Source organism: Hibiscus syriacus, unplaced genomic scaffold, assembly GCF_006381635.1.
Source record: "Hibiscus syriacus cultivar Baekdansim isolate YM2019G1 unplaced genomic scaffold, ASM638163v2 tig00000778_pilon, whole genome shotgun sequence".
NCBI classification, from domain to species: Eukaryota; Viridiplantae; Streptophyta; class Magnoliopsida; order Malvales; family Malvaceae; genus Hibiscus; species Hibiscus syriacus.
In genome coordinates, this window is record NW_024061825.1 from 2918522 (window position 1) to 3062700 (window position 144179).

Consider the following 144179-nt stretch of genomic DNA (forward strand, 5'->3'; position numbering starts at 1 on the left):
TTTCTTAGCTCTAATTTGTTTTCTTCTTATTCATTTATCCTTCTTTCCCCCACTCTTTCATGCAACAAATGTGTCAACTTTGCTAGGAAATCATTTAATTTTTGAGATTTCAAGGTAAGAATTAACACCTCCATCTCCCATGCTTCAATTCAAGCTCTCAATGTCAAGTTTTAGCCATTGGAACCAAATATGGGTTCAGTGGGGGTTTCGAAGCCTAAGTGATTTTAGTTCTTTTTTGATAGATTCAGACCTCTAGAAATGTTTTAAACTTCTTTCTGAACTCTCCAACAAAGTTAGTAATCCAAATGCTTGATTCTTGTCTAGTGAGAGAAGTTGAAGAAAGCTCCAAAGCTAGGGGAAATGAGAAACTCACTCTTGGTTGAACCTTGGGTGTTTCCAACAATCTAGACATTCAAGGTAACTCACTTCTAACTCATCTCTACCATATGTAGGTCATTAAGTGTACTTTGGTAGGTTGCATGAGATATGAAGCATATTCATGGTAGATTCAACTTTTGGCTGTTTTCAATATGTTTACAACTTTATTATGACCCCTATATTCAGACATAACACTTTAATAACAATGGGGACCTCAATAGGGACTTTAAGAAGGAAAATTAGTATTTTTCGTGCCTAAAATAGGGCATTTATGAGCACGAGTATCGGTATTAGAAGAACAATATCGATACTATTCTTCAGGCGTTAAAACAAGGGGTTTTGGGCATAATAGTATCGATACTATAGATATGGTATTGATATTGTAGATGTGGTATCAATACTCATACAATGGGTATCGATATTGTAGATGTGGTATTGATACTCGTAGGGTGGTATCGATACCGAGTTTACTTATGTCGATTTCAATAGACAAATTCGTATCGATACTCATGAGAGTATCGGTACCAAGGGTAGAGTATTGATACTCTAGTAGGGATATCGATACTGAGGTATTTTTCAAAACATCAAACCTAAATTTGGTATCGATACTCAGGCCGATATCGATATCCCAACACTAGAGTATCGATATTATCCTCCCTTATCAGCATAGTATAGTTAGTTAGTATCGGTACTAAAAGGTGGGTATCGATACTAAAAGGTGGGTATCGATACTTAGGGGTCAGTATCGATACAGAAGGGTTAAATCGGTACCAACGAACAATTTTGTATAGATAATCCAACGATCAAGGGATTAGACTTGAGGGACTCAATAACATCAGAATATCAATAGATAAAACTACAAGTGGGAACAATAATAAATTTCAAAACAGCTAGAAATAATAACAACTAGGTTAAAACTATTAGCCTTGTTTGTTGCTCGTGAAACGATCAAGATACCCGAGTCCCTTTAGTAAAATACGACAGTCAATTGGATATCTCAGTCAGTTCCAAGACACTTTAACCGCCAGTTGGGCGCAAATGCCCTAAAACTTGACGGAGTAAGTTAGTCGGGTGTACGTTTCTGATGCAGATATGAACCTCACCCAAATAACCAAGGGTATTTTAGAAAGGCTAGAGGGGTTTAGGGTTAGCCATTTCGTTGGTCTCGTGTGATATCATGATCCAATGACCTTCAGGTCGGACTAGATTAGAGTGTTACATGCTTGTTTACAGCCCTACTTACAGATATCCCGGATGAGGTTAAGTGTAAAATGACTCATCACAAGATAGGTGCAAGTTTCCACTGGTAGTTCTATATTTGTAATATTTTTTTTAAAGATGATTATTTCAAATAAGGGAATATATAATTTTTTTAATATATATATATATAATTTTTATGAAAATTTTCAACTAAAATTATTATTAATTAACTCATGACACCTACGTTATGAGTTTAAAAAAAATATAAACACCAACACTAATTAAGATTACGTTATCTAAATATATACATTATTTAAAGACGTAAATACTATTATAATAAAAACATTATTTTGAAATTTTAATTAAGAAGTTCACAAATGAATATTAAAATATACTGGAATGACTTTTTAACATTAAATTTTTAAAAGCTAAAAGATGTTATTAACTTTATCAAGTTATTTAATAAATAACCATTAAATTTTATTAAACTATAAGAAAATGACCATTAAAACTGTCAAATATTATAAAATAATATTTAAATTTATCAAAATTAATATTATTTTATAACATAAAATGATAATCTTTTAATAATTCAATACATTTAATTGTTATTTTATAATTTTTTAAAAAATTTATGATTAAAAACTTATTTTAGTTATAATTTATATACATTATCCATTATAAGTATAATGAAAAAAATAATTCATATCCGACTAAAAGTATAGCAAAATACAAAAATAATTTCAGTAATAAAACAACTATGGGTAATTCAAATTCATATTAAAATAAAAGAATAAAATGTCACAAGAAAAAAGCTGTAAGGGTATTAATGTAATGAAATGACCAAAATAAAGAGAATCAAGGGGAATAAGGGCATTTAAGTCATTCGGACAACTTCAACACCGACTTCCAATAATTTTGAAAAAACACTTGCCAAAAACAATCAAATCCAAACTCTTTTTCTCTTTACTTTCATTTCTCATCCATTTTTGTTATAAGTTTCTTCAAATAATAATAATAATAATAATAATAATAATAATAATAATAATAATAATAATAATGATAATAAAAATAAATCGCAGCGATCATTCGGTCAAATTGAGTTACTGTTTCTGCTTTTTTATAATTTTGTTTCAGTTTCAGATCTGATCGCAGATCTTGAATCTCCGACGAATCTCTTCATTTTCGGATTTTTTCCTTCTCTTATTAACTATTTTGAAAGCGTGAATTTTTGAGTGCTTTTGTTTGCTAGTGTGAAGAGAAGTGCACCAGCCATTCGAATCCGAATTTTCCAAGTTCACTTTCATGTTCTTCCTCGAATTCGGATTTTCTCCCCCTTGTAAGTGAATTTCTATTGTTTTGTTTATTTTATCGTATTGTTATTACACTTATGAAGTTTGATTCTGGAGTTATGATTTTTTTCATGTTTTTATGGTAGGTTGATAAATAAATCTTTAAAGTTGGCTCCTCAAAGGAGATCGCAGCGCCACTTGGGTGGCCAGATGCAGCAAACCAATGCTGCAGCGACGGCTCTCTACGATCACACTGGCGGAGGTGGTAGCGGGTCCTTGCATAATGGGGGTCCTTCCGGTGGCGATGCTGGTGATGCCGTTATGGCGCGGTGGTTGCAGTCTGCTGGATTGCAACATCTGGCCTCTCCCTTGGCATCTAGCGGTGTCGACCAACGCCTCCTTCCCAATCTCCTCATGCAGGTAAACCATCGATCTCCTTTTAATTTCCACTCGCATTTATTTTTTTCTGTTGTTTTCCATTAGTCACAGTCATTTGTTTTGTTCCAATGCATGCAATTTGAATTCGGTTTATGTATATTTTTAATTGCTTTGATTCATTTTAAATTGTCATTTTTTATGAACTTATTTGGTGACGGTGAACGAAATTTGAATTTGGTTAATGTAGATTTTTAATTGCTTTTAATTTGTTTTAAAATTTTATTTTTATGAACTTATTTGGTGAACATTCTCCTGATGCATTCGAATGATGGGAAATTTCTTTTAAGTTTGTACATTGTTCTTCCCCCAATAATGTGCCCTTTTGATTTTTATTTTCCACTGCGTTTGATCGAATGCATATTTGCTTTCTCATTTGCATGTAGAAAATTCATTTTTAGTATTGAAAATTAGGGTCATGACTCGTGAGCCTGTTAAGAAAGTCGGAGTCCATCATTAGTTGATCTTTGCTTGTTTCCTTGTTTTCTGTTAATTTAGTAATTTTCATTTCCTTTCAAACAAACATTCTGTATTCTATTATCTTTCTCATGCAGTTAATCGTTTTTTATTATGTATTCGGGGATGATGAAAAGTTACTATTACATTAATGAAGGGATATGGAGCACAATCTGCAGAAGAGAAGCAAAGGCTTTTTAAATTAATGAGGAACCTCAATTTTAACGGGGAACCTGTGTCAGAGCCATACACACCAACTGCCCAAAGTTTGGGAGGACTTGGGACATCTGATGGTTTCTACTCTCCAGAGTTCAGGGGGGACTTTGGAGCTGGGCTTCTTGATCTTCATGCAATGGATGATACAGAGCTTCTCTCTGAGGTATGGTTATAAGGCACTGAAATTAGCTTTTTATTTTTTTTGATAGGAATAGGAGACCTCATTAAAAACCTCCCTCTTAGTGTTCCTTTACCCTAGGGTAAGAACCAACTTGCGGAAGGAGGAAAAGAGTGTCTCAATATATTGAATTCAAACGAAGTACATAAGACTTAAAAACACTTCTGAGAGTTACATAAAACTTAAACACACTCCAATTAAACCTTACTGCTAAGCACCCAAACCTGCTGAAACAAAGATAAACACCACCCAATCCCCTCCTTAGCTAGTTTATCAGCCTTGCAGTTACAGCTCCTAGGAATCCACCTCACAATAATATCATTCACAGAAACAATAGACACTAAGTCCTTAACAAAATTAATAAGAAAAGTAGGAACTGTGGCTTGATTTTGAATCCAATCCACTGCTTGCTTACTATCACTTTCCACAATGAGTCTTCCCTTCGACACCCAATCGGAGGCGACAAAGATTTATATGCCTTTTTTGATAGCTTTCAATTCTGCTAGAATGATAGGAGTAAGACCAACATTTTGTGAAAATGAAATAAGCTCCGTTCGATTCCAATCTCGCAGAATACCCCCAATTCCAGCAATCCTCCCAGCTCTACTAACAGCTCCATCCACATTCATCTTATAAAAATCAATAGGAGGAGGAGTCTAACATACCTTAGGCCTATTCAAATCCTTCAATGCAGAGAGCTTATCTGCCAGTGAAGGATCACCAATTAAAGAATCCACCTGAGTAGAGATATTCGGATACTTTGCTAGGAGCCATTTTGCTAATCTGAACCGAACAGTGAAGAACAAAGAGAAACTGTCCAGTTTTTGTTTTTCAAATATTATTTCATTTATGATCTTCCAAATTGACCATAAGACTTCCCCTGGAATTAACTTCCACATAGCTGAATATGGCCTCAAATCAGACCAAGAGCTTAGAAGGGACGGAGGATCATCGGGTAAAGCGAACAGAATACCCCAAAAGGCTATTACTCTGTTCCATAATTCCCACGAAACTTGGCAAGCAATAAAAAGATGCTGAACAGTTTCTTCACATGGATTACATAGAGGGCAAAGAATATCATCCCCAATAGAAACCCCCTTTTCTTTAATGCCACTCTCATTGCAACTTTTTTATGGGACACTTGCCAAAGGAATGTCTCGACCCTAGGAGGGACTAAACCCATCCACACACATTTATTCCAGAGAAAAGAATCCTCATTAGAAGAGGAAAAAGACTTCCTGCAAGCAGTTACTGAGAACAGCCCCTCACCTGCACCGTCCCATAGCAAACAATCCTCAATTGAATCAATTAATTTAATGTCTTTAAGTCTGTCCAGAAGCTCTACCAACTGATCCACTTCCCAATCGCAAAGATTCCTCCTCGTCTTAATATTCCACTCACATCCATTCGAATCAAAACTACCAAATTCTGCAACATTGCCCATTTGGTTTGAAGATAAAGCATAAATCCTAGGAAAAAGAACTCTCAAAGGTAAATTCCCTAACCAAATGTCATTCCAAAACGAGATGGAAATGCCATTCCCTACTTGAAGCTTTGCGTGGGATCTAAGGCAACCTCCAATGAAATCATCTTTGGTGAAGTTATTCACAATTCCCCTCCAAATCCAAGAGTCCTTGATAGAGATGACCTTGGTAATATTCATAGAATGGCAACTAGCATTGTGTTTGCTACATAAGAAACTCTTCCACATCGAATGCTTCTCATTAGCAAACTTCCAAACCCACTTTTCCAACAAAGCTCGAATAATAAGATTCAAAGCAGCAACTCCCAAACCTCCACCAGTAATCGGTTTGCAAATCTTGTTCCAACTTACCCAATGCATTTTCTTCTTCTCAACCCCTCCACCCCATAAAAAAACTGCCATCAAAGAATTTGACTTCTGACATATAGAAGATGGAATATTGAACATAGAAAGATAGAAGACATGTAAGGATGACAATACTGATTTGATAAGTACCAATCTACCAGCCATTGACAAAGAAGAAGCTTTCCACCCTGCCAATTTTTTATTAAAATTATAGAATAATGGCTCCCACAATTTCACGTAATTTCTTTTAGCCCCCAACGGTAGGCCTAAATAGACCGACAGAAAGGAACCAATATAACAACCAATAGCCGAAGCCCAATCTCCCAGAAGATCATCCTCCACATTAATACCATAAAGTTTACTTTTAGCAAAATTAAGGTGAAGCCCCATTATTAAGCTAAAAATCCTCAAAACTCTTCTAACATTCTTAATTTGGGTAATGGAAGCATGACAAAAAATAATTAAGTCATCTGCAAACTGAAGATGAGACAAAGTGAAATTGTTTTGATTCATGCCGAAAGAAAACCCTTGAAATAGGCCAAAATCCACAGCTTTCGATAACATCATATGAAGTAATTCACCAACCACATTAAACAGGAGAGGAGAAAGACTACAACCCTGTCTCAAGCCTTTAGCAATAGGAAACTCTTCTTTAGGTGACCCATTCACTAAAACAGAAATTGAAGCGGTGGAAATACACTGTGAAATCCATGAACACTACCTATCACCGAAGCCCATATCTTTCATAAGCCTTAAAAGAAACTGCCAATCTACAGAATCATATGCTCTACTGAAATCCACTTTAAAAACAACCCCTTTAAGCCATTGTTTCCTCCAAAAGTCGATTCCTTCACCAAATACGCACAATCCAACAATTGCCTCCCCGGAATAAAAGCAAACTGAGTGGGGCTTACAATATCATTAACACAGGAAATAAGTCTCTTTGAAAGAACTTTCAAAAAAAATTTATACAAGCTGCCCACAAGACTGATAGGTCTATAGTCTTCAATACTGTATGGATTACCTTTCTTTGGAATCAAGGTAATAAATGCATGATTCACCCCATGAATCCACCTCTTCCCTTTATAGAAATCTAATAAAACACCATGATATGCTCTTTCAAATCCTTCCAATATTTCTTGTAGAAGCCCATGTTAAAACCATCCGAACCGGGTGCCTTTGTACTTTCAGAGGTTGAGATTGCTTGCCAAACTTCTTGCTCAAAAAACTCTACTTCAAGATACTCCCTTTGAGCTACTGTCAGTTGTTTAAAATCAAAATTAAATCCATCAACTTCCAAAGTTGATCTGTCATTGTATGCATTCTTGAAGAAATTGAGCACACATGCTTTTATCTTTTCTGGATCATTAATGACCCCACCTTCAGATTTCAATGAATGGATAGTATTAAATATGTTCCTCTTCACAGCAGTAAGATGAAAAAACCTTGTATTTCTATCTCCATCTTTAATCCACTTATTTCTTGACTTTTGACACCATATTCTCTCTTCAATTCTCAGCAGCCTCCATAACTCTTTCCGAGATTCTACCAATTGATCCCACTCACCTGAAGCCAGAAATCTAGCTTGCAACTTTCTGTCCAAATCACTGATTTTAAATTCCAGCAGCGAAATGAACTCTGCCAGCCCTCTGTGACTACTTCCAGACCAATTCTTTATTTTAGTTTTAGCAGCCTGCAGCATCCTGAAAATGCCCTATTTATTTTTCTTCTTTTTCTCGACTGCCAATGATTCTTTAACCAACTCATCAAAACCTTGTTCTTCCAAAAGAAAGTTAAAGAACCTAAAAGGTTTAGGTCCCCAATTGATAGAAATATCCTCCAACAAGACAAGATTATGGTCTGAAATTGATTTCGGTAAAAGGCATTGTGCAATATTAGGAAAACTGTTAAGAAATCTGGCACAAATTAGGAACCGATCTAGTCTAACCCATGTTGAAGATTCTCTATTGCTACACCACGTGAAAGGTCCTCCCGACATAGGGAAATCAATAAGGTTAGCTTGTTGCACAAATGTTCTAAAAACATCGATGGAATGCCAATTTTGTGATTTCCCTTGCTTTTCTTTCGGATCAAGATATGCATTGAAATCTCCCCCAATACAAACTGATAGATTCAGAGAAATAACATAATCCAACAGCTCCCCGTATAACTCCTCCTTTTCAGCTTCGATAGGCGGCCCATAAACATTTATAAATGCAAACTCCATTTAACCATTAATAATTTTCCCATTAAAGGCAGAAACCTACTATGAACGTGATAACCTGTTACTTGAAAAACACTTTCATTCCACATACTAATCAACCCCCCAATGATCCTTGAGTTGGAGACACCAATACTCCCTTGAGCAAATTACTCCCTAACCTCCTCGTAATCGCCACATGGCATTGTTCCAGCTTAGATTCTTGAATGAAAAGAAAAACTGGTTTTATCTTCTTTACTTGCCTTGCGACTGCTACAGACTTCTCAACTCTCCCTAGACCCCTTATGTTCCACGAAATAATACTTGTATTCTGCATATAAAATACTCAACCCAAAAACCATAATACCCACCTTGCAAACAACCTAAACTGACCAACAATTAACCTTCCCTTACTACCTCTGAACCTTTCTCAAGACTTAAAATCTTTTCAATAGAAGCCTCTCTCCCTTCCTTAAATGAAATACCTAACAATTGACAAACTTCCCAAGTAGCCAATGCTTCCTCCAGCACCTTTGAAAAAGGGGATGAAGAAACAATTGTATTATTGACCACCTCCAATGCTTCATTGATTAAAGCTCTTTGTTGCTTCTAAGATTTTTTACACTCCTTGAAGTTGTAATCGAAACTGCTCCCACACTCTCAGGACATTTGCTGCGAATTAGGGGACCAACGTAGTATTCTGAAGATTGACAGAACAAATAAAATCCTTATCCTGTTCACATCCACCAATGCTTGAAGGAAGTTGCTGACTATTTCTAACTTCAGTAGAATTCTTTTTCTGCTTGAAAATACCGTCTGAACCAGTATTATCTTCTTCAATACTCGAACAGGACCAGATTCTTCTATCTCTTATCCTTCTATACACTCTAGCAAATCTTGCTCTTCCCCTCCTTCCATTAGGTGCACTTCTTATTGACAAACTTGTATAGACAGGATAACCCAGATTCCACCACTTAGACCTCTTCACAGTGAATTCATTGGTTTCATCCTGAATAAGTTTTCCTCCAACAAGCTGACCTGAAACATTTTTCTCAACTTCCTGAACTCCTTCAATATTCTCCTCTAATATGTTGCATCTTTCATCTTCATTTGATTCCAAAAGAGTCTGAAACTTGGCTTGATTTTCTAGCCCGTCCCCTTTTAATTTCACAGCAGGCCCAGCAGGAATAATATTTGTAAATGGGGAATATGACTCCCAATTAGAGTCAGAATGGGCTGAAAAACTCTTGTCCACAACCTCTCGTAGCCCAAGACCCGCATACTCCCTGTTTGGATTAAATTCAAATTCAAAATTACCCAACACCCCATTAATATTGGTTTGCGAGTTAGACTTTATTTCCAGAGATTGTTCCCCACTATCTTCTATCATCCCACTTTCTTGACTTTTGTGTAGCCACGGGACCACCTTTGACCAAACTTCCTCAGCTAACCTTACCTGACTGTCTTCTTCCTTCTCTGCACCTACTCCATCACCCTCCTTCGAAGAATCAACACTGTAGGCATTATCAGAATAATTTTGCAGCTCATCTCCATTTACATCAGAACTTGCTTTACACTTCGAGACCAAATTAATTTTAACTTTAAAGGATCTACCATATGATCCTACAATGACAAATTCGGGTATATCGAAAGGACTTGCTACCCTTAGCAACACTCTTGCCGATGAAAGGTCCTCTCTATATCTTGTCTCCTCCGGGATGCTGACAATCTTGCCCCACCTTCCTGCAAGCTTCTCCAAAAACGATTCATTCCAGCTTAACAGTGGTAAACCAACCAGCTCCACCAAGCATAATGCCAAAGGAACACCGTCTTCATTCATCAACGGAGCTAACCAATCAAACCATAAGTCTAACTTCTCTCGAAAATCCGACCACACCTTTAAAAAATATTCGTTTGAATTGAACACAATAATACTGGCATTCCTTACGTATCCCCACCTAACTATTTTTACCTCGAATCCCTCCTTAGCCATGGCTATTTTCACTGCCTCAGGCTGTAAATGATCTTTGATGACTCTTGTTAATGAATTTTTCACCCAGCATGAATCTTGTAATGGGATGTACATTTCCCATACATTCCTTACTCCAGTAATTTTCTTACTCTGGCCACCCTTGTTTTCCAGTATATCATGATCCTGCCTCCTTCTATATCATGATTTTTTGGGTTTCTGTGTTATACATTGGTTGTTCTTTTTAAGGGAGTTATGAGGGTGCGCTATGTATTTAGAGTTATGGATTAAAGGTTATGTTGTTAGTAGTTAGTCATGAAGGTGTGGAGGTGTATTATTGTTCTCATTATTAAAAGTTAGAGACACTCTTTTCCTCCTTCCTATGTCCTTCATGTTATGTTTATAACATGTAGGTTATGAAGGGGGTTTTTAATGAGGCCTTATTTTATAAAAAAAGACCTCCTTATACGTTCCCCCATTTCTCAGACTTTGCGGTTTCACCATTTCAACCTGCTGCATCCCATTATCCCCTCTACCTGGCTTCAATCCTTCATCCTGAACTCTATTTTCCTCTGTTTCTCTTTTCCTACCCTTGTACTTTGCAACCCCCACGGAGCTCTCTTCCTATCGATCAACGTTCCATCAACGTTCTGTATTGCTCTTCTACAGCCTTCTTCCATCGCATATTGCACAAAGGCAAACGTTGATGATTTATAATTCGGTTTAACCATAAAACTTGGAATAAAGACCCTAACTACTCTCCCATAATGATTAAAATCTCTCTTAACTCTGATCTAGTAACTCTCTTACTTTTGGTGTTTTTTAAAATTCATTTTTATAGTGTAGTCCAATTCAAGTTTGATGTAGCATCTTCCTTTATATGTTTTTGCTTTGGAAATAAATTTTGACTTGATTTATTTGCAGCATGTTATCTCAGAACCTTTTGAGTCATCACCATTCATGCCTAGTTTGAATAAAGAATTTGAAGATGGATGTAATGTAACAATCAGCCGGCAACAAAAAGAGCTGAGTGATGCTGATGCCTCCACTTCATTATTCTCTACCAATGAAAAAGAGATGAGCACGAGGGAAAACAATGTTGCCAAGATTAAAGTTGTGGTATGTTGGTTTCGGGCGATGTCCTTTCCTTCCCTCTCATCTCTCTCAACTTTCTATGGAGATGGCTAGATGGGGACATCCTTATTTCTTTTCTAAGATTAAAGTTTATGCTCTCCAATTTAGTATCTCTTTATTCATTTCAATTTATATGCGTGCATGTTCATAGCACAACATGGTACGACTTTCTTTTTAAATTTCTTGGAACTAAATTTCTCTTATATGTGGCATAAGGTACGTAAAAGACCATTAAATAAGAAGGAGATTTCTCGGAAGGAGGATGATATTGTAACTGTGATTGAGAATGCTTTAACTGTCCATGAACCTAAGCTAAAGGTTTGTCTTATTTATGGTCGTTAATGTGAAGCCACTATGTGTTATTGAGATGATAATTTAAGAAGTATTGGTGCTTCTTTGACATGCCATTTCTTATATATGTTTTGATTATTATGTTAAGGTGGACTTAACAGCATATGTAGAGAAACATGAGTTTTGTTTTGATGCTGTTCTGGATGAGCATGTTACTAATGACGAGGTAATACTTGGTTGAAATATATTTCCATCCTTATGTGGTTCTTGAATAAACTTTAGGTATATTATGACCAAAGTTTTATGTTTATTGATTTCGTGAAGAAAAGGATTGATTTATTCTTTTGTTTGTGTCAATAGGTGTATCGTGAAACTGTTGAGCCGATTATTCCCATCATTTTTCAACGAACAAAAGCCACATGTTTTGCATACGGGCAAACAGGTGCGAAGAGTTTCTGAACATTCTTCTTGAATGGTGGTTTTATAATTTTGAAATAGAATGCTTTTTCATATATTTATTCATAAACATTATGGGTATATGAACAAGTATAAAGGTCTTATAATATGTAAAGTAATATCCTACATTAACTATGTAATATCTTACATTAAATGTCATATATATTAATCCTAAGATTTAGCCTACAAATTTGTAACACTTCCCTCCAAGTTGGAGCATTCATATTATTCACGCCCAACTTGTTACATAGTAATCAATTCGGATCTCGTTAAGAGCCTTTGTGAAAATATATCTTAGTTGTTTTCCAGTTTTCACGTAGGGTGGTAATCAAACCTTGAATTTTTTCATGAATGAAATGAAAATCAACCTCAATGTGTTCTGTTCGTTCATGAAAGAATGGATTAGAAGCAATGTGAAGCAGAACTTGATTATCACGCTATAGCTTTGTAGGTATGGAAACCTTAATTCCCACTTCATTAAGGAACTAATATGCCCATATGATTTCACACAAAGACTAGGCCATAGAAACATAATGTGGTCTCACAAACCAATGAAACCAAGTTTCCTCTTGGTTCTTGAGACTATATTTTGCTTCTTACGTTTCCCTGAAATTAATTTTCCTTCAACAAACAGACAATATGATCTCCTATCTTCCATAGATTGAATAAGCAATATTAAGAAGTGTCACAATGAAATCAATTTTCCATATAGAATCCCATGTCCAGAAGCATTGTAGAACTTGTTCTACTCTCTTCCAAAGATCAACAGTTGCTGATGACATATACTGACTCAACACACTTATCGAATAAGCAATATTAGGACGTGTCACTATAAAATAATTCAACTTTCCAATAAGTTTTATGTACTTCCCAAAATATGCAAATAATTCTTTTACTTTGGTTAGTTGTAAATAGGGAACCATTGGAGTACTACATGGTTTAGGTTTTAGCTAGTTTAGTTATAACATTTAAGAGAGTCCCGATCTCTATGAGTCTCCCCATTGGAGCAAACCTTTCCAAAGTCGACTTGCTCCCCACTGGAGCAAGATGGATTGTTTTGGTTGACAATCTTAGTAGGAGAGTATCAAGAAGAGCCCTCTGGGAGTACTTCAGTCAATATGGTAAGATTGCTAAGGTTTTTATCCCGCGTATTAACAAAAGAGCAAAGTATAAGGAAATCGCGTTCGCTATCGTTCACTTTGATAGCCAGAAAGATATGTTAAACGCTGTCAAGAAGGTTAACAATGCTATGATAGATCGTAGGAAAGTTTCTGTAGGGGTGGCAAAGTATACAAAGAGACAAGAATTTTTTTTTTTGATAGAAGTTGGAGGTCTCATTAAAAACTCCCTTCGTATTCGTCCACATACTAAGAAGTATGTTAACGAACATAGGAAGGAAGAAAAGAGTACCTCATATTTCATTGAATAAAACGCCTCATTACATATGAAAACACGAAATACCCTCAAACGAGGATAAACACCATTACAAAAAACATAATCACCTAAAGCTCTCACCTTCTCGACCACAAAAATCAAAAGGCAATCACCCTATACCTAAGATAAACCTCCATCAATAGGAAAACAACCCAACATTTAATGACATAACATACATAAAAACAACACCTAAAACCATTAAACCAAAAACATCCGCCTTTGAAGGGAACTCCACAAAAATACCAACATGTATCAAAATCACCAAAAAAATCAGCTCGATAATTATCTTTAATGAACCAAAACCACACTTCCTTCCCTTCAATCAATGTTTCCTTGCCAATAAATTCAGAACTCTTTTCTTTGTCTTGCATTTCTTCGCCACACGATTAGTTCTTAATTTCGCAGGGATAGGGGGCACCACTGGGATATCTTCCTTTAATTGAAATGTGTCAGTAGATGAACCATGAGAAGTAATGAGACCCATCATAAGAGCATCTTCCGAGGCCCTGAGGCTAACACCATCAGAATGATCAACTGATTTATTAGCTAGATGCTCCACGATATTTAATTTTGAATGATCCACAGCCTCCATTGTGTGCAACCCCAATTTGTTACTCGGTTTCTCATCGCTTATGACACTCTTTATGAGTGAAACCTTTTCTAAGTGGGGACCTTCAATTGCAACATCTTCGACGGGGCAATTTAAACCTAGGGATGACACTGACGATCCTGACAGAGAATTCTCCAACGTTGCCCCGAGAAAACAATTCAGATCTGGAGAATCATCGACTTCCTCAGGGATCCAAGAGTTTGGTTTGAAAGAAGGCTCAACTTCATGCACCATGATTTCAAAAGAATTAGAAACGACCTTCAAACAAGAGACAAGAATTTTGGATTACGGATTCTTTAATTTGGCAGGCTGGTCTGGGATATTCAATTGAAAAAGAATTTGTTGGATTGGGAAATGAATGGGTGGCTTGAGCTCGTCGCTTTTGAGCAATGTTAAGTTGGAGCAGGGTTTGGATGATTGTGGGGTGTGGACAGGGAATGGGGAGGGTTCTTACTCGGTGAAATCGTGCGTAAAGTTAATGTATGGGTTGGTCGAGGTGGATCCCTTTGGTTGAAACATGTTTGGCTTGGTATAGCGCCACCTAGAGTTGAAACCTTTGTGTGGCAGGTGATCCAGCAAAGAGTGGCAGTGAAGGTAGAGCTTATCAAGCGTGGCGTCAATGGAATCATAGATCTCCTATGCCCTTTCTGTGGAGCAGATGTAGAATCTGTCTTCATTTCTTCTTATCATGTTGCATAACATGGGTTTATGGGTTCAATTTTTAAGGTTTTGGAATGTGTCCACGTTGTTTCCAGGATCCCCTCAAGCTTTTTTATCAGCATGGTTCAGCCTGTGTCCAAGGTCGGAATCTGGAATTTCATCCCTGGTGCCATTTTGTGGACCTTATGGAAGTATCAGAATTCCCTAATCTTTGAGAAGGGGAAGTTAGATTAAGCATACCTCTTTTCTCTAGTGAGATACAGATTGGCTTCGTGGTTCTTAGCAAAGTTTCCTAGTCTGAGTATACCCTTTGATTGCCTGGTAAGAAATCCAACATTGGCAGATTCTGGTGTTCGCTCTAAGAATCTTGTCTCGCCAGTAGCGTCCTGTCCCCCCCCCCCAAGGTTTCTTTAAGGTAAATGTGGATGGGGGTGCTAATCAGGATTGGGGTAAGTGTGGTATTGGAGGATTATTAAGAAATGCAGACAACAAGATATTGGGATCTTTCTCAACTTCTATTGGTCCTGGACCCCCAATCTTTGCAGAAACTTAAAGCTTTTCAAGTGGGATTGTCATTGTTTATTGAGTCTGAGTAGAGTTCAAAAGGAAGATTGATTTTGGAAAGCAATAGCGAGAATGCGTGGAAGTGGATTAAGAATCCTGGTTCATGTCCTACCTCCTTTGATAAGATAGTTATGGATATTTTGTTCAGTGTGTTGGATTGGGATGTTATTCTAAGGCACATTCCGAGAAGTGCAAACTAGGAGGCGGATGAATTAGCTAAAGCTGGAATAGGATAGTGTAGGGTTGCAATTCGTATGTATGGGACGGTTTTATTTTTTTGGGGAATATATTGGCTACTAGGTATTACAGTTTGGGTGTATTTCTGTAATTTGTAGGAGCTGGCTTTATTAATGGAATAATAATTTTATTGAGGTACTCTTTTCCTCTTTCCAATGGATGTCGTGAGACCTTACGATATTACTACAGTTATGAGGGGTTTTTAATGAGACCTCATTTCTTATAAAAAAAAGTACTACATGGTTTAGCATCTATTTTTTCTGAATCCGATAGTAAATCAAACACAGACTTCCTCTGAGATAGGAAAATTCCATCCTAGCTTCTGCTAACTTGAACTCCTAAGAAATATTTTAACATCCCTAAGTATTTGGGTATGGAATTGAGTATGTAGAAAAGACTTCAGAGATGAAATTCCGCTAAAGTCACCGGTGATTATGATGTCATACATATATACAACTAATCGAATAACACCTCCATTAGACTTAACACTGAATGATCCGACTTGTTCTTCTGCATCCTAAACTTCTCAATAGCTTGGCTAAACTTCCCAAACCAAACCCAGGGACTCTAATTCAAGCCATATAGAGTTTTTTTTTCAAACGACATAATTTTCCATACTCTCTTTAAGCAACAAAACCATGTGGTTGCTCCATATACACTTCCTCCTAAAGATCACCATGAAGAAAAACATTGTGCATGTCTAATTGATGTAGAGGCCAATCAAAAGCTGTTGAAAGGGAGATAACTAATCTACCAGAAGCAAGTTTAACAACGAGATAGAATCATGATAATAGTTTGGGCTTATCCTTTAACAACAAGTCTAGCTTTTAATCGAGCATCCAAACATCTATTTATCTCAGTTTCTTCCAAAATATACTTTTAACATTAAGATTAATTTTCATACTTTGGTGGAGATTATATTTGGATGTTAAAGTAAAACTTTTTAGGTATGTTTGTTGTTTTCTATTCCATTGTTGTTTCCCCTAATGCCATTCCGGGAATTAACGCTTTGTTTTATATAGATCATTTCAAAACCCAAAATCATTTTACAATATTCAAAGATCTAGGAAGAAATTAGATTCTAGTTTAGAGCCATAAATGTTTTTGTTAAATGGGGTACATAGTATTTTGAATATAATGGATAAAACTATTTGGGAGGATTAGAATTATTACTTGAAAGTTGATGTATATGCTTGGTCTTTGGATAGAGACTGCAAATTTTTGCATATGTTTCTGAGAAAATTAGTGCTATGAGAACATCTAATTCCAGAAAAAGAAGACATCCTCTATTCAACTAAAAAAATCACAAAACCCGATACGTGATGGTCATTTTATCATTTTCCTTGTCCTTTATATTGTTGAACAACTCCTTACCTTTCTAGTTTATGGTTATGTGGCATTGTTGCTAATTTCTGTTCTGTCATGACATATACTTTCAATTCAGGTAGTGGTAAGACGTTCACAATGCAACCATTACCGCTCAGAGCAGCACAAGACCTTGTTAGATACTTGCATCAGCCAGTTTATCGCAATCAGAGATTTAAATTGTGGCTTAGCTTTTTTGAGATATATGGTGGAAAACTCTTTGACCTTCTGAGTGATAGAAAGTATTTCCCTCTTCCCTTAATTATTTATGTTGTGAGCGCGTGTGTGTGTTTTTAACCTTAAGACAACCTGATTGGTATTTGATGTGTAATGACTGAAATATCTGTTGGTTCTATGTTAATCTCACACTTCCAATATGTATGCTGGTGTAATGTGGATGGATGCATATATGCACTATAACAGTTGGGTCACTCAATAATCTAAATGTTCTCCAATAGGAAACTTTTAATGAGAGAAGATGGGAGACAACAAGTCTGCATTGTTGGATTGCAAGAATTTGAGGTGTCAGACGTCCAAATTGTGAAGGAATACATTGAGAGGGGAAATGCTGCTAGAAGCACAGGATCTACTGGTGCAAATGAGGAATCTTCAAGGTCACATGCTATTTTACAACTTGCAATCAAGAAGCACCCAGAGATAAAGGAATCGAAGCGGAACAATGATGAGAATGAATCAAAACCTGGGAAGGTTGTGGGAAAGATTTCCTTTATTGACCTTGCTGGAAGCGAAAGAGGTGCAGATACAACTGACAATGATAGGCAAACTAGGTAAGCTTGAATGTTTCTGTGGGAAAAAGAAGGTTTCAGAAACTAATTCCAAAGGGACTATCTACGGATTAGCTTTATTTGTCAGCTTGTTGACTAGCTTAACATCAGGTTGTTTTTGGCTTGCTCTGATTGAATGGTTTTAATTCTTCCTAGGATTGAAGGTGCTGAAATAAATAAAAGTCTTTTGGCTCTTAAGGAGTGTATTCGTGCTCTAGACAATGATCAGATCCATATCCCATTCCGTGGGAGCAAACTCACTGAGGTGCTCCGTGACTCGTTTGTCGGTAATTCAAGAACAGTTATGATCTCCTGTATTTCTCCAAATGCAGGGTCATGTGAACATACTCTCAATACTCTGAGATATGCTGATAGGTATGCTTGTTTTTATAACAAGTTTCTACTAAACAGACTTCCTTTGTTTCTGTAGATTGTGTTGTACTTTTCGATTAAATAAAGGTTATTACTCTCCAATGAACAGGGTTAAGAGTCTTTCCAGAAGTGGTAATCCAAGGAGAGATCAGGCTGGAAATCCTTTGCCACCTAGTAATAAGGATGCTTCTTCAGCATCTTCCCTGTTAGCTACTGCTGATGCAGAAGATGTTTTTGAGCAACAACAGGAAGTAAAATTTGCTCATATGGGTCGAAAGATTGTAGAGAAAGATGTTTATGCTGCAGACTTCAACAAACAGCCATCAAAATTTTCATCAAGTTACCCGTTCAATGGGAGGGAGGAAAGTGGAAAGGCTTCTGGCCCAGTGGATAGGGATAGATTTGAAGTGAATGGTAATTATGGTGGTTCTACAAGTCAAAGAGTTTACTCATCAAATTCTCAATATTCAGCTGATACAGAAGAGAAAGTGCCGAAGGTGTCACCACCTCGTAGAAAAGCAACAAGAGAAGAAAAACCAGAGAAGATGAGGAATATGGCCAAGAAAGATGGCGGAAGTTCTGATTTGTCCACTTCAAACTCTAGGCAACCGAATGCTGTTAATAATTATGAAGCAAATAACTTTGGATATAGAGAATATGATCCTGAGCCTTCTGCTGATGATACAGAAGAGAAAGTAACGAAGGTGTCACCACCTCGTAGAAAAACTAGAGAAGAAAAACCGGAGAAGTTGAGAAATATGGCCAAGAAAGATGGAGGAGGATCTGATTCTGTTAATAATTATGAAACAAGTAATGTTGGATATAGACAATATGATCCTGAGCCTCCCACTGATGAGAATATCAATGCAATACTTGAGGTAGGCAATAGGTATGGTTCATTTTGTTTTCTATGTTTATAATCTTGAGATTTTCTTCATTCTGAGTATACCTTTGGTTTGTTGTAGGAGGAAGAGGCTCTAATTGCTTCTCACAGAAAAGAAATTGAGGACACAATGGAGATTGTTCGTGAAGTAAGTAAACTTACACTTTATCAAGGGTGAAAAATGTTCGTTTTCAAGTACTTATGTTGTGAGGCATTTATATTCATAATACTGAACCCACATCAATAAGCTGGACCGTGTTCAACGCTCCCGTCCAATATGTTCTTGGACAAGAGTATAGGATATGGCCATTCAAGGATCACCCCATATATATGTTAGAACTTATTTACAAATTGAACATACATGTGTTGGACACATGCTGGTACCGAACACTTGCGGTTGACTGAGTATTATAGATTCGTACAACAATTGAACCACTGTTGATCTTGTTTTGCACCTATACTACAGGAAATGAAGCTATTGGCAGAGGTGGATCAACCAGGCAGCCACATTGACAATTATGTGACCCAGCTGAGCTTCGTGCTTTCACGCAAAGCAGCTAGTCTGGTTAGTCTTCAAGCACGCCTTTCCCGGTTCCAGCATCGACTGAAAGAGAAGGAGATACTGAGTCGGAAAAGAGTTCCTCGTTGATGCAGTCATGTGTTCTCTGCTTTAGTTGCTGCACCAGACCCTGTCCAGTAATTTTTTCTCCTATTGATTATTACTTACTAGTCCTGCTGAACATTTACATTAAACTTTTTATTAGATTATCTGATGGGTTGTTGAATATAGGCGGCGGAGCAAATTAGTCCCTCTACCGTAAAAGTGAGCAAATTAGTTAATTGAATGTTTAACTTTAAAGTGAATAGGTAAATTTGTAAGCGGCGATAAGGTTAAACGTTAAAAAATACTAAGTTGTATTTTGTCCGTATATTAAAGATGCTAAATTTTGGTTCTTTTCCCCCCCACTTTATCACATCACTAAACATGATAGGTTATAGACTTTTATTGTACAAGAACCCCCCTGGTTTCTGTATACGGATAGTCTTAATTGAATTTACTCGGTTCTGGCAGCCGATGCACGGAGTTACGGTTTGGGCTTGAGAGGAAATTCAGCAGTGGAGAGATCCTGATCCAATTTCCCGGCATCAATTGTTGCCATGCTCATACATGTTTCCTGCAGACGCATCGGTGACGATGATTCAGGTGCTTATACTTATGTGATGCTTGGTTTATCGAAATGTATTGTTTAGATGATGAATGTGATGATGTTCTTGTTGAGATTGAATGGTTTGTGTTGTTTAATGGGCGACCAGAAAAATGTTTTCTTTAAATCATTTCTAGGAAATGAGATAAAAAAGAAAACAGTCTTCTGTACTTTTGGAACTTATATTTTGTTCTCACCTCAAAACCACCTTGTGCATGTTTTATATAGACCCAAGTTTGTTTAAAGTAATTTATATTTGCATATTTTTTATACCAATAATTTATATTATATAGATCTTGAAATATTTGTGTGCTATGTTTATGTTGTCATATATACTCTTGAGAGTACATTTTTCACCTAAAAAGCACCTTGTGCATGTAGTATATGTGTGACAATACGTGATGCCATGGATTTCGTGATGCAATAATTGTATTTGAAATAATATTTTTATAAAAGCTTCGATGCATTAATAATTTGTATTATATAAATTTTGATATTATTTGTTTATTTTTATCATGTTCATGTTTTTCAATCTTAACTAACGTTTGTATGTGTTTTTATAATATTAAATTTTTTTATTATATAAATTTTGAGACTTCTTTTTTTAATTTTAATCATGTTCATATTTTGTCGATAATATGTAGAGGACATGGTTAAAAGTTTTCGGTTGATAACTATCCTCTTTCCTAGATTGTAAGTTGAATACCCCATTAGAAATAAAAATTCACCTTCTCATGTAGAAATTGTTAAAAAAATTCATGTTCAAGCATTGGAATAATATGATATGATTTAAAAATTATTCCAAATAGAGTAAAATGTTTCACTATAAACACATCCAAGAGTTGGTTATACTGTGAATAAACTTGAGGAGAGCTCCATTGAGAAAGTAAAGGCCACCACACAATTCAACACTATGATCAACTTTTCTAAATTTGCTACATGGGCGAGTTCTAACGTACTAATATACAGTTAATGAAAGAAATAATAACATTTTTGGTAAAAAATTACTAAAACATTTTTTTACCTAAAACATTAATGTTTTTTAACATTTCCGGTAAAGTGTCCAATATTAATATTTTCGGTAGAAAAAATAATGTTCTAGGTAGTGCTTTACCGGATATGTTAACAAACTCGGTAAAGCGTTCAATAGTAATATTTTTGGTAGAAATAATAATGTTTTAAGTAATTTTTTATCGAAAATGTTAAAAAAATAGTAATATTTCTGATAGTGTCTTTTTTTAGCTGTATATTAGATTATCGCACGTGAGACTCCCTACTACCTGAATTCATTAAAGTTTTAATTAGTGACACGGTTCAAATTACTAGATAATTTATTAACAGAAACAAGACTGTAAACCAATTTGGAAACACACAATGGGCAGAAGATAAAAGCTCCTTTGTTAATTGAACTCATCTAATTACTTTCACATTACAGTCCGATTCGTTGACGTACGAACAGTGGAGAGATTCTGCTGTGGGCTATATTTGTAAAAATACAATAAGATCTTCGTCAACGGGAAGTTTTGTTGTACACTTATCAAATTTAAGGTTAAGAAACTACATGAATTAGACACAATTGAAAATATGATAACAAGCATAATATTTTCAATTAGACACAAATCAAAATGTGAATTTTTTTCCTAAAATTTTTTTGTTATCAACCGAAAATGTTAGGAAAAATTAACATTTTAGGTCACCGAACTGAAAATGTTATACTTTTTATCACATTTTCGGTTGTGTCCATTTTCCGTCGTTCCTTAACCTTAAATTAAATGATTTTTCCTTGCACTTTCCACTAGTCGCTTGGTCGAAAACTCCAGAATTAGCTATCCAAGATATCATTCTACTGTAGTCAACAACAAAAGATATAATGGTTGATCTTTCAAGCAGTATGAGGCTGAGAGATTCAGCGACGTCAATTCATTGTCAACAACAAAAGATATAACGCCTTTTTTTAGTCGTATATTAAGATTGTCGTACGTGATCATTTCCCTCAAATCACAAAACCAAAAACAAAACAAAAAAACCCTTTGTTGTCTACCATCAAATGTATCTTTTTTCTATTCTTTCTCCATCAAATGTAGCTTGGTAAGGGTTGTTGGTGTATTCTTTAAAATGCCAGTGGTTGTTTGGAAAAAGCTGTAATCTTTAATGGCCAACTTTTTGTGGGGGTCCTTGGCTCAGAGGAGTCGGATCTACTAGGTTAATTGGTCGATTGTTTGTAAAAATAAAGAATTTGGGGGTCTAGGTATCTCGGACCTAAATTTGTGGAATAGGGCTCTCTTGGGAAAATGGGTTTGGAAGTTTGGAAGTGAGAAGGATTCTTGGTGGAAGGAAATGATTTGTTGTAAGTATAATGTTGATATGAGATTTATTGTTTTAGATAATAATTTGCCTCCTAGTGCGTCTTGGATTTGGAAAGGAGTTCTAAATAATTATCGGTTGAATGACACATTTGGGTTATGTTTTCGAAATCATCTATTGTTGCAGGTGGGAAAGGGAGATTCAATTAGGTTTTGGCATGACAGTTGGATTTGTAACTTATCTTTGAAGACTAAATTTTCAAGGATGTTTGCTTTGTCGGTTAATAAGGTTGAGGTTATTGCAGATTTTGGGTGTATTAGTAATGGGGAGTGGGTGTAGGATTTTCAGCTAAGGAGGAATTTGATGGATAGTGAATATGATCAATGGATGGAACTAATGATTATGTTGGATAATTTTCGTCTTTTGTTGAAGGGTGAAGATTGTTACGCTTGGAAAGGAAATAGGGAGGGTGTGTTTTCGGTTCATTCATGCATTAGATTAATTTCAAGGTTATCCGAGCCAGAAGTTTTTTGGTCTGAGATTGTGTGGAGGGGGTTAGTTCCTCCTTAAATGGAGGTCTTTCTTTGGCAAGTGATCCACTAGAAGTTGGTTGTCAAGACTGTTTTACTGAGCAGAGGTGTGCAAGGTATTGAGGATTCAAAATGCACGTTTTGTGGCTTGGAGTCTGAATCGGTGAGTCACTTGTTCTTTTATTGTAAACAGGTTTGGGAGATTTGGATGAAATTCCTTTATTTGTGGAATGTTTTTTCAGTATTGCCCAATAATCCTAAAGGGTTTATGCTTTTATGGTTGGAGTTAAAGCCTAATTCAGTTTGGAAATTTCTACCGGGTGTTGTTTTGTAGACTGTCTAGAATTGCAGGAATCAGATAATGTTTGAGAATGGCAAGCTGGATAAAGCTAATCTATTCTTTTTGGTGAGGTATAGGGTGGCTTCAACAGTGAATTCTCTATACATGTAGACAACCTTGTGGGTGACTTAACCTTGGCGGATGTGCATCGTTCCCCTTCTAAGCTTGGTTTGGTTAAGACAAAGTGGTGTCCTCCCCCTTCGGATTTTTTAAGATGAATGTTGATGGGGCTGATAATTTTGACTAGAGATGCAGTGATATTGGAGGAGTCCTGAGGGATGATGATAATAGGAGGTTGGGTTCCTTCTCAAGAGCGACATGACCATGCCCTCCGATACTTGCAGAGATTTTAGCGATCCAAGCAGGGATTGAATTGTTTTTTGAATCGGTTTGGAGGGATAAGAGGATTATGATTTTAGAGAGTGATTCCTATCTCGCTTTGAAGTGAATCAACAATCCGAATCTTTGCTCGGTTCGCTATGTTGATTCGGTTAGTGTTATTCAGAAGACTGTGTTGCATTTTAATGTTATAACTAGGCATGTTAACAAATGTATTAATGGGGAAGCTGATTGTTTAGCTAAATCAGGAACATGATAGTGTGATGATAGGTTTTTATATCGGTGAGTAAGGGGGTGGGTTATTGTAATGGGTGTCGTTGTATTGTTTATGTTTGGTTTTGGTTGTATTTCTAATGTTTGACAATAAAATTATGGGCACTCTTTTCCCCCTTCCAATGACTATGGAGTTCTAAAAAACTTAATAGTTATGAAGAGGTTTTTAAATGAGGCCTTATTCCTATAAAAATGTATTTTTTAGGAACAAAGAACGAAGAGGATAATTGGACGTGCTAAAGAAATAAATGGCCTATATTACCTTGAAAACCTTGGTGGACAAGTCAATGGCTCGAATTCCCAACCTTTTTCACTTTTATCAGAATCTAAAACCAATAAATACCAAATATGGCTTCATCACCTCCGCCTTGGTCACACATCCTTTAAAGTTATAAAGCTTATGTTTCCTTGTTCAAATCCTTATATATTGAAGAGTTTCATTGTGACATATGGAACTTGCAAAGCATAAAATCACTTCGTTTCTAGTGAGTAATAAAAAGACCTCCAACCTTTTTACCCTTATTCATAGTGATGTTTGGGGGTCATCTACTATCCCAAATATAATTGGGGTCCGATGGTTTGTCTCATTCATAGATGATTATACATAGATGTAATGGATATTCCTTCTAAAACATAAATCATATGTAAGCTCTACCTTTAAAACCTTTTATACCATGTTTAAAATTCAAGTTGGGGAAGACATAAAATGGTTTAGATCAGACAATGCTAAGGACTATTTCAACAAAGTCCTATAACTCGATTTTCAAGAGAAAGGCATCATACATGATTCCTCTTGTGTGAATACCCCTCAACAAAACGATGTGGCAGACATAACAAGAGCTCTTTTGTTTTAAAAAAAATGTCCCTAAACAGTATTGAGGGGAAGTTGTGTTAACTACGACCTATATGATAAATAGATTACCCACTAAAGTCCTTGAATCTCAAAGTCCTATTCAAATCCTAACCAATTTCTTCCCAAATTTTAGTCCCTCACTGAACCTTAAACAAAAAATATTTGGTTGTGCTGCCTTTGTTCCTATACACTCTCAAAATAGGGGAAAACTTGATCCAAGGGCATTAAAATATATTTTTGTTGGCTACTCTTCCACTAAAAAAGGGTACGAGTCTTATCATCCACATACAAGTAGACAATTTATTTCTACTGATGTTACTTTTGCAGAAAAGAAATTTATTTTACTCGCCCTTATCTTCATGGGAGTTTTCATTCAGAAAAGATAAGGACATAGACTGTTTCCTAATTCGGCCTCTCATTGATTTTCCTGCACCAATTCAACAGCCTATTTCTGTCTAGTATGTCTAACAGCCTGTTCTTGATCAGCCTATCACCTTACAATCTGATCCTAACACCCCTCCGAAGACTCAGGACACTACTTGTCCACTATTGGTCTACTCAAGGAAGAAAGCACCAATGTTGGTTCAATCATCCTCTTCCTCTCTCTTATACAAACTGATGTAAGTACTAATCATATCTCTAATCCAAATAACACTGAAAATATAATTCTATTTATGATCACAGAGATTTTGATTTCCCTATTGTAATTAGAATAGGAAAAAGAACTTGCATCACCAAAAATCCTCTTTACCTATTTATATCATATAGGAACTTATATCACAACCACGTGACCTTTCTTACTAGCCTAAATATCATTATCATCTCTAAAACCGTATCTGAGGTATTAGAAAATGAGAATTGGAAGAATGTCATGCAAATAGAGATGAAAGCACTTAAGAAGAACAAGACATGGACTTGGTGAAACTGCCAGAAGGGAAGAAAACAATGGGGTGCAGATGGGTTTTTACAGTAAAGTACAAGTCAGATGGTTCTTTAGAGAGGTACAAAGCAATGTTAGTGGCTAAAGGGTACTCTTAAACCTATGGGATAGACTACCTTGAGACATTTGCTCTTGTTGTAAAGATGAATACTGTGAGAATTTTATTGTTATTAGCTTCCAATCAGGGATGAAAATAACAACAATATGACATTAAGAATGCTTTCTTGTATGAGGATCTTGAGGAGTAAGTTTATATGGAAATCCCACATGGATTTAGTCATAGTGTTGGGTAGGGAGTGTGCAGATTAAAAAAGACTCTATATGGGCTAAAATAATCCCCAAGAGCCTGGTTTGGAAGGTTTACCAAAGTGATGCTGAGATAGGGTTACAAATATAATCAAGGTGATCATACTTTATTTGTGAAACATTCTTCTTCTAGGGGGGTTACTGCTTTATTGGTCTATGTAGATGATATTATAGTTATAGGAGATGATTTAAAGGGAATTGGTGACCTAAAGAAGTATTTGGTGAAGGAGTTTGAAGTCAGAGATCTTGGAAGACTAAAATACTAGGTATTGAAGTAGCACATTCATAGCAAGGGATCTTCATATCTCAATAGAAATACACCTTAGACTTGTTGAAAGAAACTGGCAAATTAGGGTGCGGACAAGCATAAACACCAATATAAATTAATCACAAGCTTGGAGATATAGCAGAGGATGCATCAGTTGACAGAAGTTTATATCAGAGACTTGTGGGAAGGTTGATTTACTTGTCCCACACCAGACCAAACATTGCCTATGTAGTTGGAGTTATGAGCCAATTTATGCACAACCCTAAAGAATCACACCTAAAGGTTGTGACTCATATTCTACAGTATTTGAAGGGCACACCAGATAGAGGAATTATTTTTAAAAAGTGAGGAAATTTTGCTTTGGAAGCCTATACAAATGTAGACTATTTAGGGTCCATGGTTGATAGAAGATCAATTTCAGGATGTTGCATCTTTCTTGGAGGAAATCTAGTGATATTGAGAAGCAAAAAGCAGAATATGGTGGCTAGATCCAGTGCAAAAGCTGAGTTTAGAGCAATGACACTCGATATTTGTGAATTGTTATAGCTAAAGATTATTTTGGAGGATTTAAAGATCAAATGGGAAGGCCCAATGAAGTTGTACTGTGACAATAAATCAACAATCAATATTGCTCATAATCGAGTTCAACATGATAAGACAAAACATGTTGAAGTGGATAAACATTTCATAAAAGAAAAACTTGTCAGTGGGCTAATTTGTACTCCTTATGTGTCTGCTGGAGATCATGTTACAGATATACTTACCAAAGGGCTACCTGGAAGTATTTTCAGAAGTTAGTAAACAAGTTGAAGAGTCTTATAAAAAAAGAAAGCAAGCTGAAGATGGAGGACATCCATTCCCTAGCTTGAGGGGGAGTGTTAGAAAATATATTTTTAAATTAGAACTATTATGTGCAATTAGATTGGATTATGTGAATATCTTTTAGTAATCATAATTCCTAACTTTAAGGGATTGCATCTATCACTTGAATTAGGTACTTTCCTAGCTTAAGAATTTCCTAAGTTAAAGTTACAGTTTGTGTCTAAATATGTAACAAATCCTACAGAAAATATATGAGTTTTACATAGAGAATTACTCAACTTTTAACAGTTATCAGTGCTTAAAATTAATTGTACAATGACTAAATTATTCACTTTTACAGTAAAATAAACTACTTTTTTCTTCAGCCTATAATAAAGGGATCAGCCAGATACTTTCAGCAAAAAGAAATTGTAAAAAAATCAAATGAAATAAAACAGTGAAACAGAGCTCTGCAATTTGACATGTTCTCAAATAATCTTGTAACATATTTTGCTGATGTAGCAACTGCCCATAATAATGGAAATAAATTTTAGCAGAAGATGGCTCAATTTTATTATCGAACTTGCTCTTAGAATCAGAAATGACTTCATTCGACAGACATTCTCCTAGGCGAGTCAATAAAATAAAAAGATTAGAAAAAGCTACATAACAGTCATTTTTTAAGCATCATCATAAGATGTACAGAAGTAGTACCTTTGATAATGTGTTCAGTCTGCCATTGCTCGAATGTAGAATGGAATTCCCTGCTCTCATCCTCATTCCTAAATCAGATGGTGACTCCTCGCGAATATGATTTCTAATTAATAAGTAATTATAAGATGTACAGAAGTAGTACCTTTGAAATGTGTTTAAATTGCATAAGTTTAGTGGTAATGAAACACGAGCTGAAAAGATTACTAAGGCTAATGGTTTCCTTGACGAAATTGAGAAATGTTTTCTCGAAAACAATAAGGTTTAAATGACATCATTTTTTTACTTATTTGATGTATAAAAAGTATAAGGGTCAAGGAAATGTGAGGGAGTAAATTATGGATATGTTTCATATTGCTTCAAAACTTAAGGCACTTAAGATCGAGTTTTTTGAAAGAATTACTTGTTCTTGTGAATTTAGAATTCCTTCCTATAAAGTTTAATCAACTCAAAGGGAAGAATAAACTCTAAGTGAGCTCATTTTTCATTGTGCGCAAGAGGAAGAAAGGTTGAAGCATAATAAGTTTTAAAGTACTCATTTGAAAAGTGCATATAAATATAAGGGCAAAAATAAAATCAAAATGTAGTTGTTAAGGGTCCAACTCAAAAGAGACAATAATATGTTATAAAGTGTTGTTATATTTTGTAATAAGTTAGGACATATGAAGATAAATTAAAATTCTAAAATAGTAAGCAATTACTTTGGTCATTCTATGTGATCCAGGGGTTATAAGTTTTATGAGATAAACTTATAACCCCTGGATCACATAGAATGACCAAATTAGTTGCTTACTACTTTAAAATTTTAATTTATCTTCATATGTCTTAACTTATTACAAAAGAGAACAACACTTTATAACATATTATTGTCTCTTTTTAGTTGTTAATTACAAATATTTTAATGTGAGATCTATAACACTATCTTTTAGGATGTTGAGTTTGGAGGGAGAAATAAGGTTTAAGGAATTAATTTTGAGAATGAATTGAATTATAACTCAATTTCTATTATCACTTTTGATGATATTTATGTGTTCATACATGTCGTTAATCAAGAAGTGAGTCTAGAATCTCAGTAAGTTAATATTGAACAACTTTCCACTTAAGATGAGAAATTGTTACGGAAGAACAAACTCAACAATCTCAAAGAACAAGTATTAGTAGGAAGATCTATAAAATGAGAGAAATATATTTTAGATTTTTATGTTTCTACAAGAAATAAGGAAAATGGTAGAATGATGAAAGATGATCTAATCAACTTTCGTCGTGTCATAAAAGTTCTGACTCTTAAAAGTGGATTAATGTCATTTAAGAAGAGTTTAAGTTCTATATAAGATAATAAAGTTTGAGAACTTATCTCATTATCTGAAGGTGTAAAGCTTATTGGTTGAAAATGGATATTTAAAACCAAGATGGATGCAAATGATGATGTTGATAAATATAAGGTGCGTCTTGTATCTAAAATATATACTCAGAAAGAAGACAATAATTTCGTAGAGACTTTCTCTTTGGTTTCATTGAAAGACTCTTTTAAGATAATTATGATACTTGTTGCTCATATTTGATTCTAAGTTACATAAGTTGGATTTCAAAAAAAAAAATTCTCAATGATAATATTGATGAAATATTTTATATGGTGCAACTAGAAAATTATGTCAAATGATACAAAACTAATGATATGCAAATTAAGGAAATCCATTTAAAAGTTCAAATATTACTCCAGTTAATTGTATAACAAATTTCATCAACTGATTATCTCGTTTGATTTTGAGATGAATTTGGTTGATAACTGTATATATTATAAGTTCAGTGGGCGTAAACCAAATAATACTCCTTATTGCTAAAGGAAACAACTTTAGACTTTATCAGTGTCTTAAGGATGATTTTGAAACTAAGGAAATGTAAAATGCTCCTTATGTTTCAAAATAAAAATAAAGAATTTAATGTATATTCTTGTTCATATGCATTCAGACATATCGTATGATTTTAGGATATTAAGCAGATATTTAAGCAATTTGGGTATGAATCATTGGATAACAACCAAATTTATTCATACAATACATTTAAGAACAAAAATATCACATGCTCACATATTAGAGGTCTAGTAAGGAAGAAATCGTCAGGTTTATGGACTCTGACTTATTGGAATATGAACGCAAATTTTGTCACATGAACTGGTAATTATGGATCGATAAGAAAGACCACTTGAGTTATTTTGTGACAATAAAGTTACAGTCTTTTATTCCGTATATAACATAAACATCTTAAAGACTAATCACATAGACATTATGTTTCTGGTTGTTAAAGAAAAATCAGAGTGATCATGGTTTATAGAGCATATTGTTACAAACTCATTATTGTGCGCTTACTAAGGAACTATCACACAAGGTATTTCTTGAGCACACTACTCATGTGAGTGTGAGATCATTTAAGGATATTCAGTTTTAGTGGGAGTTTGTAATTTAAATGTTCATTTTTTATAGACACAATTCTAGTTACTTCAATTTGAGGATATTTATGTTAAAGTTATTTTCTGCAGAAATAAAGTTTATTTTGGTTTATCCACACTCTGATTTTGGTAAAATTTGACCTCACTAATGTTTAAAGAGGACTAGTTGGAAATAGATATGTGTGGATCACATTGCATGTAATTTTCATGCTACACTCCGTGATTGATCCATATCATTTGATTGTGTTTGTATACGTGATCATTGATGGGTTTAGTCATGATTGATACGACGAAGACCGCTTTGATCATATATGGATATAGTTGATAGACGAGATTGATATAGAATACTAATTATATGATAGTAAATTTTGAGCTCTTAGGGTTGTACATTTGTTAGGAAACATATGTTGCCCTAGTGGGAGATTGTTGGATTAAAATCCATATTTGTGGGCACATATGTGTAATGTACAATGTTATTATAAAGTACGATACAAAATTAAGTGACCAATTATGTTAAATGTGTTATATGTATTAAAGTGTCATATAATCAAAGTGTAGATATCATAAATTATATTTATAATTTATGAGGGACATAATTATAAATACTTAAAAGATTAATCTAATATTCAATCTATATAAAGAGGTAGTGGTCCCCAAGAAATAGGTTAACTTGTATTACTCTTATTCTCGTCATAGAGTTTTTACGGCAAAAGCAAACCTATCTTTTTGGAAGATCACAACCAAAGAAAGACTCCGAGATTTCAACCTATCAATTCTTGATCCACAACTGTAGTATTTTATTCTTGATGATTTGACATGATTAGATCCTGTTTATTTTTCGTATTTATTATGGTTTAGTTCAAACAAAAATGTGACATAAATTAAAGGACCAATTATGTTATAAAGGCGTAAGGTATTATAAGTGTCATGGAAATAAAAGTGTAGATATTATTAAAGTTGTATTTATAACTTGATGAGAGCATATTTATAAGTACAAACAATAACAGATTCTTAAATAAGTTATATAAAGGGGTTATGGTCCTAAAAAACGATAATCTCGTATTTACTCTTATCCCGTCAAAGAATTTCTACTTAAGGGAACTCTATCTTGAAAGATCACAACCAAAGAAAGATTTAAAGATTTCAACCCATCAATTAATTCAGGAACTCGTTTTCGTAAATTTAATATTTTATTCTTGATGATTTAAAATAATTAGATCCTAATTTGATTTCATATTTATTATGACTTGATTCTAACAACTCATACTTAGATGCATGAAATAATTTAATCTTTACATCAATAAATCAGTAATGTAATGTATAATATGGTCTCGATCATCAAAGATATTTTTATCTTTGACTAGCAATAACACATTAATCTAATTATATCTATGTGGAGGTATACTATTTTATGTATGCTTTTATCAATAGAATATTGTTAAAAAGTAATTTTATCTTTTTTGTTTTGATGTTTTTAACTTATGTAATGAATTAAATTTTTTATTGTTCTCAAATTCGTTACGACCTCAAAATTAAATTTGTTTATATTTTTTTAAGTTTATTATGTAAAAAAGAATTGTTTTATTCTTTTTAAAATTATGTTCATGATTTTCTTGTTTAACATAATTTTTTTATTTAATCAAGATAATTTTATCAGATATAATATCTGACACAAAAAATAACAACTGCACGAACTAACTTACCATTAGAATTGTTGTTGTTCTTAAATATCACAAGTTCGAGCAAGCGACTACAGTAGGATGATTGAACAAATGATTAAAAGTATTTAGAACAAATATTATTTTATAATCACCTTAGCTTAATAAAAAAACTTGAAAAACATAAAATTTAGAGTAAAATATCATAAATATTCTATAATCAAATGATTATTTTGTAACCTTAATAGTCGAAAGACTTAATAAAATAATACTCTATAATCGATGTACCATTTGTATATTTTACCCTAAAACTTAATACATCGTCTCTATTATTTCATCGTAATTAAAATATTTGTATAACTCTATTTTAAGTATCTAAAAAGTTATTTTTTTCTAAAAAATGGAACGTACATATGTGTAAAGTTAATTTATAAGTATACGTTATATTTACAAATGATAATAATATTTTTATTAATTAATAATATTTGACTCGGTTTATTGTCTGCTATACAAATATTAAATTTTTGTAAGTATTTATTATAAATTACTGTCAATGAAACGAAAAAAATGAGTAAACATTTTTTTTCTTAAACTCAAAAAATTTTTGGAAAATTAAGGAACTTACATAACTAATCTTAAATGGAGTAATTATTGGAAAAATAAATTTACCTACCACTAAAGTAAATTAATTTTTGGCCTCTGCTTTCTTTTATTCATTAAATTATAAATTTTTTTCTTTTCTTCTTACTTTGTTTTCTCTTCGTCTTGCACAACATAATCTTTTTTTCTTCTATTTGTTGGTCTGCCACTTTGGGTTCAAATCTTTGTCGTAAATGAGAATTTTAGATAATCGAGAGAAGCTAAAGGAAAGAAGATTTTAAGGCGATAAAAGTGCTGCTAAAATATAGGACTTTTTAAGGGAAATTTTGAGTTCCTTTTTTGGTGTAAAGTGTGAAAGGGAAGATGGTTTGGAGTAATCCTTGAATAATTGTGTAAAAATTAGGGTTTTCATTCATGGGTGGGTGTTTTCCTTGTTTTGGATCATCAAACAAGGCTGCCAACAATGGTGGAATCACTGTGAAAGAGCTGCAAAAGAAAGATTCTTCTAAAGATGGCTCACTTGGACAGTTTCAACATGTTAATAGAGTTAATTCAGGTTTTTTTTCATTTCTTAGCCTAAATTTCATTTTTTTAATTGTTTCAAACTGTTGGTATTTTATCATCTGGACCATGTTGAATTCTGTTTTTATTTTTTCAATCGTTAGAATATGTTGCAAGTTTGATCTGATACAATTTGCACTCGAACTAGGTACCACTGTCGTTGTATGGCCAGATTCTCTAAGGTTTATTATTTATTTAGAGGATCCTAGGCGACATATACTCATATGTATGTGTCTGATACGAGTGCAGGACTCGGACAATTTTAATTTGGTACATCTGTGGTCTATGCCATTCTAGTTTGGGTGTTCGATATGATTATAAGTTCGGTACTAGTATTGACAGATTTTTCAAAGTTTTTCCATGTATTGGAGGATTCTTAAAGGTCATATCCCTCTATCCATGTGTCTTGATACGACTGCAGGCGAGTACTTAAAGGAAAATAAAGAATTGGTGATACATTCATCATAGTTGTTTGAGGTGTTTTGTTGTTGTTCTTTGATAAATTGTTAGGTAGTGGGTTTTTTTAGGAGATCTACTCTTGGTTTTACTGTTTTAGGAATGTGGATTTTCCCATTTCCTAGTAAAAACTTGTTTTGTATGTTACCTAAACTCTGGTGTAAGTCTCGGAAATATATGCATCCAACATGGGTATGTTTAATTTTTTCCGTAGTTTTTTTATGTATTTGGAGGATCCTTAAAAGATCATATTCTCTCACCTGTGTGGGAATATGTGTCCGAAACAAGTATTTCAAGCAAAATGAGGAGTCAAAGCAACATAGCTTGTTATCCGTAATTGCTACTCAGATATGGCTATAGCTTTGTAAATGGAAGTGTCTAGCACAGTCATGTTTAATTTTTTTTTTCATGGTTTTCCCATGTATTTGAAGAATCCCTGGAAGGTCATATTCTCACCCCCTATGTTTGAATATATGCAAACACCATAGCCTTTTTGTAGACACCCGTTTTTGTCCGGGTTTTTTTATCGTTATTTTATTATTATTATTATTATTATCGTCATCTTATTATTTTATTATTATTTATTATTACATATTTTTTTTTTGCAGGCCAAAGCCCAATACAACAAGGCCCAACCAAGGCCCAAACACGAGCCCAAGTAATTAGGGTTTTAAACCCTAAACCTATCATCATTCAGCCGCCGCCGCCGCTTCTGTTGGACTTCCAGCCGCGCCGCCGTCACTTTTCCGGCCCACTCCGATGGTCCAGCCGCCGTTCCCGCGCCACCATCGTCATCTACAGTGAAAAATCAATCAAACAGCAACCCCATCAGTGACTAAATCAACCAAAAACCAAACCCCAAATTAAAATACCAATAAATCCCTAAATATTCGGGATTTATATCTTACAAAATCAGAGAAGGACATGGGCTATTCTAGACATCATCATCTCACCAAACGAAGCAAAATCGACCATAAATCAAGCAGATATCAGAAAAAAGGGGGGGTCATTCGGTTGGTAAAAAAACAGAGAGAAGAACAAGAGAGGATTCGGGAGGCCAGAGAAAAAAAAAAGAAGAAAAAAACATATATTCGAGACAAAAAAAAAATAGATGAAGGGAGGAGATTTTTACCTTTCTAGGGTCTTCATTGGAGTCCCTAACTGTTGAGTTTAGATTGAGAGGATGTTGCGGTGTTCTTCGAGCCTTATGAGGCTCGGTTGAACCATGGGTAACAGAGGGTGAGGAACCGGAGGTCTTTGGGGGTTTATTTAGTCCCTGTGGCCACCGATCTACGGTGGCCAGGGAGCCCTTGGTGCTCTGTTCTCCTCGTGGTGAGGAAGCAAGAGGGAAAGGGGAGAGTATAAAGGGAGAGATGAGAGCGGCTGAGAGAGGAAAGTGAATGGGAAATAGGGTTTCAGAACCCTTATTGGGTCTTATAGCCTTCAAGCAGAACGGCGTCGTTTGACCAAGGGAGTCTGAGCGTCCGCAAAAGGGTATAACTACACTTTTAATCCCTGTGACTTTGTAAACTTACGCGTGTTTCTTCAAGGTTTGGGGGGGTAAATCTTAGTTTAGGTCCCTCCTGGTTTGTAACATCTCGTTGTAGCCATTAATGAAATCTCATAATATTTTATTTTGGGCATTTATATTTTCCTTTTTATATTTTAGTCCTATTTATATTAGTATTTTGTATGTTTAAATATTTAGATTTTAGCTGTTAATCTTGTGTATTATTCATTTTGGTCATCATATTATGTTTCTATTTGTTTCATTTTTGATATAATATTTGCTCACATTTCGTTTTAATCACTATTTGTTCACTAATGTGTGTAGGGTAAATAATTTGTTTTGAGCCCCGATTTGTGAATGAGCTCATCCTAGTCCCTATTTGGTTATTGATGTCTTTGATGATTTTTGATTTCGTAAGGAAGTTTTGTTAACTTTCTTTTTAGTCCCTAGTTGTTGGCATATTGATTTTATTTTTATTTTTATTCTAATTTGACCACTAATTTATGGTACTTTCATTTTGGTCACTAGATTTATGGTTAATCACGATTTAGATACCTATCTTTACCATGTTGTTCATTATAGTCACCAGGAGGTTCATGTTATTTGTTTATTCTGATATTGACATTCTGTTTTATTGTGTTTCAATTTGGTCACTATGTATACTATGTTGCTTATTATGAATTTAACTACTGATTTTATTCTTTTTCATTTTAGCCACTGATTGATCACGTTTTTTATTTTTTTTAATTCTGCTTGTATATTTCGATTTATGCGTTTTAGTTACTTGTCTATAAAGTTTATTTATTTTATGTTATTTGTATGTCATATTTTCATGTATATATTTTAACCTATGCTATAATATCTATGTACATATATCATGTTTCAAATATATTAATTTATTTTATTTTATTTCATACGCATGTTGCATCATATACATTTTTATACTTATTAATTTAATTTAATTTTTCCCTTTGTATATTCATGTATGAAAATATATTATTAATGTTTATTCCATTTTATTCAATGTGATTACATATGACTAATTTTTCAAGAACGCGAATTTGTAGAACGGGCGTGGAAAGTACTACTTGATCGAAGCGGTACAATCCAATACGACATTCGAACAAATACGAACTTAAAATAAATCCATTTTCTTTTACTAATTAATTTATTTTAATGATGCTATGTGTGTGTTTTTAATTTACTCTTTATTTCCTTTTATTCGAATGCAAATGTTAATTTTATTTATATTCGATTCGCATATTTATCAATAAGAGAATATTTTTTTATTGACAAGAAATAGTCGAGTTAGTTTTTCCGATGGAGGATTACTAATTTTGATATTTCTTTTCGAGTTAAAGAATTTTCTGTAAATAATTTATTCGAAGTAAATTAATTAAATTTCAATAAATAGATCACATTTTAACTTTATATTCGAATCATAAATTCCACCATTTACAACGATGTGTAAGCGACACAGTACCAATTTTGGGCGATGTAGGGGTGTTTATCCTTCCCCACACGTAACCGACTCCCGAACCTGTTTTAAATGAATCTTTGGTAACGTAGTTCAAATTTTTGTCTTATAAAACTATTTTTCTTAAAATTGTTTTTAAAAGACGTTTTTAGGTATTCGACCTACCTAACCCAAAGGTCGATGGCGACTCATTTTCAATTTAATTTTAATTAATTCATAATCACCAATTTTCTAAATTAAAGTCGTAATCGTTTTAAAAATAATATTTAATTGTTTTACAAAAAAAATGGTTATGACAGCTTGGCGACTCCGCTGGGGACCTTTTTTTAGAGAGTCAGGCTGTATGTCGTTTACGTATTGTCATCTTGGTGGAAATTATGGTTTCTAGTTTTTAGTTAATTTATGATCCGTTTATTGAAATTTTTAATTGCTTCGTTTTTTGTCGTACTAACATTTTATTTTTGGCTTTCAGCTTTGTCAGGATTTTATCATTTTTCCTTGTTTTGTTTTCCTTTTGGGTCGAAGGTAGGTATGTTCCTCCTCACACACATCACTCGCATTAGCATAACATAAGCTCTAGACACGAGCTTCGATCCAAATTAGTTGGGGTGAATGCTTTACTCTCGTAAGAATTTATTCTTCGTATGAGTTTTAGCAAATAACCCATGGGATACATACCTTATACTTTCGTAGGGATTTATTCCTCGTACGGGTATAAGACAATGAATCCCCTCGAATTGAACTCGTCCCGTTTGAAACCTGTAATGGGTGAGGATCGAGGGTTTGGCAGCCCAAGGGGGCACCGACATCAAGGACAATTCGAGTTCTCTTTTCCGTTAGAGCCGAAACCAAGCATATAGTGAACCGTCGAACTATCACCCTAGGTATAGTCATACCGAACCTTTGTCCGTCAGTAGGTACCCAAACTAGGTGTACACAAAGGAGGAATATTTCTAAACCCTTATCTTTTGTTTTAATTTCGTAGAATTTGTTTTCTTTTTGAATAAAAGCATGCGAACTAGATACCATGTGGTTAGGACCATTTTTTGAAATTATTCATTTTGGGTAGATAACATGTACGGGTAGGACTATTATCTATTTAAAGCATGTTCTGGTAGATATCATGATGGGTAGGTGTTATATTCATCTTTTAATAACACTTTTATCTATATCGATTGTCTTACCTGTACTAACTAATTTCTTCTATTTTCTTTGTGTGCACTAACTTATTTATTTTCTGTTGTTTTTGTTTTTTTCATTCTTCTTTACATTGCATCATCATAACATAATGCGAAAATGTTGATCAGCAAGGGGATATTCGAGAGAAAATTTTCACAAGAAGAGATAAAAGTTTTCAACCAAGCAGTCGCGTACACAGACATGCACCGAAGGCTAAAAAGAAATGCACAGAGTACAAGAAGGAGACTTGCTCAAGACGATCGTGCAACGTTCGAGACTAAAATGATGAGCCACTGATCCGATGAGTGATCCAGCAGTCGATTTTTATCTACAATCATTTCATCGCTATTTATCAAGGAGCGACACACTGACTTCCGCACCACTGGGGTATTAATAGAGTTAGGTTACAAAACGCTTGAGGGGCATCATTTTCAAGGATGAAGATCCCAGATGAAGCAGCGACCCCTTTCAGATTCAACATCTAAGAGAAGTCAAGTCTGTAAAGTGGACTGTCTTGTAATGTGAAAACTTTTATTTCTGGTGAAAATTGTTCTAAAATATTCATTGTTGGGATCCACATTTCTGCATTTGCATTTGCATCGTTGCATTTTGCATAACATTCATTTAAGCATGTTTACATGCATTAATCATACCTTGCTGGAAACTTTGAGGAAGCACTTCTAACTGTGCAATTGCATTCACACAGTACTGAGAATGGATGCAAAATTTGAGGAATTAAAGAAAGAGCTGAACGAGAGTTTGCAAAAGATGCAAGTTGAGTGGGAGGTTAAAATGGAGCAGATGCAAAAGACCACCGTGGATCGTATCTTACAAAACCAAAAAGACCTAGTTGACCAAATGGTAGCAAAGATGGCTGAGCTCAACCAAGAAAAAGGCAAAGAAAAGATTTCATTAACCCGTGAAACAGTTAAATGTGTGAAAGCACAGGCTAGTTCGCAACCAATTATCTCGCCCAACAGGATTTCTAGTCACCAAGCGACGAGAAGAGCCAAGAACGAGATCCCAGAGAATCTGAAACAGTGGTGCAGAGAGACATTTCAGGGAATGAGAGGACAAACCTTTCGCAACGGGATGGATGCAACAGAACTAGTACTAGTTCCCGACTTGGTGCTCCCGCCCAAATTCAAGATGCCCGAGTTTGAAAAGTACAGGGGAACCAGTTGCCCCAATGCCCACCTCACGATGTTTATTCGAAGAATGACTGGATACACTAACAATGATCAGATGTTGATCCACTGTTTTCAAGACAGTTTGATTGGACCTGCTTCAAGGTGGTACCACCAACTGAGTCGTTCTCAAGTCTGCTCCTGGAGGGATTTGGTTAGTGCTTTTCTGGGCCAATACAAGCACATGATTGATATGGCCCCCGATCGAACAATGCTTCAGAATATGGGGATGAAGAATTATGAGAGTTTTCGACAGTACGCACAACGATGGAGGGATATTGCATCTCAAGTGCATCCACCAATGACTGAAAGAGAGTTCATCACTATATTCATAGATACATTACAGTCTCCTTATATCGACTACATGATAGGGGTTGCCACTAAGAGTTTCTCTGACATTGTCATGTGTGGAGAAATGATTGAAAGAGCTATTAATAATGGCCAGATATGTGGTACTAGCCATACTGACATTGAGGAAAGAGCTGAGGTCAGTCTAGTGGATTTAACCAATCTGGGGACCGTGTCTCATAATGTTTTTCGTAAAAAGACATGCATCAATCCAATTCCGATGACATATGAGGAATTGCTCCCAGCTCTAATTGAGAACAACCTGGTGATTCCAGTTCAATCCAAACCAGGAACTGACCCATATCCTGAAGGCCATGATATTAATGCCATATGCAGCTATCACATTGGGATCTCAGGGCATACCACTGAGAATTGTAGGGCATTAAAGTGCAAGGTCCAAGATCTGATCGATTCAGGGACATTAACGTTCAATGTGTAATGGGGCATTCTGATCGGAAGTCGGTCGGGGCATCCATCAGGAGATTTTGTTGCATTCTCATGCATGACATCTTGTTTGAATTTGTTTTTCTTTCGTTCTTCTTATGTTTAAATTTTTGTAAGTCACTTGACGTTCGAACATTGTAAATAAAATACTTCCTTTAAAAAAAATGACAATGAGCAAATATTAATCTTGAATTCTTTGAATATCATTTTAATTAAAAGCATTTTAATAATTGAGGTTGTAAATCTTTGACAAATGACAAGATTGAACCCTGCAAAACAGTGACCCCTTGATCCTAATCCAGAGGTACACCAGAATACATACCATTTTCTTGCAGGGACCGAGCTAGTTTCTGTTCACATAGAGAGTCAATCAAAGGGTTTGGCATTCAGGTATGTGTTAGGAGCGGATAAAATGGGGCAACTAGCACATGAGATTGCAAAACTAATTAGTTATTATTTCTGTTTATGACGTTCAATGATGATCATAATCTTCTCAGATGGAATGGTCAAGTAGATGAATCTAGTTTAGGTCAGTTGCTTGGGAATTGAACTCTAACGACGAGATTTTCTGACCTTCAACAAACACCGAGACTATAACAGGTTCTCCTCAGCGAGCTTAAGAAATGGAATACGTAAACAAACAAACAAAAACATATATATGTATACAATAAAGCTGAGCTATTCCACTAAAGCAATTGGTAATAGAGGAAACTCGAAAGCCCTGGCTTTATGAATAGAGTACATTCAAACCATGACATTGATCAGGTATTTGGCAATCCGGTGTATGCTCCACTGTGGTTGTCAAGTCGAAGACTTTGTGACGACATGAATCCTTCAGCTAGCCTGATAAAGGCAATTATAAAATATATGTACAATAAAGTTGAATTCAGCTAGCCAAACAATGGCAAATTAAATCAAATTTAATAAATAAGGAGTTTCGATGAATATGGACTAAGGGAGTTGAGGAACGCCTGTTATAGTCGACTTCACACGAGCACTTAGAATTCTCGTTTTTAGACCGATATTTTTGCACTACCTTGACTAGGTAAGTCTACGAGGCTTGAACAAATTGAAGATTTCAGAGAACTGAAACAAAAGTGTTCTAAAGAGTTTAGCAAGTGACTATGCTAGTTGTGTCATTTGTTCGCCTCTGATTAAAGTGCCAAATCAAGAAAGAGGGGTATGTCATTACCTTCACGAAGACCAATGGATGAAACACACCTTAGAATTTAGGTAGCCAACCTCTAAACCCACCTGTCGATCTTGGTATTTGCCAAAGATTTGTAACTATCAAGGATTAAAAGAGCATTTGATTCTTTTGATATCCAATGAATTCATGTTTTATGATTGGCTTCAATTGTGAAACTTAGAAGGAGGCAATATTTTTCAAAATTTTGAAAATTCAAGAAGAAGAAAAACATTTTCAAATAAGATAATCGCTCCGACGGAAATATCTTAGAATTCAACAAATATATCTCCGAAGCTCAGAGTCGAAGTTGGGCAAGAGAAGCTATTTTGGGGCAAAATTTGATGAGGCAAAGAAAACAAATTATCTCAGGTCTAAGTTTGCAAGAGTACACCCTAGTGGAAATGCAAACAAGCTGAATCAATGATAGAGTGAAGAATACTCTCGCAACCATTCTCCTTCCAGATCGAGAAAACATACATACATACATACATATATACACATACATACATAATACATAAAATTTGCATCAAACATTTATCATATATATTAAAGACATTTTTCTCCTCACGTGGGGACAAATTGGACAAAAAAAATCAAATAAATTTCATCTTGACATCCATCATAACATCCAAGATAGTCATTCAAAAATACATCATTTTGATCTCTCAGGAAATCAAAGCTCAGAAATGACCAGAAATCCCTAACTTGAAGAAGCAATGATTTGACTTCTTGAAGTCAACAATCAAGACATTTCCTCAACCTACAGGAACAAGAAGACTATCTATCATCTTTGAGGTTTTTTTTATTGAAGTAAAATTCAGTCTCTTGAGACATTTTTTCCTTTGAGATCCAAATTTTGAATTTGTTTCACATTAAACAAAGTTGATCTCATTTGAGATCGTATCTATTTCAAAACAAATTTCGTCTCGCTTGAGACATTTTTCCACAAATTTTGAGAATTTTAAAACAAATTGCGTCTCGCTTGAGACATTTTTCCTTTGAGATACAAATTTTGAATTTGATTCACTAAAAACAAAATTAATCTCACCTTAGATTCTTGTTTCTTTCAAAACAAATTTCGTCTCGCTTGAGACCTTTTCCTTTGAGATCAAAATTTCGAATTTGTCTCACATTAAACAAAGTTGATCTCACTTGAGATCGTTTTCTCAAAAACAAACTTTGTCTCGCTTGAGACAATTTCTCTAAAAACAAATTTTGTCTCATTTGAGACTATATCTTAAAGCAAATTTCGTCTCGCTTGAGACATCATTTTCTCTCATAATACAAATTTCAAGGTTGTTGTACTTAAAGCAAAATTAATATCACTTGAGATTTTCAAAGTTGATTTGTCTCGCACGAGACAGTTTCCCCTTTAAACAAGTCCTGAAATTGTTTCATTTGAAACAAAATAAACACTTTTGAAAACAACTTTGAGATTATTTCCATATGAACAAAATCGACAATATTTGAATCTTTTAAAACGATTTTTTTTTATCTCTTAAAGACAATTTCTTTTGAGAAAAAATCTTTGAGTTTGCTCCTCTTGAAAAAGTCTTTGAGTTTGTTCCTCTTTAAAAAAAAATCTTTGAGTTTGTTCCTTTTGAATAAAAATCTTGGAGTTTGTTCCTTTGGAATAAAAATCTGTGAGTTGTTTCGTTTGAAAAAAATCTTCGAGTCTATTTACTTTGAAACAAAGTTTTGTCTCTCTTGAGACAATTGTGTGAAAAAATCTTTGAGATTGTTTCTTTTGAAACAAAAATCTTTGAGTTTGTTTCTTTGGAAACAAAATTTTGTCTCTTGAAACATTTTCTCTTAAAACAAGATCATCTTTGAGTTTGTTTCTCTGGAAACAAGGTTTTATCCCTTAAAACAATTTCTTTTGAAGAAAAATCTGAGTCTGTTTCTTTGGAAACAAAATTTTGTCTCACTAAGATACAATTTTCTGAAAAACAAAGTTTTGTCTCTTATGACAATGTCTTTTCAAAAAAAAAAAAAAAAAATCATTGAATCTCTTTCTTTGGAAACAAAATTTTGTGTCTCTCGAGACAGTCTTTGAGAAAAATCTTTGAGTTTATTTCTTTGGAAACAAAATTTACCATCTTTGAATCTGTTTCCCTTGAAACAAAATAAACATCTTTGAGATCGTTTCTCTTGAAATGAATTTTGTCTCATTTGAGCCAATTTCTCATGAAACACCGATCTTTGAGAACGTTTCCCTTAAAAAACAAATTTTGTCTCGGTTGAGACAATTCCCTTTAAACGCCGTCTTTGGGTTGTTTCCTTTGAAACGAATTTTGTCTCTTTCGAGACAGTTGCTTTGGAAAAACTTATCTTTGAGTTTATTTCACTTGAAATAAAGCAAATATCTTTGAGATCGTTTCTCTTGAAACGAATTTCGTCTCCCTTAAGACAATTTTTATCAAAATCCAATCTTTGAGTTTGTTTCTATTGAAACACATCTTTGAGTTGGTCTCCTTTGAAACCATTATCCTAGAGATAACCAGCCGTCCTCGTCACGTAGGAACCGTGTTATCACCTTTAGATGGCCAGAACTCTTCATTGCGTATGAGTCGTGTCATTTCCCGACCAGATCTCTTCATCACGTAGGAGCCGTGTCAACCATAGATAACCAGCCGTCCTCATCACGTAGGAACCGTGTTATCACCTTTAGATGGCCAGCCGTCCTCATCATGTAGGAACCGTGTCATCCCCAGACCAGATCTCTTCATCACGTATGAGTCGTGTCACCCTAGATAACCAGCCGTCCTCATCACGTAGGAACCGTGTTATCACCTTTAGATAGCCAGAACTCTTCATCATGTATGAGTCGTGTCATTCCCCGACCAGATCTCTTCATCACGTATGAGCCGTGTCACCCTTAGATGACCAGACCTCTTCATTGCGTATGAGTCGTGTCATTTCCCGACCAGACCTCTTCATTGCGTATGAGCCGTGTCACCCTTAGATGACCAGACCTCTTCATTGCGTATGAGCAGTGTCGTCCCCACCAACAGAACTATCCATTTTTTTTCAAACCAAAAAGAGGAGAACCAGACAAAAACGTGTTTTCTTGTCGTCTTTGCCCTATTCTTGTTAACACAAGAATGTGCAAAGAGGGGCAGCTGTAGACACCCGTTTTTGTCCGGGTTTTTTTATCGTTATTTTATTATTATTATTATTATTATCGTCATCTTATTATTTTATTATTATTTATTATTACATATTTTTTTTTTGCAGGCCAAAGCCCAATACAACAAGGCCCAACCAAGGCCCAAACACGAGCCCAAGTAATTAGGGTTTTAAACCCTAAACCTATCATCATTCAGCCGCCGCCGCCGCTTCTGTTGGACTTCCAGCCGCGCCGCCGTCACTTTTCCGGCCCACTCCGATGGTCCAGCCGCCGTTCCCGCGCCACCATCGTCATCTACAGTGAAAAATCAATCAAACAGCAACCCCATCAGTGACTAAATCAACCAAAAACCAAACCCCAAATTAAAATACCAATAAATCCCTAAATATTCGGGATTTATATCTTACAAAATCAGAGAAGGACATGGGCTATTCTAGACATCATCATCTCACCAAACGAAGCAAAATCGACCATAAATCAAGCAGATATCAGAAAAAAGGGGGGGTCATTCGGTTGGTAAAAAAACAGAGAGAAGAACAAGAGAGGATTCGGGAGGCCAGAGAAAAAAAGAAGAAGAAAAAAACATATATTCGAGACAAAAAAAAATAGATGAAGGGAGGAGATTTTTACCTTTCTAGGGTCTTCATTGGAGTCCCTAACTGTTGAGTTTAGATTGAGAGGATGCTACGGTGTTCTTCGAGCCTTATGAGGCTCGGTTGAACCATGGGTAACAGAGGGTGAGGAACCGGAGGTCTTTGGGGGTTTATTTAGTCCCTGTGGCCACCGATCTACGGTGGCCAGGGAGCCCTTGGTGCTCTGTTCTCCTCGTGGTGAGGAAGCAAGAGGGAAAGGGGAGAGTATAAAGGGAGAGATGAGAGCGGCTGAGAGAGGAAAGTGAATGGGAAATAGGGTTTCAGAACCCTTATTGGGTCTTATAGCCTTCAAGCAGAACGGCGTCGTTTGACCAAGGGAGTCTGAGCGTCCGCAAAAGGGTATAACTACACTTTTAATCCCTGTGACTTTGTAAACTTACGCGTGTTTCTTCAAGGTTTGGGGGGGTAAATCTTAGTTTAGGTCCCTCCTGGTTTGTAACATCTCGTTGTAGCCATTAATGAAATCTCATAATATTTTATTTTGGGCATTTATATTTTCCTTTTTATATTTTAGTCCTATTTATATTAGTATTTTGTATGTTTAAATATTTAGATTTTAGCTGTTAATCTTGTGTATTATTCATTTTGGTCATCATATTATGTTTCTATTTGTTTCATTTTTGATATAATATTTGCTCACATTTCGTTTTAATCACTATTTGTTCACTAATGTGTGTAGGGTAAATAATTTGTTTTGAGCCCCGATTTGTGAATGAGCTCATCCTAGTCCCTATTTGGTTATTGATGTCTTTGATGATTTTTGATTTCGTAAGGAAGTTTTGTTAACTTTCTTTTTAGTCCCTAGTTGTTGGCATATTGATTTTATTTTTATTTTTATTCTAATTTGACCACTAATTTATGGTACTTTCATTTTGGTCACTAGATTTATGGTTAATCACGATTTAGATACCTATCTTTACCATGTTGTTCATTATAGTCACCAGGAGGTTCATGTTATTTGTTTATTCTGATATTGACATTCTGTTTTATTGTGTTTCAATTTGGTCACTATGTATACTATGTTGCTTATTATGAATTTAACTACTGATTTTATTCTTTTTCATTTTAGCCACTGATTGATCACGTTTTTTATTTTTTATTTTTTTTTAATTCTGCTTGTATATTTCGATTTATGCATTTTAGTTACTTGTCTATAAAGTTTATTTATTTTATGTTATTTGTATGTCATATTTTCATGTATATATTTTAACCTATGCTATAATATCTATGTACATATATCATGTTTCAAATATATTAATTTATTTTATTTTATTTCATACGCATGTTGCATCATATACATTTTTATACTTATTAATTTAATTTAATTTTTCCCTTTGTATATTCATGTATGAAAATATATTATTAATGTTTATTCCATTTTATTCAATGTGATTACATATGACTAATTTTTCAAGAACGCGAATTTGTAGAACGGGCGTGGAAAGTACTACTTGATCGAAGCGGTACAATCCAATACGACATTCGAACAAATACGAACTTAAAATAAATCCATTTTCTTTTACTAATTAATTTATTTTAATGATGCTATGTGTGTGTTTTTAATTTACTCTTTATTTCCTTTTATTCGAATGCAAATGTTAATTTTATTTATATTCGATTCGCATATTTATCAATAAGAGAATATTTTTTTTATTGACAAGAAATAGTCGAGTTAGTTTTTCCGATGGAGGATTACTAATTTTGATATTTCTTTTCGAGTTAAAGAATTTTCTGTAAATAATTTATTCGAAGTAAATTAATTAAATTTCAATAAATAGATCACATTTTAACTTTATATTCGAATCATAAATTCCACCATTTACAACGATGTGTAAGCGACACAGTACCAATTTTGGGCGATGTAGGGGTGTTTATCCTTCCCCACACGTAACCGACTCCCGAACCTGTTTTAAATGAATCTTTGGTAACGTAGTTCAAATTTTTGTCTTATAAAACTATTTTTCTTAAAATTGTTTTTAAAAGACGTTTTTAGGTATTCGACCTACCTAACCCAAAGGTCGATGGCGACTCATTTTCAATTTAATTTTAATTAATTCATAATCACCAATTTTCTAAATTAAAGTCGTAATCGTTTTAAAAATAATATTTAATTGTTTTACAAAAAAAATGGTTATGACACTTTTAATACGTAATTATTTGGTATAGAATGTATTTCAATTGAGAATTTGGAATGTTCATAGAAATGATATAGAATGTATTTGAATTAAAGGTCAAAAGCGTTGCTTGAGATGTTTTATTCTTCCATTTCGAATGTAAAAGGCAATGTCAAATCATAAATTTAATGGTAAACAATATATGTATACAAATATATATACACATTGAATGTATTTTTCTTGAAGTATCCATGTTAGGCATTTGTGTCAAAGACATTTGACCTCCAGGTAACCTTCACATACATGGAAAAACTTAGAAAATCTGACCATATTTGTCTCGAACACATACCTCTACTGAATAGACTAACACTCACACCTGATTCCAAGTAACATAGGTTAATTTTTGCACAAGAGAGACAATTTTAAGTATTCTATTGAAGAAGTGTATTTTGGTGTAGAATCCTGTAGTTATGGAGTGGTCTTTCCTGTTTCTAAGTGGTGGCTTAGTATTATCGATGTTGCAAGTAAATTTGCAACGAGCAGTTGTGTTCACAGGCCATTTTGCTTTAGCTCTTCTCTTGAAGCATTCATGTCTGATATATTTTTCCAACATTTTTATATATCATATGACCCTCCAAGCATTCTCCGAATACATGAAAAGGCTTTAAAAAATTGTACATTACCCTTATCTGACGCTTATACCCGAATCTGAGTAACCTAGCTCATAGGGACCATTAACTTTTGTCTTGGTATTTTAATTGTAATTCAATTGTTCTCTATCTTCATTCTATAATTTTGTCCGATGTATCTGATTCACTTCTTTGAACAGTCAAATCAAAATCTCATAGTAGCCCTGCCTCTGATCCTAAGAAGGAACCTGCACTACCTAATGATGGACCAACGGCAAAAATTGCAGCACAAACATTTACTTTCAGAGAGCTTACTGCTGCCACGAATAACTTTAGGCCAGAATGCTTGATAGGAGAAGGTGGTTTTGGACGTGTTTACAAGGGCTGCTTGGAGAGTATAGGGCAGGTTTGTAACGGATGCTTGAAATAGATGTCAAAGTCTGTTATAAACGTGATCTAATATGATTTTTTTCATATTATTTCAATTATGGATGTGAAGAACTGAATTATGTAGTTTAATCATTCTCTTGGGTAATATCTTTCTGTTTGCAGGTAGTTGCTATCAAACAGCTTGATCGAAGTGGTCTTCAGGGAAATCGAGAATTTCTTGTTGAAGTTCTCATGCTCAGCCTCTTACACCACCCCAACCTTGTCAACTTGATCGGTTATTGTGCTGATGGGGACCAACGCCTCCTTGTATATGAACTTATGCCTTTAGGGTCATTGGAGGATCATTTACATGGTAAGTTAGCCTGTCTTTGTGTTCATTGTACTTGCAATTTATGTTACTAAGACTTGATGTGAATATTTGACATGAGTACTTCAAGAAAAACGAAGGGTTGGTGTAACATGTCTTGCATCTATATTTCGGTTTGACTGCAACGTCAGCTTGAAAACTGAATCACATAGTTATGATTAACTTTAAAGTTTAATCCAAGGCTTGCTGACAGTATTGTACTTTTTCCTCCTAAGATGAAGAAGGATACGTGCTGGTATCCTCCTCCACCTGATTTTTTTAAGTTCAATGTGGATGGGGCGGTAAGGTCTGATGGTTTACATGGAGGAATAGGAGGAATTTTGTAAGACTCGAATGGCTCTAATCTTATCTCCTTTTCTACTGCTGTGGGACCAGGTCCTCCTATATTTGCTGAGTTGAAAGTAATTAAAGAGGGAATTGATTTATTTCTATCTTCTCAATGGGCGGCGAAAGGAAGACTAGTGTTAGAGAGTGATTGTTCAACGGCAGTGGAATGGATTTTGAGGCCTGTTTCTGCCCCTTCTTTTTTCAGGTCCCTGGTTGGGGACATTGGTGCCTTAGTTTCTGCTAAGGACATTATGGTTAGATGGATCCCTAGGAGCTGCAATTGGGAGGCGGACAAGTTAGCTAAGGAGGGGATAGGTTGAACGCTTATAGCTTTATTGATGTTATGTTCTGTTTTATTAGAAGGTTTACAGTGTAAAGTGTATCTTATGTATTTCTGGGTTATTAATAAATTGAGGTACTCTTTTCCTCCTTAAGCTAGTTGTCTCCTTTTAAGAGGCAACGCTGAGGGAGGTTTTTAACGAGACCTCCTATTCCTATCAAAAAAAAAGTTTATATGTGAATATGCATTGCAGTTTGCTTTTACCAGTTTTTAGGAACTACAATATTTTTGTTGAGCGAATTGTGATAGAAGGTTTTTAGCCTTAATTACCGAGTTGTTTATCGATGAAACAACATTGAGTTGACTGGGGTGTAACCGTACTTCCTTTTGGATAGGTGATTTAAACGTGTAATTAAGAGTTAAAGGTTTTCTGGACTCATGATATAGGGAGAACGATTTTTTGTTGAACAAATTTGACATATCCGTGGTATACCATACCCGTATCTGGTACTCTCAGCCAAGTTCAATTAACATAGGTGATTATTGTGAGAAAACTCATGAATAAAAATGTCTCTAAATAGCATGACATCAGAGTCCTTTCTCGTAATAGTTGTCAATCAATGGGGAATCATCTCGTGCTTGAAACTATTCTGTTGGCTTCAGTTTTCTACTTGACAGCTAATGACATGCATAACTTTTAAATTGCATTTCAATAATACTCTTGTTTTTAAGGTTTGTTCCTGACATTAGCTGTATTCACTTCGTTGGCTTATTCCGCCCTTGTTTCAGTATGCAGTTGCTGGTTATAGTAAGAGAATTGCACTCCAGATGATCACATTGATTACTGTGTTTTACATTTGTTTCTCAGATCTTCCACTGGACAAGGAACCTATGGATTGCAATACCAGAATGAAGATCGCTGCCGGTGTAGCCAAGGGATTGGAATACTTGCATGATAAAGCTAATCCTCCCGTTATTTACAGGGACTTAAAATCATCCAACATCCTTCTTGGTGAGGGCTATCACCCTAAATTATCTGATTTCGGCCTTGCAAAACTGGGTCCTGTCGGTGACAAAACTCATGTGTCCACATGCGTGATGGGCACTTATGGTTATTGTGCTCCCGAATATGCAATGACCGGCCAGCTCACTCTAAAATCTGATGTCTATAGTTTTGGAGTGGTATTGCTCGAGCTTATCACGGGGCGCAAGGCCATTGATGAAACACGTTCTCATGGAGAACATAATCTTGTTGCATGGGCGAGTATCTTTTTCCTTTTACCCAGCCATGATTCAAAAACGTATGCGATTTCTAAAAAAATTTATGCTTATGTGGAATGATTGTTACATTTTATTTATTAATACTCTGACTTAATCGAGTTTGGTGTATCTTTTTTTCAAACTTGCAAATATGGGTTTTGTAGGCACGGCCACTTTTCAAAGATCGTAGGAAGTTCCCGAAAATGGCTGATCCACTACTGCAAGGTCGTTATCCAATGCGAGGATTATACCAAGCTCTTGCTGTGGCGGCAATGTGTTTGCAAGAACAAGCTGCTACGATGCCTCTAATAGGTGATGTCGTTACAGCACTTACATATTTAGCCTCACAAACCTATGCTCCTAATGCGCCCGGAAATCAAAGCAATGGAGTTAGTCCATCAACTCCGAGGCTCAAGGATGACCGAAGAAGTATGACAGATGGATTGGACAGCCCGGATGGGCGCGGACATGGTTCCCCTTCCACCCATAGAAATTCACCCGATTACAGGACAAGGAACCATGCTAGGAAGTTGAGCACTGGGGCCGAGCTTTGTAGAAATGAAACTAGTGGTGGATCTGGGAGGAAGTGGGGGTTCGATGGTTCAGAACGAGATGAGTCTCATCGAGGCAGCCCTCTGAATAGTACAAGAACAGGAGAAACTCCACGTAATCGCGATCTTGATCGAGAACGTGCTGTTGCGGAGGCTAAAGTATGGGGTAAGAATTTGAGGGAGAAAAAACGAGGCAATGCCATAGGTAGCTTTGACGGTACGAACGAGTGATACTTGCATAGTATCATTTGTAAGAGAGGTTTGGCATATTTGTGGGGGCATTTTCATAGGTAAATGTTAAATAATCTTCACTTATATTATTTTTTCCCAGAGATTGATATTATTAGAGTAAATGGTGGGAAGAGGGTCACATTTTTTTTGCATCATAAATGCTGTCATTGTTGTTCAAGAATATTGTTTATGAAATTTCAGAGTTTTCCCCTTATATAAACCCTTATCTTTTATTATATATATATACATATACATATAACTTTGCTGGAAATGGATTGCTGACTGCAATAAGGTCATATTGTTGAAAAATTACCAAATTTGTGATATTCTCTGTTATTAGGCATTGAATCTAACACATTGACAACAACAAAGAAAGCATGAGTAGAATAGGGTTTCTGTTTGCATATTGTTGGAGAAAAAAACTATTACATAACCATGAAACAACTAATTACAAAACCCATCAGACCATCACTATTTTTAATGTCAGCAACAGCATAATCATAAGAAAATGAAAGGAAATGCCCAACTTCACTTGGAATATGGGTTGCTGCAATGGTGGAGTTGGGAAGGTGATTTGGTCTAGGGATAATGACCAGAGGTGGTTGGTTGGGGCAAATGAGGGTTCAAAGATGATGTCCTTGATATCCATTAATTGACCGAATGATTAAGAATATTTATGTTATTTTATCTTGTGTGGGTTCAAATCTCGATATTTATTTTAGGATTGTATCTATCCACTTAACAAAAAAAAAAAGATGATGTCCCTTAGTTGGCAAAGTAAACGAGAAATCAGGGGGAGAGTTTCTGAATTGAAGAGAACAGAGGGTTATTTTAGTGTTGGTTACAACACCGTTATTTATTTAAAGATAGAGTGACCAAAATATGAACAATTTAAAAATGAAGTGAGTAAATTGAAAAAATTTAAAAATCAATGATCAATATAAGAATGAAAAGATAGTTAAGTGACGCATTTAATAGGCCAATGGGTAACTGAAAAAACAGAAAATGGGAAAGAATGTATATTTGAACACTAATTCCCCCCTTGTCTTTTTGTTTCAAAGTAATTTCCGCTTTCATTTAGAAATTCACAAACTGTATACATATCCTTTGATCCCATCCAAACGCCATCGTTCTAGCTAACCGGAGCCATACGGTTCCTCGCCGGAGAACCCAGGCTTCTATCTTAATCGGAGCTCCACGACCCTCCTTCTTACCAGGTCCGCTTCTTTGATTTTCCATTTCCTTTTTGGTGAGCTATAATTCCTAACGATATCTCCTTGTTTACAGATCATGGCGCAAAAGACGTTGATTTTTTTTTTATGATTTTGACGTCTTTAATTGCATCTTCTTGTGGTAGAGGTGCTGATTAGATTCATTTCTTCTTATTTCTGAAATTTTATTTTAAATAGTAGCTCTTCCCATTGTAACAACAGTGAAGTATCCCAAATTTCTGCAATTAAATGTTAAAACCGGCTAGTAATTGTATTTTTTTATTCGTTTTTGTAGCTTATGAGAATTTGAAAAGAAAATTGTTCGATGAGGATTTGTTTTTGTTTTCTGTAGAATTGCAGGTGAAGCTCGATGATAAACTTGCCACTATTTTAGTAGAATATGCATCGGCGGTAAAGTTGTTATTGTTACCTTTTTACTTTTTGATGAACTTGAGCTTCAAATTGAAAGTAATTATCCGAGAAATTTTGGTTTCGTGCTCTGGTTGTTGCTGCCATTTGTTTATGTATTCTTCTGTGTGTACACGCGTGTGCCATATAGCCAACAAAATGAGATAGACGTCCATGATTGATGTAGATGACCTGTCTCATTTGTTCTAGAATTCCTTGATAGAAGTCATAAGGTCGATTTAAATAATCCCATTTTATTATGCTAGAGTTCCAATAAAATGAGATAGAAGTTCTAAGTTCGTTGTAAATGGTTCCATCTCGTTTTTTCTGGAATCTGATAAAATGAGATTGAAGTCCTGAAATTGGTGTGAATGATCCCATCTCATTTGTTCTGGAATTCTGATAAAATGAGATTGAAGTCCTAAGATCGATGTAAATGATTCCATCCCGTTTTTACGGATTCCAATAAAATGAGATAGAAGTCCTAAAATCAGTGTAAACGATCCTATCTCGTTTGTTCTAGAACTCAATAGAATGACATAGAAGTCCTAAACTCAGTGTAAATGCTCCCATCTTGTTTGTTCTATAATAGACAAATCAATCAGTTGAATGTTGTTGCTTAATATATTACATAGAGTTGCTGTGCGCTTCACTCATTTTCTTTTCTTATCTTTGACTTGGTTACTCAAGCAAATTTTCTCCCCATAGGTTTATGCGTCAGATTTAACAGAACTTTTTACCTGGACGTGTGAAAGATGTGATGGTTTGACTAAGGTGCTTGATTTTATATATTTTTATTTAATATTCATTATTTCAGTAAGTTTCCATTCGAATCAGTCACCCTAATGCTCCTTTTTATTGAAACAGGGATTTGAAGTTGTTGAGCTTGTCGTTGATGTTCAGAACTGTTTACAGGTGCATTTCTCATTGTTCATTATGTTGCTCTGACTCCGTTTTTCCTAAAGTTCCTGTGTCCGGACTGGAACATATATACTTGTATCCGACACCTTCTAGTAACATAGATTAGTATCTGGATGAAGTATGTGTTACACATAATACGTCTTTTGTAACTGACATGAAAATGACTATCAATTGATAGGGATTTGTTGGCAAAGGATATTAATGCCATTGATATTGCCTTTAGAGGAACACAGGATAACAGGTACTATTTTATTTGCCTCTATAATTTCAGTTCAGCATTGTTCTCAAAATGAGTTGTTCAGTGGCATCATAAAGAAGATTTGAAGTTTCTAAAAACTAAGATATTTTTTTTCTTACAAATTAATAAGGTCTTTTGTTCCTTCGGTTTTGATTGATTCATCTGTCTGTGTGCAGCATACAGAATTGGGCTAAAGACTTATTCTGGTAACAACTTGATTTGAATTACCCTGGTATGCCTAATGCTATGGTATGCATAACAAACTTATCCCAGTTTGTGAATATATGCTAGAGTGGTTATTGTTAATCTGCAGTCTTTTCTGGCTGTTTCAGGTGCACCACGGATTTTATACTGCTTATCACAATACAACCATACACTCTGGAATTCTATATGCTGTTAAAAAAAAAGAGTTTTACGGAGACCTCGACATCATGATCAGTGGCCATTCAATGGGAGGGGCTATAGCTTCCTTTTGTGCCCTCAACTTAACGGTAATCTTGACGGTTGAGCCTTTTCAATTCAGCTAGAAATATGTTATTTTGTCATACTTATCTTTTGAGTTAATTTTCCTTGGTTAAATTATGATCAACATGAATACTTCTTGATTGCTGCATGTTTGAATTATACAACATGGTTTCTCCAAATCTTTTGAATCAATTTTCCTTGGTTAAATTCTGGAAGCTTTTCCGGTTGCTCTGTCCGAGTCGAGAAAATAATCTTGCATTTCCAGGTTAATCATGAAGCCAAGAATGTTCAAGTTATAACATTTGGACAACCTCGGATTGGGAATGCTGCCTTTGCTTCTTATTATGGCAAACTTGTGCCGAACACAATCAGAGTCACGAATGAACATGACATTGTACCTCATCTGCCACCATACTGTTCTTATTTCCTTCAAAAGACGTACCATCACTTTCCTACAGAAGTGAGTTACACTGTTTGTTAAAACCAAAAACAAGTACTCTATGGTTTTTTGTATTGGCTTTGACCGAACAACTAAAATTGGAAATATTAGTGGAAAATTAGGGTCGGGATTCTGCTAATTCGGTTGTTATCAGTATTTGAATATTGAAAATTTTAATGTTATGTAATGCCGAATGAGAAAAAAAAAATCAAATGTTCAGGAAACTAGGAAGTTGCTAATTTACATCCTTCTGTTATCTGGAGTCCAACTAACACTAAAGGTGAATGCCAGGATTGCATGACTTAATCGTTCTTGGAAGAGATTCTTTATTTACTTGTTTGTTCACTATTTAAAATTTACATCAGATTAAGTTTTACCAGTTTCCTTCTTGTAGGTCATAGTGTACGTTAGGGTTTCATGGAACTTACGGTTTTGGAACTACATGAGTGTAAATATATTACAATTTACAAGGTCTGTTTTTTTTTTAATTCTAAACAGTTTAAGATGCGTAAAATAATCATATGATTATGCTCTTTTGTTTGAAATTAAATTCCTTAAGGGGTGATTGTTGGATTTGGATATGTGTCCGACACGGGTCTGCTCAATTTTTTCTAAGCTGTCCACCTTTTTAGAGGCTCATACCCTCATACCCGTATCCGAAATGTGTCGGACACAAGTGTGGTGAATAGAGGACTGATGCTTGATGCATGTAATACCGCCCGAGTACGCAAAGAACGGCATGGATAAATTTGTTGCTCTGCATCTCTTATTTGTAGGTTTGGCTGTATAATATTGGACTGGGAAGTGTGGTTTATCAATATGAGAAGGTCTGCAATGGTTCCGGCGAAGATCTACACTGCAGTAGGCAAGCCTCTTTTATGTATGTAGATTTAGACTTGTGAAGGAAATTTATCTGTAGTTTGTACTGAAGCACCTTTTTGCTCTCATATTTATTAATCGGGTAAAGTACAAATTTGATAACTAAATTTTATTCTATTTCCTATTTCACTTATTGTACTTTAAATTTTTCTCATTTTCCTCATTGAATTTAATACATTGAGTTTTTTTACCACTCAACTGTTTCCTCACTGATGGCGTTATGACATAGTCTTTTTTATTCTACTTTTTAATGGGTAAATTACAATTTTAATCACTAAACTTTACACTCTCTCCTATTTCAATTACTATACTTTTAATTATTTTTAATCTAATCACTAAACTTTATGCATTGATTTTTTTTGTCACTCCTCTGTTAACAAAAAAACCATGTCATAACGCCATTGGTGAGGAAACAACCTAGTGGCCAAAAAAAACCCAATGTATTAAGTTCAGTGAGGAAATTAAAAAGATTTAAAATACAGTGAGTGGAAAAGGAGAGAGTAAAGTTTAGTTACCAAATTTGTAATTTACCCTTTGGTTCCATTTTATTCACCAGTAATTTTATTTTCAAAATCATACATAAAGTTATGTAAGTTTTGTTTGCTCACTCACCTTTAAGCAATTAACAGTGATGCTATCGTGTTACCATATAATATTTTTTAACAGTAGGTGACCAAAACAGAATCAAAACGTAATGTTAGGTATGATTCAAGAAAATAGTTGGGTGACCAAAACGGAACCAAAGTGATAATTGGGTGATTAAATGCATAGTATACTTCCAGTTTTATGAATATGTAAGATGAAGGCATGTTTTATGCACGTGTTCCTTTCCTACATCTTGGCAAAAAAAAAAAAAAAGAGAAATAATGGCAAGGATAGATTATGGTTTCCAAATGAGAATCGAGATTGAGTCATGATTAACATAGAATTATTACTTTAGAAATCTGTCATGAACTCCTCCTTTCACATTGTATTGCAGGTCAGTGTCCGGGAGCAGCATCACGGACCATTTGAACTATTATGGTGTTGACTTAACGTTCATACAATGGAGATCCTGCACAATCGTGATGGATCATCATGTTTCGGAGTATGCAAAAACGGATCACAAAGGAAATATCGTTTTGTCGAGAGATCCGGCTACACTTGTTCCGAAAATGAATAGTCAGTCAAGTGAAAGGGAGGTTACATATAGTGCATTAATGTAACAGTTTGTGCTTTCTTCCTCGTAGGTTTCCTCCCCCATATAACCATTTCTTTCATTATTCTGTTGTAGCCATGTGATGATTGTGTGAGTTTGGCCATCGTTATCCGAAGGAGGGCATGGGTATTGATGGAGTTGGTGGTGTAAATAACAAAGTGTACATGAAGATTCATCATACATACATGAATAGCAATGCCAGCTATAATTTGTTTACTCAGCCTTTAAGAAGGCGCATTGTAGAAATATATGATGAATGGTTTCATCATTCTGCTTACAAAACCAACATTTCCAATCCCAAATATGTCGAGAGGCAAGTTTAGTGTCCAACAAGAACGTTAATCCCGGTTGCTGTTGATCATACACAAGGCCATAGGGCTGACATCTTCAAGCCTTTGTACACCCCATGCAAGTAGAGGATTGCATAATATAATTTGGTCTTCACCTGCTTGTCTGTTTGTTGGGCACTCCATTGCGCGTGTTAATTCGCGCAATTATATATTATCTCTAAACTAACACGAGTAATGTGGCTTATCATTTATTTTTTCTTGAAAGAAAAATAATTATATTAATATATTTTCCCTAAAGCTTAGGGACCTTTCACGTCATTAGCCAATAAATATTAATATATTTGTGTATATTATGGACACATTTGAAAACTGATTCCTGTGAGACCCACCTCTCAATTGTCGCTGTAATTGAAAAACAATGGCATGATCCTAGAGAAACCAAACGTCTTTATCCCGTGGCATTTCACGACTAGAAAATCATATCCCCATGCCTATATCCAAGTATGTGTTGGATGCTGATATTGATCACAACCAATTGCATCCAGCCACATGATCAACAAACCATGAACTTTCTTCTTCTTCTTTTTATTTAAAAAATCTTGTTAGTGAAGTGGAAATTTCCACTAAACAAGTACATGTGAGGGGGACACTAACCAAACCTTTGGGCCAAAGACAAGAGGCTGTCCAAGTCTGTTGTTGTCAAACAACACCATTGTCAATGGCATCTGCTGGTAGCAACTTTCCAGGTTCTACCTTGGTGCATCATTTTCTCATTGAACCAGAGCATGGATCACCTTGTCACGGTCCTACTGTTCTTCATTATCTGCAATACGAGTCAACAACTTATCTTGAAAGCTAATAGCCAAATCTTATATTCCTTACCTAAACCACTTCTGAGCTCAAGCGGATGGCAAGCAATGGTAATTGCAAGGTATTTACTTTATTTCTAAGCAAATATAAACAGAGGCCAGTTTCAAAAGTTTAATTCACAAGACTATAATGAACAACTGAAGAGATGCTTTTCTAGGCTTTCAAAAATGGATCCTAAATCTCATGTACGGTTAAAATACACCTTCGCCAAGCAAAAATCGAACCCTGAACTGTCTATACAACATGAACACTTCCATTTGGAGGCTGCAAATAATCAACCTAATAGAAGATTTGTAAATAAAGAAAAAAATATAAGGAAAAACATCACAACTTTGTTATAGACTACCTGAGTTGCCTGAAAAAGCACCATGCTCAGGAACATATTTCCTTCGGGTCAATCCAACAGAATCAGCCTGAGGCCTTGGAATATTATCAAGGGGCTGTGGATTTAAGAAGTCATTGGACAGCAAGTACCTCTTGGATTTACTTGAGCATAATTCTGAAATTTGAGCAAGATTTTGATTGGATATCTGCTGAGAACACTCTTGCTTCTCAGTAAGCAGATTATCCAACTGTTCAAGAGGACTGACCCCCTGAGATGAATCCCGTAACGTCATCGTGCTTTGCTGTGACACTTGTCAATTGGCCTTGTCACTGCAAAGTTCTTTGGTTGGAGTACTAAAGCACTGATGACTAAGCGATAACCGAAGGCGAATATTCCTTTGAGAATAATACATTTTGGTACTAAGAGGCCCGGGCAGATCTGATTTAGTGGCAGAAGGAAAATTCATTGTTAAGTACAAGATTCAGAAACTATTATGGACAAGTGAAAGCAGAAAGACTTACTTTTTGTCAGTTGACAGTTTTCAAGGGCTTCCGTAGGGATTTCGCTTTCTGAAACCGTTCCTATTGGAAAGTCCTTAGCTGCAAATGTGCATGTTAAATATTAATGCATGAGAAGCAAAAAGCAATAATTTGGTAACCAGATAGCCTTTTTATGAGGTATATATCTGTGCTCCGGAATTTTGATTGAGAGCTGTCCCGAAACTCTCATACACAAAATTGTAAACTCTTATTGTGAACCAGAGCCTTTCTGCATTAGATGGCTCGGAAAAGTCAGGAGATAGAATGACAACTAATTCAACGTGGCCTTACATGTATATACGTCATGAGAATTTAGAATCTTTTTCATGCCAGAAGCCGTTTTTGGATCATCCAGAATGGGAAGGCAGTCACCAGCTATCCTACAGAAATTGCAAAAAAGCAATTTAAAAAAGAATGGCACCATCCACTAGAAAACAAAGACATTCGGATAGAATAGCAAAAGCTAGAATAAGAATAGCTACCCTACTTTATAAGAAGCCCGGCAAAAAGCCTAACAAAATACCATAAATACAACATATATCTAGATCTATCATCCCCAGGCTTGGAGACTGTAGAGCAAAAGAAATGTATCTGTACAAGTGGAATTCCCTACAAGAAAAGGAAAAGATGCACCAAGCTGAAATAATGAGGCACTTGCTGCGATTATAGAACTGATATGTAATAAGTAAATAAAGACACATTTCAAATTAGACATATTCATCATAAAATCATACCGTTAAAATGGTGGGAAAAGCAAGAGAAATCAACAATATCCACTTACGCTTTGCACGCATGGTTAAAGTTGAAGACATCCCAATTTGCTCATCCATGAGGGATTCAGATGCTGTAGTCTCATCATCATCATCAATAATTTCGGATCGCTCCTGGTCCCTGACTAGTGTAGGTTGGTCTAAGAGAGGTTAAGAACTATGAAATATGAATCAACAAGGAAATATAAGTTTCCTGTAATGAAGCCGAAAAGGCAAGACACATCATTAACATAAAACACAAGATAAACAAAAATTGAATTTTCATTAAAGAAAAAAAATCTAAAACTCTTTTATGTACTTCTGATATTCCTTTTTTTCAAGTACTAAGTACTAACATCAATACTGTAACAATATGAACATAAGAAGATTGAAACTTAAAAGTGAAGCCAGCAAAATAATGAAACGCATTGAAGAATAAAGTAAAAAATTGGATACTAGCATAAGCAGCTAGTGACTTCTTCCTTTCCTTCCTTGGAGGTTTCCTATGGCCTGTACTACCATCAAGCTCCAAAATAATTTCTTCTGTGATTTTTAGTGACCTACAGAGTTCTGGAAAAATCATAACAGAGAAAAAAAAGAAGCAATTCAGTGAAGCATCACAGACACAACGCTTAACAATTCATAGTTACCTCAACTAGAGAAACAATGCCAAAGGTAGACAACAAGATTATGAATCGCTTAATCCTACTGCTTATCGAAAGATCATTGAGAACAGTAATGCTTGATTGACAACAGAAATTACATTAAACATGGATAAATGCCTATCAAAATAATAGACACTAAAAAGATTCAGATATGTGCAAAAGTCTTTTTAAGTGCCCAACTGTTTTTAAGTTAATCATAACGATAAAAATTGGGAAAGATCGATTACAAAAGTAAAATGCCTCCAAACCTGCATGAGCAACATATTGACTGGCCTTGACCGGCTTCTTACATGCAATACAACATACCTTCACAAGTATATTAAACAATTAGGCAACAAAACAAAAAACTGGTGTACACATCAACAACTTACGTAAAAAACAACAATCTGACTGTATAAAGTGTAGATTTCTACCTCGGTGAAGACACAATCTTAAAAACAAGTTAGACACACTTTGGAGGCTAAAAGAAAATTTGGTAAATAAGAATGTAAAAGGCAAGCTACTGGGTGAGTATCTCATGTGAAAAGTTAAAGTTTTGGTGGCATTTAATTAATCAGACATTTATAAAACCCTGTGCAGAACTCAAATGTTGAATTTCTTTCTTATTTAAGATTAGACATCAGCATTCCAAAACCAAATATTGTGGGCCATTAATAGGCAAAGATAACATAGCTATGGATCAAAGAGAGCATAAACAGAAACAACTATTTTCATGAAAGAGAATAACAACATGATATCAAAGAGAACTGAAATGTAACTCAGATAAACTCACCAAATGTAAAGGATCAGTCGTAGGCTTCAAACCAAAGACATGAATATCTGTGAGAGAAAACAAACATGCCATCATAAACAATGAACACACATTATAACCCCTTATAATTTGGTGTAAGAGAAACATTATTAAACTGAAAGACCAATAAAATGAACATTTTTTTGAACATAAGCATCACCTTCTTCATCAAGTAAATTTGCCTCATCTGCCCCACGTAATTCTCTGTAAATGTATTGAGCAGCTAATTTTTGATTAACAACATCCTCTGCCAACAGTCAAGGACAATGTCATGCCATGATGTTTGACAAATTGGGCCACATCATCTAAATTGTTTGAAACAATAGGACCTAAATTAGTTTACACATCCTCCGAGTGTAGGCAGTAATGGTCAAGTTTAACAAAAGTGGCATAAATTTGATAGCGTGCTTATGTCCTTTTAACTCTGTTAAAAGTGAATCAAGAGTTTCACATGCATAATCACAAGCTCGAAAGAGGGAGAAAGAACAAAAATAATCATGTACATGAATCAAAAGTGGGATATATTCATGGAAAAACAAAGTAGCGGCTTCTCTTTTCATGGTGGAGAAGGGCTAACACCAACTTTGGTGCAATAATTACAGAGTTTCTCAAAATGAAAGGAAAGACCAGTTGTATGAAACATTTATTTATCTACCTTAGAGCATTCAGAAGATGACAATCACGAAAAAATTGATACCAATAGGTGTTGCAAAATTGAAACATTTCTTTCATCACTACTCTTGTATGATGTATCACTTCGTTCTACAACACTATTTGACTAGTAACCAGGAACGGAGCTAGGGTCAAAAAAAATAGAGATCTATTTAGTATTTTTAAACTTAAGAATTGTGTGGAGCAATGCTTAATTCGAATGATACTTAAACTTAGAGGTACTTAAATTGCCATTGGACAAAACTTTGGGGAGCCAGGACCCCTCCCAGCTACAGTGTAGTTCCGTCCTGCTAGGAACCAATACCGAGTTACCAATTGCTCACAAACTTAGACCACATCATTTCAAGTTTTGACCATGCAACCAAGGGGTGCAAATTAATAAAATTTGTATCATACATTGGATATCAAAAAACAAGTTAATCTAACTCTTCATTTTTCTCAAACCCATGTCTGACACCTACTCATACCTGGATATCCTCACTCCAAGAAATCTCCAAGTACAGGGGAAAATGTAGAAAAGATAAACCAAACCCTATCTTTCACAATTGAATCCCAGTAACATGGTGTAAGTATACACATTCCATTATTTCATACCACGTAGTCATGGTGTACCTGCTATAGAGGGCGAGATGCTTCCTGCTTCAAGAAGCCTAGCCATAACAGCCATTCTACTACTTCCCAGTGAGCATACCATTGAGAGACAAAGCTAGCACCTTCTGCTTTTATATTTCAATAAAATTTCAGGCCCTTATGCTTTTTACTGGAATACCTCTAGTGTCCTAGTAAATATGATAGGTTTTTTAATGAGACATCTAATTCTTATAAAAAAAGAATATATATATATATAATATGAACCAAGGATTGGTCCTAGTGGTAATGGGTGGTTTGTTGTTTACGTGATTCAAGTTAAAATAGTATTATTTGTAGTGTGTGTGAGAGTTTTATTAATGTTAAAAATGGAATTGATAACATTGTTGAATCCATTGCTGAATAAGAAAAGGTAAACTACTTGTTTGGTACCCATTTATTCCGATGTTTCTATTTTAGTCTCTGGTACTTAGGTTTAATAGTTGTTTTTTTTTGAAAGAGTAGGTTTAATAGTTGATTTAACTAAAATGGTGACATGATGTGATATAATAATAGTTTTATTCGGAAAACTTATATATTCTATTAATTTAGTTTTAATTTAAAATGATCTAGTAAATTGAGCCATCAAGCTAATTCAATGATTAAGAGGAGTGTTGCTCTCCCTAGAGATATTGGGCACGAATAGTTGGGTCTATAGTGTGTGTGCGCGTTGTTAATGACTAAGAAAAATTTTAAATAAATACTATATTGTAATCACTCTAGATTATTAAAAAATAATTTAATAAATTTTATCATCTAATATTAAAAAAAGTCAAACTTAAGACCTTAGATTCTAGTTACCCCCAACCATAGAGCTAATCTCAATTTGTGTTAATTTTTGACAAAACATGTTATTTGTGTTCCTCCATGAAAGCACTTCCAAAAAGTGATTCAAGAGTTAGACGCTTCCCTAAACTTGTTTTAGACGCTTAATTCTCTTATATTTTAATTTTATATTTTTATCGATGATATGTTTTTATCTTCTAAAATTTTATAAATTCACCCTTAACATAAAATACGAAGTGTAGTCTTATACATCGGTTAAATTATGTTAAGAGCACTGCAAAAAGGTTCATCCATGTAACTTTGAAGACTTACGAAATACTACAACTCATGCACAATTTGTTTCTCAAAAAGATAGTTTTAGATATCAAAATCATGAGTATTTTACGTGACAATAATTACTTTTGATAAGTCTAATAAAATTTAAACCGATCAAATTCAAAATTAGTAGACTTTTATTATAAGATTCTCAAATCTCACGTTATTTATATACGAGTATTATTAATTGTTTAGATATAACCTTCTAACTATATATTTATTTAGTGATTGAAGATAAAATTTATATACGTGCATCGTTATTATTTGACAAGCTCGTACTTGTGCTGATGTTTGGAGTGAATACGAGGGGTAATATATGTTCGAAAGAGACTCAATTATTTGACAATGAACATTCATATATCCTTACAGACATTGTGCTCGAACCTAACACTTCAAAAGATAAAACAATCCTTTAACGGTAGCTTGGTTTATGCAATATATACCTTACTTTTTAATAAAATTTATATATTTTTTTGTAGCTTTTAGTCAAAATGATGCCATTTGAATGAATAAATACAAAATAGATATTTTTTTATTTATAAATTATCCCATTTATAGACTAATGCATCAGGTAATGTAAAGGAATATTTATAAACCAAAGGTACCATATTAAACATTCCATAAATACAACTACCATTTATGACATTAATCCCTTATAAAATGATAAAATAATGGTTTTTTTGTTGTCCTAATAATTCGATAATCCAAATAAAAAACTGAAATAAAGTGCATTTACAATTTAAAAGTTTCAGAAAAAAAACAGTAATACGTGTATATAAAGTATATATAAAAAATAATTTTATTAATTAAATAATTTATCGAGCCAAATTAAATTGACCCGAAATAAATAAAAGATATTTCAAACTTTGATATAAATTTAAATTTTATATATTTAATTTTATTGATTAAATAATTTTAATTATGATAGACAACATACACTGCATACACAATTATTTAAATTCAATACTTTTTAAAAAATATTTATTTTTATCACTAAAAACTAGATTTAGTATAAAAAGTGCTAAACTAAATTGGTTTTTTCAAAGTGAGGCTTAAACGTTTTTCAGTCAATCCATGTGTCTAACGTTACAAACATTACAAATGTTATCACTTGAGGTGCCTCGGCCGTAAATACAGTTAAAAAGCCCGTTAAGTGACACAAGTCATATTTTGGTAAATTTCGATTTTTTAATTTAAAAATAAACTTTTCTATTTTGCACAAAATAACACACAATTCACAAAAATCATTGTTTCTAAATCCCAAAACCCTAAATTCCTATTTAACTGTCTACAAGTCGAAAGTAAAATCTGACAAATGATGGGTGGGCTTCAACAATGAGACAATGACAGATGATATATGATGCCGTGACGGTACAATTTGAAGAAAGAAATATAGAAAAATACAAAGGTTTTTTTATATTAAACCGTAAAACTAATTAATAAATTCAACTATAACACTCCTTTTAATCAGTAATGATGTTGTACACTAAAATTGTAGCACAACACAAAAAATTAAAATAAGAAAAAAATACAAATTTAAGGACCAATTTTAAAAGATTACAAAGTTTAAGGTATTAAAAGTTACTTTATATGAAAAACCAATTATGGATCCCAGGTGTAAAGTTCATCCAACAATATCCCCTACACCTCACCAAACTGCCTAACTTTTTCTTCGACTTTTCATGCTCACGGCTCCACCAAAAATGGATACTGTCAACCCTTTGGTAAATCTTCTCTACTTTTTGATTTTATATTTTTCAGATTCTTTGCTAAATTTATCAGCTGCTGAAAATTTGTTTAATTGTTTGTTTGTTTGTGTGTTTTTTTTTTTTTGGTTTCAATTCGATAGGTTGTTTCTGGTTTGAAAATGGAGGGGATTGGAAGTGATACGAGGAAGAATCCCTCGCTGATTTGTGTTCCAATAATGGCGGATGACATTGATAAGATGGTGGCTGACATGGTTAAAGCTGAAGCTTCCACTGCCGATCTTGTGGAAATTAGGTTGGACAGTCTCAAGAATTTCAACCCTTTTGAAGACCTCAAAGTTTTAATCAAACAATCTCCTTTACCAACCCTCTTCACCTACAGGTTTCAATATTTTGATTCAAGTTTAAATGTGTATTTATTTTATTTTATTTTATGGGGATTCATAAATTCTGCCATTGATGGACCTTGCAAGCTCCTTCACAAACATATTTCAAGTTTTGTTTTTTTTCTTTTGTTTGATGCAAGTTTTAATGGGTGCTATTCTAATTCTCTTATTTTCTTGGATTTCCCTGATCGCTCATGTTTGAGTCTTTTTTATAAATTTTTCCATTGATGGATCTTTCAAGCTTGTTCTAAGTTGTTTAACTTGTAAACTTGTGCTGCAGACCAGTATGGGAAGGTGGCATGTATGATGGTGATGAGAAAGAGAGATTAGATGTTCTTCAATTAGCCATGGAGTTAGGAGCTGATTACATTGATGTTGAGCTTAAGGTTTGCTTCAGAGAACTTGATTTGCATTGTGTTTGTTTTGTGCACTTTCATCAATGTTACTCGGACTCGAGTGTGCATACGGTGTAGGTGTCCGACATGGATGTGTTAAGATTTTGTTCAAGTTTTTTCATATATTCCAGGGGTCATATCTCTAGTACCTGTGTCCAGATATGCATTGTACATGTATTCTTTAAGAGAAACACATACTGCTTGTTTCTTCATTTTGATTAATAATGCTCGTACTGCCGCTGTGAGTTTTGGATATGAGTGTATGCTCCACACATGTATGATTAGTTTTTTCAAGTTTTTAAAGGGTCATTTCTCCTTACACATATCCAGATATGAATTGAACATGGATAGTTCGAAAGAAAATGAAGAGTCAAAGTAATATATCTTTTGGTCGAAACATCCCATCTTCTGTATCTAATTTTTTTGTCTGTAAACAGTAAGCTTACTGAACTTAGTAGAGTGGATTCAAATTGTATGATGCTTGTTTCTTTCTGTTTTGATCAATGTTACATGGACTTGGTGTGAGTGTCGAATACAAGAATGTATGATCATGTTCAAAATTTTCAAGTATTTCTATTCATTTGGAGGTTCATATCCTTATACCTATGTCTGGACATACATCAGATACAAGCACTTTTAACTTTTAAGAAAAATGAAGAGTCGAAGTAACAAAGCTCTCGATTGAAACTTGACAACTTTTTATATCATTTTTTTGTGTGTAAACTGTACGCTTATAGTAATGCAAATTGCTGCTTTTTCAAGGTTGCTCATGAATTCATAAAATCCATCAATGGAAAGAAACCTGAAAAGTTCAAAATTATAGTTTCTTCTCACAATTATGAGAACACTCCATCTGTTGAGGAGCTTGGCAACCTTGTTGCGAAAATACAATCTACGGGAGCCGATATAGTGAAGATCGCGACAACAGCCGTTGATATCACTGATGTTGCACGGGTTTTTCAGATAACTGTGCATTCTCATGTAAGAATCATTGACTTGTTTAAAACATCTTGTTTGTTAAAATCGTTAAATTTTGCTGAATATGTCTTGGGTAAAGTTTAAGAGAGCTTTTAGATTTGCATTCTTCAGTAGATTATTATTTGGTTAATGCAGTGTTGGAATTAGAAAACCAAGTTGTGGCAGCAGCGGTAGTGTTTATGTAAAGTGTTTGATAATCTATGCTAAAACTTTTTGATACTGATGAGTGAGTGACTGAAAGTCTGAAAGGGTCATTTCCATTATCCGAACTAGACATCGGTGAAATTTACCAAAAGAAAAAGGAAACAAAATGCTTTATCAAATTTGTTTTACTGCATTGGAGTACCGAATTTGTTGTTTTCTTTAGTCTCGTTGGACCACTTATGCATCGAAGATTATTTGCATGGTTAAATTGATCAGTTTGATTTGTTCCTGAATATTTCAGGTTCCTATAATTGGACTTGTCATGGGTGAGAGAGGGTTGATTTCACGGATTCTCTGCGCAAAATTCGGTGGTTATCTTACTTTCGGAACTCTAGAGCCGGGAGTTATTTCAGCACCTGGTCAACCAACTATCAATGACCTGTTGAATCTATACAATTTCAGGCAGTTAGGTCCGGATACGAAAGTGTACGGAATTATTGGGAAGCCTGTTGGTCATAGCAAATCACCCATGCTCTTCAATGAAGCATTCAAAGCAGCTGGTGTCAATGGAGTCTATGTTCACTTACTAGTGGATGACTTAGCAAAGTATCTTGGAACATACTCATCCACTGATTTTGCCGGATTCAGGTTCATTCCTATGTCGGAAATTTTCATTTCTGATACATAAACTTCTTTATATTCACGTAATCACTATTGTGCCAGTTTTAACTAGCTTTAGTCTCTAGATTAGTTAAACATGTAGTGCAGGTTACTGGTTAGAGCTGCAAAAGGATTCATCTAGTATAATTTAGTATGTGGTTTACTTTGTAGCTCCAATTCTTCATTTTTCTTGAAGCGTTCACATTAGACGCATATGGGTATCCAATTTTCCAAGGGCTATCCAAGTACTTGGAAAAACTTGGAAAAATCTAACATATCCATTGTATTTGGCATTCTGAGTCCTAGTAACATAGTTTTTGGCTTTTAGCCTACTATTACGCTTCTTATATTGGTATCATATATCATTTTGTTGCAAGATGATTTATTTTTGTTGCTCACATGCAGCTGTACAATTCCTCACAAGGAGGCTGCGCTGAAGTGCTGTGACGAGGTAGATCCGATTGCTAAGGTATTTATGTTTTTTTATTTTATTTTATCTAGCAACAGTAATATCGCCATCCACAACTATGAACTTTGTGATTATTCAACTTCTTTGGTGATGAGCATTTTCTTTGAGTGAAAAGTGTGCATGATCAATCTGTCTTTGATTAAATATCGCAGTCCATAGGAGCTGTTAATTGCATTGTAAGGAGTCAAATAGATGGGAAGTTGTTCGGTTATAACACAGACTATATTGGTGCTATTTCTGCTATTGAGGATGGACTACGAGGTTTGTTGCTAGTTTGTAAGCAATGTATGTTTCAGTTGATTTGTTTGTCCAATGTTCTTAAAACCCCATTATTTCTTGACAGCTAGATATAACATAAGCAGTATCACCGGTTCGCCGTTAGCCGGTAAGCTGTTTGTAGTTATTGGTGCCGGTGGTGCTGGGAAGGCACTTGCTTATGGTGCAAAACAAAAAGGAGCGAGAGTTGTTATTGCCAATCGAACCTATGGTACAGTGTTCATTCTAACAAAAAGAGTTGACTTTTGTTTTATTTTTCCTCAATTTGCTTTATTTTTCCTCAATTTACTTTGGTGATAACTTGAGATTTATTGTTCATTTTAACTTTAAGAACGAGCTCGAGAGCTTGCCAATGTAGTCGGAGGAGATGCTTTGTCTCTTGATGATTTAGCTCACTTCCACCCACAGGACGACATGATTCTGGCCAACACAACATCCATTGGAATGCAACCTAAAATCGATGAAACACCAATACCCAAGGTTTGCCATTTTTTCATCTTGTGAATAGCACATCCTAATTCGAACATTTTCCAAGGCTGCTTTAACATGTTTTCTAACTCCTGCAACAGAGAAACAGGAGCCCATAGTGTTCATCCTCACATGGACACGCAACTATGAGAGAAATAACTTTTTTCTGTTATTGCAGGATGCTTTGAAATACTATTCACTGGTTTTTGACGCCGTTTACACCCCGAAAATAACCCGACTCTTGAGAGAAGCTGAGGAAACTGGAGCCACAATCGTTTCTGGATTGGAGATGTTCATCAGGCAAGCCTACGGACAGTACGAGCGGTTCACTGGTTTGCCAGGTAACATACCATCTTACCGCCTTTTCAAACGGCTCGACTCTGATTTGTTTCAGTTCATAAATGCATTTCCCTTTATTCTTTCACTGTCCCAACCCACAGCACCCAAGGAGCAATTTCAGAGAACCATGTCCAAGTACTAACAAGCTTGAATATCGGATCTGCCGTCAATCGTTGGTTTGTGTTACTACTATTCATTTGGGGAAAGTGCATCAAAATAACAGTGTTTGTAAGAACTTGTAATGCTTTTCAATAATCTCCAGCTTGATGTATTTTTATTTCTAATTCAGTATCAACTGAGGGTGATGAATATTTTTGGATTTCTGATAAAACGACGTAAAGAGTTATTGTTGAAAATATTTAGTTATTAAAATTTGAGAAATAACTTTAGAGCAAATTCTTGAATTCTTTTCTTCTGTGCTACTAAGTAAAGAAGTTATGGTCCAAGAGAAGAGCCATTGATTCCACATTGGATATATACTGCTAGTTTTTGTACGAGTGTTAATGTCACCTTCAACTTATGAGGTGTCTTCTAGGGGCAAAAGCATGAGCCGTGAGGCCAAATATGCAAAACTAAACAAATCCTTGAAGATTGGTGTGGACTGTATTAGTCCAGCTCTAATGAGCCGAAGCAGACAATACTTGGTAAGTTCATGCACTTGGTGACACACTTAGATGGAGTATTTTTGTATGGATCTTATGTGTCAAAATGGTAACAACCAGTTTGTGGAAGTTATAAGTTCATGCACTTGGTGACACACTTAGCCGAAGCAGCTTGACTCTCTTTTGAGGATGTAAATGCAGAATGTATTTCTTTTCCTTGATAATGACTTGGGTGTTTTTTATAGTAAAATTTTACTTGTAATTTCGATAATGGTCAAGTTTACATTAAATAATATATTTGATAATGTACTGCGCAAACATTAAGGGTGTTTGGCCTAGTGGTATGATTCTCGCTTTGGGTGCGAGAGGTTTCGAGTTCGATTCTTGAAACTTTACTTTTCCACCTTTTTCGATTTAAAAGTCAAAAAGCTGATTTACTTTTGGGTCTAATTGGCCCATAAAAATAATTAGTGTATTTTGTGTTGATCATATTTAACTTATTTAACGTGGCAAATTTGTTTTGATCAGTGAAAAGTTTATTTATGTTCGTTTATTTATTAAACGAATAAATATGTATAAGATTTTATGTTTGTTTTATTAAATGAACGAACAAAATCAAAGTACTTGTAATTTCATTTATATTCGTGAACGTTCAATTATTCGTTCGTTTATTTTATATCCAATCTCCAAACCCGTTTGAAATATTAAGACCTAATAAATTTTAACCTTAAACTCATTATTATTTTAAAATCTAATTAATTTTAAACCCAAATAAAAATACTCAAATCAATTAAAGAAAATATAAATCCTAAAATTATTTGGAAAGAAAAAACTATTCTCAAATATAAACCCAACTAATTTTATGTATGTTCGTTTACGTTTATTTATGTTTGTTCATTTGTGTTCATTTACGTTCGTTCAATTGTGTTAGTTTATCAATTTAAGAAATTAATAAATTAGAATGTTAGAGTGAAATAATTTAAGAAATTAGAAACTTAGAGTGTTAGGATGAAATAATTTGGTAATTAAGAATAAAAAAATCTAATATAATATAAAAATAAAAATTAAAAATATATAAGAAACCGAGTACTGAATCATAGATATTAGGTTAAAAGATATTTTATGAGTTGAGTTCGACCCAGAAACCCAACAAAAATAATGGGTCGGATATTCAGCCCACGAAATTGAGTATTTTTATTATAAATATTCAATATTTTTAACCTGGTGGACGAGTAAGGATGGGCACGAGACTCGAACCCAACAAGTTCTGACTCAATCCGACTCGATCGGGTCGGGTATTTTTTAAAAAAAATTTGGGTTCAAGTCAGGTTTTTTAGAAATTATGTTTGGGTCGGGTGGAGTTCGGGTTTTTGGTGAAACAAATTGACCCGAATCTACCTAAAAATAATATAAAAATACTTTATATATTTTGGGGTAACTGCAAGAATATCCCTCTTTATATTTTTTTTCAATTAAGTCTCTATTCATGAAGAAAAATAATTTTATATTATTTTCGGGTCGGGTAGGGTTAGAGTTAGGTTTTATCTCAAAAGTCGGGTCAAGTGAAATTACTCTAAACTCGGGTCAAGTCGAGTTTCGGGTGGAGGTATAAAATTTTCAGGTCAGATCATGTTGATCAAAAACCCGACCCATGCCCATCCCTATCGACAAGTCGACAAGTAGGAGTTTTTGAAACACCCCTAACACCTTACCTAACCTTTTTTAATTTTAATTTTAGATTAATTAATTTATTTATTTTACATTTTAATTCATTTTCGTTAAGTCAACAACATAAAATGATGTTTATATTTCTTAAATTAATAAAATAATTTTAATCCTAAACTATTTTTAATCTTCATTTATCTAGTTTTTTATATTTGCTAATCAACTATCATTAATGTTATATATATTTCATATTTGTTTTGTTGATGTTTATTATTCACCGTTAATAATACTGATTAGTCTATTTTTATTTCTGTAGACTTTTATGATTTTTTATTTTTCATTATTAAATAAAAGAAATTACTGGTATTAGTTTAAAAAATAGTTTGATTCTTTTTATTTAAATTTAATGTATAATGTCTGTCTATATATATATATATATTAATTTTTTTAAAATGATAATAAAATTAAACCAAATATTTTTAATAATCAAATATATGCAAACTAAATATTCTACTTATTTGAATCATTGAGTTTTGTATAAACAAAAAAAATATTGCTACATAATATTTTATTTTAGTGTTCACCCACTTAAAATTAAAAATATTTATCTTTGAATTATAATAACTTAAATAAAGAAATTTTGAACCTAATATAAATATAACTGCCATCTTAATTAAAAAGATAAAATACTTGCAATGGGCTATCCATAGGATGTCAAGTCCGTATAGAGATTTGCAAGAGAAAGTTCATATAATTAGAGGCAATTCTTATAACCATACTCCCGTACGATCGATAGTCCAATTTTTATAGCATGTAGTTTAGCCGTCACACTCGAATAGATACCCAAATGTGCCGAGAACCCCAAAACCTACCACCAAATGTGTTTCTCAAAATACCACCCGCAGCTGATATGCCCCGACTTCCTTGGCTTGCACCATCTGTATTCAATGTAAGCCTTTCATTCGTAGGAGGTAGCCACACCACTTGAGTGTGAGTATTTGGCTTCGGAGTAGGTTCCTTAAAAGCCAACAAAATATCCTTCGTTGTCGAGATAATATTGCGCCAAAGCATGATACCATCAGAATCGTTATCATCTTGTTCAAAGATCCTTTTGCACCACATAGTCCATAATCTCCAAATGGTAACAACAGATTGTATAATCGACTCTTTAGAGTGCTTCACAATATCAAGATTGTCTAATAGTCAAGTTCTAATATCTTGAGAAAAAAAAGTTCCCTGCATGGTGTTGGAGATGCAACGACGCCAGATGATACGTGCCATGATGCAATCCTTTAAAACATGGCTTAAATTCTCCACCGGACAACCGCATATGGTGCAACCAGCCGAGTAAGCAACCCCCACGTAGCCCGTCGAGAATTGGTAATCAGTTTGTCACACCAAACTAACTAAACAAAAGTTCTCCATCTAGTTGGGATTAGCAGCCTCCACATCCAAGATAAGTTCACATTCACCTCTCTGTTATCCTCATAAATAAGTGCAATATAAGCTGATCGAGTCGTAAAAATTCCGTTGGCAGAATATTTCCAGCAATAATAATCTTGCATGGAAGAGAATTTCGGTATCGAGTATCCCATTATTTTGCTCGCCACTTCCATGGACAGTTGCGTAAAAATTTTATTCAAATTCCATAGTCTATCAACATTTATAAACTCACTAACCTTTGTTGAATCCTTCACTACTGCCCCATAGGAATCTACAATTGGCTTGATCAACCTCTTCAATAATACTAGCCGCCAAGCGAGCCGTCAGCATCGTGTATGGTGGAAGCGACTGAGCTAATAAGAGTAGTTCACCCCGTTAAATTCAAAGTTTTAGCTTTCCAACCACTTAACCTTGAATTAACTTTATCAACAATCTCACTATACCAAGATTTAATGACACATCCATGGATGAAAGACACTCCGAAGTACTTACCCAAGTCAGAAGATGAGCTCATGTTAATAATTTGACCAAAGCTCCTTCTAATACTCGTCCTAACATGAGAAGGTATGAAAAATTTCGGCTTTTCTTAGCTAACCTTAGCACCTAAAACAAGACAGAATTGATCCAACACTCTTCTAAACACACGAGCTTGATGATTATTATCCCTTCTGAACAAGAATTGAAGGCAAAAACACTACAGCAAAATTGGATTTTAGTGGTGGTTGTAGCGTCGTTTTTATATAAAACGTCGGTAATATTTTACATATAGCGGCGTTTTTGGAAAAACGCCGCAATATCCAAATATATGGTGTCATTTTTGGAAAAATGACACTAAAACCTCGTACTTTAGTGGCATTTATGTAAAAAATGCCGCGATAGCCAGATATATAGTGACACTTTTTATAAAAACGCCTCTAAAATATTGTACTGTACTGGCATTTTATTAAAACGCTGCTATAAACTAATGCATTACTGCCGCTTTTGGAAAAATGCTGCTATAGACTTGTACAATAGTGGTGTTTGTTCTAAAAACGCCGCAAAATCACGTACATAAGTGGCGTTTTTTCATGTAAATGCCGCGAAAGGATAATTATATTTCCCTCCTATCTCCTGGCCGATAACTAATTCTTTTGAACCATTTTTCCCTATCTTCCCTCTTCTTCCCTAATTCTTCATCGAAAAACCCCAACGCATAGATGTTCGATGATTATGGTTTGTTAGACGACATTACAGTGCTTGGCGGTGAAACAAAATCAAATACATTATCTTCTCTGTTGCTGTTCCGGAAAATTAAAGATCGTCGACATGGACAACAACAAGGATCTAGAGCTTGTTTCGCCTTCCGACAAGACATCTTCTCCTATTCAAGAAAAAAGTTTAAACGATTAGAGAAGGTGAAAACGATTTTGGAAAATACATCCCCATTTGAAGCCCTAGATTTGGTACATCGGAGCCCTAAGTAGTCGAGGAGTCGAAATCGGGATCCGGGTAGAGGGTTCTTTTGACGAGGAAAGCAGCGATAAAGGAACAGGAATCCTCTGCCAAGGAGGTGGAGAGGTTGAGACATATTGTGAGGAGACAAAGGAAATATTTGAAGGCTATGATGTTGGAGGTTTCTAGAGAGGAAGCTGAAAGGAAGAGGATGCTCGACGAAAGGGCCAATTACAGGTTTTTCTACTTGATTTTTAAAGATTTTTTTCACTTTATTTTAAATTTGAAACAGTGAGAAGGAAGATGTATATTCAACTGTTAAAGGAAATAAAGCTGCAGATGATGTCATTCTTATTGAAACAACTCGGGAAAGAAATATTCGCAGGGCATGTGAAACTCTTGCAGAACACATGGTTGAAAAAGTGAGAAATTCTTTTCCAGCTTATGAAGGAAATGGGATACATCTGGGTCCTCAATCAGACACTACCAAATTAGGATTTGATTTCGATGGGGAGATACCCGATGAAGTTAGAATTGTTATTGTAAATTGCCTCAAAAACCCTCCTCAATTACTTCAGGCAATTACCACATGCACTTCAAGGCTTAAAACCCTGATTTCTAGAGAAATATAGAAAGTTGATGTTAGAGCTGATGTTGAAACCTTAAGGTAGACTTTTTCTTTCGTATTTTTTCTTGTTGGTGGTTATAGAGTTTCAGATAAGCTTCCTTTGGCTTTCCTTCTACTTGTCTAGTTGTATGGTCACAAATAATTAACTATAGAGTTTAGAATCTTACATCTGTAATATGTTTCTTAGCAACCATTTGCTTTAGAGTTGCACAGAAAATACTGCCATTTGTCTAGTTATTCCGTTTGTTTGATCCTATCATACTTTACGCAGTACATAAAGCAACAACTTTTATCATAATGCTGCAACTAGGATAACATTTATAGTTACATTGTTATAGCTCTCTCTTCTTTGGTGAATGGCATGCTTGGGTTTTATTTTGGTTGCAAACTATATCTTCTCTATCGAAAAGCTTCTATTACTTAGCATCTTTTGCTTCTAGTTTCTTTATTGTTAGACATTTGAGAACGTGGGTGTATTGTGTCTGGAATATGTTGTTGAAAGTTATATTCGTATTAAAAGGATTTTTCGTTCATGCAAATATCTTAAATTTCTTGATTGCTTGTTTGGTTTGAATGCACCTTGTATTGAATAAAAGTTATATTTTTATCAGGTACAAATATGAGAACAAAGTTATGGATGTTTCCTCTCAAAATGCGAGCTCCCCTTAAACTATCAACTTCATGGTAATGGGAAGATAGGAATGGATGATCAACTTCTTGAAAGACAGGTCTCATTTTCCTTTTGAGAGTTCAACTTATGCAAATTTACTCTTTTACTTCTATCTCCTACTACCTCCTGCATCTATTAATATTGTTGTTAAGGGGATTATGAAACTAGAGGCATTTTTATTTAAGATGAATGAATACTGGTTGGCTAGTTGTCTTCACTTAACTTTGTTAGCCCCAATGTTTTCCTTATGTTGATTATCCTAAGTCATCCTTTTGTAGTTTGATTTATCAATACATGTTTGTTTGCAGAAAGCACATGTTCAACAATTTTTAGCTACTGAAGATGCTCTCAACAAAGTTGCAGAAGCTAGGGACTTATGTCAAACGCTTATTCAACGTCTTTAAGAAGGTAGTTCTTCAGTTCCTTCACGCACTCTTGTTGGAGCTGCTACACAAAATGTTGGCAGTCTTAGACAATTTGAGGTAATTCCTATGGTTATGATTCCTATGGTTATGAGTTACTAGATTTTCCAAGAAAGAATAGGTGATCAGATGTTTATATTTGCTCTTTTTCATCTTGATGTTTATTTACTCATGCTACATTGTATGTTAAATTTTCTATCAGTTAGAGTTTTGGGCCAAGGAGAGAGATGTTGTTGGGTTAAAGGCAAGCTTAAATACATTAATGTCTGAAATACAACGGTTGGATAAATTGTGTGCAGAGAGGAAAGAAGCTGAAGATTCATTAAGAAAGAAGTGGATGAAGATTGAAGAGTTTGACTCTCGTAGATCTGAACTTGAAACCATTTATACTGCTCTTTGAAGGCTAATATGGTAAGGTATTCCGTTCTTCATTTTCATTGTAAAAATCAGCAGTAGGAATATGGTAGTGGTGCATCTATTATGCTGTTAGATACCAATTATTACTTTTAGTAACTTACGCTTTGTAATGTGGTTGAACCTTTTCAATTATAGGTTAATAACATTATAGGTTAATAACATTCTTTCTTTCCTCCATCCATGTTATGTTGGGTTACTTCTCTTATTTTTTAAGAAAAGATATAGATACCCATGTTCTATTTATGTATCTTTTAATTACAGTGATCTTTTCTTCTTTTGTCCAACGATGATTCTCTATACATATATCTTGTTTCATTTGCTTGTGTTCCAAAATATTGGAGAATATATCCTGTTGCTTATCTGTATCCAGCTTCTCAAGAAGAGACAGTTAAAAAAGGACTTGGATGTTATACTGGATACCTAGGATGATAAGTGCTGTAATTGACTAATAGTGTTGTAATAATCATGTAAATCTCTAATTAGATGATATAGTTGGTAACAACAACGTAAGCAAATATCATTAATGCTTTATAACAATTTAGGTGATGTGGACCAGAAATGAAATATGCAAAATAAATTAATCTTAACTAATGAAAGGTAATTAGAGATGTTTGTATCCAAAAAACGCTGTTATAGATATGACCTTTTACGGCGTTTGTTCAAAAAACACCGCTATAGGTGTAGATCTTTTGCGGCATTTGTTCAAAAACGCCGCTATAAATCTCCACCTTTTGCAACATTTGTTCCAAAAATGCCACTATAGATCTGACCGATCATGACCTTTTACGGCGTTTTTTGTTCTCAAACGCCACTAACTATAGCGGTGCTGGTATGGCCGGCGCTTATTGCGACGTTTTTGTTATCGTCGTGAGTGCATTTAGCGGCGCTTAAAATGGCCGCTACAGGACGAAAAAAATGCTGCTAAAAACCAATTTTGTTGTAGTGAAAAGAATGAGATCGACCCAAGCTTGAGGAAGCCCAAACTGTTCAAGATTTTCTTTTAGAAAGTCCCAACGGATCCTGTCATATGCCTTTTCAAGGTTGAATTTAATAGCTTCTTGGCCACTTTTCCCTTTGAAATGTTTGACTTTGTGTAACATCTCCTGAGCGAGGAGAATGTCATCAGTAGCTTGACGACCAGGCATAAAGCTCACCTGAAACGAGGCAACCAAATCTACAAACAAAGGTCATAATTTGTTCGCAAACACTTTTGTAATGAGCTTGTACACAACAATACATAAACTTATAGGGCGAAACTACTTGACAAATTCCGGGTTAAGCATTTTACGAATCAAAACAAGAAGAGTATGACTTAACTCGACCGAAAAGGTACCTGTTTCAAAGCTGAGCGAACCAAAGAAGTGAGAGAGACCCAAAAAGTACCCTTAAATTCCTAATACACCCAACATGAAAGCCATCTTCACCAGGTGTCTTCCAAGACTTCATCATAAAGAGCGCACGGTGCACTTCTGTTGAGTCAATCGATCAAGGAAAGTGTCCAAGAGGGAGTGAATTGGCAATAAGAATTTGTTGGAAGCTAAAGCAAGAAATATGAAATTGACACAAGGATTTTAGAAAGTCTACATCCACTACCTAAGCTTCCGAACTGAGAATTTCAATAAATTCACTAATTTTTCTAACATTTTAGAAAAAAGGTGTAACCTTACACAACACTAAAACTTATACAACAAAGTCTTAAGTGTTCAACCTTTCCTAAGAAGTAATTACAAATGAGCAAACTTTGAATATCCTCACAAAGATAAATTGTTTGCAAATTGAAGCTCTCTCACACACCTAATAACACTATAATAAAATTGACAATGAATGGAATAATGTTTAAGGAAAGAAAGACACAATGGAAATACAAATTTGACTCTATTTGCTCTTTGATTGTTAAAATAACTTTCTTATCTTTTCTTGGCCGTTTGAAGACCCCTTTTTATGTGATTCTAGCTGTTTAAGGTTGTTGGAGGGAGTTTGAAGTCGATTAAAGCATTAAATTCACGCATTAAAGGCTATATGTACATGACGTTTCGAAACTATAAGAAAAGTTTTGAAACTATCATGAAAGTTTCGAAACTCCAAAGTTTACTATTTTGGAGAGAATCGAAACTCGAGTTTTGAAACTCTTGTAGAAGTTTCGAAACTTCTGGTCAAAGCTTGTTTAAAATGATGATTTTTGACATTTTGAGAAAGATTTAACTTTGAAAATTGTTCTAAAGTGTTTGAATGATTTTTTGACATAATTTGAACTTAGAAAACTTATTTTAAAGATTGGACAAATTTTAAGGACTTAAAATTAAATTTATGAATATATATATAAATTATTTATGTTTTATCAATCTCTCCTTTTGATATAACAAAATATTTATGTAAAAACTTTCTTAATTCAAGATTTGTCATAAAGTTGTCAAGTTACATATCATTCAAAAGCAATGGATTTTCATTTATCTACCCCTTTGTAAAAGAATTTAAGGCTATAAAAATTTAGTAAAAATTTATATAAAAAACGAGAATTAATCAAAAGTCTTTTGATATTTTTCCTATCTTTTTGTTAGATCAAAATCATTTAGCTACAAAAGAGAAGATAAGATTAGAGCATAATAAACCAAGATACTAATCCAATATATGATAACCAAAAATATCAAAAATAAATATTCAACATAGAAAACCTTAAAAGTGTCATAACAAAAACATATGAAATAAGCAAAATATCCAAAATAACCAAAACATCCAAAATATGAAGTCCTAAAAGTTCAAAATATAAAAAAATATCTAAATGCAAAAAATATCGAAAACATCCAAAGATCCTAAATGTATCATGAAATGCTAAAGAAAAAGAGGATCAATCATCCCATCATCATCAACATCATTATTCAAATGAGAAGAAAGACCGAGAGAAGGCTAAGGATATGGGGAACGAGCCTCCAAAGTGCCAAGATGAGCATCCATAGTAGCATTAAAGCAATGAAATACATCATCAAATCTACCAACCATGTAATTTTAAAGCGACTAAAAAATGACAGGAGGACACGGAGGAGGAGAAAAATCTCCATGATAAACATATGCGACATTACCTCTAGAAGCTTCTCCGGTTTGATCTTATCGGATGCGAACCAATTCCCTATTTATGAAGACATTTCCGGTCATGTGAGTCGAGGTGAGGTTGATGGAGCTCAAGAGGGGAACGTCGATGTCATAGTCAAGGTTAACCCGACACTTGGTGAAGATGTGACTAAGCACACAAGCATATGGTAAAGAATGTTTAGACCCAAGACCATTAGAAATAGTATTGATAAGCTCGTTAAAAGATGATTTGAGATAGTTGAGGACACGTTTTTGATCGAAAATGATACATCCACCAATAGTCTAGGTCTCTCATACGAGTGGCTTTTCAACCCGAAAGGAGGAGAAACCAAGTAACAAAAAGGCGCAAGAGACGCTCTTCAAAATTTAAAAGGGTAGGATTGTGACCTTGAAGAGGAGCAATGGCAACCGGAGCATCGTCATTGAAAAGACTGTCACAAGGAATTCCTAGGTCAGTGGCAATGGATTAAACAATAAGCTTTATGATATTTCCCATGAGATAGGATTGAATGTCGATTACTTTTTTGGTTTGTCGTTCATGAGGTATATCAGGATTTGGTTCTTCATGAAGAAGAACAATATTACAAAAGAAAGCTCAAATAAGATTTGGATAAATTACATCGGGAATACGCATCAAGTCTAGCCACCTCCATGTGGTAAAGAGCTCAAGGAAACTGAACTTGTAAACAACAGAGAAAAGAAAGTTGACATCAAATTTATGTTCTGATCGAATGGGTTTATTACAAAAGAATTGACGGAACCTACGACGATCATCGCCAGATTTAAAACAAAGTGACTAGAAAGAATAGGACGATGTGGATGATTGGCTGACTCTAGGACATTTGTTGGAAGTTTTGGGAGCCATATGTGATAAAAAATGGTTTAGGATTAGGAAAATTCATTGGGTAATTTAACCGAACATTTGGTGGGCGGACTTAAAAGCTAGGCTTCTAAGAAAATTTAGTGAATAGGTAACCCTCCTACAACAAAAACACATGTAAATAACTCCAATGATCGACCCAATTTCAACAATCTCAAGTAATTTTCGCATAAATTAACATGAGATTCGAAACCCTAACTTAGAATATTTTTCAAAATCTTAAACCAAGAGCTTGATATTAAATGAATAACACAAGTTTAAGATAGTTTAAAACATGTTATAAATGAAATTAAAAAAAATGAAATTTGAATGAAATTAATGTAAAATTCAATATTTGGAAGAAATTATGTTTAAGGTTTCGTGAAAATTACCTTTAAAAGAAATGAAAGAGAAAACAAGGAAGACGGTTGGAGTGAATGACAGTGGTCGGAGGACGAACGACGACTCCTCGACGGTGGACGAATGACTAGGGTGATGTGTATTTGAAAGTTTTGAGAGAGAGAGGGACGAAAGAATTTAAAACAAAATAAGATGGTTTTGAGAAAAATAAGTTTAAAAACTTATCTAAAACGGGTGGTAGCGCGACAAGTTTCGAAACTTAACTCATAGTTTCGAAACTTTAAGCAGCGTCTCCATACTTCAAAACACACTATTTTTTATAGTTTCTAAAATTGAGTTAGAGCATCAATACTTTATGAAAAGTTTCAAAACTTTTAAGATAGTTTCGAAACTCATGAAGTAGAAAATGTAATTTTACTAATTTTAGGCCCCAAAAGCAGTCAAAATATAATTCTAACATAATTGAAAGTATTGTATAGTTGAAAAGCATATAGAAAGAAAATTAAAGCTATATGGCATAGATTTAAGCATTTTTTCAATATGTATGAACGCTCAAGTAACATTTATACATACTGAGACATTTAAAGAGTGCAAAAACAAGTATAAAAGGTCATGAAATGACATACATATCTCCCCTCAATAATTCAGTAATCTCTTTCAATAGGTTTCCCGGCAATTGATAACAAAATTGGGATAGAACTTGAGCTACCACTTTCAAAAATACTTCTCAACCGCCATAAGACAAGAGTCTTTTTGTCCACTCCATTACTCGTGTCAACACTCTGTCATGTAAATATCCAAATGCTAACATTTTATTCTTGCCTCTATGTAAAAGTAATCCCAAATAATGTCAAGTGTGTCCACTTCTTGAATGCCAGATATATTTGCGATTAAAGCGTGATGCTCTGGCAAGGTAGTAAATAACAAAACAAACAAACAATAAAAGTCGTAAAAGATATTACCTGATAACAACGTCGTTGTAGTATAGTGGTGAGTATTCCCGCCTGTCACGCGGGTGACCCGGGTTCGATCCCCGGCAACGGCGGTAATTTTATTTTTCCCACTTCTAACAGGAACGAAAAGGCAAAACTAAAATTTGTTCTTAATGGCGTCGCCCGGACTCGAACCGGAGACCTTCAGTGTGTTAGACTGACGTGATAACCAACTACACCACGACACCAAGTTGGTCATTAATTATATATTAGAAGACCTAATAATTAATAGTTTAGACGTTTACGGGATAAAATGGAAAGGCCGGCCACAATGATTTCTTTTTTGTCTCTTTGGGATTTGTTTTATTATTTATTGTGCTTAGATATTTAGCATTTATTTAATACTTAAAATATAAGATAAAGTGAGACGTACAACAAAATACAAATTTAGAAATGCATCGAAATACACATACAAATTTAGAAATGCATCGAAATACACATAAAAATTTAATTAATATTTTTATTCTCCTAATATGAAGCTATATGATTAATTAGTAATGATCAGATGTTCAAAAAAAAAAGTATTCGGAAGAAAAGTAGTTGCATTTTGATTTTCATATCTAACTATTTTTTTTAAAATCATATCTAACGTTACATTTTGATTTTCATTTTGGCCGTTAAATAATTAACATAACTGCTGACATAACAATTTTTAAATTTTTTCCAATGATGATGTTGTCTTACCTTATGGTGACATGTCAACATCTTCATTAATTTTTTTAACATGTGACCAAAATGAAACCAAAACTAAATGTTAGGCACGATTTGAAAAAAAAAATAACTAAATGATCAAAATGGAACTAAAGTTATAGTTGAGGTACTAAATGCGTAGCTTATCCTATATTTTATTGTTAAACAATCAAATTATGTCCGTAAACTAGGGAGGCAACCAAAATTAGGAAGACCCTACCAAAATAAGAAGTGTACTTTAATCACAGATTGACCTCAGATCATGCTTGACAGAAATTATATAAAATAAGAAGTGTATGTAAGAAAAGCCTAATTGTTTGAATAAGATCACAAATTCGATTGATTTGCATGAACATAAGACAATACTATGTTACAGTTTTGATATCATATAGAGATAGCTAGATAATTCACTATTAGTCAAGTGTCTTGGAATGCTTTGAAATGACCATCCAACTCAGTTGGTAGAGCGCAAGGTTCTTAACCATGAGGTCGTGGGATCGAGTCTCACGGAGGGCATTTCATAATTCGGAGGTATCCCACGGAAGCTGCTCTTAACCTGGTGTTGGGGGCAGCCTACTATCCTACCTTCCTCTTATCCCATTACATATGGGAATAACGGTCAGCTAATTTTTTTTTATCTTGGAATGCTTTGATTAGTGCTTATTTAAAAATGAGGAACGCCTTGGAAGCCATTAAATAGTGGGTGAATATAAATTTTAAGTTTCTTAACTTTTTTTTTTCTTTTTTCATAAATTTGGAGTGAATATAAGGTAATATATGTTTAAAGAATCACAACTATTTAATAATGAACGCTCATACCCCTCACATATACGGTATTCGAACTTAGAACCTCAAGGAATAAAAACAAGTTCCTTAACCACTAAAATCTCTTGATTCATGATTAATTTAAAGTGTAAGTGATTCTATGTAAATGTTAATGTCACCTTGAATTTATGAGGTGAGGTGTCTTCCAGGGAAAAAACTAAACAATTCCTTGTAGGCTGCATTTTAGTATGAGATCCAACTTTGGGTTACTAGCTAGGACAATAGGCCCTTGTTAGAGTAGAGAGGAGTATCCCAAGGTACATTTTTGTGAATTTAATGAGTCGAAGTAGACATTACTTGGTAAGTTCATGCAGATGGTAACACAAAGTTTTGATTATTTAGATGGAGTATTTTTATTTAGTTTATGAAAGTTATAAGTTTGACCAGCTTGACTCTTTTTAAGGATAAGTGATCTGTTCTGTGGCATCTTAAACAAAGCTAAAAATATAATGTGACTGGTTTTAATGTTATATATACTGATAATATTTCGGATTGTAACCTAAAATTCTACCTATATTTTAAAGCTAATTCCAACTTAATGCTATACTATAAGTATCAAAACATGAATGTAATAATAAAAACATTGATATTGTAATTTAGTTTTTTTTTTTAATTATTACGTTCATGTTTTTATTTTTTAAAATATAAAAAAAATTACGGTGAATACAAAGTCGGAGAGCAAGCAACTCGTCTTCACTGTTCAAACATAATTTTTTGAATTAAAAAATTAAAGACAATATATTTACCTACCGTCTACACTATTCACTATTTTTTGAATTAAAAATTAAAGATATACTTTCCCATCATTTTCATTGTTCACTATTTTTTTTATTAAAAAATTAAAGACGATATACTTTATAATCGTCATCACTGTTCATAATATTTTAAAATTAAAATAATTTTCTATATTATATCCCATGCATGCAGCAAATTGAGTACAACTAGGCAGGGGCCACACAGGAGGCTGTGCGAGGGTTTCGTAGGGGCCAGACATCAAGTAACAACGGTGCAACATGTAGGGTTGAACAACGAAATCGAAAAATCGACATGAATTAAGTAAAATGGTTTGATTTAATCTTATACGATTTGGTTTTTGGGTTGATTTAAATTTTAGTTCTATTGATTCGATTCGGTTCGGTTCGGGTTTTCCATATGGAACCCATTTATTCCATATTGAATCGAATAGACAATTTTTTTTAAAAAAAATTATAGTTTCAAGTGAATTTTTCATTGAAAAACCGATAAAACGAACCGAAAAAATTGGTTTCACATAATTCGGTTTTTATAACCATTCGGTTTCAGTTTAGGTTTAAATTCTAAAAACCCGTTTATTTCGGTTCGGTTCAATTTTTAGTAAAAAACCGAACCGAACCGAATACACCCCTAGCAACATGTATACGCAGCAGGAAAAATGGGCGATTTTCCCCAAAAATCAACCTGACGAACTTTATTTACCTGTCAAACACTCTTTCATCTTTATTTACCGATCTAACACCCTTTGCAGGAAGGTGCGACCCTCACGTGGAGTAAGGCGCGACCCTTGCACCGCGCCTTATGCTGTCATGGCGACACGCTGGGTAAGGCGCGGTGCATGGGCCGCGCCTTCTGCCACGTAGGTGTATAGCGCGGTGCATGGGCCTCGCTTTCCTATAATTATGACATGCCTTAGAATGACACGGTGCATGGGTCGCGCCTTGTATAATTGCATCCGCACTTCTCGTGTTTAAAACATCTTCTCTCGGCTATAAATACCCATCTCCCTCGTAAATTTTCTCACAACTCCCTCTCAACCGAGAAACAAATACAATAATCCTCTTATATTTAATTCAGAAGTTCGTTCGATCTTTCGTCATAAGGTAATTTTTTTATAATATTTTTTATAATTATATATAATTATTAGAAAAATATTGTATTAATTGTTTTCAATTAACTTTTGTGGTTGTAAAATTGGAAAGCGAGAGCATACGTCGAAATATTTTTGCTAATACAATAATAATATAAAATTATATTATTTAAATTATTTACGTTTATATGTATAAAAAATTTATTGTGTTATATTTTAATTCATATATTATTTATTTAATTAGGCTTGTTTCAGATATAATATTGTCTCACTTTCAAACTCTAAGAATGGCGCGAATTTCAGATATTATTTATTATGATGGAGAAATTCGGGAAGATGAAACCGGCGTAGTTTTCGTATCAAATTATTATGTTAAAATATCCTTCAAGATAAACATAACTCTTGAGGAGCTGATAACGAAGATTTCAAGGAAGGTTAATGTTGGAAGTACTAGAAGAATATTGTCACTTCAGTACAGATTTCCAACATCATTGTTGTCATTAACTTATACAACGTTCAAACTATCGAACAATGATGATGTTGAAATGATAGTTGATTCTCAAAGTAATTATTCAAATGCCGATAAAGAGATGTATGCAAAGTTTGTTGAAGTACGTGATGTTCGGGGTCTGTCATTAAGCTCCCACTATGGGCTGGTTGAACAAGTTGATCAAGTTGATCAAGTTGACAGCCCGACTACGGTAATGTGTAATGATTTTAATACCATAATGAGAAATCCGCATCATGCTGTCGTCCCATCAACTTCAATGGGGAGACATTCATCAGCAACTCCTTACGATCTGTACCGATGTGTGTCCATGAACAATCCGTATAGAAACATCGCATCCAGTTCAAGGGAAGGCATTCATCTGCCAATTTCTTTGACCTTAATATGGAGATGCCCTCGACACAACAATCTGTGTAGTTTCCATTTGACACGATGGCTTCAAGCGAGCTTTTTCGATCTCAATCTCGATATGTCTTCTAGTTCAAGGGTAATGCATGCAAGTAGTAGATTCTTCGACCTAAATGTGGAGAGCATGGAGGAACCATCATCTCCACCAGAAGAACCGCTTCATGAGCCAGGTGCGGATGATGCTGATACTGAACTTTTCATTCACCCAGAATCACCGCAATTCAACTCCGATGATAATGATGATGTAGATGAAGTTCCCTCAAATATGGCACAAACTGTCCCTCCAGCACACATATATGAAGCTGACCATGGTGCAATGTACGTGTCAGAATTTCCGGATATACCTTATCTCGGTGGCATGGAGTTTTCAAGAAAAGAAGAAGCGATGATGGCTATAAAAAATTTCAATATCTGTAATTTTGTTCAATATAGAGTCGCATATTCTACGACAGAAAAATATGTATGCCACTATGTTCGACGTGAAAACGGATGCAATTGAATGGTTCGCGTATCGAAGAGAAAGAGAAAAAACAATATATGGGAATTACCGGTATACAACGGTCCTCACACATATTGTGCTAGAAGGATCAACCAAGATCATCCTAACTTGGACTCTGAAGTGATCTGCCAAGCCATCATGCCCATGGTAAAAGCAAGCACACATATAGCTATTGTTGTGTTGATTTCATCTATACAATCGCAGTATGGGTATTCCGTCTCATATAGAAAAGCATGGAGGGCAAAGCAAAATGCCATTAAAAAACTTCACGGTGAATGGGATGCATCTTACAACGAACTTCCAAGTTGGTTTAGGCTGGTACGGAGGTTGAATCCTGGGACAATTGTGGACTTCAAAACCTCTCATGTATACCACAATAATCGAGTTCTTCGCGATCGATGCCAATTCTATCAGATTTTTTGGACTTGCCCACAGTGCATTAATGTTGTCAAATATTGGAAGCCTGTGGTCTAGATCGTCGAGACTTTCTTGTATGGAAAATACAAGCAAGTTTTACTATTGAAAGTTGTCCATGATGGTAATCACAACATTATTCCAGTTGCTTTTGATCTTGTTGAAGGAGAAGATACATGTTCTTGGACTTTTTTCCTCCGAAACTTACATTCACATGTTATCACGAGGGAAAAAATCTGTGTCATTTCAGATCACGGAGCTGGTATCAAAGCAGCAATAGAGTCATTGGGTCCACTGTGGCAACCACCCTTTGTCCAACATGGGTATTGTATCAAACAGATTGTTGCGAACTACCATGGAAGGTTCAAAAAGAATGATGAGCGCCAATTACTTGTACGCATGGATAAGTGAAACTGCTGCAGTTTTTTTCTTTCGATCATTTTCATTTTTTAAAGAAACAAAGTTAGTAAGTTATACATTTTATGCTCAGGTTACGAACTACTACCTCAAATATTTGAATCCATGCTTCAAGGTTTGCGGGCGAAGAACGAGGAATGATATGATTTCATCAGCCTCATCGATAAAGAAATGTGGACAAATGCATATGATGGTGGATATCGATATGGACACATGACGACCAACTTGGCTGAGGCAATTAATTCGACCTTAAAGGGTGCACGTCACTTACCTGTAGCGGCTTTTGTAAAAACTACATATTTTCGTTTGGGGGCTTTTTGCAAAGCTCGGGGGACAAGCTCATACCTGGATGCAAGGCGGTCATGTCTATCACCCTAGATTTGTTACAGATCTACCAAAAATATTGTTGTGTCAAATGGAATGTCTGTAACAAGCTTCTCTAGAACGTATGAATTATTTCGTGTCACAGAGTTGCTGCGACCTTTTCAAGTGATTGAAGCTGTGTCGTTAAGAGTAAATCTACGGGATAGATGGTGCGACTGTGGGTTTTTTCAAGCTTTGAAGTATCCATGCTCTCATGTGATAGCAGCTTGCTCGCATACCCGTTAAGACTATAACCGTTTTGTGGATCCCGTATACCTACTATCAAAAGTGTTTAAGGATATGAATTTGAGTTCTCCTCATAGGTAATGACAAAGACCCTAATGAGGTTCAGAATTGGGTTCTGATTGTACCAGATCCGACTTTATTAAGGGGCCGTGGTCATCCAAAATCCACTCGTATTCATTGTGATATAGATATTTGAGAAAAATCTAGACACGACAAAAAATGTGGGCATTGTAGAAACTCAGAACACACTAGAAGAACATGTCCACTTCTGTTGTCATAAGTAATCGTTGATGAGGAACTGATGTAGTTGTTGTTTATCAAATAATAATTCTTGTAGTTTAATTTACATTTACTTATAGTTAATGACATTTGATAACCGCTGATGAAGATTAAAAAACGATACAAGAAAACGAGATTCGACGTTGGCGTTATATGTGATTAAACGATACAAGAGATAATAAGTGACAAACTTAAGAAAGTTATCGAACACAATTATTAAATTTTATCAAACTAATAGCAATTTGGTATTTGAATATAAATTTAAATACAACAAACTTACAATAAGTATTAAATGGTAAATAATAAAAAAATTACAATAATTGATATTAAATGGTAATAAATAAAATTAACAAAATAAATTAACAAAAAGTCCAACAAAATTAACAATATAAATTAAGTATTTACTGATAAATAAAAAAATTACAATAAAAAGTCCAATAAACAACTAAATACAAATATAATAAAATATCAAAATCTATCGATGTCTGTAGTGCGAATGTGTTCCGCAGGACAATGGTTGTCGGTCTCGAGGAGGATTTCTTCGTATAACTGGTTGTGACTCCTCACTGTCATCATCATCACGTCGTCGTCATCGTCAGAAGCAGATACATTTTGTTGATGAGGAACTGATAACGATGTAACACCTCTATGGAATAAGGACCCTGGAGGTGTTTGACTACTAGCCCACCGTTCATAGAAAACTGAGAAAACTTAGAAAACACATACATTGATGAATGAGAAAATTGTACATGAGGTGTCTGTGCGGCAGCCATCGGTGATGAGACTGCACGCGCCAAATAACCAACATATGAACCCTAGGTCGAATATGCAAACATAGACCCATAATATCCTCCAGGAGGGGTCATATAACTCTGTGACGGTGGCAGCGGAGATGTCTGGTAAGGGAAAGGCGGTGACAACATCATATATGGCTGCGATATATACGCTATTGTAGATGGTGGTTTCTGTGAAGGTTCTGGTGGTGCAGTTGACGATGAACCGGAATCACATGCTCTCTACCGACGTCAATTAATGCTCCATCCTCGTGCATTCTCGAAAAGTAGAAACGATTTCCCATTGCTGTTGAACCAGTCATAATAATCATCTGCAACAGTCAAGTCGTTAACATAAATGGGTTCTCTATGGGGAAGGCGTCGATGTCGATCCTCTCATATAATGACCCACTCATTATGCTTCACCAGCCAATCGTATCTGTCTTGCCGCGTCGATATGTGTTATGCAACTGGTCCATATTGCGAGGTGCTTTCGGAATTGGTTGTACAAAACTAAATTGTCAGAGCACGCGATCAGTGGGGTGCCACTCGACAATTGCATAACATATAAGAGGGACCACCTCCATCCAAACATCTAATGGGCACCTCAACTCAGGTGGGAAGCACATCCTCATATCATCATTAGAATATGGAGTCCATTCAAACTAAAACAAATATATGTAATTCTTATCAAAAATAATAATCTAATTATTATACTATGATACAAAATCGATTTTCAAACATTAAAATACACAACTCTGTGCCAGCCTTCTGATCGATTAGTAGCCTGATTATTTCTAATTCATCAGGTAGATCCCGATGATTTTTTCTATCAATAGACCACCTATTCAAGGAATTTTTTTTATTATACACTGGATAAAATGATTAATATACAAAATTAGTTTTGTAATTACCTCAATAGTAGCGGGAATACGAACGTGTTCTTCACAACCGGACATAAAAAGGGCAAGCGATACCATATCCAAGACTGCAGCAGAAGGAGACATCCGCCGATAGCATTTTTCCTGTAGTCAGTCGCTCGACACATCTCCCTAGACAAGAAAGAAAAAACTATCAAGCCCCAACTAAGTGATCCAGACATATGAAAATCGTCAAGATGCTCCAACCGCATACAGTGAACTTGGTTGCGTGATTTGTCTGGCATTAACAATCTTCCTATCAGTTGTAGTATGCATGCTCGTGCATACTTTTTAACTTCATCCTCTGAGGCGTCCTCACTAAAATTTTGAAAATTTTCATCTAACAAATTTAACGGTATCCGACCACCGTTAAATTTTCATGGGACACCTCCTATATACTCCTGGCACAAAGTATTCCAGTTACCGTGTGCCATCCTTGAAATCAAATCTCCATCCACCGAAAGCCTCAAGTGCATAAAAACATCCTCAAGAGTAGTCGTGCACTCTCTGCACGGAAGATGGAATGTGTGATTCTCCGGCCTCCACCGCTCCTCTAATGCAGAAATCATGTTTGGTTCTATCCTACAATGGCCTTCATATCTAGCTATGTGACTGAATCCAGCCTCGACTAAATACAACCAGACACGGTCAAGTATCGCTAACTTAAGGTTCCAGATAAAAGAATCTAATATACGATCGCTCTCTTAAAAATATTAATAATTACCATAAATTAATTTATAAACTAATAATCATGCATTAAATAAATAAATTATTACTAATAATTTAAATTAAATGAAAATATAAAAATGTTACCGTATCAACATAATGACTCGATATATGATTTCCATCCAAATGAAGCATACCACCTTCCATTTTATAACTGCACAAAAAAATTATTAAATAAAATATTAAAAATTAAAATAATTAAATAAAATACTAACAAAATATTAAATATAATAAAATATACCTTAAAGAGCTATGAGAGAATATAAGAGTATTTGAGAGAAGTTTAGAAGATTTGGTGTTATGAAAATGATTGAGAATGGAGGTATTTATAGGGAGGGAATGGGGGTGTGAACGGGTAGGAGGTTGTGAAATTAAAGCAAAGGCGCGGCCCATGCACTCCGCCTTACCTAGCGTGTCGCCATGTCAGTATAAAGCGCGGTGCATTGGCCACACCTTTCTACAAAGGGTGTTAGATTGGTAAATAAAGATTAAAGGGTGTCTGACAGGTAAATAAAGTTCGTAGGGGTGATTTTTGGGAAAATCATCGGAAAAATGGGTGCATAAGCCATGCATGAATCATTAAAAATTAAAAAATTAAAGCATTGAATGATTGTGGATTGATATATAATTGATATATAAATATGTGGTTGAAGTTTAACATATTGAACATCATAACTTTGAGTTCAAAATGGGATGTTTGAATCTCGGGTGCCACTATACCAGAATTTAGATCATTCAAGATAGGAGCAAGGCGATCTCAAATAGCACATGGACGGACAACAATCCTTGGATTGGGATTTGTTGCGGTATTTGGATCTTTAGTATCCTCTACTTGGTCACCTCCTTGGTTTTGAATTGCATACATATTTACTTGAATACGCTGAGCATGTCTCATTTGTCTGAAAAAACTGCTTGATCTCAGGTACTATAGATAGTAGTAGTCCTTCTGGTTGCCCTCGGATCATACACCAATGAAACCAAAAAAGATAAATAAAAGAAAATAAAAGTAAAGTTATACAAAAATAAGGGAAGAAAAATATTGTTATAGCAATTTTTTTTTAAATCACCAATTGCCAATCCCCGACAACGACGTTAAAAAACTTGATGTGTGTTATATGAGTGCTATAAATTGAACGCAAAATATGTGCAACTATGCAAAGTCGATCAAGTAATATAGTAGTGAGTGAGTATCGTCTCCACATAGATTAGAGGTATTTTAAAAAATGTTATAGTAAAAAGGGTGTCACTAAGTATAGCTGTGTGTAATGATATAAACAATGAAAGAAATTCTAGCAATGGTAGAAATTGTATGAACAAATGAAAAATATTGTTGTGGCAGAATTTTTTTGAAGTGTGAATGTAACAAAAAAATTAAGTTGTAGCAAGAGTTTTAATGAATGTTGAAGTGAACAAGGGTGTCACTAAGTATAGCTGTGTGTAATGATATAAACAATGAAAGAAATTCTAGCAATGGTAGAAATTGTATGAACAAATGAAAAATATTGTTGTGGCAGAATTTTTTTGAAGTGTGAATGTAACAAAAAAATTAAGTTGTAGCAAGAGTTTTAATGAATGTTGAAGTGAACAAGAAAATTTGTGTTAAGGCAAGATAAATCTGAGCTCTGGATTAAGGCTTGACAACCTCACACAAACAAGCTTCTATAGGGGTAATTAGCTGGATTTGCTATGACGATAATTTATTCTATGCCTCGGATGATCTAAGCATTCTATGCCTATGCTGCCCGATAGAATTTGCTAGAAGTGTTCCTCGACTATCTCTAATAAGGAACTTGATAAAACAATTGCTATGGCAATATCTCTCTGTGTGAACTGTAGTAGTAGCCTATTGTTTAAATTATATCCCTTTTATTCATTTGAAACCTTCTCCTTATCTCTAAGGCGGATCAAAACCTAATCATCCCAATTTAGTCCCCTTACTCACGTAGATATAACCTAACTCTTTCGATATTAGGTATCTATACTTAGAAAATGGCTATCTCTCGAAAGCTCTTACAAGATTAAGCACTTAAAAATATAAACAATTGGCAAAACAACATTTAAACATGAAAATACTTAATCATCCATTAACATAAAATAAACATCATCCATAACAAACCCAACACCAAATAAATTAGTTCATGGTGGGGCTAAGTTCATCCATAATCGTCTTTATGTACAAACCCATCAAAGTAAGAAAATAAAAGCACAATGAGAAGAAAAACTCCCAGGGGGTTACTGCCGTAAAGCCTAGGACCACTGCCGTGAACTGCTTTAGGGAGCTAGCCTCTCTCGAGGGTGGTACCCTCTTGAAGCTCGACCATGGAGGACACCACCAAAAAGGATGGATAAAGAAAGAAGAAGATGGAAATGGTGTTGTCGCCTCTTTCCCAAAAGCTCCAAAATAAATCCTCCAAAAATCCCTTTAAATGTATGGTATCTTTAAGCATTTATAGTGGGAAATTTCTAGGGTTTTGTGCTCTTAAAATTCCCTTTTATACCCTAGGAATCATATCTTATACGTGAATATGAGACAGGCTAGCATGTGGTCCCAAAAATATCAACAGGTCAGTACATTCACGTGAGCCTTGGACAGTTGGCAATATGACATTAGCTTCTTTGTTCTTTTCTGCGCCTAGTAATTGTTGCAAAGTTTTGCCGCTGCAAAAAATTGTCCTTTTCTTTAGAATGCTACAGCAAAAATTTCTCCTCAACTACTCTTCTTTGCTGCACATCACCACAACAAGAACTATCTCCTCAGCAACATCAGTTTAATCAATAATTTTATGTTGCAACAAGATTTTTCCACCACATGCAACTACATGATCTAAATGCAACTAAATTCTTCTAAATGCTATGAAAATGGATTTTAGAAAATCAATAACTTGAGTAAAAAGACCTTAAAGCATGATATTTGATGGAGTTATCACCTTATCAGAGGATTAAGGGAAGCGTGAGACTCCGACTTAAGTGATAGAAAAGTTAGTCCATAAGTAGGTAACACTTGATTAAGATCATACATGTATCTAATTATTAGTACCATGTCTTTAACATGCTTCTGTTTATAAAACTCACAAGGCTACTCTAGATTAGCATTTATATTGTTGGCCTTTGTAATTTCATCGTTCAGATGTTTTTCATTTGCAGGTTAGTAGCTAGAGCTAATCGTGGAGCACCGTCGCAATAGGACTTCCAACATCTTCTTCAAAGTATTGTATTGTAGCTTTAGTGGGCATATGTATTCATAGGACCCTTATTATTGTATTCAGATTTATAACTTAGAGTTTTATTATTTTGGTTTTAAATTATGTGTCACGTAGCTCCGATTTATAAAATGTTTTGTAATTACTTGTATTTCTATTTTGATACCATGTATTATGTTTTGAAATACAAATGAACAATTTTTGAAAATTAATGGTTGTCATGACAGTCCAATGTAGCACTTTAGGCCCAATCAAGTTTAGGGTGTTATAGGACATATAAAAGGGGTATTCAAACAGTCAATAAGAGATAAGAAAGTTATTCCAATAATCAAAGAGCAATTATAGCCAAATTTGTATTCCATTGTGTCTTTCTTTGATTTCAACATTATTCTATTCATTGTCAATTTTATTTTAGTGGTCTTGGGTGTGTGAGAGAGCTTCATTTTGCAAACAATCTATCTTTGTGAGGATATTCAAAGTTTGTTCAATTTGTAATTTCTTCTTAGGAAGGTTTGAACTCTTAACACTTTGTGATATAAGTCTTAGTGTTGTGTAAGGTTACATCTTGTCCTAAAAGGTTATAAAAAATTAGTGAATTTATTGAAATCCTTAGTTAGGAAGCTAAGGTAGTGGATGTAGAATTCATTAAGGAAGTTGGACCACTCTAAATCCCTTGTGTCAATTTCTTATTTCTTACTTGAGCTTCCAACAAATTTTTATTGCCAATTTACCCCCTATTGGGTACTTTACTTGATCGATTAACTCAACAGATAAAACATAAAATATAAGCATTCTCAATTTTACTTCTCAAAAACCTTGATGCTTACTAAAGATAAACCAAAGCCTAAAATAAAAGCATTTGCTTTTGTAACACCCTAAACTCGAATGGGCCTAAAGTGTCACATTAGGCCGTCGAGGCAACCCCTAATTTTCAAAACTTGATTATTTTTATTTCAAACATGTTGAATGATATCACAAAAGACATAAATAATAGTTATAAAACATTTTATAAACTGAAGCTTTGTGACACGTAATTTAAAATAGAATTAATATAACTCTGATTTATAAATTTGAACACAATATAAGGGTCATATGAATACATATGCTCACTAAAGCTATAGTACAATACCCTGAAGGAGATGTTGGAAGCCCATCTGTGATGGTGCTCCACAAAAGACTCTAGCTATTACCTGCAAATAGAAAAATCCTAACGCTAGGCTTACAAAGCCTAGTAGTAAAATCACTAATCTAGAGTAGCATTATAAGTCTCATAAACATAAGCATGTTAGGATATGGTACTAAGCAGTAGGTACATGCATGATCTTAATCAAGTGTTACATACTTAGGGCTTAATTGTTCTATCACTAAAGTAGGGTCTCATACTTCCCTTAATTCTCTACTAAGGGCCTCGCCATGAGTACACCTCTAGAGGGTCTCTAATCCTAAAAATTGTAATTTTTATACATTATCTAAATGCGACATTGACACTTATATGCATTATCTGAATGAGACACTGACATTCATGAGATTTATCTGAATGCAACACAGACTCTGTTGCGCATTATCTGAGTTCAATATTGACTCTATTATACATTATCTGAATGCAATACTGACTAGCATATGGTCTCACATAGTTATCTGACACTAGTTAACTAAGGTAACCCGATGTCATATATCATCGATGAAATTCCCTCTAAGCTACTGAAGTATCTCATTGTCCTCACATTAGTTTGTTATTGTTGTTAGTTTTTTGAGCTTCTCTATTATGGTCATTCGTTACGTAAGGGTGTTTTAGTCAGTTATGTCTATATGCATTTCATGATTTTTTATGATCATTGTGTTTGTTGTCCATTGTCTGTGATACTAGCTACCTTGATACTTGATTTGAGTTTATTACTATGTAGCAATACTCTATTCGCTCTTACCAAACTTTACCTCAATTAACCCTCGAATTAGAGTAAAAAATGTGCGTCCACCATTCTTTTTCATTCTTGCAATACATGATCCTACTATTTCATAATATGATTATTTCACCATATCGTTCTCTGATACCTCCTCTATAACGCTCATTTGTTCTTAGGTATTCTCTATATGTTCAACTGAAGATACTTGGACGCGTTACGTCTGCTATGTTTACTCTAGTTGTAACCCACTCCTAAGAGTGTTTTTGGGCCCTCTTTGGCCATTTACGTCTCCCACATACTAAGTTCTACCATTACGGGCCTTAATTAGGTCAAATCTAACCATCCAAAGTGAGTCGTATCGATAGCTCTATGAGCATCGGTACTAAAAATGGATTATGTTGCTGGAAATGGGGCTCAATATCGATATTGTACCCCCTGAGTATCGATACTATAAGAGTAGCATCGATACTCTCCCAATAGTATCGATACTCTTGCCTGAAATCCCAATATTTTTCCCTAATTAATCCAGTATCGATATTGTTCATCTAGTATCAATACTCGAACCCATAAATATCTTATTTAGGATCAGAAAACACCTAAAAATCATCCCAAATGTTTTAATTTGGTTCTTAATCATGTGCTAAAGCTTTAGAAGATTACTTAGAGTCTTAAAGTGTCATTAAAACACATGTTTTACAACAAATTCGTCATCTATGGCATGAATCAAGTATGAACCCTAAAATGCTCAAATATAAAAATCTTAACAAACCACCATGCTTATGAAAACCTTAACACTCCAAAGGATTAGAAATACAAAAACTTGATGTTTAAATCCAGAAATGAAGCTCCTTGATTAGCCACACTCATTTCTTTTATGATTTGGGTGAAAACCACTCACTCTTTCTTTAGCTAGAAAGAACCCAAGACTTCATTAAAATGATGTTGTTGGTGGAATTATAAGTGAAATTGAAGCATTAAATATGCCCAAAACTTACTTTAGAGCTAAGGAACTTGGAGAGGAATAATGAGAAAAAAAATGAGAAGAAAGAAAGAAAATGAAGAGAATAATGAGATGAAAGAGATAAAAAGCCTTCATATTTTAAAAATCTCTTTTTTTTTATGGCTAACTGGGCCCAATTCCAACCCAATTAAGCCCAACAAATTAAATTATTAATTCTACGAGGTCTACTTATCTCTCGTGTAAACTCGAAACTACTAACCTATAATTTGGCGTGTTACAGCTTTGGCTATTATATCTAATTTAGTCTTTGCATATAATGTTCTTTGCAAATATTAAAACATGTAAAACCACTAAAATATATGATCATGGTGTCACAGAAAACCATAGGCATGTGAAACAAATATAAAAAGTGTTAAAATATGCATAAAATGGATTATTAACATGACTTCTAAGACGTAAATATAAATACCTAAAATATAAGATAAATTGAGACATAACATAATATTAAATTTAGAAATGATCAAAACACACATAAAAACTTAATTAATACTAAAAATGGATTATTAACATGTATGCTACTTCGACGTGTTAGAATTACATGATAACCAACTACACCACAAGATCATTTTTTTAAAGAAAAAATGGTCTCATTAAAAACCCCTTCTACCATCACAAGGTTGGGGACCTATAAGGGGGAAAAAGTGCCAAAATCCATTAAGCAATCTGAAAACAAATCGTTCTTTAAAATAGTTGCAAAGAACTCAAGAAACTCGGCCTAAAAAAATGGAAACATTACAATTGAGGGCTCGTTTAGCTAACGTATGAGCAACCTTATTTTCTTCGCTAATATCATATGTTACCAAACAACTATTAAAACCATTACAATTGTCACGTTTAGGTTGCATATGCATACCGATCGTATAATCTGCACCACTCGCATTATTGTACAAATTGACTACCATGGAGGAATCCACCTCAATAATGATGTCCCGCCATCCCTCCTTCAAAGCCATATTAATAGATGCAACAAGGCTATGAACCTCGGCTAAAACTAGGTCATAAATACCGCCCGACGTAGTAGCTAGGCCACTAAAGATGACACTAGAGGCATCACGGGCAACAACGCCCATGGTTGCAATCTTAGTTATCTAATTGTAAGCACCATCAACATTTATCTTTATAGTCTGACCAGTTGGTGGTCTCCAATGGTTTGGAGGATAAACCTATGACACATTAGAATATGGTACTGTTGAGCATTGAGAAAATCATAATGCAGTGTCTTTGTATTGGCAACAATGACCCAAGCAGGCTGTAAACAACCATCATGCACCAAGGAATTCCTTCTATTCTAAACATTACAAAATAGAACTAGAATGCCTGCAAACTCATCAAGTCCAAGCGTAGCAAGAGCTGATTCCAACCATAATAAAGCACCATAGCTACTTTAATAAAGCGTAAGAACTCTTGAATCTAAGTTTGGCGTGTAAAAGATCATTGTTTAGATAATACATAGCCTGAAACAAAGGAGCAAATAGTGAATCAGGTTCTTTAATAAAACGCCATAGTTGTTTTCCTAACATCGCAAGATTGAACGATTTGAGGTTTTTGAAACCTAGATCGCCCACCCTCTTTGGCTTGCAAATGTCTTTCGATGACACAAGCGACCAACCCCTTTTATCTATTTTCCCTGTCCACCAATATCGACTCATAATTCCAATATTCTCTTTCAATAGGTTTCCCGGCAATTGATAACAATAATGAGGTAGAACTTGAGCTACCACTTTCAAAACTGCTTCTCAACCGCCATAAAACAAGAGTCTCTTTGTCCACTCCATTACTCGTGTCAACACTCTGTCACGTAAATATCCAAATGCTAACATTTTATTCTTGCCTATATGTAAAAGTAATCCCAAATAATGCCCAAGAGTGTCCACTTCTTGAATGCCAGATATATTTGTGATTAAAGTGTGATACTCTGATAAGGTCTTCAGACTAAAGTAAATAATAGACTTCGTTAGATTGATTCATTGTCCAGATGAAGCAGTTGATAGATTTAGGATATCTCTGATTTGCTAACCTTCTGATGTTGAATTTTTTTAGAAACACCAAACTATCATATGTAAATTGCAATGAGATACCTGGGGTCCGTTTTGAGAAGCGCGAATGCCTTAGTATTTCCATTACGTTGTGCTTTATGAAATAAAGCAGATAATCTGTGAGTCACAAAAAGAAACAAAAAAAACGGAGATAATGGATCACCTAGTTGCAGACCAGTACTTAGGGTAAATTCCTTAGTCAAAGATCCATTTACACGTGCAACAAACGAAACCGTGGTGACACATTCCATTATTATGTCAACAAACCTCTAATGGAAGCCAAGTTAGACCGTAATAGTTTTCAAGAATTGTCACTCAACTCTATCATACGCCTTCTCAATATCCAACGTAAGTGTCTCCCCCTTATTTCTACCATTCGTCGACAAATTCAAATAATGAACCAATTCATGTGCCACTAATATAATATCTGAAATTTGATGTCCCAATAAAAAGGATGCCTGCTTGTCACTAATACACAATGCCATAATTGGTTTTAGTCTGTTGATGAGCACCTTAAACACTATCTTGTATATTACCATGCATAAGCTGATTGGACGAATTCGCTTCACGTATTTAACCTTTTTGACTTTAGGAATGAGGACAAGGACAGTTTTATTGACCATAGCCATCTCCTGATGACCATTTAATAGATCCAAACAAAGTCCCACCACATCATATCCTACTAGCAACCATTGTTATTCTGAAAAACTTGTCGGTAATCCATAAATCCCAGGCTCTTTACTAGGGTTGATATCTCGAAAAGCATACAACACCTCGTCTCATGCATAATCAACTGCGTCGATAATTTGAGAGCTTGGGGTGACATTAGCTATACAGAATAAGTCTATAAAGTAATCCACTATGACCTTAGAAAGTCCATCTCTTGTATCAGTCCAATTTCCGTCTGTATCAAATAACCTGGATATTCGGTTCTCCTCTTGACGTTGAGTTGCCCGAGCATGGAAAAATGCAGTATTACGATCACCCTTTGCTAACCAGTTTACTCTTACCTTTGTGCCCAGTACGGCTCCTCATTATCCAACAGCATATGTAATTGTTGTTTTGCTTTAATCATTTGGCGTAAGTCCAAATTCCACCGCCTGCTATTTAATCCATTGTTTATAGATTTTTTGAGCTTCCAAAATGCGCTTCTTTGTATTATCCAAACGTCCATGTTGCCAATGATGCAAAGCATCACCAATTGCTTCCAATCTTTGCAATGTGGACCCAGGTGAGTGATTCCAAGCTGCATGTATACGTGAAATGCGTTCTTTCTCTTGGGACCAGCACGTGTCATATTGGAAAGTTTATTTTTAAATGTCTACTACTTCTAAGACATAAATATAAATACTTAAAATATAAGATAAATTGAGACAGAACATAATACTAAATTTAGAAATGCATCAAAACACACATCAAAATTTAATTAATACTCTCCTTCTCCTAAAAAAAAATAAGGGTGAACTATACAAATGGTCATTAATTTTGGAATAATTTTTTTTCTTCACTGAAATTTTAAAACTAACAAATTGATCACTAACATTATCGGTTTATAATAAATCGGGACTCGACGTTAGCCGCCAACACTATGTGTGATGGAATGCTGATGTGACAAATTAACTGACTGACTTCGCACAAGATACTTGTGGTTTGACTCTCCTCGACTGTTCCTCGCAGTACATGTTTACTTAATTTCATTCTTCTTCTTTTCTCTTCCTTCTCAGCCACAACCATAGTTTGTTCTTCCTTTTTTTCCCTTTAGTTGAATAAAGATGCTCTTGCAGCAACCAGTTTCAGCAGCTCGAAAGTTATAAATGTGGTCAAAGACCGAAATATATAACTTTCTGAACAATCCATACTAATAGCATAATTCCAAAATCAAGTTAATTTCAACTAAGAGTTCATAGAGAGAGAAAAACGTGGTCAATCTCAATAGAAGAACATGAAAGAAAACTATAAAACAAATAAAAATGTATGCAACAAGTTAGAGGGAGAAAGAATACATGCTTAGTATTGAAAGCCTAAAATATAAGCATCCTCAGTTTTACTTCTCAAAAACATTGATGCTTACCAAAGATGCACCAAATCCTAAAATATAAGCATCTGCTTTTGCTATTTTATCTAATTTAGTCTCTGCAAACATTTAAACATTGGTTTTGTTAGTTATTGGTAATATTAGTTGCAAATACTATGCATTTAAAGTGTCAAGCAAACTAAAAGAACAATTCATTTTCAGTTTTGCTTCATTATTTTGTATTGCTGCTTGTTTCGATCATATTGATTCTTGGCGATAGGTTTATAAATGAGAGGATCGAATCTGTTGTTATTATTATCTAGGACAAAAGCTAAAGGAGAAGTTAATGCTGCTCAAGATGCATCTCAATACAAAAGCAAATGGCTCTTCAAAGATCTCATCTGACCATTATTCTAAATTGCTAGGTCCTTCTGTGTGATTGGTTTATAAATGAGAGGATCGAATCTGTTGGAGGCGAACTAAATGGATCCATTGCTTTCCATGGATACTCCAACTTCCCGTTCATGGAGCTCGGTGCCATCAAAAGAAACGGTATTGCATTGAACAAAAACAACAACGAAAGCAGTAAAAGATATTGCTTGTCAACAACGTCGTTGTAGTATAGTGGTTAGTATTCCCGCCTGTCACGCGGGTGACCCGGGTTCGATCCCCGGCAACGGCGGTACTTTTATTTTTCCCACTTCTAACAGGAACGAAAAGGCAAAATTAAAGGTTGTTCTTATTGGCGTCGCCCGGACTTGAACCGGAGACCTTCAGTGTGTTAGACTGACGTGATAACCAACTACACCACGACACCATGTTGGTCAATTCTGACGCTAATTTATATTAAATCTATATTATAAGACCTAATAATTAATGGTTTTAGACGTTTACGGGATAAAATGGAAAGGCCGGCCACAATGCTGTCTCTTTGGGATTTGTTTTATTATTTATTGTGCTTAGCTATTTAGCATTTATTTTGTTTACACCAATGATGTTTTTTCTTTTCTTTTAAATAAATGGTTGACGTGTCATTCATTCAAAAAAAATGGTTCTTACCGTATCAGTATAATATATGTTAAATAATACGATTTTAAAGTAATGTTTAATTCGTTTAAAAAATGGTTCTTACCGTATTAGTATAATATATGTTAAATAATACGATTTTAAAGTAGATGAATTTATAAAAAAAATCAAAGAAGATGTAAAACATTTAGGAGATTTAATAGTTCCCAACAAAACACTACATCATTTCCTACTAGCGGCCAATGTTGTTTTGAAAAACTTGTCTGTAATCCATCAACCCCAGGCTCTTTACTAGGGTTGATATCGCGAAAAGCATACAACATCTCGTCCTTAGTGTAGACACACATTTTCGTACATATTTATAAATATATTTATATATAGAAAATATATCATATATATTTATAGTTTTATCGTATAGTATATATTTTTATATAGGACATATGATATTAGACTATATAGTCTAATACATATTTTATACTATAAGATATTAAAACTTTTTCTTTTGTTCCGTCTTGTGCTAGGATCCAATTGATCAGTCCAACTCAGCTCACTCACTAGAACCTGCCTCACGGGATTGGTACAAAACTAAGGCTAGTTTTACGTCAAACTTCGAATCAATGGCAGCCTCGAAAATTCCGGCGCAATCTCAGCTCTCTTCGCTCACCTCTCCCCCACGTATCTCAACCATTTCAAACACCCTCGAGAATTCGGCTAGAATCCCTGAATATCTGGCAGCTGCAACCTTCCAACGTCTATATCTGTGCTTATATAAATCATAAGCAAGGTTCAACAAGGGGAGGGGGGAAACATTCGGTGAAAGCAAAAGCAAATAATAGAAGGGGTGAAAAACCATCCGAACAGGAACATTCGAACCAGCAAAAAATATATCGAAAAAGGAGAGATACACAAGATTGTTCGGGGGGAAAATTAGCGAGAAAAGGGAAATTACAGAGGAAAAACGGGGTGAGGGAGAGTTCTTCGAAACTGGAAAAGAGGATAAGAAGAAGCTGCCAGAAGACAAGAAAGAAAACCAGAAAGCAGACAACGCCTTTTTAATAAAGTCCATCGAGGGGGTCTCGGATTTGAAAGCCTACCTTGCGGCAAGATTTTCCTTGAAGTCTGGCATGAAGCCTCATGAATTTGCCTTCTAGAAGTAACTTGCTTTTAGCTTAGCTGTTTTACTTTGCTGTTCTTTGTCTTCGAGTATTAGTGGCCATACGAAATCATCTTTTGTTTTTTATTCTAGCTTATGATATGCCAAAACCCCAAATTTCCTTTTTTATGTTTTGTGCTACTCTGATTGGAGCTTGTTCTGATTATCTTTTCAAAAGAAACCCATTAAAATTATACATATATGCATAGGATTCATGGATTTAAAATAAAATATTATATATATATGCATAGGATCAAGGGTTTAAAATAAGATATTATATATATGCATAGGATCCATGAGTTTATAATAAAATATTATATATATGCATAGGATCCAAGTGTTTAGAAAAAAAAATCATTTATTTGATTCATGTAACCCACGTGGGTATGAGGTTATAAAGTGCTAATCCTTGGTGTGATCATTCAATCTTTGAATATCATGCATTTTGGTCCGGTTTTTTTGTGTTGTTATTGCTTTTAATTTTAATATGTTTTTTTAGTTTTTTATTTATTCTTTTCTTTTAAAAAACATTGTTTCATATGCATATATTTTTTACATTCTTTTATTTTATTATTTTCAAGACCGAACATTTTCTACTTTTTTTATTTTTTTTTAGGTTTTCTTAACATTTTGTTGTTGTTATTTTTTCAATTTATTTATTATTTATTTTTTCTCACTCTTTGATTTATTTAAGTTTATCTTTCAATCTAACATTTTTGACTTTTTTAGGATCAATTTTAATCAATCAAAGGTAAGTAACTTGAATCGAACGTTTTAAATTTCAATTTCAATTTTAATTTTTGCAATTAAGACAACTGAAAAATTAATTGGTACCGAAAGGGCGGTTCAAGGGTGCTAATCCTTCCTTGACCGTAACCGACTCCCGAACCCGACACGTTTCTGGTACAACGCAGATCAGGTAAGATGGTGTCCGACCCACCTAAATTCGTTTTAAAATGGTCGGTGGCGACTCCAATTCGTTTAATCCAAGTCGAAGCCCAATTCCGGGCCTAACCGAAAGACAGTTACGACAGCTTGGCGACTCCGCTGGGGACAGGTAAGTGAGTCAGGCCGAAATTAATTTTCGGTTGTCTTTTTATGCGAAAATGGTAAATTTAAATTTAAATTTATTTTATTCGATTCTAGTTATTCACCTTTGATTATTTTTCAAATAAATAGTTGTATTAATATTTTTTTTAATGATTTCATATTTTTCAAAGTTTTCATCTCAGGCTCTATACCCGAGCTCCGAACCCTTTTAAGTGGGGGCGAAAGCGACGCCTTCGTGTGAATTTATTCACCGTATGGGCCTAGCAAGTAACCTTCGGGATTCATATACCTTATGCCTTCGTGTGAATTTATTCTCCGTATGGGCATAAGGGAATGTTTCCTCTCGAGTTTAACTTAGTCCACACAAGCCTGTGATGGGTTTAGGACTAAGGGTCTGGCAAGCCCAAGAAGGGCACCAGCAAGGAGAACTCGAGTACCTTTTTAAAACCTAAACCGGGAGATTACAGGGAATTAGAGCCCACCCCAAAACCTCATTCCAAACCCTAGGCTGTTTTTATTTCCTACTTTATTTTCTGTTCAAAGCATGCGAACTAGACAAATATGCGGTTAAGATTTGTTTGAAATTAGCATGCGGGATAGAAATCATGTCCGGGTAGGAATATTAAGCATGTTCGGATAGATATCATGTGGGGTAGGACTTTCATTTTTCATGATTATTTTTTATTATTTTTACCTCACTAACTCTTTTTTTTCTCTTTCATTTTATTTTCATCAATTGCATCATTTAAATGAGGTATTGATCCCCCAAAAATGTGTTTGTTAAAACATGAATAATCTGTATTAATGGACAAAGGGGTTGTAATACAAAGAGATAAAAAGCTCAGAAGTCCAGTCGTGGTCAAAGAATACCCAGAGGCAAAGGTTGCAGCGGCAAGACGAGGAAAAGGTTATTGACCCGGACGCTCCTTGCGAAAACTACGAGAACAAGATGGTGAAACCCTAGCTGAGCTGAATGTCATTGCTGACGAATTCAAGAAGAAAACTTCGATAGAGGGCTCCCATGGTGTTGCTGCTAGGGAACAGACTCAGCAGAGAGTGGAAGCCAGAGGTGCAGTCCTTCGAGACTCTTTTTGGGGCAAACAACTCATCATCTGCATAAGTCGGAGCGGTTCGACAGGTTATCCAACTGGTGACAGACGAACGCAGAAGACTAGTCAACATGTCAGAAGTTGTCAGAATATTCTTGTCTCTTAAAAGATAAAACACTTTTGTCCCCAATAAGGATTATTTTTAATAACAGATACATTTTTGGATTGATTCCTCGATCATTTCATGCATCATGCACTTAGACATTTTGCATTTTGTTATTTTCTTTGCATTTTGTTATTTTCTTTGCATTCACATTAACTAACATATACATGTCTCATCAAAAGGAGTAAATACTGGATACACCGCCTCAAGCGTTGGACACACCCTATCCACATAACACTCGTTTGAAGAAGAAGAGGATGGAAGCCAGAATTATACAAATCGAGGAGAATATGTTGAAACTACAGAAAGAGCTAGAAGATAAGATAAACCAAAATAGTCGAAATACTCTAGAAACAATCACAAAGAACCAAGAGTCCTTGGTTGATCAGATCGTTGCCAAGTTAGTTGGCCTACAACAGACCAGTGTGCCTGGGGCAGGTTCATCGGAAGGGGTAACTATACAACCTACCCCACAAGTGGTTATCTCACCTGAAATCTTACCAGAACTTCGAGGGGACTCATCTGCAGCAAAAGCAAAGCCCTCGTCCTCTGTATTTAACCCTAAGAACAATCCGGGTTATTACCATGAACCGAATTTGGACGAAGATGACAAAGCGAAGAAGATTGAGGGAAAAATCAAACAATTGGAGGACCAAATGAAGGTAGTCAAAGGAGACCATGACTACCATGAAATCGATGTCGCGGAACTCAGTCTAGTCCCAGACTTGGTTCTTCCTCTGAAATTTAAGTCCCCGGAATTCGAGAAGTTTGACGGGAACAGTTGTCCATCCGCTCACATCACCATGTTCTGCAGAAAGATGACAGGATATGGAGGAAACGACCAACTCCTGATTCACTGCTTCCAGGAGAGTCTGTCGGGCTCAGCCATTCGGTGGTACAACCAGCTAAGCCGATCAAATATCAAGACCTGGAAGGACCTGGCTAAGTCATTTCTGGAACAATACAAGCATAACAATGACATAAGGCCAGATCGAGTTATGCTACAAAACATGGAAAAGAAGCATAACGAGAGTTTCAGGCAGTACTCACAAAAATGGAGGGACTTGGCTGTGCAAGTTCATCCACCGTTAGATGAAAAGGAAACCCGTAAACTTTTCGTGCAGACCCTGAAGGCTCCATACTTCGGGCACCTGGTGGCGATCACATCAGGAAGCTTTTCAGACTTGGTTATGGCCGGAGAAATGATTGAGTCGGCCATAAAGCAAGGCAAGATTAAGGATGGGGAAGCCAGTAAAAAGCCTCCTATGAGGGAGAGGGATGGAGAGGTTAACAACATCAAACACTTCAGCAAAGGTGTTACAATCTCCAGCCCAAAATCAACTGCAGCTGTACCGTCAGGTACTTCTAAACAAGATTCCAGGAGGGAAAGGGAACATTTTGACCCTATTCCCATGACCTACAAAGAGCTTTACCAGCAACTCCTTGACACCCATGTAGTGTCACCATATCCAGTAGAACCCATGAAGCCCCCATACCCCAAGTGGTATGATGAGAATGCGTATTGTGAATATCACGGCGGAGTCCCAGGGCACACAATTGAGAACTGTTACGCATTCAAGAGGGTCGTACAAAAGATGCGTAACCAGAACTGGATCGACTTCAACAACTTGGGGGCATCCTAGTGAGGGAGATCATTTCATCATTTGAGGCATTCTGTTTGAACTTGTTTTTTTTTCTTCTTCACTTTTTCAAATTTTTAAGAACATTTGAATAAATTTATGTTACTTTAATGATGTTAAGCAACGAATCACATTTGCAAACTTACAATTCTTTGAATATCATCTGAATTAAGAAACTCCGTAAACGGTTCAAAGTTACGGATCTTTGACAAAGTAACATGTTTTAAAACAAGGACCTTGACCTTACCCAAAATATACCCTCAAACACCATACCCTGCTCTTACAATTAACTAATACAACCTTTTCCTTTCATAAGGTACGGACAACATGGGGCATCATTTCCATATGACAATTACTATGTTTTTTATTTAAGATGTTCAATGACGATGATGATCTTTACAAATGAAAGAGTCGAGTAGGTGAATCCAGTTTAGGTCAGTTGTTTGAAAATTGAACTCTAAAGATGAGATTCCTTGACTTTCAAAAACACCTAGACTATGACAGGTTCTTCTTGACAATCTTAAGAAATTAAATCCGTAAAAACTGAGCTATTCCGCTAAGGCAATTGGTTATAGAGGAAACTTGAAAGCCCTGGCCTTATGAGTAGATTACGTTCAAACCATGACATTGCTCGGACACTTGGCAATTCGGTGTTTGCTCCACTGCTCTTGTCAGGCTGAAGACTCTGTGATGAGATGAACCCTTCAGTTAACTTGATAAGAGTGATTATAATATTAAGTTGTCCCTCTAAGGCAATTGGTTAAATGCCCCGGCTTTATGGATTCAGCTAGCCAGATAATGACAAGTTAAATCAAATTTATCTAAGCAAGAAATTTTCGGTAAAATGGACTAAGGGAGTTAAGGAACACCTGTTATAGTCAACTACACACGAGCACTCAAGAATTTCATTTTTAGACCGATGTTTCTGCACTACCTTTGTTAGAGGAGCCTACAAAACTTGAACAAATGAAAGATTTCGGAGAACCGAAATAGAAGGCCTAGTAATTGATTAAGTTAGTTGCATCATTTTGTCCGCGCCTAATCGAAATGCCAAAGCATGGTTCGATATTTCAAAAAATGACATTTTTTTACCAAAACCTTAGAAAGGAGGCCAGAATGAAGCCAACCCATCCATTTGAACATTTTTCAAAGAGCTGTAACTCTGAAAACGTTAAGAGAGCTATTGATTCCTTTGATATTCTTTGAACTCACGTTTATAATTTGATTCAATTGCGAATAATATTTTACAGCATTTTTATCATTTTCTCTCCTGAAACAAGAAAAATGAGAAAAACATTTTCAAACAGAACAATCTCGGATATGAAATGTCTGTAAAGCCCAAGCTCAAGAAGCAAATGGGGCACGATCGATTCCATGGACCAGATTGGCATACAAAGCACGAGACTCCATCCAAGAAATAACACATAATTTATTCAGGTTGCATGCATCTTAGACATACTTAGGTGCATCACATCCATCATTTTAGCATGCATAATTTTGCAGCTTTCAGAGTCAAGCTTCGACTTCAGGATGAAGGCTACTCGACTTGCAAGCACCTTTAAAGAACGATGGTGTAACTCAGCAGCAAGAAGCTACACCTCAACCGACTTTACATATCTACAGATCTCAGAACCAATTTCAGATGGGTTCGAGAACCAATTCAGATCAAATTCAGTTCAGCTCAACTCAACAATGAGCAACATGTTTCCAGTTTATGTCTTCAAGCCAGATTTCAATTCCACAACGGAAGATATTTGGTTGTCAGAATTCATCAACGGGCTTTCCCATAAAATGGGAGTTATCCAAAGATTGTCTTACTTGGTTCTCGCTCAGAGGAATCACCTGAAGAATCATGACCGGCTTTGACTCGTTAAGGGAAGCCATTTTTTTCAAACAAACTATTTGCAGCATAACTTAAGTCGAGAAGGGTTATCTGCCAACCAAAGACCTTCGAGTTCGACTACGCTCAGCTCCAAGGCATATCATTTGCAGCACAACTTAAGTCTAGAAGGGTTGTCTGCCAACAAAAGACCTTTGAGTTCGACTACGCTCAGCTCAACGGCACATCATTTACAGTATAGCTTAAGTCGAGAAGGGCTATCTGCCAAAGACCCCCGAGTTCGATTACACTCAGCTTCGAGGGCACATCATTTACGGCATAACTCAAGGCTAGAAGGGTTATCTGTGACCAAAAGATCTTCGAGTTCGACTACGCTCAGCTCCAAGGCATATCATTTGCAGCACAACTTGAATCTAGGAGGGTTGTCTGCCAACCAAAGACCTTTGAGTTCGACTACGCTCAGCTCAACGGCACATCATTTACAGTATAGCTTAAGTCGAGAAGGGCTATCTGCCAAAGACCCCCGAGTTCGATTACACTCAGCTTCGAGGGCACATCATTTACAGCATAACTCAAGGCTAGAAGGGTTATCTGTGACCAAAAGATCTTCGAGTTCGACTACGCTCAGCTCCAAGGCATATCAATTGCAGCACAACTTGAATGTAGGAGGGTTGTCTGCCAACCAAAGACCTTTGAGTTCGACTACGCTCAGCTCAACGACACATCATTTGCAGTATAGCTTAAGTCGAGAAGGGCTATCTGCCAAAGACCCCTGAGTTCGATTACACTCAGCTTCGAGGGCACATCATTTACAGCATAACTCAAGGCTAGAAGGGTTATCTGTGACCAAAAGACCTTTGAGTTCGACTACGCTCAGCTCTAAGGCACATCATTTGCAGCATAGCTTAAGTCGAGAAGGGCTATCTGCCAAAGACCCCCGAGTTCGATTACACTCAGCTTCGAGGGCACATCATTTGCAGCATAACTTAAGTCGAGAAGGGTTATCTGCCAACCAAAGACCTTTGAGTTCGACTACGCTCAGCTCCAAGGCACATCATTTGCAGTATAGCTTAAGTCGAGAAGAGCTATATGCCAAAGACCCTTAAGTTCGATTACACTCAGCTTCAAGGGCATAACATTTACAGCATAACTCAAGGCTAGAAGGGTTATCTGTCAGCAAAGACCTTTGAGTTCGACTACGCTCAGCTCCAAGGCACATCATTTGCAGAATAGCTTAAGTCGAGAAGGGCTATCTGCCAAAGACCCTCGAGTTCGACTACGTTCAGCTTCGAGGGCATATCATTTACAGCATAACTCAAGGCTAGAAGGGTTATTTGTCACCAAAGACCTTCGAGTTTGACTACGCTCAGCTCCAAGGCATATCATTTGCATCACAACTTAAGTCTAGAAGGGTTGTCTGCCAACACAAGACCTTTGAGTTCGACTACGCTCAACTCAACGGCACATTTGCAGTATAACTTAAGTCGAGAAGGGTTATCTGCCAACCAAAGACCTTCGAGTTCGACTATGCTCAGCTCCAAGGCACATCATTTACAGCATAACTCAAGGCTAGAAGGGTTATCTGTCACCAAAGACCTTGGAGTTCGACTACGCTCAGCTCCAAGGCATATCATTTGCAACACAACTTAAGTCGAGAAAAGCTATCTGTCAACAAAGACCTTTCGAGTTCGAGTTCGTTCAGCTCGAGGGCCTATCAACCACATGATGGAGTCAATGAACTACTTTCCAATCGAATTTCCAACCAGAGTCTTTAAATCGAGGAAAAGACCGAGGCGGACTACAACGAAAAGCCACATTCCGATTCAAATTCCGAACTATGACTTCAATTCCATGTCATTTCAAGATGGACTCAACTTCGCAGCGAATGAGCCATCCGCAACTCAAACCGACAGGGAGTTATTCTTAATTGAAATATCAGAATCAATTTTTGAACTCCACCAAACGAAAATTTGTGTTTTTTTATCTTTGTCCTATTTTTCGTTTCGCGAAAAATGACAAAGAGGGGCAGCTGTAGACACACATTTTCGTACATATTTATAAATATATTTATATATAGAAAATATATCATATATATTTATAGTTTTATCGTATAGTATATATTTTTATATAGGACATATGATATTAGACTATATAGTCTAATACATATTTATACTAAGATATAAAACTTTTTTCTTTTGTTCCGTCTTGTGCTAGGATCCAATTGATCAGTCCAACTCAGCTCACTAGAACCTGCCTCACGGGATTGGTGCAAAACTAAGGCTAGTTTTACGTCAAACTTCGAATCAATGGCAGCCTCGAAAATTCCGGCGCAATCTCAGCTCTCTTCGCTCACCTCTCCCCCACGTATCTCAACCATTTCAAACACCCTCGAGAATTCGGCTAGAATCCCTGAATATCTGGCAGCTGCAACCTTCCAACGTCTATATCTGTGCTTATATAAATCATAAGCAAGGTTCAACAAGGGGAGGGGGGAAGGATTCGGTGAAAGCAAAAGCAAATAATAGAAGGGGTGAAAAACCATCCGAACAGGAACATTCGAACCAGCAAAAATATATCGAAAAAGGAGAGATACACAGATTGTTCGGGGGGAAAATTAGCGAGAAAAGGGAAATTACAGAGGAAAAACGGGGTGAGGGAGAGTTCTTCGAAACTGGAAAAGAGGATAAGAAGAAGCTGCCAGAAGACAAGAAAGAAAACCAGAAAGCAGACAACGCCTCTTTAATAAAGTCCATCGAGGGGGTCTCGGATTTGAAAGCCTACCTTGCGGCAAGATTTTCCTTGAAGTCTGGCATGAAGCCTCATGAATTTGCCTTCTAGAAGTAACTTGCTTTTAGCTTAGCTGTTTTACTTTGCTGTTCTTTGTCTTCGAGTATTAGTGGCCATACGAAATCATTTTTGTTTTTATTCTAGCTTATGATATGCCAAAACCCCAAATTTTTTTTGTTTGTGCTACTCTGATTGGAGCTTGTTCTGATTATCTTTTCAAAAGAAACCCATTAAAATTATACATATATGCATAGGATTCATGGATTTAAAATAAAATATTATATATATATGCATAGGATCAAGGGTTTAAAATAAGATATTATATATATGCATAGGATCCATGAGTTTATAATAAAATATTATATATATGCATAGGATCCAAGTGTTTAGAAAAAAAAATCATTTATTTGATTCATGTAACCCACGTGGGTATGAGGTTATAAAGTGCTAATCCTTGGTGTGATCATTCAATCTTTGAATATCATGCATTTTGGTCCGATTTTTTTGTGTTGTTATGCTTTTAATTTTAATATGTTTTTTTAGTTTTTTATTTATTCTTTCTTTTAAAAAACATTGTTTCATATGCATATTTTTTACATTCTTTTATTTTATTATTTTCAAGACCGAACATTTTCTACTTTTTTATTTTTTTTAGGTTTTCTTAACATTTTGTTGTTGTTATTTTTTCAATTTATTTATTATTTATTTTTTCTCACTCTTTGATTTATTTAAGTTTATCTTTCAATCTAACATTTTTGACTTTTTTAGGATCAATTTTAATCAATCAAAGGTAAGTAACTTGAATCGAACGTTTTAAATTTCAATTTCAATTTTAATTTTTGCAATTAAGACAACTGAAAAATTAATTGGTACCGAAAGGGCGGTTTAAGGGTGCTAATTCTTCCTTGACCGTAACCGACTCCCGAACCCGACACGTTTCTGGTACAACGCAGATCAGATAAGATGGTGTCCGACCCACCTAAATTCATTTTAAAATGGTCGGTGGCGACTCCAATTCGTTTAATCCAAGTCGAAGCCCAATTCCGGGCCCAACCGAAAGACGGTTACGACACTTAGTAAATTCCTTAGTAAATTCCCTATTCATCTCATGCATAATCAACTGCGTCGATAATTTGAGAGCTTGGGTGACATTAGCTATACAGAATAAGTCTATAAAGTAATCCACTATGACCTTAGAAAGTCCATCTCTCGATTCAGTCCAATTTCCGTCTGCATCAAATAACTTGGATATTCGGTTCTTCTTTTGACGCTGGATTGCCCTAGCAAACCAGTTTACTATTGACCTTCGTGCCCACTACCGCTCCTCATTATCCAACACCATATGTAATTGTTGTTTTGCTTTAATCATTTGGCGTAAGTCCATATTCCACCGCCTGATATTTAATCCATTGTTTATGAATTTATATAAAAAAAATCAAAGAAGATATAAAACAATTAGGAACATTATTAAAAAAATATGTATTTAATCCACTGACGGAGGGGGCGGACGTTGGGGTTAGAATAAAATTGAATATTAATATTTTAACGGGATTGCGGCTATTGGGGCCTAGGCTAAATGTCTAAGGCACAGTCAACCATTCAAGGTGACAGCGGTTCGAACCCCCCAAGCCACCTAACATATATATTTTTCCACGGACAGACAAATTGGATAATTACATGATTGTTCCCTAAACTCTACATATTCGAAATTAAACCATAAACGTTAAAATTATTCATTTTGGTCCCTTAATTAATTTAATTATATTTAAAAAATTAAAATTGGGGTGTGACGATATGTTTTTATAATTGGAAGATGAGTAAGATTCCAACATCGAACAAAGATTACCTATATGCTTAATTATTGGGTCTATAAAACTATTGTCCTAATAACTCAACTTTACAATTAATGACTCAAATTAATATATTTTTGTACATGATTAATAACATAACACTATATTAATAATTTAAAATAATATTATTTAAGAAAAATGTGATTAAATCTTGATTTTGGTTACCTGTTAATTAAATAAGGTAAAATGATAAGAATGATATTTTGAAATAAAGTATTATAAAATAATTATTAATCTTAGTAATATAAAAAATCATTAAAATGATTAAACTGTGATAAAATAATAATTAAGTTTATCAATATTACAATATAATCCTTAAACTTATGAAAATTTATTATTATTTATAGCATTATAGGAACTATTTTATTATTTAATGACTATTGTATAATATTTAAAAGAGAATTGGTCAAACACTCATTTTGATATAGTTTAATGACCTATAATGTAGTTTACCCTTAATGTTGTTGATTTTTTCAGTCACTAATGGATCATCATTTCTTAAGTTTCCCAATAATAAATCTTCAACTTCGCTAAATCAAAGAAAAAGAATCGATCAAATCAATGGCTTCACCAACATCTAAGCTCGCATTTCGCGTAGTATTGGTGGCGCTCCTCCTCTTGGCTCTCTTCTACGTCGGCCGGCCACTTTACTGGAAGATCTCCGCCACCGTCCACGACATCCGCCACAACAAACAAACCGTTAAAGAAGGTAAATATAAACTTAAAAAATACCTAGTTTTTGAATCCTCTTCTTTCTTTATCCTTTCATTGGTTTCTGATTTTATGTTCTTTCTCCTTAATTTATGTTCTGTAATTTCTTGATTTTGTTTTATATAACGATGTAATCCATGCATTCGATTAGTGTTCAAGAAGGCAAAACCGAAGTTTTATGGATTTAATCCAAGGATTCAATTTCTCTTGTTTCTGATTTCATGATTCTTATTATAAATTCTCTGATCCGTCATGAAACTCATTTTTCCTTAAAAGTTGTTCATTTTGATTTAAATAATGATTTAATTCCTACATTTGGTTACTGTTCAGGAAGGAAAAAAACACCCAGTTTTGTAATCTCCTTTTTTTTCTCTCTCATTGCTTTCTGATTTTATCGTCTTTTTCTTAAAATAAATATTTATGATATGTGAAGAAGAACTCTTAATTTTGTTTAAAACTATTACTTAATCCATTTATTAGATTACTGAGATTGTTAATTACTTTTTGCAGGAATTTCACAGATTGTGCTTGAGGCTCAGAAATCTGTGGGATGGTTTAGCGATGAATCTGACTCTGAAGTGCATGGAAATCGAGGTAAGCAAGCTTCAAGGAGATTGAAATTTAGGGTTTAGTGATGGGGATTTTCCATCTTGTTTTATCATTCTGAATAATTTTATGAAATTTGATTGATGGTTTAGTGTTTTAGGAAGAAACTGAAAGTGTTGTGACGTTGGACTATTATTATGCTTTCAATGCAGAAACCCCCCCCCCCCAAAAAAATATTTCAACCTATGTAATTATAATAAAAATTTTATTAAGTATTTTTAATTAAAGTAAGTATTTAAAGTTATATTTTTAGTTAAAATAAGTATTTAAAAAAAATTAGTCAAAATTGATACTTAAGTTATTCAATATTTTCATCTAAATACTTAAAGTTCTTTTTAAATTAATGTCACATATAAACTTTTTTAGAATTTATATGTAAAAGATTGAATACTAAAGGTCCTTATTTTGACCCAAAAAAAAACTTTAGATATCGATTTTTTATATAAAAGATACCTTTAGATACTTGTTCTAATAGAAAAATTATTTAAATACTTAAATGAAAAAGATAGTATATTTTAGATACTTGTTTATAATATAAACTTAAAAAATGTACAAACATAATTAAATTAGTAATATTTCTATGTAATTATAATTAATTATTATAATTTATATAAATGATAAATATTTAATTAAAGTGTACAAGCGATGTCGGTGGTAAAGTATTTATTGTTATTTTTTGAGATGTAGGGTACTATGAGTGTTAGGAGTGTGAACATTTAATATAAAAATGTTAAAAATTATCTTTAACTATATGTTATCTTATACTTATTCTAGATTAATAAAACAACGGAATTCGAGAGGGATTCAACAAGGATTGAATTAGGAATTTCGCGCTTAATCTTCGAGTTAGACACAAAATAGGTGATGGAAGTTTCAGACGGTACCTGTAAATATGAAGGTACCTAAATTATTTCTAGTTATAATAATAACAAGATTGGGCATTGCCTTTTTATTAGTTTAAGTTAATTATAAGTTAATATCAATTTGAAATTTAATCGATCGGTTTGATAATAAATGCATACATATTCTATAGATATTGTTCGAACTTAAAATCTCTAATAAAAATAATACTCTTTTTAACTACTAAGAGTACTTAATGAATTCAAGATCAGGGATTGCCAATTTAAATAGAGCAACATGTTAATTGTTATGCTAAGTTACTTCTCATACATATTATGTTTAGAGTTGACATGTAGGTGCTTGTTAGAGAAACAAATCTGTAGGAGACCTTGTAATTAAGAATTGATCGAGATGTGTTACGAAAAATCGAGATGTGTAACGGACAATTATATCTTTCGAAAATTTTAAATTTTTATGTAATTTAAATATTTTTATTAGTATTTAATTTCTTATTTTTTAAAAGGTATTTCGTAATTATTTTTAAATCTTACAGTTTTACATCCTTGAATTTTTACTATAATCTTTCAAAGATTTATGTTTCTAATGTAAAATTATAGGTCTATTTCTATTTATAATGATATATATTCTGTATCTTTCCACCCAACTAAAAGGAAATGAATAGTTAAAACCGTCACAGCCATAATTTTCTTCAACATTAGGGGTAAATGACTCGGCCTTGAACGAATAAAGTTATGTTTGTATTCGTTTGTTTGTTTTTGAAGGTTTTCTTGTGTGGTTCGTGTTCGTCTATTTTTTTAGTTTCGTGTTCGTTTATTTATTTTTGAATGTGTTCGTGTTCGTTTATTTATTTTTAAGGTGTTTGTGTCCATTGATTTAACATTCGCGAATGTGTTCATTTAATGTTCGGAAACATGTTCGTTTAAATGTTCGTGAACATGTTCATTTATATGTTCGTTTAGCGTTCATGAGCATATTTGTTTAGCGTTCGTGAACATGTTTGTTTAGCGTTCATGAGCATATTTGTTTAGCGTTCGTGAACATGTTTGTTTAGCGTTACTTTATCGTTCGCGAACATGTTCGTTTAGAATAAGAAGGAAAATAGAGCTATGGGAAAATGTTTTTTGTGTTATAATTTATAATAGGGAAAAATGGTAAAACTATATAACTAGTGCTTAAGCATCTTAGGATTCATAGCTTAAACGTCAAATTTTAATTTAGTATGTAGCTTCACTAATATTCAAAATATAAAAAAATAATCAAACTTATAAACGAGCTTCTACGCGACCTTAAAAACAAATATGTTCGTGAACATAAACGGACTGAATATACATTTATTCGTGTTCATTCATTTATTAAATGAACATAAAAAATAAATGTCTGGTTGGTTTGGTGCCGATCTCTAAACTTAAAAAACTAGCTTTGAAACTAGCGGAGATAAGTTTTATTCTGCCAATCATTTAAAATAAAATAATAGACACATGAAAAACTTAAGAAAATAAAAGGAATTTGGGGGGAAAGGAAAATCACAATAAAATAAGAAATTCAAGAAGAAAAAAAAAGGAAAGATAATAGACACATGAAAAATTTAAGAAAATAAATGGAATTAGGGAGAAAAAAAAAGAAAAATCACAATAAAATAAGAAAAAAAAGTATGAATTAACATGCAACAAGTCTAATTAATCTAATCTCGTAGGTGAAATCATAATTCTCAAGCAGACTTGTTCATTCACTCCATGCCTGCAACTTCAACATTTTCATCATCTTTAACTAAAAAGACCCAAAAATCTGATATGGCAATCACTTCATTTGGATTAACATCTCTCTTGAATCTGTTAATTCTTCACCTAGATGAAGATTTTACATTGTTAGTCTAAAAAATGATTTACTAACAGTAATAAATAATTGATAAAAATGAACTTTTATCTTCTTAATCATGTCTCTTCATTCCAACTTTATGAGTTTCGCCTTCAACTCAAAATGATATTTGACAGACAAATTTCTAAATGCCATGTTACCTTTATAAATTTCTCAAAAAAAATCATTAGTACGATAAAAATAATTCGCAATTATTTTCACCTTAATTTCCAGGAATTGAATAATCTTATCACACATGGGAATGAATGGTTTCGTATCTCTACAAAACCAAATGTCATATATGTATTATCTCTCATACATAAATGTCAATGTTCGTAACATTATAATCATCACTTCTCGATTATAGCATGCAAGTTTACTATACATCAACATTTATATAGCATAAGAATAAGGTATTATTTTAACCGATATATAAATCTTTAAACATTGGTTTAAAAGTATATGTACTAAAATATCGTTAACCGTCCATATACTTTAAACTCATAAAGCATATATTAAGATATTGTTTCCAAAATAAATGACCATTAAAATAAAATAAAGCTCGAATAATAGCAGTTTATCTTTTCAATCTTCACTATTAAATCATAGTAAGAAATGTACTATGAACTTAACCTATCAACACATGTTATAACATACAATTAAAGACAAATTTAAAGTTTTATCACCCAAACCGTCAACCACTAATTAAAGTCAGATTTAAAAGTTGTCTTTAACGAGAATAAAAACACTATGTTATAACGTTAAATAATCATGAATTATAAAACTGCTTTTCATTCCACTTTATTAGTATTTGAGAGCCATTTGATATTTCAACTTTAATAGGTAAAATAAATCTTAAATATTATTGAACTCATATTGATCTTCAAAATAGCATTAGACGCATGAGTATAACAGATATTTAAGAACTATAATATACCGTTAATCAGGTTAGAAACCTTCATCATCGAGCTCAACCAAGTTTAAGAAACAATAACATTAAAGAATTTGCTTCTAAATTGTTAGAAAAATAGACTGTTGCAAAACGAGGAGTTAGCACTGACTGAAAAATATTATATAAAATAGATAAGAAAAGAAATGGTCAACCGTGCATGGTGTTAACCACTGCCTTAGAAGTGAATTCGTCCCGATGTGTGTAATCGTTACAATTGACGAATAGACCCCGAGGTTAGCACAACTCTCTAAATTCTGTACACCCGAAAGATGGAGTGGACTTGGGTGGTACTACTATTCTCTTAACTCAAATACTACACTCAAGAAAAAGTATCAAAGAGTGTTTCAAAGAAAACATTTACCACACTCGTGACTGATGAGCTTAGGGTGCCCACTATTCATAGGATAAATGGTGATGGCAAAAACGTAATTTCCAATACACAATCATTATGAAATGAGTTAGATGTCTGAGCATTAACCACACTTGTGACTGATGAGCTTAGGGTGCAGCAGGATTTGGTTGTTTTGGAGGAAGCTCAGCGTCTTTTTTATAAATAGAAGGCCAAAAGTAAGCTGGCTTGAGGAGGGTGATCAGTGCAGCCGATTCTTTCACTCTATCATTGATACTAAGAGAAAGAATTACACTATTAGGGTCCTTATGGGTCAGGAAGGTAATAGATTGTACTCTTTTGAGAGCAGAATGAGTCAGGAAGGTAATAGATTGGACTCTTTTGAGAGCATGTCTGCTGAGGTGGTTAGTTTTTCACTCGACAACTTTGGGGTGACAAAATGAAAATATTGTCAAAGTTCAGTGACTAATAATCTAACTTACCTATAAAATAATTGAATAAACAAAATGTAGTTTTACTTGGGTGGAAATAAATTATAAGTAGACTTATCAAAGGACAAGCTTTGGCAAAAACTCTACAAATCTGGGTTAGGAGAGCTCAAATTCTTATTTAATTTCAAATATATATGTATATTTAATATGAAATATTTTAATTCTAAAATGAATCAAAATTATATATTTAAAAAAATAAACAAAATTTCGAGTTTAGAATTTATCTCACAACAAATACCCATCTGGGTCTTTGACACTTGGAACAACAACAAATATATAGATATATTTAAAATATTTAATTTTTTATTAATTTAATACTTTGTATACATAAAGGAATAACACATCATTATTTTTAGTGTCACGATACATGTTGTATTATCAATTAAACACATGTGAAACTGTCACATTAGTAACTCGAGTTAATGGTTAATCAACTAATGATTTCTATACAACAAAATTTATTTTTACCAAAAATGAAACAATAAAAACTAAAATGTTTCGATAAAATAGACAAAAAAAATATTATACAAGCATTAATGACTATTTTGTCATTATGCCTTTTTTCATATTTTTAGCAACTTTACTCCTATAAAAACTAGTACGATCTAAATCAAACAAATCTTATTATTTAATTCAAACTTCTAGTATCTTGTACAAGTCATCTTGGGTTTAGAAATTGATTATCCATATTTTCTAAGCAAAACTAGCAATTTCTATGCTATCAATAGTTTCATCTGATCAATATGTCTTTTCAAAGTTATTATCCAACTTCTAGGAACAATTCTTGTCTTTTTACAACATAAGGGTATTTTTGTAATTTTACCTAATCAAAGTATTCTCATAATTTCTCATCCAAGTGCTTTTGACATTTAACCTTTAATGAGATAAATTATAATTTACAGATCCAGGAGTTGATTGCTTCATCACTTAGTCACAAAATTTGTAATTTAATTCTAACGGTCCTCCACTTTCTTGTATTAGTCATCTGAGTCATATTCAGTTACCAAATTTTTACCATATTCGGATCAAGTGTAGGAATTAATTAACTACACAGATGAGACCAAACATTTTCTTATTCATGCATTTTCTTATTCATGCATTTTCTTATTCATGTATTACCTCGGTTTCCATGCTATATCGAACGACAATTAATCTCCATTCTATCACTCTTGAACTTGAAATCAACTTCCAATAATTCTTTATATACATAACAACAAAAATTTCATCAGAAACGGAACTTAATTATGAATAACGGATCAAATCGAGTGTTAATCAGTGAAAAATAGCTTATCGGGTTCGAATTTGGCAAAACGGATCTAAAAACATACTCATGACATCGAAAAACACCAGGATAGGTGTACACAAAAAAAGTCAACAGTCGGTCAACAACGGTCAACGACTTGGTTCGGCTTGACTTAGCGGATCGGCTCGGCTCGGCTCGGCTCAGACCGATCTAGCTGGTTCAGACCAGTCCAGCCGATCATACCGGTTTAGCCTACTCCCCAGGTTGCCAGACAAAGCCCACTAGCAGGACGCGGTGCGTACGGCGGCTCCGGTCGTCGGTTCGGCTTGAAATTTTACAAATTTGTAGATCGACACCCCAGGAGTCTCATGCAAGTGTTATTTTTCAACGAAACATAATGAATTGCAGAATTTTAAAACTTACAAACTTCTCTAACGGTGGCCGGCGAGTGATGATGACGGATCAACAACAGTGCGACGATTTCGGTCGGGTTTTGAGCGAACGGTGACGGTGAGTCCGATGGTGTAGGAGGTGTGATAAACAGGTGGCCGGATGACAGAAAACCAAAGGCAATCGAGTTAAAACTGACGAAGTTTTCGGTTGGGTTTTACGACGAACGACGACGATTCACAACGGGATAGAGGTCGGGTTTTGTTCTCCGTTCAATTATGAGTCTATTGGTGGTGTCGGATCGACGAACGTTGATCGAATGGTGGAGAATTGGAGCTACAAAGATGGACCGACGGGAAAGGAAATTGAGGAAAAATTGGGGGGCTTTGTTTCTGGTTTATAAAGAAATCAAACTTTAAGCATTTCAACACATTGTCTGCATACACAAAATGGGTAAATTCAAGGTTAGGTCTTTGAATTTCCCTCATTTTCTAAAATAATTTGTAAACTTTATAATTTTACACTTTAATCTTCAATTTCTTTTAAAATATCACTTTAATTCAATATTTTATAATTTCTAAAACTTAAGTAGGGTATCGAACTCAATTGATGGTTGTGGAATGAGTTCCTCTTTGATTCTTTTACTCTTTTTTCTCGTGAACTTGGGTATCAGTGGCGGAAAACCATAAATAGGGATTGCAACGCCTTTTCTCAGCGAAGGGAAGAATCCACGCAAATGCGAACTATTCTGATGTTTGGAATCTGAAGAAGTGCTGGTTTTTTGAAGAATTCAACTCCGGTTCTGCTGTTTCCGTCGAAGGCTTCTCTACCGATTGTTTGGATTCTGCGGTTTCCGTCGAAGGCTTCTTCTCCACCGATTGTTTGGATTCTGAGCTTTCCGTCGAAGGCTTCTCCACCGAGTGTTTGGATTCTGCGGCTCCCGTCAAAGGCTTCTCCACCGATTGTTTGGATTCAGCGGTTCCCGTCAAAGGCTTCTCCTCCGATTGTTTGGATTCTGCGGTTCCCGTCGAAGGCTTCTCCTCCGATTGTTTGGATTCTGCGGTTCTCGTATAAGGCTTCGCTGCCGATTGTTTGGATTCTGAGGTTCCCGTCAAAGGCTTCGCTGCCGATTGTTGTGACTCTGTTGAGCAACCGTCGGGAATCGGTTCTCCAGATTGTTGATCCGCTGTTTCTAATTCAGTTCTAAATTGTGCCAAGTCTGAAGAAAACAAGAAATTACATTTGTAACGTAATTGTGAATCATCACTGGAAAAACGAAGAAATGGATGAATAGATTACCGAGAGATGCGATTGCGTCGGAGAAACCAGCTCGATTCTTTTTCAAAATAAGACGAAAAGTCTCCCATATTTTCTTTTCGTTAGCCTCTTTTATTCCAACTTTTGTTGTCTGTTGATGGTTCAGCACTGCGGGTGGGGACTAAAATTAAACCCATTTATACATAACTAAAATAATAACTCTATGCACGTTTTTCTCTGTTATTATTTTCTATTTTTTTTTATATTTTAAAGTTTAATTTGACGTCGCCGTAATTAATTAAAATCATATTTATTTATTATCACATTGATTTTCATTAATTTAAATTTTTAGATTGAATTTGGATAGACGATTTCTATTCGTGGATAATTTTTTCATGTTATTTGATTCTAATTATTTATCGATTTTCTTTTATAGTTTAACACACTTTGTGGTTCGTTTGTCAATACAATCAGATCTCTTCGTATTTATCTTTTGTTCAAAATTTTTTATTAAACTTTTTTAACATTTTCCTAATATAGTAGAGCACTTATGTAGTCTTAAGTGGTTTATTTCTTATATTAATAATTACAAAATATATATATTTATGGTCATAAACTTTGTGATTTTACATATTTTATACTTTTTTTTAACGAAACCAGCGGATTTTATAGGGAAAAAATAAAAGATATCATTATTTGGTTTGAAGAATGAAAGTGGGATATTAAATATTTTATATCAATATTTGTATGTATTTCACATCATTATTTTAGAAATTTATATAATAAATGGTAATGCGTGTATATATTCTTATTAGTTGTATAATATGTATAAAATTTCAACGTATTCATTTTCTAAAATCGAACCAATGTTCATTCTTCATGGATTATATATCATTTCATTCAAAAACTGGAAACATTCAAAATCAAACTCAGAAGACACATACGCAGTCAGAAAAGTATATTGAAAAGAAAAGAAAAGAAAACGCAAGGGTTCATGTAAGTAAAGGTGGTACCTCGAAGGAGAAGGAGAAGGAGAAAGGTCATTTGAATCTGCCATTGTCCCTAATTTTCAGATCCCAAGGAATTGACGAAGAAAATGAATGAAAAAGGCATTAATCTGTAGGTTTTTCTTCACAAATATGAATGTTGTTTTTTTATTCATCAAATTCCCCCATCTTTTGTGCCTAAAAGTAGGGGGGGTTTCTCTCTCATTCCCGTTCCCTTTTGTGAGAAGAAATGTTTAAAGAAAGGTGATGATAACTATTTTTGTAGCATATATTAAGGAATGTTGAAGGCCTGTAAGAGAGCACGTTTGGAATTTAGAATTTATCTCTCAACAAATGGGAAAGTCTCAAGTGCAGCCGCCTTAATATATAGTTAAAAAAAGATACTATCGGTTTTATTATTATATTTTTTAATAAAATCGGTAAAAATTTATCAAAAATATTATTATTTCTACCGATTTTGTTATTATTGAGTGCTTTACGGTTTTGTTAACATATCCGATAAAGCGCTACCGGTTTTGTTATTTTTCTACCGATTTTGTTATTATTTGACACTTTACCGGAAATGTTAAAAAACATTAATATTTTAGGTAGAAATAATAATGTCTTAGGTAATTTTTTACCGGTTTTGTTAAAATAATAATAAGTTTTTTCTTAACCGTATATTAAGATTGTCGTACGGTAGAACTTCCCCGAAACAAATACCCATCAGGGTCTTTGACACTTGGAACAACCACAAATATATAGATATATTTAAAATATTTAATCTTTTATTAATTTGATATTTTGTATATATAAAAGAATAACACGTCATTATTTCGAGTGACATGATACATGTTATATTATTAATTAAACACACGTGAAATTGTCACATTAATAATTCATGGTTAATCAACCGATGATTTCTATCCAACAAAAACTATTTTAATCAAAAATGAAACATTAAAAGCTAAAATGTTTCGATAAAATAGACAATAAAATATTATACAAACATTAAGGACTATTTTGTCATTATGCCTTTTTCATAGTTTTACTCCTAGAAAATCAAGTACGATCTAAATCAGCCATCGGACCGTATTCGTTATTAATCCATCCCAATATTAGCGTATACAACATATAACACATTAAATATTTTCGTAACAAAATGTTGTTAACAGAGTTGTACTTAATTTAGCGTTTGGACATTTCAAATGTTAATTATATTTACTAATAATTTCACAAAACAAGAGTGATGCCTTTCAAAATGTTTTATGCTAACTAACAAACTAATTTTCCCTAGCTAAACAGGAAGTTGTTTCGAATATTTACAAGCACGAAAGAGCAATAACATCAGAAAATAAGGCATACACGTTGAGTTGCTGAATTGGATAATGTAAATCCCAAAGGATTAAGTTGATACCACATGTCACAGTTGAAACGGCTCGCCATCTATCAATCACTGTTCTCTTCACAGATTCCACAGGCTAAGAAACGATTTCGTCGGAGCAACTCGCCGATCCGTACATGCTGCACACCTGTTCTCTGGGTTTCTCCCATATATATCTGCCTGAAAATTCTTTACATTTTATTTGTCATTTAATCGCAACCGATGCCAACGCATATTCAATCAGAGACTTGACTACAAACTCAAGGAAACAAAAAAAAAACTCACATGATAATTTACAGCACCATAGGCAACCCCAAAAGGCGAAAAACTACAGATAGGGTTAACGAGTTGCGCTCCACAGTCAACACAATCTTGGAATTCGTCGGTACAAAGCTTGTCATAGTCTTTGGTCCCTTGCATCCTATATATTAGTATCATTTCAGCATAAAAACCACGTGGATACGGGGATAATATGTCATGATAAAATCTATGTTAAACATGGGAGTATTATCTCTTTTTGAGTTTTTCTATGCATTTGGAGGGTCTTTGGGGGTCATATCCTCATAGCCATGACCAAATATGTGTCGGACATTGGGTATTGGATACAAGTAATTCAAGAAAAATGAAAATCCAAAGCAATGGGCTCAACCTAACAACTCAGGCATCGAGTACACGTCTTAAATGATCCAAAAGCTGCAATTTATACGCTAGCTTTAAATAGCTAAAGCACATCTTATCATTAAACAACTATAATGGGGCTATATTAGTTAGACTAAGGTGTTAGTGTCGTATACTAGTATGTTTCGCACGCAATTTATTAAGTATCTTATCATTAAACGGCTACAATGGGCTATGTTAGTTAGACTCATTTGTTAGCATAGTACACTAGTATGTTTCGCATGCAATTTTCAAGGTCATGGGGAGGATATATCCCAATACCCATGTTGGACATGGGTGTCCACCACCTCTTGGATACATTTTCAAATATAGGTAGAATACGATCCTACCAGGGTCCTCCAAAAAATGGAAAAACTTAGAAAAAAATTTAATATACCCGTGTCAAGTGTATACCCGCATCTGACACTTACACTTGAGTCCAAGTAACATATGTTGGTATACGCTATATGATGCACACTCCAAAACTTTACCTACATCAGGATTCCTATAGAATTATGATCTTCAATCAACAAAACAATATATGATGAAATATACTATAGCAGTATAGCTCGTATGGAATAAATGAAACCTCAGAGAAAGTACACACACATATATATACACACGCATGCATATAATACATATAGCCAATTTGCAATCATTTAACACAATACAAGCACATGAGTACTTGATATATATATATGTGTGGGTGTGCGCGTGCGCATACGCACACATACACACAAAAATATATTGTCAATTTGCACTCAATTTAAATAAAGCAAACACACGACTGCTTAATATATGTACACACACACATATATATATATGGCCGATTTGCACTAATTTTAAACAAATCAAATGCATGAGTACTGAATAAATGTATACACACATGCAAACATATATAAAAACACATAAATAAACATGTGCATATAATATATACACATATGAATACCTAGAAATTTGCTCTCCTTTTGCAACATTGTCGAGAGAAACCAGTGAAGGGGTGTAAGCAGTCGCATCAAACTGTGAACGAGTCCGGAAAAACTTAGTTCCGCGAAGATTTTTCCGCTTCTGATTGTAACAAACCACTGCATCATTATTGTACAACATCAAAATCTCCCCATTGTTCAAAACAACCATCGGTTCATAGAAATCCCAACTGCCTTGCTTGGGATACAAATTCTCAATAACAAACTGTTTGGTCCACGTCTCCTTCACACCATACTCCTTCATAACCCAAATATCGAACCTTGACGAATTTGTGAAGTAAATCATAAACAGACACCCTCCAAGCACACCAATCCTCGAGTAATTCGTGAACTTCTTATCATCTTCTCGGAAATGATCCGGCGGTGGTAGTGTCCCAAACTTCTCAGAATTGAAGTCGAAAGTATGAATGAATTCACTACCATTAGGAGTACAAGGAAACCAGTGAAGGGCATCATTCAAGAAAGCATTGAATGGCATAGCAACGGTATCGATTGGTGCATTTCCAATGCACCTCCATGTACCAGTTCCAATGGTGTAAATCTCAGCCATCACATATCGATTATTGGATTCAACTACCGGATAATAGCTCTGCAGAACTTTGTATTGATCCATCATAGTTGAATAACCAAGCCCCCAAAAGCTACCTCTTTGCCTATCCTTATAAGGCGGTTGAATCGTGATGAATTCACCCAAAATCGGGTTACAAACATAGAGGTTATAATCTTTCTCAGACCCAACTAAACAAAGCAAACCATTGCAAGCATTCATATGAGAGATATCAATAGTTGGGATATTTGATTTTGGGGTAAAGTTGAGTTTCGAGACCTCGAAATTCGAGCCACTGGACTCAACGTGGGCTAACTGGAGTCTCTTGGAAGCATTTTGGAGTGGCTGAGTCTTGATTAAGATGCAAACTTGAGATTTTAAAAGTTGAAGCTTCGCGAATTCGGGATCTGAGATGAAACAGAGGAACCTCTTGCAAACGGACCTGCATTGGAAAAGGGTTTTGATTGGGAGCCTCGCGAGGATTTCGTAGATCGTGCGGCGAGGGAGTAGGAGAATCCTGCAAGGAAGAATGGGTGATTCTTGATTTACGACGGGGATGATGCTTGTTGAAGCTTTAATGGCTGCTCTTTTTCTGCCATTCATTTTTTCTTCACAGTGTCGGAAAATAACCCCTTTTTCGTCCTTTTTGCTTGAAACTCGAAGAAAAGGGTTTGAAGTTGAAGACTCTGTGAAGAAGAAAACACTGGGGAGTGGTTAGAGTTGTTGATTGCATAAAGGATTCATTTTTAATTTGGGGATTGTGGAAACCCTAACAGAGGGTTTTTAAGTAAAGTCAAACTGCGCGGAAGATGTCGGGAATTCCTATCCTATAAATTTCACGAATTTGAGTTAATTGTATCAAAGATCCCTAATCTATATAAATATTTTAAATCCATCCTCAAACTTCAAAATTATTTTAATAAATCTTCAAACTATCAATATCGTTTCAATTAGATCCTTCTTCCAAACTTAAGCGGAAAAAAATACCCAGATAGGACATCAAAAAAAAATCATATGTATTGCAATTGATTTTTTATTTTCTCAGTTAGGGAAAATTTGATTATGTTTGTAGAAGATGGTCGAATGATACAATATTTTTCAGAAAGACGATTAAACATGACGATATTTTTCAATCTTTAATGCATGACTAAGTAAAGGATGAACAAAGGTTATTTCTAGAAGATGTCATGTCGTCCGACAAAGAGGACAACTTATAAGGGAGATAAACTTGTAAAATTTAAGATAACGAAAATAATTTTTTTATTAAAAATACAAAAGAAATATTCAAAATATATAAAATTTTAAGATTTTAGAAAGAACAATCGAATCCATCCGTCCCGCATAGCTCTATCCCTGCATCCGACGATCTTCCTCGGAATCGGCATGTAATTTTAACGTCTTCTTCATCGTACTATAGAAAACACTATACTTGTAGAAAACAAACTTCGACTATCACAATTTCAAATAATTTCATTTTATTAGTTGACTGGTTTTTCCATGGTTGAGCATTAAATTAAATATTTTAAAATGATAAAGATTTTGTGGAAAAATTGGTTTCGAAGAACATGTACATCTTTGATTGTCAAGACCATCTGTTAAGTGGTTAGATTTTAGAGTCTACTTAATAAAAATTATTTAAAAATAATATTTAGTTCACTCGTATTAGGGGTGTTAAAAAAAATCCGAAACCGTTAACCACAACTGTTAACGGTATAATCATTATAATTAATAAGTTAATTAACCGAACCGTTAATATTAAATGGTTTCGGTTAACCAAACCGCTAATACTAAACGGTTTCGGTTAATCGAACCACTAAAAATAATAGTTAACGGTTAAGATAAACGGTTTCGGTTAATCGAACCACTAAAAAGGATAGTTAACGGTTAAGATTAATGTTATAAATTTTGATCAACGGTTAACAAATGATTAACTGTTAATAAATTAAATTTATAATTATATTTCTAATTTATTATATTTGTACTCAAGTAACTTGATATAAGTTTCTATCATATTAAAATTTGTATACATATAACTTAATATACGATTTTTTTAATTTATTTCTTTGAAAATATATAAACATACTTATACCAATATAATTATATGTTTATTATTAGGTACTAAGATATTGGGAGATATACATACTTACATTAGTGTAAGTATGTGTTAAGTGTTACACTTTTTTATTTTATTTACTTACACCGGTGTAAGTATGTGTTAAGTGCTACAATTTTTATTTTATTTTATTCACTTACACCGGTGTAGTATGTGTTAAGTGCTACACTTATTTATTTTATTCACTTACACTGGTGTAAGTATGTGTTAAGTGCTACTTTTTTATAATATGAATTATGAAAAAAATTTGACAAATTTTTTTTCATAATTTAACATGTAACTGAACCATTAATAACGGTTAACCATTTTTAAATGGTTAGGTTACAGTTAAAAAAATATCATAACCGTTATAAGGATTAACGGACCGTTTAAGCTAAGCGATACAATTAACCGTCCATGAACAACCTTAACTTATATGTTAATCTAGAAATGAGTTTCTTAAAATGTTTTTTTTAATTAATTCATTATCATTATTTAAAATGATTTAAAGAAAATTTTAGTTATGCTATTGACTGTCATTAGGATGTGGCTATGATCCTCCAATAACTCTCAAAATATATAGAAAGATTTAGAAGAAAAAAATATTAAATATATCCACATCAGACGCATCTAAATTTAGGGGCGAGTGTTAAACGACTCAAATTGATTTAAAAAATTATATTATTCGAGTTGACGAGTCTTATTTTATAACTCAAACTTGATATAAAAAAATTTCGAGTCAAAGTCAAGCTTACAAAATTCAAGTCGAATCGAGTTTTTAAATTTTTATCTAAATTTAATTATAAATATTTATAAGAGAAAATCGCCTCAGTGACCAAAAATGCCTTATAATATACGATTTTAACCAACTTTTTTTGGATTTGCCAAAATGAACAACAAAATCGCAACGCGAAATAAAAATCGCAACGCGATCCCCAGAATCGCAAATCAGTTTCCAAAATCGCAACGCGATTCTTGACAATCGCAATGCGATAGTACAAATTCGCATTGCGATTTTCCAGAATCGCAACGCGAATATGAAAATCGCAACGCGAACACATAAATCGCAACGCGTATCCGTAAATCGCAACGTGTATCCGTAAATCGCAACGCGTATCCGTAAATCGCAATGCGTATCCGTATATCGCAACGCGTATCCGTAAATCGCAACGACAATACGTAAAATCGCAACGCGTATCCGTAAATCGCAACGCGATTTTTAAAGCGCCATTATAATCGCTACGCGTATTTTATTTTCAAATTACAAAAACGAATATTAAGACAAAATCCCGTAATCGCAACTCATAACCTAAAACCTAAAATCACAACTCAGTCCCATCTCCATCTCTCACTTTCTACGGCGAAATCCGTCCCCATCTCCGAAGATTTCCGTCCCCATCTCCGGCGAAATCCCTCACAACCATTCACGGTCAGAAATCCCTCACAATATTCAGAAATGGAAAATCAACCTCCGAGGGTTAGTTTTTTTAATTATTTTTATTTTGAAATTTTTGCATTATTGTAGGTTTTTCATATTGAAACTGATGATAAGTTTACTGGTCATTTCAATAATAGATTAACCATTTCACTTAGATTTCATTTCGCGTTACGATTCTCTCGTTGCGATTTTCATTTCGCGTTGCTATTCTCTCGTTGCGATTTTCAAGTTAGTATTTGTCTTTGTCTTTGTTCTGTCTTTTGGTTGAAGTAATGCAATCCATTCAAGTTTCAATTTGCAGAAGAGTCGCAACGAGATAAATGAAAATCGCAACGTGAAAATGACTATCTGCAACGAGAGAAATGAAAATCGCAACGAGAGAATCGCAACGCGAAACCAAAATCGCATTGCGATTTTAATTTCTCGTTGCGATTTTCATTTCGCGTTGCGATTCTCTCGTTGCGATTTTCATTTCTCTCGTTGCGTCAGTCATTCTCTCGTTGCGATTTTCATTTCAACCAAAAGACAAAACAGTGTTGCAAATTTTAGTTTCAAGAATAAACTACTACTTTTTATGTTTATTGTTTTTGGTATATCTTCACAGTGTAGTTTTTGGTATATCTAACTTGGTATGTTTATTGTTTTTGTAGAAATTTTTTTCGGCTTCATTGACATTAAGGAATAAAGTTAGCCTAGCCACTACAATTGCTTCGAAGCTTTCACCTGCACAAAGACAATTGTTTGAGGAAACCTGCTTCGGGCCATGGCTGATAGTACAACATCCGGGTGGAGATGCTAATTTGACCCATTTGTGGCTTCAGACCATGACATCAAATCTACCCGACAGTATACAACGTGGTGAGGAAGAGATATGGTTTCATTTTCCACCAGCGTATACTTGTTTTGGGCGGAAGGAGTTCTGCTTAATCACTGGTCTACGATTCGGACACGATGATGTAGGCCGGTACACTCGTCATATCGCCCGCCCATCATGGTTATCCCGGGTTTTTTCGGATGAGTCAATGGAGAAGCCGAACCTACACGTCGACGACCTGAAGAAATTGTTTAATAAGAAAGCTGGTTTCACTCGGATGGATGACGTCGATGTTGTCCGAGTATGCCTTCTACTACTTGTGTATGCCGGCTTTTTAGGCAGAGAGGCCAGACAACCTATTCCTCGGGAGCTAATAATATTGGTAGAGGACATGAATGCATGGAATCTGTTTCCGTGGGGTTCGTATATATGGAAAGCTACCTGGACTAAGTTGTCTACTGCCTTTGATGACCGCAAAAGTTTGCGTGGCGATGGGTCGAAATACACTTTGTCAGGCTTTGTTTGGGCCTTTAAGGTAAGAATTTCTATATAATGTTTCTAAAATTATAATTAATTATTTAACAATTACTAATTTTGTTATTATATTGTTTGTAGATTTGGATATTCGAGGCTTTCCCCAGCATGCGTACATATGCAATAAAAACGTCAAATGATATTCCCAGGGCTATTTCCTGGAAGAGGAAAAATCTGTTGGATTGGGAAGACTTAATACCATATGCGACAATAAATAATGTAAGTTAACACAAATACTTTCATATAATATATAAACAAGTTATTAATAGTAGACGTTTAACTTTGTTTGAGTTTTTATATTGTTAGGAGGCCAACATTCCATTACAAAGACTGACACCCACGGAGGAAGAGCTTGCCACTGATTGGTGGCAAGCTAGTCAGAGTTGTTTTGATGGCACGGATGATGAGCAGCATCCACTTCCTCCAATTCGAGAGCCATCACCTCACCCAAAGCCATCACCCGATCGACCCGACTATACACCTCTAGAACGAGAGCCATCACCTATCCCGTCACATCATCGAGCCTCTTCTCCACCATCACCTCATGATAGGCGACCGGTAAATAGGCCACGACATTTATCTCCTTGTTCTCCACCTCCACGAGATGAGTTACGTGATGAGGTCAATGCCTTGCGTGAGGAGATCGGTACTCTACGCGATAACGATGGTGCATGGCGTGTGGAGGTGTCAACTTTACGTGGTGAGGTTGCCGCTCTACGTGAGATGATAGTATCGTTGCAGAATGAGGTTCATACTCTACGCAACGAGGTATGTTTAAGATTTTCCATATTTAACTTAATGATAAATTTACTCGTAATTTCACTTAGATTAGCCATTTCACTTAGATTGCTTAGTAAATTTATTCGGTTGCTGCCAATTCTGCTAAACTGTGTATTCTTTAACACTGTGAAATAGTATTTGTCTTTGTTTTGTCTTTTGGTTGAAAGTAAATTTGTTCGGCTGCTGCCAATTCTGCTAAACTGTGTATTCTTTAACACTGTGAAATAGTATTTGTCTTTGTTTTGTCTTTTGGTTGAAAGTAAATTTGTTCGGTTGCTGCCAATTCTGCTAAACTGTGTATTCTTTAACACTGTGAAATAGTATTTGTCTTTGTTTTGTCTTTTGGTTGAAAGTAAATTTGTTCGGTTGCTGCCAATTCTGCTAAACTAATACCCTGAAGTCAGTATTTGTCTTTGTTTTGTCTATTGGTTGAAGTAATGCAATCCATTCAAGTTTCAATTTGCAGAAGAAGAAATAGTTTACTTTCGCAACACGAAACTTAAAATCGCAACGAGAGAATCGCAACGCGAAATGAAAATCGCAACGACAGAATCGCAACGCGAAACCAAAATCGCAACGACAAAATCGCAACGCGAAACCAAAATCGCATTGCGATTTTCATTTCGCGTTGCGATTCTCTCGTTGCGATTTTCATTTCGCATTGCGATTCTGTCGTTGCGATTTTCATTTCGCGTTGCGATTTTGGTTTCGCGTTGCGATTTTGGTTTCTCGTTGCGATTCTCATTTCGCGTTGCGATTTTAAGTTTCGTGTTGCGAAAGTAAACTATTTCTTCTTCTGCAAATTGAAACTTGAATGGATTGCATTACTTCAACCAATAGACAAAACAAAGACAAATACTAACTTCAGGGTATTAGTTTGAAACATATTTTTCTTTGTTATCTGATGCATTTTGTGAAATATGATAGAATAATGACTTGGGTGAATACAATGCAAGTTTGAAACATATTTGTCTTTGTTTTCACTGTTTAAATATCATGTCTGTTTATTTACTGATTTTTGTATTTAATTATTTAGCGGCCCGATAGAGTGGATGCTTTACGTCGGGTTATGCTTGCACGACGGAGTTCACGCATCAGACAGCGTGCACGTGCTATTAAGTCTCCGTACACCCCAATAGTGCGAAGACACCGCAAGAAGAAGCCCGACTCGCCTGTCATCCCTCAAGAGTCCACTCCTATCGTTGAAGAGGCCCCCCTATCATTCCTCGAGAGTCCCCTCCCACCGTTCAAGAGGCCACTGTCATCATTGAAGAGGTCCCTCCCACCATTCAAGAGCCCGATTCACATGGCGTCATATGTAGGCTTCTTGAGAAACCCTCTGACGTGCCGGACATGATGGATTCAAGTTGGCTCTCGTATGAGTTACCGGCCAGTACCATACCGGTATCTGAAGAGGAGAGGAAACAACTACCGGACACAATTCTGGATAACACCCTTTGGGCTAAGACCGCAGTTGATTTTTATCTACATGAGCGGAGCCAGGGGTGTTTCACTGACATATGCAAGCTCACAGATGATATCTATTTGTTGCTTGATCGGTCTTGGTGGGGCGTATTATTAGGGGTCGAAGACAATGGCTATTTCGATGGGGGGGTAAGTCTTATATTTTTCTTATATTTCAATTTGATTAATTTTTTTTAAATTTATGTAAGTCACTAATATATGTCTTTTTTTGTAAAACAGCATATCGATGCGTGGGTGACACGTCTTCTAATAATAAGAAAACTTAAGAAAAATAAAAATATATGATATACAATTATGCCGACGTCTTTTAACGCCGTTCACTTGAAGAATGCACGAGATGAATCATTTGATTTGGGCAATGGACAAGCTAAACTTTATCCTGCATGGTGGGAGGTCGATAAGGTTAGTATTTATTTTAGATTGAGTTTAAAGGTTTTATGAAATAAGTGCGCAAATGAATGAATTATTACTTATGATTGCAGGTGTTTATCCCTGTTTTGGAACGTAAACATTGGATTCTCGTCGAGCTTCAGCTCCCATCCCTTAAGACAATAGTGTATGACAGCATGATAAATTACATATCATTGGTTGATTTAAGAGATATTATTAAGGGATGGAGCTCTCATTTGGCTAAATTCATGGATGCGATCAATTATTGGACTCGTTCTGGAAACAAGAAGCCAAAGAAGCTCAATATTACAGTTATTAGAGACGAGATCGCGCCACAACAAACGGGAGGAGCCAGAGGAGATTGTGGTCCTCTCGTATGCTTGGCGTTGGAGCGTTTGACGACGGGAAGCACCAAGTATCTACCTCCCACCGATAGAGATAAAGCTGCAGTAGGCTTGTGGTTTCGGCATTATATGGCTAAATCGATATATACGAGACGCTGCCTACCTGCATCCGCGTTATAAAAATGTCCATAAACAATTGGTAAGTTTATAGACTTTTGGTTTGAAAATGTTTGGTTAAGTACCTAGAATTCAATAATTTGCTGTTTGTAGGTTTTAGATGTGTAGAAAGTGTTGTTTGAGCAAATGTTTGGTTTCTGCAGGTTAATCTCAGAAGTGAACTGCGTGAAAATGATGTATGGCTGCAAAAGTTGATTCAATAGTTTAATTGATTATTTTTTGATTGTTTAATTGATTTGTAAAAGTTGATTCAATAGTAGATGATTGGAAATAAGAATTATTGCTTATTTTTTGATTGTTTAATTGATTTGTAAAAGATGATTTGTAAAAGATGATTTGTAAAAGTTGATTTGTGTAATTGATGCGAACATAATTCTTATTTGTGCTTGTTTAATTGATTGAAATGTAATGGTTGATTTTGTTGATTTCAATCTGCATTATGTTGAAGGCAAAAATGACTATCGCAATGCGAAATGAAAATCGCAATGCGAAATGAAAATCGCAACGAGAGAATCGCAATGCGGAAATGAAAATCGCAATGCGGAAATGAAAATCGCAACGAGAGAATCGCAATGCGATTTTCATTTCGCATTGCGATTTTCATTTCCGCATTGCGATTCTCTCGTTGCGATTTTCATTTCGCATTGCGATTTTCATTTCGCATTGCGATTCTCTCGTTGCGATTTTCATTTCGCATTGCGATTTTCATTTCGCATTGCGATTTTCATTTCCGCATTGCGATTTTCATGTTGGGATTTTCATTTCGCATTGCGATTCTCTCGTTGCGATTGTAATTTCCGTGTTGCGATAGTCAAATGCATGCCTAATAAGTGATAACAACTGAATAACAAGAGTTGGTTAAGTCAAAATGGTTGGCCTGAGTCATTAATTCAACTGAAAATGTTAAAAGTTCACACATAAAATCCACATAATACAACGTTTGCATTTAAAAATCACCTAAGTTAACAGTCCCAAAAGGTGAAGCCAATTGTGATTGGGATTTTAAAGATGATTGCCTTTTGCTTGACACCATATGAGCTTTGGATTTTGATGAGGATCCATATTTTGGTAGAGGAAAAGATGATTTTGATGGCACTGGTGATCCACATGTCAACCTTGTATGACCACTTTCCTTGCACCGACTACATGTCGATCTCTTCTTCTCTTCACCCTTAGACGGTATACGATCGTGACTTTTTGGTCGGCCAGGTAGCCTTCTGTCCATGGCTGGAGGAAAAACTGTTTGTAAGTCATCTGGTATGTCCCACTCAGAAGGATGTGGAATAGGGTAGACAATCTCGGCATAAGTCTGTCGATAAACTTCTGTAGTGTAGCAATCCATAGCGTATGCGCTTGAATCATCTTGGTTTAAATGAAGAGCAACTTTTATAACATGGCCACACGGATAACCAGATGTTTGCCATTTCATACAACTACACGTCTTTGCATTTAGATCGACTAGCCCATTTAAGTTATTATCCAGTACTTGAAACAAAGTGTTTGAACATGGTTCAACTCTCCATGACGTTGACTTCACAACACGTTTCGTTATCTTTTTTTCAGTCCATGGTGTAACACGATGTTCCAATGTTCCTGTAAATTTAAATAAACAATACTTAGTAAAATATATAAATATGATAAGTTACGAATTCAAAGAAATAATACCTGCATGGTTTCTTTTCTTGTAGTACCACTGTTGAATAGAGGCTCGAAAAAACTCCATTAACATAGTAATGGGTAATTTCCGGGAATGACGACTTAGAGCGTTGATTGATTCTGCACTATTAGACGTCATGAAACCATATCTTGCTCCAAGTTGATGTACTCTTGACCATCTTTCAAACCCGACATCTTCTAGTGTTTGAGCACACTGAGGCAAAACACGTCTTAAACAATTTATATGCTTATTGAAATCCACTTCCCGATAAGCTTTTACAGTCTTCCAGTATGTACATTTGTGCTTTTTTATACCAGCAGACCTTGATTTTAGATTTCTATACAAATGAACACCACAAAGTCCATGAAAAGCATCTGGGAAACACCTTCTAACAGCGTTGTCAATTGAGTTTGCCCTATCGGATATGATTGTCAGATTGCTAATAGGACCTATGCAATCCCTAAGATGCCCCATAAACCATGTCCATGAATCAGAGGTTTCAGATTTTCCAACCCCGTAAGCTATTGGCAATATCCCATTGTTAGCATCCATGGCTACTGCTAATAAGTTTACTCCAAGGTATCGACCTTTCAAATGTGCTCCGTCAACTATAATAACTGGGCGCATGCAAGTAATAAACGAACGAATCTACAAAATAATATACACAAGAAATATAATCATTTAAATGTGAAATGCATGTAACTAACAAAAATGAGTCAACAAAATTATATTGATTTACTAACCGTAGCACCAATGGCGATAAACAGCAACTCAAAGTGTCCATCTCTATCTATTTTGATATGAGTTACTGACCCAGGATTTTTCAGCTTTAAATTGTGACAATAAGCCGGCAGTTGGGAAAACGATGCTTCTGGCGACCCCCTCAACAATTCCAAGGCATAACATTTGGCTCTCCAAGCTTGAGAATATGATATACTAATCTTGAACCGAGCATTCATGTCAGTCATAATTTCATGTCCCCGATATACCCTGCCATTCAAAAACATTAACTCAGCCAGAAAACCACCCAACACCTTTTTGTTTGCCTGTCTATGGTGAGGAAAAACTTGGGTTCTTGAACATGTATGTTTATCAATAAAAGTCCTAACTTGAAACATTTCGCAATCTTTTATTCTCTTTGCAATCATACGCCACGTACAGTTTTTGTCAATCATACACCTTGTTTCGAAACGATATTTGCTTGATTTGTTAACTTTTAGTTGATAGCCATCTTCCACACATTTCGTATACAAAGCTATCTTCAAGTCTTCCTTTGTATCAAAACAATCATCTTTCTTGATACGAATAACTTTTGTGTAACAATCAACTGCTTTCTTTACCAACTCTTCTTCCGGTATCTGAAGTAATTCTGGCATATTCCAGTTATACGCCCGTGGCATTTTCTTTTCTTCGGGGACTTTTTCTTCTTCTTTTTCTTCTTCAGGATTATATGAATTACAGAATGGATGTTCAACATGTTCATTCACAGTCGTAACTTCCTCCTCATTATCATCAACAATACATTCTTCGGCAACGGCTGTTTCATCACCAAAATTCGGGTATTGACCAATATCAAAATCATTACACGCAGGGTCTGTTTCTTCTTCTGAAACATCATCAAAATCCGTGTATTGACCAATATCAAAGTCCGGATATTGACCAAGACCAAATTTCGAATACTGACTAGTACTCACAATTTTTTCTGTTGGCTCATCATCGTCTAACTGGTCAATACGAAAACCGGAATTTGGTGCTGAAAGTTGATTGGGATTTGGATTAGAGAAAGGTTGTGGGTTTTGAGAAAAACTTAGTTGATTACTACCCGCTACTGACCCAACAATACTACTTCTAGGTTCAACAACATACAATGTAACATCATCTTGTGAAACACTAATGTAAGCAATGAATCGTTCAACATCTTCATTGTCGGTTAACAAATAAACTTTACAATTTCTCTGATAAGATAGCCTAAATCCACTTAGGGGCTCTAAATTCAATTTATTTGAAACACGTAGCATTAGAGTTTCATAAGTTAACTTTTGTAAAGACAATTTTAGTTGAAGATTCATGGGTAAAGGCATATATTGTAAAACACCATGAACATTATCCCATGACCCTCCAAAACACAAATCTATCCAAACATGATCAACATTAGATGATTTCATGGTTGTAAATTAATTTACTAAACAGACGAGCTGCGAAACTAAAACCTGTTGCCGGATTGGGAAGGATGTCGTTGGATATAGGAACGGATGTCGCCGGAGAGAGTGATAGATGGAGATGGAATGAGTTGCGATTTAGGGATTTAGTTTATGATTTGCTGCTGTTGCGTAGTTATATACCCAAAATTTCAGTGTTGTGATTTACAGATTCTCGTTGCGATTTACAGATTCTCGTTGCGATTTACGGATTATCGTTGCGATTTACGAATACGCGTTGCGATATACGGATACGCATTGCGATTTACGGATACGCGTTGCTATTTACGGATACACGTTGCGGTTTACGGATACGCGTTGCGATTTATGTGTTCGCGTTGCGATTTTCATATTCGCGTTGCGATTCTTGAAAATCGCAATGTGAATTTGTACTATCGCATTGCGATTTTCAAGAATCGCGTTGCGATTTTGGAAACTGATTTGCGATTCTGGGGATCGCGTTGCGATTTTTATTTCGCGTTGCGATTTTGTTGGTCATTTTGGCAAATCCAAAAAAAGTTGGTTAAAATCGTATATTATAAGACATTTTTGGTCACTGAGGCGATTTTCTCTATTTATAATATTATGATACTATTTTATTCAAATTTAAATGATTTTTTATAATCATATATAATACATATATAATTCTTCAAATTTTTTTATATGTAATATACTTATATTATACAGAGCCAAAAGAGTCGACTCAAACTTGAAAATAATGCAATAATTACTAAACATTTCAATTTACTCAAGTTGTATTTTATAACTTGACTCGAGTTTATGAAATTACAACTCGAAAAATAATTCGAGTTGATTATTTTGGAGTCAAGTCAAGAAAATCGAATTTGAGCCGAATTGAGTTTTCCTCGCCCCTATCTAAATCTAAAAAAATGCTTGGATAACGTGGTGAAATTTTTGTTCCATGTAAGATGACGGAGAAAATATTTTTAATCTAATTTAGATGTTACAATAGATATCGAATGTCAGAACACTTGATGTCTTCGAAGGTCAATCGAAACACCTAACCACTTCAAGCTTTTCATCTCCTGAAATACAATACCTGAGGGACTTTTCATCTCCTGAAATACCATAGCTGACCTCCCTCTGCTAATTTTATGGGATGATGCCGAATGCTCCGGCCAGCTTCTCAAAGACGTCAGATGTTTCGGTCGACTTCTCAAAGACGTCGGATGTTCCAGCCGACTCCCTCCTTTACTATTTATTTCACCCTAGAAAAAAAATAACATTTCCACGGTCCCATATTAACCATTTTCTTTTCTTCAACACGAATGTATGTGTCCAACATGTCTTAACACACACACCCGAGGTGAAGTACCATAGCACCAAATATACGGATGTATGTGTCTGACATGCCGTTGTAGGTGCCGAAGATGAGCAAAAGGAGATACTTATCAAGGAAATTGAAAGAGTAACCCGGTTGCCAATTCAAAGGATTGTACCATTCAAACGTAATTTTATTAAAGCCTTGTGTATAGCAAGCAAAAACTTGAAAATGTAGGATTAATTAGAAAAACAAGTGCAAATTGGTGCAACCAGATTTGTAAGTCTGGAGAATGTACTTACTTATATATAGACAAATATTCTTCAGGCAATTACTTGATCACTTTCTGACATGTTGTATAACTAGTTATCGCCAGATCTCAGAACCCGTAGAATGGAGATGAACAAATTCAGGACGTCCAAATAGAGAGTGGCAGAGGCCAATATGTAATCATCATATGTGAAACGTTTGATCAGGTTGTCAGTGTCGTACACTATGTACCCACAGAAAATCATGGCACTAATTCCACCATACACAGCAGTAGATGCAGGGCCGAGTGGAAAGAACATCTGCATAATAATAGAAACAAATATAATAAGTTAGATTCGGGTTTGTGGAAGCATGAGTAATCATATACTGTTAAACATCTCACCTGGATTAGACCAGTTAAGATAAGGATAATAAGGCTGGTGAACAAAATTGGCCCCAGATAGCTAAAGTCCTTGCCCTTCTTCGACGCCCAGAAAGTGTAGCCGGTAAGAGATGCAACCACAACTGCTGTCAAAATTAGCGCTTCAAGTACAATTCTTCCTGAAATTATACAAACATGGATGATTAGTAACAATTCTTGATTTACGACTACGATAAGGATGTTTGATGACAAGCATCAAGATACTAACCATCTGTATTAGCACAGCTCACACCAACCGTGAGACTCAATGACACGGTGAAGAGGCCAAGGATAACCAAGTTCACTGGGTGCTTTTGGTGATAGACATGCAAAGGCCACAACACTGCACGGAATAGGTTTTAAAGTTTAAGATAAAGAAGAGAAACGTGACACAATGGATCAAATAGAACTCCGTACAATCTTAAAAAATACTAGGTTTTTTTTTTTACAATTTATCAACGTGAGTGGAGGATCTTCAGAAGGTCATGACATGTCCGGGAAAGAGAACTTCAAGCAAATGAAGAATTAGAGTAGCATAGTTTAGTTGTTTAGATAACTAAGACTTGAATGAATACCAAGAGTTTGAAACCTACTGATTAATCAGAGACCATTAAAGAAAGTACTCATTAACAAATCTGGAGGTTTTACTTTACAAAATTATTAGAGGAACTAACAACTTCCAAATATTTCAAATACGAAAAGATATTATTCATAAGCTTTCTACATCTTAATTTCAAAGTATTAACAATCTACATCCCTTTATCCTATTCTGACATACAAACTGTCAGAACAAACACAAAGATATCCAATATTAGTGTAGGACCAGTAGGTTAAGAACAGTGCACAGCGGCATTATAAAAGCCCAATATAACATAAAGGTGCAAAATGTGATCCTAAACCCATAAATTCCCCATGAAAAGCATCAGAATAAAGCAAAGAACAGATAGAATAAATCCATAGAGATAATTGCTGAATGTTGTCCTTGTCTACGGGGCAAAGCTTTTACCAAATCCTTTGCTCAATCCATATACTATATAATCAGACTAAACAATACAAGACAGCTGCGAGTTCTAAACCCATAAATTCCCTATGAAATCTGAACAAAGAGGAGAACAGATGGAAACAATATGTATAGATTTGCAGAATTGCTTTTCTAGGGCGCAAAACCGTTGTCAAATCCTTTACTCAATCCATATACTTTAGAATAGGCTACACAAAATGAGACAGGTATAAGTTCTAAACCCATAAATTCCCCATGAAAAGCATTTGAATAAAGCAAAGAACAAGATATATCAATTTGATAATATTGCAGAATACTGTCCTTGTTTAGGCAACAAAACTTTTGTTAAATCCTTTACTCAGTCCATTGATTATTTTCTAAATAAAAGAAGACAATTAGTTCCAAATTCATAAATTCCCCATGAAAGGAATCGGAATAAAGCAAATAACAGACAGAACCCATATGCAAAGACATCTGCAGAATGCTGTTGTTGATGTTGATGTTGAGGGGAACAAAATGTTTGCCAAATCCTTTACCCAATCCACATACTTCGAAATATATTTAAAAAACAAAACTATCAATCTATCATACTAGATTTCTTCCTAAGATTAAGGCATCAAATATTTCAATCAAATTTAATTTTTACAGCTTCAATAACCAAAATTTTGGCAATCCAGAAAACTGACTTTAGAAACAAATTATGTTCAAAATTCAAGTCAAATACACGATTTTTTTATTAAATCTAACCTTAACATAACATTTGAAGGAGATCAAATTCACAACAATCAAGGAAAAGTGCCCTAATTAACTTACACGCACACATACCATTTAAAGGAAACCAAAAAGGTATTTATTTCATGCACAATTCAAGATTCAGTAGGATTAAAGCGAGAGGATAAGGAAAGAACAAAAATTGAATGAAAAAGAAAAGAAGGTTAAGGAATTTACAGATGCAGGGGATTAAACACAGGAAGAGTAAGAGGCCGGAATTTCCACGGAGGAGGTCGTTGACTGGATCCGACAAAACGACGAAGGCGGAGACGACGGTTGTTAGAATCAGTTGGGCCGCCAAGATGCCGTAAACCTTGCGGATAAAGCCCCAACGGAGTTGGTTCTCGCCGTAGCTGAGTCCCGGGTATAAAGTCTCCCCCGACTCTAGATCTATCTCATCCGCCTTGCCGCCGCCGCTCGTGTTGCTTATGCGGTCGAATCCGTACATCTTTTCTTTTTCTTTCTCGTTTTCCCGTAAAATGAGAGCGGAAGAAAGAAAATGTGGGAAAACAACTTAGGCTGGCGATTTCTTTATATGTAAGGTAGCCGATCAAAATTGTTGTTTGTAAGGTTCTACACCAATTTTACATAGACTAGATAACTACCGTGAAAATTTTAATTTGTTTTAAATTAATAGTATTTATTTAAAATTTAAAAATATATAATTAATTATTTTTATTTAGAAAATGAAAGAACAAAAAAAGTTTTTTTAGAAAAAAATAAATTAAATTAAAAACTAATTAAAAGTGTAACTTACATATAACATATAGTTTTTTAAAGGAAAAAGAAATGAAAAAACAATTGATATAATCCATTTTAATGAAAAATTATATTATTATTATTATTATTATCTTATAAATGTATATATTTTACTTTATAATTTAACTTTTGTATAGTTTTTCAATTGAATAAATGTGATTAAATTAAATGATGTCAATTCAAATTGAATCATACTTTGGAATTATAAGGCTCCGTTTGTTTTCAGAAAATAATTTATGTGTATGTTTGTTTCATGGGCTAGTAATAAGAAACATGAGGCGTAGTATGTGGTATGTCATCATCATTCGCTCCCACCGGCATGTCAAGGTCCTCTGATTCTTCATTGAAGGGGCCTACATCGTCACCATTGGGGTCGATCTCCCTTATCGATGCTTCATTAGAAATATCCTCCTCAAATCGAAATAGTTCAGCATTGTCGACTACGGGGATAACATGAGTAGTAGTTGTGCGTCGATCATGAGAACTCTTACGAACTATACTACCAAGATCAAAGTCGACAACACCAACACAAGAATGTCTCCCCATAGATACTGAGAAATCTTTGAATGGGTTAAACGCTTCATGTTCTTGCAACCTCATTTCCTACTAAGAAGATTATGCAGCCACACCAATATTGCATGGATTGTACATTACACGTTGCGTTGGTGGTAGATTCAGGTCAAAGTCTAAGCCAGCTACACAAGAATACCTTGGCATCGAAGACGATGATGCACCCAAGTCATTGCCCCAATTTTGTTACTTAATAAGTTAAAATCATTACGTAAATTAACGTCAGATTATGAATATTAGGATCGAAGTCAAAATATGCCCCTTTCCAATTTGGCACACTGGTAGTATCATTATCATCAGAAAATTTTGCATATAGCTCAAGGGGACCTCTTAATGAATACTACATGTGGCAATCGAGCATCATGTCCACATAACCATTATCCTCAATGTTGTATATTGTGTGGGTTAGTGATTCCAACGACATCAGTAGTCGATACTTCAACGGTTCAAGTTTTTTCCAGCGACCATGTGGAACATTGTTCTTGACTTCTTTCATCAACTTCTTATACTTTAATTTCTTCAACAACGTTATCTTCACAGTATGTGAAGAATGAAAGACGATGCCAAGAGATGCGTTGCCATCATAATATACCAAAACAATAAAACTTCATCTTCTCGACATGTTTTGAAAATGTCTACAATCATGCAAAGAGAAAAACAAATATGAGCAAAATTATAATGACTTCAAACTATGTAATAATCGAGAAGTGTTAAAT

The 144179-nt window shown here is 34.8% G+C and overlaps 6 protein-coding genes, 2 long non-coding RNA genes, 4 other non-coding genes and 2 pseudogenes across 16 annotated transcripts; 7 read left to right on the top strand and 7 right to left on the bottom strand.

The window, feature by feature from the left end:
* Nucleotides 1-2679: 2679 nt before the first annotated feature.
* Nucleotides 2680-20294, top strand: LOC120115358 (kinesin-like protein KIN-13A). The gene is made up of 14 exons (XM_039136090.1): nucleotides 2680-2917; nucleotides 3017-3290; nucleotides 3919-4140; nucleotides 11077-11271; nucleotides 11503-11604; nucleotides 11726-11803; nucleotides 11938-12019; nucleotides 16983-17145; nucleotides 17362-17691; nucleotides 17845-18063; nucleotides 18170-18938; nucleotides 19026-19091; nucleotides 19410-19639; nucleotides 20016-20294. Exons 2-13 carry the CDS (start codon nucleotides 3081-3083, stop codon nucleotides 19590-19592), a joined length of 2619 nt encoding a protein of 872 aa, XP_038992021.1. The 5' UTR covers nucleotides 2680-2917; nucleotides 3017-3080; the 3' UTR covers nucleotides 19593-19639; nucleotides 20016-20294.
* A 12393-nt stretch (nucleotides 20295-32687) lies between these two features.
* LOC120115367 (serine/threonine-protein kinase PBL27-like) lies at nucleotides 32688-50951 on the top strand. Its single transcript, XM_039136096.1, has 5 exons — nucleotides 32688-33073; nucleotides 47595-47800; nucleotides 47947-48136; nucleotides 49627-50018; nucleotides 50183-50951. The coding sequence occupies exons 1-5, from the start codon at nucleotides 32932-32934 to the stop codon at nucleotides 50798-50800; spliced, it is 1548 nt and encodes a 515-aa protein (XP_038992027.1). The 5' UTR covers nucleotides 32688-32931; the 3' UTR covers nucleotides 50801-50951.
* A 2502-nt stretch (nucleotides 50952-53453) lies between these two features.
* On the top strand, nucleotides 53454-56611 carry LOC120219240 (annotated as a pseudogene).
* A 1220-nt stretch (nucleotides 56612-57831) lies between these two features.
* LOC120115399 lies at nucleotides 57832-59176 on the bottom strand. Of its 2 annotated transcripts, none has more exons than XR_005515476.1 (4): nucleotides 58875-59176; nucleotides 58566-58643; nucleotides 58048-58482; nucleotides 57832-57998 (listed from the first exon to the last, which is right to left on the bottom strand). It is a non-coding gene; the product is annotated as an uncharacterized LOC120115399 (long non-coding RNA). The 2 variants fall into 2 exon arrangements; XR_005515477.1 differs by having other exon boundaries at nucleotides 57984-57998; nucleotides 58066-58482.
* Nucleotides 59177-59446: 270 nt separating this feature from the next.
* Nucleotides 59447-72948, bottom strand: LOC120115387. Of its 2 annotated transcripts, XR_005515475.1 has the most exons (6): nucleotides 72937-72948; nucleotides 62072-62175; nucleotides 60948-61034; nucleotides 60770-60816; nucleotides 59789-59902; nucleotides 59447-59493 (listed from the first exon to the last, which is right to left on the bottom strand). XR_005515475.1 is itself a non-coding variant. In XM_039136115.1 (5 exons), the coding sequence occupies exons 2-5, from the start codon at nucleotides 62151-62153 to the stop codon at nucleotides 59885-59887; spliced, it is 234 nt and encodes a 77-aa protein (XP_038992046.1). In that variant the 5' UTR covers nucleotides 62154-62175; nucleotides 72937-72948; the 3' UTR covers nucleotides 59678-59884. The 2 variants fall into 2 exon arrangements, 1 of the variants encoding a protein (XP_038992046.1); XM_039136115.1 differs by lacking the exon at nucleotides 59447-59493 and having other exon boundaries at nucleotides 59678-59902.
* LOC120115378 (bifunctional 3-dehydroquinate dehydratase/shikimate dehydrogenase, chloroplastic-like) lies at nucleotides 64823-69333 on the top strand. The gene is made up of 11 exons (XM_039136107.1): nucleotides 64823-64911; nucleotides 65037-65275; nucleotides 65560-65665; nucleotides 66437-66655; nucleotides 67098-67444; nucleotides 67862-67925; nucleotides 68078-68186; nucleotides 68269-68412; nucleotides 68533-68681; nucleotides 68848-69010; nucleotides 69110-69333. The coding sequence occupies exons 1-11, from the start codon at nucleotides 64870-64872 to the stop codon at nucleotides 69148-69150; spliced, it is 1623 nt and encodes a 540-aa protein (XP_038992038.1). The 5' UTR covers nucleotides 64823-64869; the 3' UTR covers nucleotides 69151-69333.
* A 966-nt stretch (nucleotides 72949-73914) lies between the features above and the next one.
* On the top strand, nucleotides 73915-76269 carry LOC120219251 (annotated as a pseudogene).
* Nucleotides 76270-81565: 5296 nt separating this feature from the next.
* On the top strand, nucleotides 81566-81637 carry TRNAD-GUC. Its single transcript has one exon. It is a non-coding gene; the product is annotated as a tRNA-Asp (tRNA).
* Nucleotides 81638-81698: 61 nt separating this feature from the next.
* On the bottom strand, nucleotides 81699-81772 carry TRNAV-AAC. Its single transcript has one exon. It is a non-coding gene; the product is annotated as a tRNA-Val (tRNA).
* Nucleotides 81773-97889: 16117 nt separating this feature from the next.
* On the bottom strand, nucleotides 97890-111423 carry LOC120219573. The gene is made up of 3 exons (XR_005525313.1): nucleotides 111228-111423; nucleotides 108152-108155; nucleotides 97890-97900 (listed from the first exon to the last, which is right to left on the bottom strand). It is a non-coding gene; the product is annotated as an uncharacterized LOC120219573 (long non-coding RNA).
* On the top strand, nucleotides 101281-101352 carry TRNAD-GUC. Its single transcript has one exon. It is a non-coding gene; the product is annotated as a tRNA-Asp (tRNA).
* On the bottom strand, nucleotides 101414-101487 carry TRNAV-AAC. The gene has a single exon. It is a non-coding gene; the product is annotated as a tRNA-Val (tRNA).
* Nucleotides 111424-124255: 12832 nt separating the features above from the next.
* Nucleotides 124256-127277, bottom strand: LOC120115407 (F-box protein At3g07870-like). 2 transcript variants are annotated; one of them, XM_039136135.1, is made up of 3 exons: nucleotides 125919-127277; nucleotides 124598-124733; nucleotides 124256-124501 (listed from the first exon to the last, which is right to left on the bottom strand). In XM_039136135.1, the coding sequence occupies exons 1-3, from the start codon at nucleotides 127103-127105 to the stop codon at nucleotides 124394-124396; spliced, it is 1431 nt and encodes a 476-aa protein (XP_038992066.1). In that variant the 5' UTR covers nucleotides 127106-127277; the 3' UTR covers nucleotides 124256-124393. The 2 variants fall into 2 exon arrangements, with proteins under 2 accessions (XP_038992066.1, XP_038992073.1); XM_039136142.1 differs by having other exon boundaries at nucleotides 124258-124492; nucleotides 125919-127276.
* A 12249-nt stretch (nucleotides 127278-139526) lies between these two features.
* Nucleotides 139527-142659, bottom strand: LOC120115424 (BI1-like protein). Of its 2 annotated transcripts, XR_005515479.1 has the most exons (5): nucleotides 142312-142659; nucleotides 140593-140706; nucleotides 140346-140503; nucleotides 139996-140262; nucleotides 139527-139640 (listed from the first exon to the last, which is right to left on the bottom strand). XR_005515479.1 is itself a non-coding variant. In XM_039136151.1 (4 exons), exons 1-4 carry the CDS (start codon nucleotides 142580-142582, stop codon nucleotides 140056-140058), a joined length of 750 nt encoding a protein of 249 aa, XP_038992082.1. In that variant the 5' UTR covers nucleotides 142583-142659; the 3' UTR covers nucleotides 139978-140055. The 2 variants fall into 2 exon arrangements, 1 of the variants encoding a protein (XP_038992082.1); XM_039136151.1 differs by lacking the exon at nucleotides 139527-139640 and having other exon boundaries at nucleotides 139978-140262.
* Between the last annotated feature and the right edge of the window lie 1520 nt (nucleotides 142660-144179).

What these genes read in the sequence shown, in the direction of transcription:
- LOC120115358 (XM_039136090.1), top strand. Translation starts at nt 3,081, where the DNA reads ATGCAGCAAACCAATGCTGCAGCGACGGCTCTCTACGATCACACTGGC. An exon ending in TTCCCAATCTCCTCATGCAG is followed by an intron (nt 3,291 to 3,918) that starts GTAAACCATCGA and finishes ACATTAATGAAG; the next exon opens with GGATATGGAGCACAATCTGC. An exon ending in ATACAGAGCTTCTCTCTGAG is followed by an intron (nt 4,141 to 11,076) that starts GTATGGTTATAA and finishes ATTTATTTGCAG; the next exon opens with CATGTTATCTCAGAACCTTT.
- LOC120115367 (XM_039136096.1), top strand. Translation starts at nt 32,932, where the DNA reads ATGGGTGGGTGTTTTCCTTGTTTTGGATCATCAAACAAGGCTGCCAAC. An exon ending in TGTTAATAGAGTTAATTCAG is followed by an intron (nt 33,074 to 47,594) that starts GTTTTTTTTCAT and finishes TTCTTTGAACAG; the next exon opens with TCAAATCAAAATCTCATAGT. An exon ending in AACATAATCTTGTTGCATGG is followed by an intron (nt 50,019 to 50,182) that starts GCGAGTATCTTT and finishes TGGGTTTTGTAG; the next exon opens with GCACGGCCACTTTTCAAAGA.
- LOC120115387 (XM_039136115.1), bottom strand. Translation starts at nt 62,153, where the DNA reads ATGGTATGCTCACTGGGAAGTAGTAGAATGGCTGTTATGGCTAGGCTT. An exon ending in CATCTCGCCCTCTATAGCAG is followed by an intron (nt 61,035 to 62,071) that starts GTACACCATGAC and finishes GACTGTTGGCAG; the next exon opens with AGGATGTTGTTAATCAAAAA. An exon ending in AAATTTACTTGATGAAGAAG is followed by an intron (nt 60,817 to 60,947) that starts GTGATGCTTATG and finishes TTTCTCTCACAG; the next exon opens with ATATTCATGTCTTTGGTTTG.
- LOC120115378 (XM_039136107.1), top strand. Translation starts at nt 64,870, where the DNA reads ATGCTCACGGCTCCACCAAAAATGGATACTGTCAACCCTTTG. An exon ending in ACTGATTTTGCCGGATTCAG is followed by an intron (nt 67,445 to 67,861) that starts GTTCATTCCTAT and finishes GCTCACATGCAG; the next exon opens with CTGTACAATTCCTCACAAGG. An exon ending in GCGGTTCACTGGTTTGCCAG is followed by an intron (nt 69,011 to 69,109) that starts GTAACATACCAT and finishes CCCAACCCACAG; the next exon opens with CACCCAAGGAGCAATTTCAG.
- LOC120115407 (XM_039136135.1), bottom strand. Translation starts at nt 127,105, where the DNA reads ATGAATGGCAGAAAAAGAGCAGCCATTAAAGCTTCAACAAGCATCATC. An exon ending in AAAGGAGAGCAAATTTCTAG is followed by an intron (nt 124,734 to 125,918) that starts GTATTCATATGT and finishes ACTAATATATAG; the next exon opens with GATGCAAGGGACCAAAGACT. An exon ending in ATGGTGCTGTAAATTATCAT is followed by an intron (nt 124,502 to 124,597) that starts GTGAGTTTTTTT and finishes TAAAATGTAAAG; the next exon opens with AATTTTCAGGCAGATATATA.
- LOC120115424 (XM_039136151.1), bottom strand. Translation starts at nt 142,582, where the DNA reads ATGTACGGATTCGACCGCATAAGCAACACGAGCGGCGGCGGCAAGGCG. An exon ending in GAGCTGTGCTAATACAGATG is followed by an intron (nt 140,504 to 140,592) that starts GTTAGTATCTTG and finishes GTATAATTTCAG; the next exon opens with GAAGAATTGTACTTGAAGCG. An exon ending in TCTTAACTGGTCTAATCCAG is followed by an intron (nt 140,263 to 140,345) that starts GTGAGATGTTTA and finishes ATTATTATGCAG; the next exon opens with ATGTTCTTTCCACTCGGCCC.